The following is a 144,179-nucleotide window of genomic DNA, read 5'->3' on the forward strand; positions in this document are numbered from 1 at the left end:
CACAACTTTCTCCAGTGTAAATAGGATTGCTGGAAGCACACAGGTCCAATGCTGGGCGAAACAGAGAAACCCTTCCACCAGCACACGGGTAGTAGCTTCTGAAGTTAACGCCCATCATCGTCAGGTATGAAATGTGCTTCACGAAAATTATATGTACCCTTTCCACTTCCAAAAGGTGCATGCATTATACGACGCTGATTATCCACGTAGGCGGGAGTTTGTCCAGTGACTACGCGAAATGCATGCTAATAAACCCCGCTTCATGCCTCATGTTCTCTTCGCAGATAAAGCTACATTTTCCTGTGATGGAGTGTTCAATATACACAATCAACATTTGTGGTCTGAGGCAAGCCCACACGGAATATCAACTCGTGCCCATCAGGAACGGTGTTCTGTGAATGTGTGGGTAGGAGTCGTTGATAATTATTTCATCGGACCGTACCTGCTACCACAACGCTTGACCGAGTGGAAGTATCGCACCTTTTTGGAAGAGGTTCTGCCTGAACTGTTAGAGATTGTGTCACTGGCTGTTTGTCGAAACATGTGGTTTATACATGACGGTGCTCCAGCACATTTCGCTGTGGAATTGGCGAAATTTTCTCAACGCATCCTTTCGAAACAAATGGATCGGAAGAGAAGGACCAGTATTTCGGCCACCTCGCTTACTAGACATTAACCACTTAGATTTCTTTCTCTGGGACCATACGAAACAATTAGTCCATGCACGCCTTTACAATCAGGGGAGGATTTTGTTGCTCGAATTGTTGCTGCTGTCTGCAGCATTAGGGAAATGCCAGGAGTGTTTCAACGCGTCCACCGGTCCCTTCGCCGCCGCTGTAATCTCTGCATTGAAGTGACTGTTCGAAACTTTGAACACCTTTCGTTGTGACAGTTCTGACAACCATCTTTTCATTTCAACAAAGACTCTCCTCTGTACCTTACTCCCTATAACTCTCTTTGGTATGCAGTCCCGTTATATGGTTTGGGACCAGCCCGTGTTACAACAAATATCGCAAATAGAACGAATGTTTTGTTTCACGTCCATCAGTTTAGAAACAAAAGAACGTATTGTAGTTGCATTTAGTACTTAGATTTCTGTGCTTTCGGCATCTAAGCCGTTTTGCCCTTCACGATTTGAGAGATTACATCCCTCGGCGATCACACAATCCGGGGAAAGGGAAGGAAGGAAGCGGCCTGGGACCTATAAGTTATGTACCAGCGCGGCATTTGCCTGTTGTGAATGAGGGAAACCCAGGAAAACCTCAATCAGGGTGGCTGGCCTGAAAAAGCGTGTTACACTTTTTCGACCGAGTGATCCTACCGGGAATCGAACCCGGGACCGCTCGCACCGAAGACGAGAGCGTTAGCGACTACGCTACACGGGGCCACTGTAGTCGCACGTATGTGATATACTGATCGAAATAAATGTGCTCAAACAGTTATACGTATTATTATTATTATTATTATTATTATTATTATTATTATTATTATTATTATTATTATTATTATTACGCGTTCTTTATTTGTCTTTTAATACTAAACATTGTTCAGCGTAAGCTCTAAACTCCGATAAACAAAATATTTGTATCCTTCCGCTTCTCACAAATTCGATTGGCTAGTGATGTATCACTCCCACTCCCCACGGGGAATAGCAAATTATACACGTGCATTTTGAAAATACTGTCTCGTGTTGTCCAGATACTTACAGCAGCAGCAGAAAAGAAATAAAAGAAACTCGAAAGAGTATTTTAAAAAAAAAATATTTGAATTTCGCTCGTAAACAATTGTTGCTTAGTGAGTAAAGGTTTGCCTTGTTGGTGTTTCACCACAACACTCGCGGAACCGGGATTCATGCCACAGTCATCTTACAGTCGTCTTTCAGACTTTAAAAGCAGAACCCGTCCACAGTTGAGTTGGCGCCACAATTACTGCGCATGTTTAGTGTTTATTTCTATTGTTTCATTAGCCACACTCGATTGCAGTATTATTAGATAATCCGTATTATATTTTTGTCGTTTATAATAGTATAGCAGTTTTATATGAAGCTTCATAGTAAAAGTGATAATGCAATCACATGAACTATTTTGCGGAGGAGTACAAGCGTCGGTAGGACAACAGCAAATCAGCGAGATTTAGTTTCACGTGGCTTTGTTTATCGCAGTTTAGAGCTTACGCCGAACAATGTATAGTTCTTGTTCACTTTCTGTAGTACTAAAATTAAACGTATTCTCAAAGAGTTGCGACATCATTAATATAAGCAGATCAGCAATCGGAATTTCTTATGTTGTATGTATTTTTACATTGTAGCGACGTGACGTTTCCAGTGAATTCTTGTACAACGTCTTTACTAGTACTATTTAGGAGATGTGCAACCACGCATAGTTGCGCCATATCTCATCCGCCATCTTTCAATCTGCGTGTATGTGTACTGACCTGCTACGTAGTATTATTTTCAGACAGTGAAACGTCCTTTACATGCTCTTGTCCACTCAATTTACGTCATAAAGTGTCCGGGAATAACTAACGTCCTTTGGGGAATCCCTTGCGCCGCCATTGCACAACTCTGAAAACTGAAAATTTGGATAGAGCAGGTTAGGATCCTTTGATGATATCATGCCGCATCACGTCTACGCTCAATAGTTTCTGCAATATTTAACTCTAAAGTTTGTTTTCCCACGCTTTCTGCAGCCTATAACACGTAAACGGCTCGGTTTTCGCCCTATGTTTATTTCAACGTTTTTGTTTGTTTTACTCCCAGGAATCACTCCTCTGCTTTTGTACAACGAATTTAGCACCATACTGTATACATACCAAAGGAAGTCAAGAAGTCAAGGGACTTGAGAAAATGTACATTTAGCTATTCTAATAACAGACAACTGAAACATACATTATTCTTCTACATAATCTCCCTGCTCTTCAAGGCACTTTTCCCAATGTTTCACAAGTTTTTTGATTCCTTCGGAAAAGAAAAAAAAAAAAGTTTTTCGGTTGCACCTGTAACCAATTTTGGACCGCATCAATGTCTAGCTTATTGTTGACGTTAAAATTTCTTAACTTCTGGTGATGATGGGTGTTTCCAAGCCATGCTCGCAGCCTTACTTCTGTTTCGTGATGATGTACCGGCACCCAAGTTTAATTTACAGTTACGAGTTGCTGTAAAAACCCATCTCTTTGGCGAAGATAACGGGCCAAATTTTTACGAGAGATGTCCAACCTGTATGCCTTATGCTTCTCGATAAACAGCTGTCACCATACAGCGCTTGCATTCAACGAATAATTTCCGCAGGTTTAATATCTTTCAGAAACAAAAAGCGAATCGCTGCCTTCATTTCCTCCTTGGTGCAGATTGACAGTGGAGCTGCCATGTTTAACGGTCTGCTACACTCCAACGACTAACCCGGGAATAAGAGTGACACTAATTAAGCCCAGGATACTAGCAGTGTTACCAAACCCTAGTGCGAGAAATTGCAGGAGTCCCTTTACTTTTTGATTTCTCCTCATGCATAATATGAATGTAACTATGTTTGCGAACTTCTCGACTCGTAGACCGCTTGATCAATTTTGATGATTTTTGGTGCATGACTGGACCACTGCCTAATTTGTGTTTTCGTCATGTTATTTGATTATAATTCGTATCCTAAAGGAGAGTGGAGTTCAAAATGTATGCAAAAAATTGAGTATTACATGATCCTTTCAACTTAGGAAGATGAAACTTCATATATAAATACTTCATTAAAGTAAAAGAACCCGTGATCCAACGTTTTTGAAGACACGGTGGATCAGTCATAGAGCTCTTATCTCTAGTGCGTTGGGTCCCTCGTTCGATTCCCGGCCAGGTAGCTAAGTATGTGGTTGACAACATCGTGTCAGTGGATTTTCTTGGGGTACTCCCGTTTCTTCCTACATTCTCATTCCACCAGGTTTCCCATAATCATTTATAAGGCTTAATCATCGTCTCCCTTAGCCTAAAGGGCATAATTGTGGGACGTCAAACTGAAAGATTTAATTTCATTTTCAACGTTTTTGAAAATTCCTATTTTAAGGGAGGGGCGAAAGGGCATCTTCTGTACATATAAAAATTAATATAACCATATTTGTCATGAATTCCTCGTAGACCTCTGGACCAATTTTGATTATTTTTTTGGTATGTGATTGGACTGTAGCCTAACTCGTGTTTTTATCACATTGCTTTGGTTAAAGTGGTTTCAAAATGTATGCGAAAATTTTAGTGTCTCACGATTCTCTCAACTTAGGTAGATTACACAAATTCTTAATTTGAAATAACCACCAGTGTTCCAGCATTCTTTAAAATTATCATTTTAAGGTAGAAATCATATACAGGGTGGCCCAAAAAAAGGTATACAGCCCTGCATTGATTAAGTATGACATTTCAGTATATTAAGATAATTAGTTTATTTTCTTCTGTTCTAAGCTTAAGATACGAGTGATAAGAGATTAAGAACAAATAAAGAAAGAAACTAAGTCACTATCTATATGGATAACAATAAGTAAATGATATAAAATATCATGAGCCAGTCAGTACGGGACAGTATACCTACTTTTGGGCTACCCTATATATAAAGATATAATGTAACGATGTTACACTAAGTCCTACCTGCGCCAATTTTAATTATTTTTAGTGCATGAGTGTACCTTGGCCTAACGTGCGTTTTTAGCATATTTTCGGCAAAGGAGTGAAGTGTGAGGGGTATGATATGTAAAAATATGTTTGGCAGTTAACTCTCCTTAGACCGTTACACCGATTTTGATTATTTTTGGTATGTGAGTGGACCTTGGGCTAACTTAGGTTTTAGTACATTTTCCGTAACGGGATAAGAAGGTATAAAGATGTATGACATGTAAAAATAATCGAGAACTGCCGATATTAGTGTCCAATCCATAGTTTTGGGGGTTGCTGAGATTATTAGTAACACTCCAGATACCGTTGAAGTCCAAGTTCAGCCCTATTAGCCTGTGTTGGTGGTGGGAAGAGATTGACATGTAAAAATAATAGAAAACAGTCGATATTAGTATCCAAATTGCTCCCTCTTGCATATCCTAAGAGGGGGAAGGGTTCACATACTTTACATAAACCTATTCTTCCCGTCGAATAACGGACATTTCAGCTAGTGTATATATTAGAATAGCACCAGTATATATAATATGTATGTATATGGGAAGGCGTTGTACCTTTGAAACAATGTACCTTTGAACATCTGTGCTTTTCTCGAATTCAGAGCTATCTAGGTGCAGTGATTAAAATTCATTTGAAAGATTAAATGAAAAAAAAACACTACAAACGCGTTTGGCTGTTGTTTACTGAGTGTTGTGTCGAGTAATGTTCCTTTTAATTTTTTCACCCCCAAAACGAAGATTTTTTGTAGTTACCTTTTGAGTTTTGTGCTCTTCGGTTTTCGCAACTTGTGATATTTATTTGTCCAAACTTGGGGTAGAATCATTGGTGAATGCAGTAATATTTTTAGTTTTAACTTCTGTTCAATATTTAAGCAAGTGGAGAACTTTTTTTCGTAATGATGACCCTCTTGTACCTATGAACATTAATGCATCGTGTACCTTTAAACGATAAATAATACAGTTTAAAGCTACATAATGTAAGTAGTTAAAACAATTGATATATTTTATATAGGTTAGGTTAGGATGTAAAGTTATTAATTATAATTTTAGGTAGTATCTATATATTCGCTTATTATATAACATAATGTTGAGAGTTGTATATGCTCAACTTTATTGTTCACAAGTTTTTGTTAGAACTTCTCTCAATTTTTAATTTAATTGATAAAATTTTAATTCTGAGGAGCTTTTTATAGCTAAACCTTTTTTGCAATTTATAATTGTTAATATTTGTGGTTTCTTTTTATATTATTGCCGCAGAAACATTATCACTTGTAATCACTGTTCAAAGGTACAAGAGGGTCTGTTCAAAGGTACACGACCATAATGTACCTGTGAACAAAAGGGATTTGTTCTTATTTTATCTTATATTGTAATTATGTAAAGCTATTGTAATTATGTAACACGTTTAAAAATCATCCTATCTGATAGCAAAGAGATGACTCTTCAAATGTACGACAAAAATTGGGGAAAATGTACTGAATATTAGCACAGGTACAACGCCTTCCCCTATATATATATGGAATATCGGTCTATGAAGTATTTTGGAAAAATGGCACAATAGTTCAATATAAACAAGAGATACTTTGATGCAGATATACGGATGGAAGCTCATTATGACATATTAAGTTGTAATGTATTATATTAATAATAGATGCACTTATGGAGTTTTTTATTATTATTGATGGTAAATTACTTTTAATATGCCGATGGAACTTCGGCACACACATGTATATACACATTAAACAGTTACATTGAACTGTTTAACCCTGTAAACATACGTATCTTCATAGATCCGAGATATTAGGAAAGTGTTTATGGCCCATGTTAAATCAAGCTCCTAATCTGTATGAGCTGTATCCACTCCTGCTTTATTCTGGTATTTTATGCATTAAATTACCATATATTTTTTGTGCATTGTAGTATAATCTGATGTAGTAATACGACTTTTTAAGTTCGTTCTACAGGCTCCAGTGCCAATGACGAGACAAACTTATGTAAGCTAATACCTAGTGTTAAAAGAAATCAGAATCCTTGCGACAGTAGGTGATGTAATAATTAGAAATAATATGAATTATGAGAATAGTCTTTTCTCTTTGTAACTGTTGCTGAAACGCATTTAATAATGACATTTCCCATAGTAATTTTTTAAAATTTTCCTTTTCTTTTCTTTTTTCTTTTTTCATTTTTTCTTTTCTTTTCTTTTCATTTTTTTTTAAGAAATACGCCCTTGGCATGAATATAATGATTGCTAATGCGAGACTGTAATTATGTCTGTCGTGATAAACATAAATAGCTTCTAAATTATTTCACATTCTTTTCTCCTGTTAAGAATAGTATAATAAAAGTAAAATAAAATTCTGTGTGCGCTACTATTAAAAATAATAATAAAAATCTTCCCTTAAAGTAATCTCATTGTATTACTTCCGATTTCAAGAATATAGATCCCGAATTATGTAAGTGTAGAATATTAAAACCGATGTCAATAAATTTGTATGTCTGGTTTAAGAGTCTTTGTTACAGTAATTCCTACTTTTTAAAATTTTAGTGAATATTAAAAAAACAAAAAAATAAAAAACGTTAAAATAAAATAAGTAAATAGAATCTGAGCCACATAGACTTAGAAAATGCTAGTAAATGTACTAATTATTGTTTTCAAAACCTTTTATATAATACAGAAACTGGGTGCCTGCCCGAGATCCTGGGGCCTGACAATTATGACGTAATAAACTGGTCATCCAGATTTCTAGCCCATAAGGAAAGATCTGGTAAAATTAATTGGTTTATTAATAGCATTTTCCATGTACTATTTGCCTCATTTTTTAAAAACATTTTTTTAAAAATTTTCTTCTTTAAGTTATTCGCTAAAATTGAAGAGAAGTTAGGGTTAGTGTTGAAAAGAATGTTAATCACTAGGCTACAAAAACATAACTTCTTACCATTGGATTATTTGGTGTGTTAAGCACAATTCCCTCGATGTTATTATTACCTATCTCTCAGAATTTATAGTATTCTGCCACATTCTTCTTCGTCTGTTCAGTTGATGCCAACATGAAAAGTTATAAAATCCCACCTCGAGGGTCGAAAATTCTTTATTTTGTTTGTGAAATTTCCATGTTTTACTAATTACGGTACATAATAATAATAATAATAATAATAATAATAATAATAATAATAATAATAATAATAATAATAATAATAATAATAATAATAATAATAATAATATAACCGCAGCGGCTCAGTGGTAGAGCGCTCGCCTCGGGTATGTAGGGTACCTGGTAGTTCGATCTCAGTTTCCACCAAATGGGCTTTGTGATGAACAACCACCCCGTTTCCATCTCCTCCCACTTTCTTCATTCTACCATTATCATTCATCTCACCGCCATCCCCCTTAGCTTCGGAGCATAATCGTGGGACGTTAAACTCGTCAAATAATAATAATAATAATAATAAAGTATATTGTATGTTAGTTTCTTCAGTAGCTATATGAGTAAATTATACATAAATTTTGATCTTCTGTGTTTAAAAGGTGTTTATGAATGAGTATTTTGCGTAATTGAAAGCCAGTACATATTCGTTGGTGTAAGAAATGTAGAACGTTTTGGAAGTTGATTCTACGATGTTTGATTTTTCTCTGTCTTTCATTCGTTCGTTATTTTATTTGCTCCTTTTTTGAATTTATTATATTCCTTGGTGCTCGACTTCTGAGAATCGCACATGATTAAGTAACTCTACAAAACACTTCGAAACTAGCATAAACTTCCGTAATAACAAAGAAATGACTTCGCAGCAAAAATTTGACAATCAACGCTGATTCTAAGCTGTGAATTTCTCCTCACATGTTGGAATTGTTGAGTTTACCTGAAGGTCTCTTTCCCAAAGGCTTCTCGCCTCGGTTTAAGATGGGCGAAACGGATTACACGTCGCTCATGTGGGTTTGGGTAATACGCGCAAATGCATATACAGTTGTTGTAGCAATGTTGCCAATATGTACGATGATTTTGACTCCTCTACAATGTACGATAACTCGTTTTCAGTAATAGAAAAATATACAATAATTTCATTAATCTTGGTGAGATGAAAAATAATTAATTCTGGTGATAGACCTACGTATTTTATTTAAATATATTCCTTCCGTGAAGAAATGGATTTGAATCATGTAATTAGAATCATGTGTTTAAATTATGTAACTAATTTATTCCAAATATTATAAGGCTCCCTATCAGAAGATAAATAATGCAAGTGTAGTTAAATTAGTAGAACAATAATGAGAATATTTTAATGTTATTTTGACGTCTATGAGTTATTTTGATTATGGTATATCAAATTCATAAAAGAAATTTAATGTGTTTTTGATGTTTCTTCTATCAAAATCCTACCTATGTGTTGGTTATTGCTATTAAGTGTTTGGTTAGTTGGTTTATGTCAGTTGAACATCCCTTTTTAACAGCAAGGCTGTATGACACGTGACCTACTGTTTGAAGTGGAAGCTGAACCACTACCTACCCTCACTGGTGTTCTAACGCGGGACAGTGCGCGTTAGCAACTCAGACACGAAACTACTAGCAACTTTAGTAGACGAGTTTTCTCAAATGGTAAGAAAATGAATTCTGATCTTGTTTTCCATCTAGATTGTTGAACAAATGTAGTTGGACAGGAATTATTATTATTATAAAGCAATAACAATCGATTTTGCTACTGGAAACAAGAAATAATTAATTTTACGAGAAAGAAATATAATTGTGCAGTAACATCATTTCAAATTTTTACAAGAGATGAGTAAGATAGTCCACCGTCATAATATTTTCACGCTTAAATAAAAATCAAGGATATCTGAAACTCAGCAAGTGGGTAATTGCCCCTGCCATCCCCAAATGACGCCCCTGTTTCGAAGTGTTAGATACGATCATCTCTGCTGAACATGATGCAACCCTGAGTTTTAGTCGCAGAACTACATTCGTACGATACTCGGTGACCTGTAGCTTTCTGAGGTACAGCTTTGTGTAGTTTTGTAAATTACCCTGTTTGCCTATTGGTGTCAATAAAAAGCAAAGTTCGAAATCCGACCACCTCTATCTTCTCTGGGTGCGCGTCGTCGATCAACTTACATATCAATATCATGCGATAGGCAGAACGGCAATGGCAGAACGTTTGGGATGCAAAAAAGAATTTTTTTTGGGGGGGGGAGGTGGAGATTTTTTTACTCATAAAAAACTTTTTTAGAAAGATAGGAAGAAAAACGTAAAATTTCTCTTTTTGACGATCAAGTTTAACTTTATTTTCCTGGATTGTTTCACGATCATGCTATATTAGTGTTGTTAATGAAACATCTATTTATGAGATATGGTCAAAGTTATCTGAGACGTTACAGAAATATTCGTCCAAAGAGAACTTATCCCAAGACTAAACTATGCCTTCTAAATTTTCCTTAAAAATGGCTGATACTATATTTATTTATTTATTTTGACTTGTTTTACATGTCGAGGTTAAGGATATAAAAACCCTTATTTCCTACCTAAACATGATACATATATTATAGCGTTGTTAGTAAAACATTGATTTATAAAAAAGAAACGGAGTCATTTTCGAGAAACCAGGAAAATTAAATTCAGATCACCCAGATTGTAAAGGAACTATAATTTTGCAAATATTTCTCTCGCTTTTTCTCTTTGTATTGGTAAGGTGAAATGCTGTGAAATTGAGAACAGTTTGCAGGTATGATAAGATGATAGAAAAGAAATCAGATTTTATCATACGTTATGCATGATATCGTGTAGCAAGTAATAAATAAGTTGTCATGAACATGGACATCCATACAAGAAATAAAGTAAGGCTTGAGCCTCCCACTTTACCTACCTATCCATTGTACGCTAGCCTGAGTTTAGAATTTATTTTAGTTTCCCATTGCTGACTGCGAATCAGGGCTCTTAGTATCTTGATAGGCAGATTAAACAATTCCTACTCCCTTTCCGGATTTTGATAGATGAGCTGGGTTCGCGGTGGCTCAGTGGTAGAGTGTTCACCTCTGATACGTGCCATGTGGGCTTTGTGATGGACAAACATCGTGCGCGTGGGTTTCTTCAGTTTCCTCCCACCTTCATTCCACCGTTTTATTCATTTCTCATCACTATCTCCTTTAGTTTACACAGCATAATCGTGGAACGTAAAAGTGAAAGAAATATTATACATAAGCTCATGATCAGTAATAATATAAGTCATAGTGTACAGGTACAATCAGAAGAATTTTGGGAAATATTGAGTTAGGGTTGTGTAAACAATTATTTCATGAGAAGTCTTTTAATATTGGATATTTTAAAAAAAAATCGATGTTATTCGAAAATCGTGAATTTCAAAATTCGAAAATCTTTGTAGACACGCTTAGTGTGTCAAGAATAGTCAATTTTTGTGGTATTGAACCTCATGATTCTTAAATATGTTTTACTTTCATTGCATTAAATCGAGAATTATTAGCTTTGATAATAATTAACCTTATTGGGTCATGATTCACCATGTAATATGAACATTTGTTCATAACTTAATTATTGTTATATATAAAAGTTGTGGTTACTAGAAATATTTGTGATTGTTCGTGTGCTTTATATTTAAATTAAAAAGCCTAAAATAGAATATGAATGATTGAGGAATAATTATGTGTTGGAATAGTGTAAGCGACGAAATGTATAAATATCAAATATCTATTTATATGGATATAAATACAGGGTGGCCCAAATGTAGGTATACACCCTTGCATTGATCAAGTATAACATTCTAGTTTATGGGTTTGTTTGCTTCTGCTGTTCCGAGCTTAAGGCATAAGTAAAAAGGCATTAAGAACAAATAATAAAGAAACTAGGTCTAACAATAAGAAATGATATGAAATACAGTGAGCTCATCAGTACGGGACTGTAGAGCTACTTTTGGGCCACTTTGTATATGCCTGATACGGCACAACAGAGTCGTAGATGAAAAAGTACAAGGGGTTGATGTAAAGAATATGAAGGATGGGTGGGTCTTGTTCCGTACGTGTATGTATTACATTCCTTATCGTCCTTGTTTTGTCTTTATACCTGAAAAAGTAGGTTTCTGAGAAACTGAGAAAGCGTACGACAGTATACGGTGAGTTTGAGAGTTTCTCGTAAAGGATATAGGTATAAAAAAACGTTGAAACATACATTTTTTTCCTTCTATATGTGTATTTTATGTTCAGGTGTCCAACACAGACATAAATGAGGCTAGATTATAATGTTCAATTCAGCAGAGATATATATTGTGAAATAAAGACGGTGTCACATTGTAGCTAGCTGTTGGCTTCAAGGGTCGTCAGAGTTCTCTCGAGTATCGAAAGATATAGGGGTCTATTACAATGTTAACAACGGAGCAACGAGTCTTTTTGATTGACAGGTAAACAGAACATCTGAAACAGTTGTTTATTATACAGTGGTTCAACAGTATTCATTGAACAGTATCAGAAGGAGTTATGTATTGACCAATGGTTCAAGGATATTGATAGAACAGTATCATGATCGACCTAAAACTTCAAGAACTTAAAAAAAAACTATCACATATTACATACAATCTCTCGATCGCCAAAGTTTACTTCGAGTATTCACAAAACTTTGTCTTGAAGCTAAAGGAAACCATTTTCAATATAATTACTGCAGTGGAATGTTTCGATGTAATCCGTTGTGAAGAGACATTTCGAGCGCACTCTTGGTTGGAATCATATTAAAGGCAATGAAGAAGTTTAAGGCAAGACGAAAATATAGAAAACCGTGATACAATGGACTGGAGATGAACAGAAAGCTGTTGAGTACAAGATGATTTCAGACTTAACGCAATAGCAGTACAGAAGAATGAGAAGTTGTAAAAATAAATTTGAATGACATCAACTAAAAACAGAACATCAAAATAAACAGGAATTATCAGAGATCCAAAAATTTACATAGATAGAAAAAAAAGATTATCTTCTGGACGGAAAGATTAAATATCGAGTAACAGCAAGTATAGGAAGTAAGTATATATATATGTAAGTAGAGTTACTTTAGAACTAGTAGCATAGATAAAGCAGATAATCTATCATAAGAAAGAAGAAAGAAAGAACTACTACCCAACTTGTGTAAACTCCTTAAAATTGCCGAACACGGTACTAGTAAAGTAATGATAAAAAGTAAATAAGAAACTAACGTCAAAATATGAGTTTTTTTTTTTTTTTAAGTTGAATTTATAATCCGGCACTTTGGAAAATACTGTAGATGATTTTCCATTACATAAGTAGATAATCTTGTTTAACAGAGTCTCAGCTCTTTCCATTAACATTTGGCTACGCCTTTTTGACAGAATCGTTTTGTTTGCCAGAAGCTTTCTTCAATTTCTTTTTTACAACTATTTGATAATGAATAGACGAAGATAGATGGAATCTCGGTGCACAGTCCCTCAGAATCTTCTTGAAAAACTGTGGTTTGTTTATCGAATTATTCTATGTTAAATAAATTGCAAATAGTTGTTGGAATAAATCCCACAAAATTGCAAGGATATTTCAAATAAGATACGCAACCAAAAATAAACTTTCTATGCAAACGCGAACCCTGGATTTGGTCAGGGCTAAGAAAGGGCGGACTATATGTGCCGCTGTGAGATTCAGTCCACTGTATCATACGCTTAGGTGCGATAAATAGCAAACTGAAACGTCAATGTTAGTTACCTGTAGTTATCTGATTAATAGCGCTGGACTACAGTTAGATTGTACTACGGCTTCCGTTCATCAAGGAATTGAGATATGAAACTTGTAAGTCATTTTCAGAGAAATAATAAGCCTCTTTCCGCCCAATATAGCTTTCAGTAATGTCAGCGACGATTTAGCAGAGAACCTGCACCGGATTCGCTGCTCTGGAACTGATGATAGGTTTACCACATTCTGAAGTGCAAAAATGCTGAGACACTTCTATCTAACTAACTCTATTTAGAATTTACTGTCTTCCTCACTTGGGTGACATGCTGAAAGCATATAATAAGAAATAGAGCCTAGAATCTCTTGAAAATATTCTACAATTTTACAATTGTTCTGTAATTATTCTCAAAGGAGTCCTTTAAGTATAATTGTAGGACCAACAGAATACTATAAAATTTCGATCCATACCAACACATATACGCTGCTTTGTTTAGTGGGAGGTAGTAAACAGGTCGGCCTCGAGCTTATGCATCTTTGGGTATCTGCTACTCATAAACTTGCCCTGTATTTGGAAGCAAGGGGAAAATATGGTTTGTTCGACGCTCTCTCTCTTTTTCAGTCATCAGGGGTCCGTTTTGCGCTCTCTTCATCTTCATGGCAGTACTAATTTTCTGGCGGTGACCAGACATTTCACGATCTCAACTTACCACGGGTGTTGTAGCTCTCGTCAGACTGTGATTGTATAACCAGGTCGTTCAGGATGCTGATTGAGTTCTGTAGTTCATTGTGCCGTATTGTGGGGCTCTTTGTAGTAATTTTATTCAATTTTTATCTCTCTCTCACTTAGGAAGGTTTCCATTCTGTAGTGCTGTTCTCTGATGGTGTCTTGCCATGACCCCTGCCATCGTCAGCTTGGATACTGTTGCTCCCGAACATCTAGTAAACTAGTAGTTTTGGATACACGTGCTTCAACTAACCGCTTACCCACAATCTACCTTGTTTGAAAATCGGCAAAATCTTGCTTTTTGCATCACCACACTTATTGCACACATATGACAGTGCACTTTATATCTATTATCTCCTCATCTTTGTTTAATCGATGAGTATATTAAAAAAGTAAAGGATATCCAGGACTCGGACTCGAAAAGAAGCATAACTAACCTGTGTCATTTGGCTGTAATTTGTTTGTTCAAAATTCGCAATTCAAAATAACCATCCAACATCAGTACAGAGCAGAGATGAGCACTCCTCACTCATTTTGCTCTAACGAGGGTCGCCCCACCCTCACTGATCCTTATTTCAGTGCTTGATAGTCAGGGCGATTTTATATCTCGAGGACACGTTAGGATGAGGGTTTTAGTTTTATTTGTGAACAAGAGCGACTGAGAGTGAAGGCGTCAGTATTACGTTGAGGATGAGGGTGGGTGAGAATGTAATCGTAAACATTATTATTTATTTATTTATTTATTTATTTATTTTTTAACTTCTTCGTAAATACTCTATACAAAAGTTTTAGTGAGCCTCTTTTGTAGCTTCTTATTCAACGACCCACAAAATGCAATTCCTAAAGGCTTCTTTTATTTTGAGGTTTGTCCAGCAGTGATATTCCATCTCGAGTTTGATCCCGGTATATCGTGCACTGAGCAATTAGTATTTTTGTGCTTTGTAATACATGTTTTAATAATGACTCCAAGGTATTGCAAATTTCACTGTTAGTGATGAGGTAAAGAGAAGTTACATAAGTTAACTATATAATGTGATGTAATAGTTAAAAATATGATTTGCAGGAATAATCGTGAACTTTGTTCTTCTTTTTTTAGCTTTGAAAAAAAAAAATACTCTGCATATTTATTCCCATATTATATAAATCATTACGATTTTTTACTTTAAGCAAATCACTGGTATAAATACAATGATCGATTGCTAACATGAAATTCTGTAATTACGTCAGTTGTGTAGTAAACAGCACTGAAGTACAACTGACCATCTCCCTCAAACAAAGAGAAGAAAAGCTTCCGGATTAAAACTTTCAATATACAATTATTGTTTAAAAAATTAAATTAAAAATTTCAATACATAATTTTTCATTGCAAATACGCAAGTGAAAATTTGAGTAGTTCAAAATCTGAAATCAGTAAATAGATATTCTTTATTAATCTATGTTACTCAAATACTTTCTAACAGGGTGGAAAAAAATCATGATTTTTTTCAAAAAAATCATTTTTGTTGATTTTTTTTATTTAAATCGATTTTTTTGATTTAAATCAAATCTTTTTTTTCGTATAATACAAGTCGCGAACTGAAGAAAAAACATTAGGAATTAGTATTAAATGTTAATTATGTCATTTAAGTGAAAGTATTGGGTTTTAATTTTGAATTAATTCCCAATCGTTAACCTATTTTAATACCAAACAGTTTCTTAAGCATTAAGGAAAAAGTACAGCAATGTATATCAACATGACACTTTTCTTTTCACGAAAGTTATTGATATTTGACAGGGGCATATTTTTAAACAATTGGGACTAGCTAGCGGCACGAAATACATATAAAATACGTAAATTTCGCCTAAAATTAACTAACTCACTCTATGACCTATGGAACCCGGAGGTTCAATGCCATGTTCACAAAAGCTCACCACTAACTTCTATCCTTAGTCAACTGGATCCAGTTTGTACTTTGTATTCCTATTTCTGCGAGATGCAACTTAATATTGTCCTCACATCTGCGCTTAGGCCTTCCTAATGGTCGTTTTCCGATTGGACTTCCAGTTAAAACTGAAAGCGTTCCTACTTTCTTCCATTCTCGCTACATGTCCTGGCCACCTGAGCCTCCAAGATTTGATGACCCTAACAATATTTGGTGAATGGTATAAATTATGCAGTTCCTCATCATGAAGTTTTCGCCATTCCTCATTTCCGTTCCTTGTGGTTCCGAATATTCGTTTCAGGATTTTATTCTCAATTACTTTCAGTCTGCGTTCTTCCCTCAGCGTAAGCGACCATGTTTCACAACCATACAGCACAACAGGCATAATTATCGTTTTATATATTTTAAAGCTTCAAATTCCTCGACACAATTCACGACGATAAGAGATTTTGAACTGAATAATAACACGAATTCCCTGCAGGAATTCCAAAATAAAAAAATCAAGATGATCAGTTCGAGAAGAAGAAACACTTGTGATTGTTAAAAATATGCTTTATGTGACGTGAAAAACAGTTCATATGCGAGTTGTCCGTGCATTTAAGACATCTATACATAGCAGGCACGTTTTTATACTTTTCTGTTGGCTATTTTATTTCCTCTAACAATTTTTTCTGCACAGGTGCGGCAAATTTTCTGCGATCACATCGCAGATCGCGGCATGTTCTGCAATGGGGTCAAGTATCCACTTTATCAAAAGTATTATTCGATATTTTAACGCATCCAAAATTTGTCGTATTACGATCCCGAGGAACTTCTATGTATTTAGTACATAAATTTCGCCCAAAATTTTAAAATCTATTTTTTTTTTTTTGTTTCGGAGAGGGGATCGGACCCCTCTAAATACGCCCCTATTATCTGGAAACAAACAAATAGACGTGAACACAAAAGAGTTTTCATCTTAAATGTCCATGGTGATTTCCCCGTTGGAGTAGAAATTTTAAAACCCTGTGTTACAAAGAGAAGAAAGCAGGGTTCACCCGTTCCCGTTCAAACGGGATTTTCCCTGGTCGTTCCCTACATGATACTCGTTTTCATACTGTGCTTACATACATTTGAGTCTCATTGTATTATGATTATTATCTTCCATAATCGAAATAACAGAAGAGAAACGGGATTTTACTTACTTTCACTTTAAATTAATTCATTTCGGAATTTGATTTAAATCAACGATTTTTATTAAAAAAATCAAGTGATTTAAATCTTGATTAAAATCGTGATTTAAATCAGACTGATTTAAATCAATCCACCCTGCTTTCTAATATTTCGGTAGCACAAATTGTATTACCGTCATTATCCTAAGCATTCCTCCTCTTCAGGCAGATCACTTTTTTGATTCACAAGATTTGGATTTTCTTGACTAGAAGGGAGTTAAACCTTTCTGGTATTCAATACAGGTAAATGACAATAAATGAAATAAAGAAAGAAATATTTCGTGGAGTGAGGACAGAATAAAAAGAAACTGAAGCATCCTTAATAAAATCTAGGAACGTCTTCAAAATTACTTGTCGATGGGATATATCAGTATAAAGTAATGATATTTACATAATAATTTGTATCGTAAGCTTGTAAAATGAGAAAGATGTACTAACACATAATTGCCACTTTGTAAATTGGCCTGCTGTAAAAGTTAAGTAGCTTTCTATGAAAAAACCTGCCTCTGATGCAAACCAGGTAGATTTACCTGTGTTTTATTATTGCTACCAAAAGTGTTTAATCAGACTATAAAAATGAATTTTCAAGTATTGCAAAGGAAAAGAGTTACCTGATAACGCTGTTGCACCTCTAAGTAGTAAGATCGTTTCAATGTGAATACTGTCGTGGTCTTTGGACACTAATTTAATGTGTCTTCTCATCTGTTTATTAAAACTCTTAATATTTTGAAAGTTTAAACATCTATTCTAAAGAGCACATCAATTAATGCTGTACCACTTTACTAAAATTAGTGTCTAGAATAGAGATGTAATTTCAGAGAGAAAATATTGAAGTGATGAATGGGCCAGTTAGTTATGCTACCTCACCTTCACCTTCACCTATCGAGAGGTGTTGCATTATCGGAGTGCAGACATAGTCTGTTTCACCCATATCCTTGGAATTGTAAGTTGAGTAACATTGTGTTTGTTGCTTAGAAGGTGTGCTTTGACCTTTTCCAGTGAAAATTGAAAAATGAGAACTGGAACAGTCATTCCCTCTTGTTGGAATATATAAGTGGTGTTAATTCCGTTGCCTATGTGGGAAATACAGAGCTATAATTTTCTAGTGAAGTTCTTTTTTTTCCACCGGAAGATGAAATGTAAAAGAAAAAATGATATTATTAACCAGGTAATGATTATTATTAAAGGACAAGTCCATTATCTTGAAAAAAAAATATTAAATGTTTCAGGATATCCAAATCATTGTGCGTCAAAATTTGTTTGATGGTGAAGGGTCCATAACCATAGCGTTTATTTAGCTCTTCCATAACTTGAGTTCTATTTTTAGATAACAAAAGACATTGAAATATGAGATGATTCAGAGTTCCGACCTCTTCGTTGCACCAACAGAGAGGTGAATCTCTCCGATGAATTTTGTACAGAAGATATGGAGTAATTGCAGTGTTGAAACGAAGTCTATAATATAATATGATTTTTGACCGTGACCAAGTGCGAAGTGCATTCCAGCTGGATGATTGCAAATGGTTAGTTTGCTAATAGTATGTTCCTGGTCCACTTCTGATTTTATGTTTCCAAAGGACTGTTTGCTCCGAGATTATCTGGTCAATGTAAAATATAAAGTTGAGAGGTGATAATTTTATATTGGCTGAAATACCAGAGTTACGAGATTTTTTGGATAAATCATCGACAAATTCATTCGGTTTTATGTCAACATGACTTAGGACGTGGATAAAATCTATGATATGACCCATTTCAATTAATTTTCGATAAACTGATTTTATGTTTAGTACTGTCCAAGTAGATTTAATTGTCCAATGAAGAGAAGAAAGTGCTTGTAACACCTCTGCGAATTTTATTTTTCTATTATATTTATCCTTTCTTGGTCGTCGTCTTCTTCTTATTGTTATTATTATTCTTGAACCCAGCAATGGGTTTTTATTTAATATTAGGCAGCCTTGAGCTATAATCCCTATTACACCTTGTTTGTTATAATTTGTATGTATTGAATATTCTTGATCGATGATCTATTCAGATTATTAGTTCTGTTTTCTTCTGTTCCATAGAATCCTTGAAGTAAGTTGGTTGAATAGATTCTACAGTGTTTGATATTACTTATTGGTATTCGTAGAAATAAGATTATTGAAATATAACTACTTGATATATATATATGGATTTGGATGGGACTGAGATGAGATAATTATTTATTGTAATTTGAAATTGTAGTTAATAAAGTTATATAGAGTGCTTGTTACTATGAGTTCTTCATAGTAGAAATTGAATCTTAAAATTACATAGAAACCAATAAATTTAATTATTGTAGGGTTTGTATTTTACAAAAAAGAAATAAGAACTCAGTAATCTTGTAAATAAGGTAATATTTATTGCTCAAGTGCAAATACATTTTATCTCGATAAAATTTTAGTAGTATATACATTGTAATCTTTTTATTATGAGAGGAATTTGATATGAAATATATTTGCCTTGAATTAATAACATTATATTAATATAACATTATTAATATTTTTTACATGGCTTCATTCTTATCAGCAAAAACATAAACTTTGCTATCATACTACTTATGTATATGTACAATTTTCTTATGACTAGTTAAATCCGCTGGGATGATATTTGTCGACAATAGCACATCAAAGATGACCCAGCCGTATTTTGCATTCATTGCTAAATAAATGTGACGATAAGTAGAACATTATTAATGTACTTTGTATTGAGCACAATTTAATGCTTTGTAGATATGAAGTTTTGTAGGCAGTGACTTAGATTTAACAGTATAACAACTAATGAAGAAGCAAGAAATAGAATAAATTGAATATACTTGTTTCTCTTTCGTATGTAACTATAATCAGTGTTTTTTTGCGTAATACAACCTCAGGGCTGATAAAACTAAATCTTATTTACAACTAAACGTTATTTTATACCAATATACAATATAATGTTGAGTATAACAATTTGATATTGTAGATATTTTGCAAGATTGTGTTTAGTAACTTGATTCTACTTGATTATGTTGAATGTTATGAAACAGTGACACGTTATCAGAAACCTATGAATGATTCCAATTCTAATCATCCAAACTCATGGCATAGTCTTATTCAACGTCCTAGTATATAGATAAACAGTAGAAATGTAACACTCCACTACGAACAAAATAAACGGTAAATTAGCAGTTATTAAAAAAAAAGACAGTAACCAGTACATAAATTATCAATGTACTATATTAGAAGAAGTGCCAATTGTTAAAAGAAGTTGCACGAAAAGACTATTTTTAGTTTTTCACCAGTTCTGCTCGGTTACTATCTGAAACATAGAAATGCGAATAATGTTAATAAGAGAATTAGAAAAACTAAACAGCATCAGAAGTGATTTGAAGAACATAAAAGAGGCAATATGAAAAGTAGATTTTCAAGACTTTAGTTTAGTAGGGAGTGAAACATTCTGTGAATGTTCTCAAAAATCAAGAATTAAAAATTTGGGAGACAGCCTGCATAAGGCAGGAATAGTGAATATGTGTATAGTGAACCTCGTAAATCTTGAATATCTTCCACTTCCATTGTGTTAAGTTGTAAATTATTGTCTATGATAATAACCAACCTTATTCATACATGGTTCATTGTTTTATTCACAACTTCATTGTTAACCAGTACTAGAAAAAGGTTTAAATACTAGAAGTATTTCTGATTGTATGTGCAGCTTCATTTAAATTAGGAATAAACAAAGTAACGAGTGACCCACGAAACACTGGTCCGTCTGCATGTTTGCAATCAATAGATTATTGTTGTCGGCACAGTCGGCACCAGTAAGTGTTGCTATTAATTGTATGTCGTGATAGTTAGGTAAGAAGGGGCCTCATTGTTGTTGCATATCCACTACAGTATAAAGCCGTAAAGATTAGGTGCGGACGAGTATGTATCGGCTGCTTTCAAGATATGGTCCCTTCAGCAGAGAATAGCAATAGCAGAGAATGGCGTTTGTGTTCACTGGTTCCTTGAAAGAGACGTAGAAAATTTCTAAAAGAATCGAACCCTGTCCGTTCGTACACGTGCTTGATAAATTATATCGAAGTACAGATGTCAAGAAGCCCTCTGAAGTGAAATGTAAATTATGACAAGTAGATATTTCGCACCTTACGTATCAACGTGTTTTTCACAGTTTACAAATGATGCCATACTAAATGACATGCATCCAAGAACCCAAAGAGGGAAGACAAGGCCAAATGTGTCGATTACTGTACGCGGCTTCTTTAAACAATTGCGAGTGGTTTAATGTATTCGATGCTGTTTTTCATGTGTGGTGAAGCATTGTTTTCTTTGTCTGGGCATGCAAATATTGGTCCGTTGAAAAATTGTCACATGATTCATCAACAGCCTCTCATGACAAAAAGATTAGAGTCTGGTGTGCTGTGTCTGCCGGTAGGATTGTGAGTCCCATATCTTTTGAGTCAATAGTAAACACTGTGGTGTATATTGGAATTTTTGAAGAATTTTATGAACAGTTGGCACCCTTTGAACGCAATTATGCCTTCTTTTAAGAGAATGGGGGTAACTTGTCACACTTCCCTTGCATCGCTCTCACTAATTCACGGGAAATTCACAGAGGAAAGGACAATCAGTAAAGGATTGTGATCGTCGCGATCATCAGATCTGACTATTTATGAGTTTTACGTGATTTTTTATGAGTGTTCAATGACCGAACTCAATAGAGACATTAAAATGATGCTGGAAAAGGGTACAACAATGTCATTAGAATATTATGTTAAAAACAGTGTTGAAGTCCAAGCCAAATTATAAATAGAGTAAGGAGTGAATTAAGGACGTGGAAATAAACGGAAGAATATTAGATCAAAGAAGTTTCAGAAGATATTGTAATAGTAGAAAAAGGGAAGAATGTATAAAAAAGATATTAGCAAATTGAGTGAGAAACTATTTCGACTTTCGTTACCTTCTTATTTGTCTTCATACTACGCTGTTCCAGTGGTACATAGAAAGAATAAGAGGAAGATTTTATTTATTTATTTATTTTTTTTTTTTTTTTGTGATGAAAAGATAGATGTGAAGCTATATTTTCGAGCAATGTTTGGGTGAAAGAAATTAAATACATACGTAGCAACTAGGATAGCACATGTAAAGCAAGTACCGTGTTAAAAGAAAGAAAGAAAAAAATGATTAAGTTCAAGTATAAGGAAAAGGCACATTGAAAGCTTTCTGTGAAGGTAGCGCAATATAATAAAGAATAATTGACACTTAGTAGAAAAGAAAGAAGAAAATTGTAGGCTCTAGATAGAGATGGAGAAAGTTACGCATATCATTAAGAGAAGGAAAAGTAATGGAGCCACAGTAAAGGTGAAATGAAATGAAACTTATGAGTTCTGCGTCCCATAGTTATGCCATGAAGGCTAAAGGAGACGGTGGTGATCAGAATAAATGAAATGATGAAATAAAGAAAGTGAAAAGAAACGAGAAAATCCATGTGCACGATGTTCGTCCATCACGAAGTCCATTGGCTCGAGCTGGGATCAAACCATGGACTCCTTGCGCCAAAGGTAAACACACTAACCACTGACCCACCGCGATGCTCAACCACATTAAAAGAAGCAAACATAAACGAGTTCATTTTAAACGTAATGGAGTAAAACAGGAATAGCATTATTAATCACTTGATTGATCATGAAGATTTTTTTCCAGCATTTTGAGAGTGGAATTTGTTGATTTGATAACACTGATAAATATGTGCCTTTAATTTCGTTCAGAGTTAAATCTCACAATTTTATAACAGTAAATTAATATGGTTATTATATTTAAACTTATATTATATTAGTGATTTAACTAACTAACGTGTATATGTTACATTTTTCACTTGTGCCACTGAAAGTGTATCTTTGAGATAACTTCATTAAAAATGAACATTCTACCAAGTTTATATCACATAATGTTTTGGGTACTCTACTTGTTTTTATTAAGCACTTCTTTAAAATTTGATATTTTGCTATGGTGACAAATAAAATCACTTAAAGAATTCTTTATAACACACAAATATGTTCTTTAATGGATTTTTAGTAAATCATACACTTTATCAACAAGTTGAAAAAAGAAATATCAATTATTCTAATAATACAATTATAATCGTTGATACAGAGAATAATATTGTAGCTAATTTATCAACGTAACAGGTATTACCTACCTCTCGACGAGTATTTTATAATAAGCTTTCTATTATAGGCACCAAAAGTATTTTTAGATAGCTATTTGTTAATTTGTGCAATGAATATTGAAATCACCGCTTTCATTAAATTACACTACACAATTATTTTGTGTTAACTTTTCCGATGAAACTTTTGCAATAAACACCAACATGATTTTACTTTATTCGATATTTAATAATTAAAATCAGATGTGTATTTAGGTCAAATTACTAACAATTCACTCTTGAGTTATTAATTTAATATCTAAAATAAATTAACGTGTTGGGTAAAGTTGATTTTATAGAACTCGAGATAATGAAAAAATTGTGAACTAAGTATTTATAGTTAAGTAAACCCTGTATGAAATCCATTGTACAAGCTATTACTACTCGTTGACAAAGAATAGAGGTATAAGTTACTAGGTAAATGAAAATTTCACAAATGTTCTTAGTATATATTTGTAGCGAAATGAGCATTCATTCTCATTTTGATACAAATTACCCTTTTTACCTGCACCAAAATACCCCTGGTGTACCCAACACCAACATTTGGCGTTTTTCATGTAGCTCATACAAACTATATAATACTTTACAAAATATTATTATTAAAATAAATTATATGACAACTCAAGTTGTGTAAGTTTTGATGTATTTTGGTATAACTTCACTTTTATGGGAAGACTTACATTATTATGACATCTTCGAACACTGCAATACTTACATACATGTACGATTTTTAAACATTTTCAAGACTTTTACTGTATACGTCTTTAGTTACTTTCGTCTTACTGTCTCAGTCTGTTTTACCAAACTGATATATACACCTACATCATCTGTGTTAAACCTGAACCAAATAAATTTGACAATTCATAACTTCAGTAGCTTAAAGCAAAATTTAGTCCTCATAGATAAGTTAAAATAAACTTGTTTGATGTGATTCCCTTTCTGCATTTGGTATTCAGCTGCTAGAAAAACATCAAACATAATTTACTGTTAATGAGCTGTTACTATCAGTCTTTCTTTCAGGTCATAATTAATTTTAGCTTCGTTTGCATCTTTAAGAAAGAAGGGAGACTTGATATTAATAATAAGGATTCAGATTATATGGTTGAACATAAAAGGGAGAATGGCACTTGGTTGATTCAGTAACTAAGGCTAAATGAAGAACACTAGAAGAAAAGAGCACATGAAACGGGATTAGCTGAGAGTTCAATAACTAATAGTTATAGTCTTACTTTATTTTTTCCAGTGATATGAGATAGCTATCAGTTGTAATGCTGATAATCAAATACGGCTAAAACAGTATTATTGAAAATTCTCTTATATTTGTCTCAGGGCGAATAATATCATCGGAAGATAGAGACAAAGTTAAAAGATTGCTAGAAAACTGTAAAAGGAAATGAAAATTTATAATTAACAATGTCTAGGACTTGTCTGAAAACGTATTTTGCCCTCTTTTTTCCCCTGCATTTACACTTTACTTCTATCGTTTGAAGATGTTTTCTGTTTTGGGATGAAGTATAAGGATTTTTTGGAATATTGCACCTGACAGTTATGCTTGGCTGCGGAGGAAAATTAAAATCAATGTGATACAGAGAATACTTAATTACGTACCAATTTAAAGGGGAAAGTACTTGCAAGATGTGACATTAATTCCTAGTGGAACAATGCATGGTGATCATAGGTTATTAGACTTCAAGGAGAAGAAATAAGTTAAAGAAAGGAAGATAGATACATGGAAGCTTTAGAACCAAGCTGTAAGAAAGAGTACATACAAAGTAAAGTTCCAAATGCCAAACCATAAAATTAAATCGGTAGAAGAGGAATAGAGGACATTTAAATAAAGTTCTAAGAGCGAAGGAAGAAACATGTAAAAGAATATCCCGAAAAAAAAAACTAAATTGAATGAAATAGATTGAACAAAATATGGAGAGAATGACTTAGAAATAGATATGGGATTATTGAAGGCAAACACAAAGCAAAGGAATGAGAATGTAAGAAGAAAAGACCAAAAGCTGTGATCAGATTTCCATGCACATTTGTAGGAAGATACTGAAGAAATCAATAAAATGTTATATGAATAAACAAAGAGTAAGCAAAGAAAGAAAGAAAAAAAAAGATCAAGTAGAGAATTGAAGACGACAGAATCAAAATAGTCTTATGTCAGCAGAAATGAAGAAGGAATAGAGAAAGTGTTGTGTAAGTGTGCTAAATAAAAATGTTACACATTGAAACGACAAGGCAGATCAAATACCAGAACAATATTAGTCTGAGAGAAATAGAGAAAGCTCTGAAAAAAATTAATATCGAGCAAAGCTCCTAGAGCAAATGTAATACTGAAGAAATGATAGCTTCAAAAAGTATAGTGGATATATACTAACTCTGCGGGTTGATTACGTGTGTCTCGTCTTAAAAGAAAATACCAAAAGCGTTCCGAAAAGGAGAATTATGCCAAGTTTCAAGAAAAGTAGCAACTAGGTGGAATAACACACAATGTGTCAAAAAAAAAAAAAAAAAAAAAAAAAAGTTATATTCAAAAACAAAGTTATGTTTTGTCAAAAAATAAAATTTAAAAAGTTTATGAAAGATCATCTATAAATCTGATATTTGAACTGGGACTGCCGGGAGCTGGAAATATGAAAAACAGTAAGTCATAGTGTTCATCACAGACCTGCAGAAAACCTATGGAAACATACTTAGAGAGTCTATATTGAATGGATTTCACATATTGGATGGAAGAAGAAATAATATGATGATCAAATAATTCTATGTAAAAAAGCGAATGATCAAAGTGAAACATGATATCTCCTATACTGTTCAATGTCATTGCGGAAAGTATCGTTAGAAAAGTAAAAGAACAACAGAGAAATAAATATGTGATCCCAGATAGTCGCAGACATCATAGTAATTTAAGGAAAAACTGACAGAGGGTTACCTGGGGTAAATGTACAGAAGAATATGGTCAAGGAGAAAGCAAAGTTTCGATCATTTCAAGAAACAAACAGCAACATAGTAACAAATAAAACTAAGTAAGTGGAGCCATTGAAGACATCGGGATTCATCATATCAGCGAATTTTAAGTACTTAAATTCAGAAGTAATGGCAGCTGGCCAAAAGAGATCGGTATAGTATATTACAGCAAGAAGAAAGATTTTACCAAAGCATGAAATATCTGATACGGAAAAATGAAATGAAAATGAAATTTTTAAGTTTTACGTTCGACGCTTATACCGGCTAGGCTAAAGGAGACGATGATGATGAGAAATGAATAAAATTGTGAAATGAAGAAAGTGGGAGGAAACGGGAGAACCCGGAGAAAACCCACGCACACGGCGTTTGTTCACCACAAAGCTCACTTGGTGCGAGCTGGGATCGAATATCTGATACGGAATCTAAGCATACCTAAAAAAGCATGTCTTTACAGTTTCATGACGCCACACTTCTGTAATAAAGTGTAATAGAGGTGCGTATTATACAGACAGAAACAGTATTAATATAGGTCGCAGGTATAAGAAATGATAGCTCCAACCTTTACTTAATGTTGTTTCTGACTGTACATCAATAAAAGAAAAATTCTCATCGAGTTGCATTTCATGGTTACGTGCACTAAATGTTGGGATCTCCTATCACATACACCACACGACATGCGATAATCGAATTATTCTCAAACACACTCAAGTACATTACACTGGCGTCAATGGTATCAGTGAATCAGTAACTCTTTGTTACACTTTTGGCAGATCTCGTGCTAATGGAGGTAGATACACAATATCTTTTTCATATATTTAATGGGGCCTTCTCTTTGCATAACAGTCACAAATTTGTCGACCCTAAAGCGTAATCCTGTAATCTTGTTTTTTCTATGAAGGTAAATGTGCGTATTTTACCAGCCACCTGCAACGCGAAAAAAATCAGTTGTTCTATATGGATTATATTGGAGTCAATTATTCTTAGCATTTAGGCTCATCACGTTATTTTGTTTCCACTCATTACAAATAGAGGGTGTGATGCTGTAAGAATCTGTTTGAGCTACCATTTATTATACACGGAAGTGAAATAAAAATTTATTATACTGTACATATGAACCCAATGAGAATAGAAAAGTCAAAATCAGAAAATGCAAATCAGGGAAAGCATACAATGAAAGAATAAATGGAAAGAGCTGAAATATCAGAATAAAATAATAGCTAAATAAAAAGAGAGAAAAGCATGCAATAAAAGAATAAAAAAGAAATTTCATTAAATTCACAGAGAATTCAAGGGCCAGTACAAAAAAAGACGTGAAGCAAAAGCACATGAGGATAACTGAAATATCAAACTAAAATATTTGATAAGAGAGAAAAGCGTAGCACAAAGATAAAAATAAAAAGCTTAATATAGAGGAAATATGGTAACGAGATAAAAGAATATACAAAGTCAAAAAGCAGAGAATATGAAATACAGTAGAAAGGAAAAGCTGAAAAAATAATAATTAATTAATGAGAGAATGTTCAATTCAAGATTGAATAAAAAGAGGTTGATTAAATTCACATAGAATATGAGGATAGTAAAAAAGAAGATGTAAAGAGAACAAGAAAGATAAGGAAAGCTCAAATATAAAACCAAAATAATAATTAATGAGAGGAAGAAGTATATAACTGAGCAGTGAATAAAAGGGGTTGATTAAATTCATGGAGAATACAGTGGGTAGTAGGAAAGAAGTAAAGCAAGATAACATCAGAAAAACTTAAATATCGAACTAAAAACAATAATGCAATAAGGAGAGAGAAAAGCGTAGATAAAAGAATGATCAAAGATAGCTTGGTTAAATTCATAGAGGATATAAGAGTCCGAAGAAAAGAAGCAAGACAACATCACTGAAACGAACTATCAAACTAGAATAATAGTTAATGAGAGAAAAGTGTACAGTTGAAGAGTGAATAATAAGAGGTTATTAGGGACAGTAGAAAAGAAAACGTTAAGGAAACAAGATGACATGATTAAAGTTGCAGAATTAAACTAAAATAATAGTTAAAGTAAGAAGAAAGAAAATGTACTAGAAAAGAATGAATAAAGATAGCTCGTTTAAACTTACAGATAATATGAGGGACAATAGAAAAGAAGTAAGCAAGACAACATCAGAAAGACTTAAATGTCAAATTAAATAATAATTAAATAATGAAAGAGAAAAACATACGATGGAAGGATGAATAAAAAGAACTTAATTAAATTCAAAAGTGTGAAGGACAATAGAGAGGAAGACGTAAAGAAAGGGGACATTAGAAAAGCTGAAATATCAAACTAAATTAGTAGTTGAATAATGAGAGAGAAAAACATACGATAAAAAATAAAAGAACTTGTTAAATTATCATAGAATATGATGAACAATAGAAAAGAAGACGTATAGAGAGTCAATATTAGGAATATGAAATATCAAACTAATAACACTTAAATATGCATAATGGGAGAGAAAAACGCAGGATAAAAAGTGAATAAAATAGCTTGATTAAATTCACAGATAATATGAAGGATAGTAGAAAACGAGACGAAAAGAAGAAAGCATAAGAAAAACTGAAATGTAAATTAAAAATAGTTAAGTAATAAGAGAAAAGTGTGCGGCATAAGAATAAATAAAAAGAGCTTTATTAAATTCACAGAGAATATGAGGGACATTAGAAAAGAAGAGGTAAAGCAAGTCAACATAAGAAGAGCTGAAGAGAATGAAAGGTGTAAGACAAAAGAGTGAGTAAAAATAGCTTGATTAAATTCATAGAGGATATGAGGGATAGTAGAACATAAGACGAAAAGCAAGAAAGCATAAGAAAAACTGAAATGTCAAATAAAAAAAAATAGTTAAATAATAAGAGAAAAATGTATGATATAAGAATAAATAAAAATAGCTTTATCAAATTCACAGAATATGAAGGTCACTAGAAAAGAAGAGGTGAAGCAAGCCAACATAAGACCTGAAGTGAATGAAAGGTGTACGTTAAAAGGGTGACTAAAATTCACAGAGAATATGGGGGTCAATGGAAAAGAGGACGTAATGGAATCAAGACAACGAAAGAAAAGCTGAAATATTAAACTAAAATAATAGTTGTTTAATGAAAAGAGTGAATACCAGGGCAGTCAAAAAGTTTCCGGAATGTTGTTGTAGTTTTGACATTTGTTATATCACAATGAATCTTGTACAGTAGAGTCCTTAAGTTGTCTAATTATGTATTTGGCAAGTGTGAACAGGTCATGACAGAGAGCATTCGAGTAGTGTAGCTGAACGGAGGAATGCGTAGTGATCATTTGGCGCAATGTTGCAGTTCGAGCAACCGCAAACATCAAGTTAATGTGTAAATTGGGGAAATCTGCTTCAGAGACTTTTTAATAGCCTTAAAAAACAATTTAGCACCATCGGATGTTTGGCTCTTCCCAAAGTTAAAAATTGCCCTCAAAGGTACCCGTTTCGTCCCCCGTGGAAGAGATCAAAACCAACGCCACGGCTGAACTTCGGAAGATACCAAAAGAAGACTTTTGTCGCTGTTCCACCAATCATCAACCAGGAACGGTGAAGCAAGCGTGTGTGTTTCGAAGGTCCCTACTTTAAAGATGCTTAAGTAAATGTTTACTTATATTGTGATAATAAATAGCTACAACAAAATTCCGAGAACTTCTTGACTGCTCTTGTAAAAAGAAGTTTATGAAATTCACAGAGAATATGAAGAACATCATTGAAAAATTCGTGAAGCAAGAGAACATGAAGACAGCATAAAGAAAGCTGAAGAGAGTGAAAAGCGTATAATAAAACAGTAAATAAAAAGCAAAACAATAGAACAAAAACTGAAATATTAGACCAAAATAATATTTAAACGAGAAAGAAATAATCTTACAATAACAGAATGAATGAAAGGCTTGATTAAACTCACTGAAATATAAAGGCTAGTAGAAAAGAAGATGCAAGGCAAGACAATACAGGAAAAGCTGAAACATTAATCTGATTGTAAAATAAGAAGAAAGAGAGAGAATTGGTAATGAATAGGTAAAATATAATTGAAGAAAAAGAAGTTAACGATAGAAAAATTAGTAAGAAGTTACAAGAGCTAGAACTTTCTACCAAGCAAAGTCATTATCGAGCTGAAGAATTGAAGAAAGAAAAGTAAAAGATTTGGTTGCTTGGTTTCTTGTGCTCGATTGAAAGATTTCGTTTTCTGTTAGAAGATATATAATATTAAAAGTAATTGTAGATAAATATTAAGTTAATAATTTAAGTATTAAACTAGTGTCTAGTTAAAAATTTCTAAAACAATGAGGAAAATTTCTTCTTTTATTCCTTCAATAGTTAGAAATTAGAATACTTTTGCGCGTTAGTAGATATTGAAATTCACTTTGGAGATAGCTACAACCATTTGGGGATGGTGCTTTAAGATATCCAATTGATAGTGACACATATTCTTTAAATTTTATCTTAGTACCAGGGCGATGCATGTTGTTAATTTCGAACTACTTCTTTTGAAGTGGATAGTACACAAAGCCTTCTTCACTTCTGGTAGAATCGGGTACTACGGATAGTTTTGGACCCTTCCTCTCATCCTTAGGTTGAACCAGTTTAAGTTGACTTGTTTTGATGTCTTCAATTGATATCGACTCATTCTACCGGAATTTTTCCATTATTGAGTTGTTCGAGGTAGATTCACTGATTGGGGCAAATACTTCAGACTCATATACCCTCTCTGTATCGAAAATTTTGGATTCCTAACGCCATGTATTTCGAAAACAAGAAAGCATGCTAAGCTTTTATTATCAAATGACCTTCCAGCACCATTCTGAAATTGCGGAAATCAAGTTCCATTATAAGTACAGCTCCCCAAAAGAAAATAAGTTTGTAGTATTTCCTTCATAACTCTTGAATTTCTTGTCTTATCGAGTTGTGACTTATTATTTTTGCCTCTTTACATGAGAGGGGTAAGAGATACGTTTCCTTTCACAGTATAATTTTACATTATCTTCATATCTCCCGGAACGCTAAATCAACTGAGGTGGTGATTTTTATCATTAAGTAATTAAAAACCCCTACAGTCAGTAGTAAGGAGGTTACATCGACCAGACTCGAACACACTCATTAATCCAAAATTTTCACTTTTCCCTCTCGTGAGGTTGAGCCGACTTTCAGCTGATGGAGTTTTGAAATGCACAAAAGCAATGTATGTTTACTGGAGAGGGCAGATATTCAAGCCCTCTCCTGTTTTTCTACAAGTGTATTTCCTTTTGATACTTCCTTGACGACTTTAAGCTGATCATCTGGTTTTGATGATATTCCACTAAAAATTAGACAACGTGTATTTTATTATCATTTATGTCACATTATACATATAAGTTGTTTAGGAATGTTTTCATATACTCCCTAGGGAATGGCCCTTTCAAATAGTATTGATATCCTGCCTTAACAATTTGGTAACTTAATGAATTAGTGAATTTGTTTCGGTAGAAAATAACATTCCTGTGATAAATAACATAATTTATCATTTTATCGTTCATCGTTTTCAACATTTACTTTTAAACTACATTCTAAAAGAAGATCAATTGAAAATAATAGGAAATTATTGTTAGAAGAAGACAGACAATGATATTTTGAACAACGTGTCGAGTATACATACAAAAGAAAGAAGAAAACTTAAAACAGAAAGTACACATGTGTTTAGAGTACTGCATAGGCCTATTTAGTGTTCACAAAGGCTAGCCCTTCTACATTTGAATAAGAAAGAATGACTGAGAAGTAATCAGCTATCAGTTAACAAGACTTCAGCAGAATACACGTAGAATACTTATTTTAATATTTAATTTACATTAAGGTTCAAATTTAAAATTTAAAATACTTTATCAAATGACAAATTGAGGAAGATTGAATGACATCAACTTAAGAAAAAAAATTACACCACAAGATTAGTAGTCCATAGTTCAACACTATTAAGTTCTACATATATGGCATATTATTTATTTTATCCAGTCTTCTTTGATTAAATCTGCTCCCTTCTCACCAATCATTATGACAGGAGCATTTGTGTTTCCACTGACTATAGTGGGCATTATAGATGCATCGACTACTCTTAAACCTTTAACTCCGTATACTCGTAATGCTGGATCAACTACTGCGTCGGGATCCGTTGGAGGTCCCATTTTGGCTGTCCCAACTGGGTGATAAATAGTCATCGAAAAATGTCGAATAGAACATTCCCAATATTCATCTGATCCGAATGGGTACTGTTTACAACCTGGAAGAGGAATCTTGTGAAGTCTTGTACCGTAACGTCGAAATGCACGAGTTTGGCTAGTTTCAAGTGCAATTTTTACACCTTCTACTAAAATAGCAATGTCTATTGGATCTTCAAAATAATTGGCAAATATATAAGGATAATGGAAGGGATTCCTGCTTCTTAACCGAATAAGTCCTCGACTTCGAGGTCTTAACAATAAAGGAAGTATTGTCCACGCGTCTCGGTTAATTATTGGTCTATACACTGTGTTAAATATCCTGTCTGTGAGTCCTAGTACTTTTCTAACTCTAACACCAGCGTCTGAATTCACGGACGCTGGTGCAAAATGAAATTGTACATCAGGCCAGAGACCTGATGCATTTGCATATTTAGTATTCACAAAAGCTAATCCTTCTACACCTCCAAGCACTGTCATTGGCCCACGTTCGTTTACAATATAGTTCATAGCTATGGGCACTGTTTCGAACCTTCTTTGCACTATGGAAAAGGGTTTGTTAATAAGGAACGTAAGACCACCAAACCCGACGTGATCTTGTAGATTATAACCCACTTTTAGATCTCGAATCACTGGAATTCCTAATTTCTTTAAATGTTCTTCAGGTCCTATTCCTGAGAGCATAAGCAGCTGTGGTGTATTAATAGCCCCTGCAGACATTACTACTTCTTTTCTAGCACGCACAATATGCCGATGACCATATCGCATAAATTGGACACCATATGCACGTTTTGTTCGTGGATTGATGAGAATTTTTGTTACGTGAGAAAACATGGCGACGTGGAGATTTGGCCGGAGACGTACTGGCCTGAGAAATGCTTTAGCTGTACTACAGCGTGAACCCCTTCTAATTGTCCCTTGAGCAAGCATAAAACCTGTCTGGTATTCACCATTAATGTCTCTGTTTTCATATCCCAGTTCTTCTCCAGCTCTGATAAAAGAAAGCGCAAGAGGAGATCTCCATGGGGATTCTTGAACTGTTAATAATCCTCCGGGTTTGTGGTAAGGAGTTCGTGCAAGATAAGGGTTCCTGTTATCTTCTGATTTCTTAAAATAATACAACACGTCCTCATATCCCCACCCGGGATTTCCAAGAGATTCCCAATGGTCGTAATCATATTTATTACCACGAACGTATAACATATAATTGAGCACACTGGAGCCTCCTAGTACTTTTCCTCTGGGCCAATTACACCTTCGACCTTTCATTGCAAGACATGCTGTATTAGTTGGTTCTGTCTTATATTGCCAATCCATCCTAGTTAGTTGGAGATATGCTGCTAAACTTGGAATATCACTAAGCTCATTTTCGTCTCCACCAGCTTCTAGAAGTAGAACTTTCCAAAAGGGTATCTCCGAAAGTCTGTTGGCAACTACTGCTCCAGCCGAACCCGCACCGACAACTATGAAGTCATATTCCCTGAGCAAGGTTTCCTGGTTGATTGGTTTACTCTCAGGGTCCACTGCTTCGTATCGATAATAGGCCAAACCTGCTATAATCAAAGGCACTACCCATAAGCCCGTGCCAAGGGCTGCTGTAAGTGCGAGTGTTGTTATTAACATGTTTCTACTTTAATTATTATATTTTGTACATATATACATACACACTAATTTCACTACACTGAGAAAGATACCACTATTATTTTTCCTTCATTTAGGCTATCTAATGGGTGTTGTTGTACTCCCTGGCAACCAGTAAAAACAGTGGAATCGGGATATCTTCTTCGATAGACCAAATATATGCATCATTTTAAATGTTCCTCATTCATTCAAGAGATGTTTTGTCCGTGTAGAAGTTTCAACCTGTAAAATAAATTGAAAAGTGTAGTAATTATGAAATACATTGTGAAATATAATTATGAAGCATATATTTAAATTTATTAAACATACAGTATTAAAATAAAGTTAACATTATAATAGTTATAAGGATAGGATGAATAGATCGGCACTGTATTACGATTGTAATCCATAAGTTGTACATCTTTGAGAATTGATTTTGACATAATGTTCCATTACGTTTCTGAATATATATATATATATATATATATATATATATATATATATATATATATATATATATATATATATATATATATATATATATAATATAATATAATATACTTTAGGCGAAGTGTCAAAGATGCACAACGTACAAAGTAAAAGCGTAACACATTGGCGACTCGATTCGTCGTATCTTTATGACTGTCATAATGGTTACATTCATTTATTTTGACTATTGTTAAAATTGTATTAGACCATGATGGCTCACTGATTAGGTCACATAAGATTGAATCTGAATCACATCATTTGCGCTTCGATACCGAGTTTGTGAATTTCTTATGTTACTCATTTGTCTTCCTATTGTAATATTTCATCAATTATTGAAGAAAGTTTTTGTTGTTGTTGTTGTTTTATCCAGTCCTTTCTTGCCTTTTTAACTTTCGATAAGGAATTGTCAGTTTCTCTTCATTAAAAAAAAAAAAAAAAAAAAAAAAAAAGCATAAATGTAATTTTTAAAATTTTGAAAATGAAGCTAAGTTGTAATTATATGGCCGTGAGTTTTCACAATATATGATACAGAGGTGATTTAATCACGCAGCTAATTATTAGCTGTTTTCGTGAAGAGAGATATTCATGCGCAATCTTTTATTATCGTACCCCATATTCATCAATTTTTACATTAAAATTACTATACAGTAGACTATCGACTATTCGGCTCGCAACTATCCGGCCTATTTTCAAAAAAGAAAAAGAAAAAATAACTGTATAAAACTAGGAATAATTTTATGAACGATCTGCTCGACTTTGTACCCTTCATAGAAACGCGATTTCGCCGAGGAAAAGCAGTCACCTATCTATCAAGAACTTTTTCAAAAATTCAAAAAACAATTAGTTTTGACTCTTTTAGGACTACCTTTTCACATTTATATAATCATCTATTAATGAATAGTAAAACAAGTTTGAATAATTTATTTAAGAATTAAACCTACGTTTTACATTAATGTTTTGTTCATTTTAAAATTATATGTATGTTCAGTGTACATTATTTTAAGTTCCTTGCAATTAAGTTAGAGATTATAAATATTTATTTAACGTGTGGTACAGTACATAACAAACATTTATAAAGTATTGGCTTATACTAAATGATCTGAAAATATAAATAAGACAGGATTTTGGTATCAAAAGTGTGTTTTTAGTGGTATGTATTGGGCAAGAAGTAAATAATTATAGAACTCCAGATTACACGACATTTTTGTTATCCGATCTGCCCGTGCGCCACATTCGGCCGTATATTCAGTAGTGTACTGTAATACAAAAGTTATTTTGAACAAAACTCACTGATATAGGAGACTGGGACCTAGGTCTGCACCTGAAGATATAAAGCCTCAATTTAGGTCTCAATTATGTATCAACAATTGGAGGATATTGATATATAATTGAGTTTAAGAAGGTTTGTTCTGACCCTAAATTGTTTATGGTATTATAGTGTATTCCTTAGTGTTTTGAGCATTTAATGCGTTATAAATAAAGATATTTAATATGGAGGTTACTGAATTACCATTGATTATTGTGTGGGAGGTGTATGTTCTGTAGATCTTACATGCATTATCTTATTCTGTTAGGAAGATTACTTATTAGGCCACGGTCTTGAGTAATTAGTGTGTGCTTAACTTGTATTCTCTTATAAAGTAAGTATTACTATTTAAAATCAAATAAATTGATTATTCGTTTTGATTTCCGGTTTTACTTTTACTATTCCTTCTTTTATGAAAAGGATATTTCAATCATTGGCCTTTCTTGACGGGAAAAAATAGTTTCGGCACTGTCCCCGTTATACACTATAGTCAAATCATTAATGATTACCCCATTAAAAAATTCAGTAACTGTGTGTTATAATAAGTATAAAAAAAAAATCGCGCTTAAATACATGCTCTCTGCTGTACCATGTTAAATTTTTGTTCTGTATTTCGATGTTCTTTAAAAATTTTCTATAAACATAGAAGAATTGTTCTGACAAGAAGTTTATAAACAAATTTAAAAACTCCATGAGTTTTTATATCTGTATATAGTGTTTGTTTGTATGTCTATGTGAAAATAATATGTATTCATTTGTACTATGTGTACAGTGTAATTTCGGTATATTTAGTAAGTTCTTGAAAAAAACTTACCAATAAAATATTAACAAAACCAAAGTGGAAAACCATCAATTACAAGTTTAACAAAAGAGAACAGTAAAAGAAATGAAAAACACGAGCATTTCGAAGCAGTACGGTAATGTGGAAAAGCAAAATGAACTATACAGAAAGTTTTCTGAATCTAATTTGATTATTTAAAATGCTAGAAAGGAAATAAAATTCTAATTATAATATAAAAGCATGTTAATTTGTGAGTAACGCTAGTTCATAATAGTACACAGTCAAATTAATAGATATTGTTACCTGCTATCTTGATGCCAATGGATGCCACTAGTATGCAAGCAATTTGCAGACTGGAGTGGGGATTTAATTGCAACTTAAAAACTACATTGTTTCAGTTTAATTATTTCAACCAAATAAAAGGTATCTAGTTTTGCTGCTCCAAATTTGATTTTATTTAAGATAGTTTAAAAAATATTATGAATTAAATTTTCACTGACATCATCAGCATTTTACAGAGACTAAGAGGTAAGCAAAATGGTAATTAAATGTTTCTATTCGAAGTTAAAGAAAATATCTCGTTTCTTCAGAGAATACATTTTAATATTTTCTTTTTTAATAGTTGGTGGCGACGGTGAAGGTGTCAATGATGTTATTCCAACTTGTGTCCAGAGCGACCTTGTCTAAATTTAATTTCAGTGCTCTCGTTCTAATGTAAAAAGCTAACCATTAAAAACCTAGCATTATAGAATGCCTATCTTTCTATGAATGCTATTTTTTTTATTGCAGTTGAATGAATGCATTCGTGATGCCAAATACAACAATGTTCTAACATGTTCAAAACATTTGAATGACCCAAAGCATAACATCGATACAGTAAAAATGATCATCGTTCGTAGACAGATAGGCATATGAATCTTTTTACCTTCGAACAAGAGCACTATAATTAAATTTAGACACGGATACTTTGGACGGAAGTTGAAACAGCATCATTGACACCTTCACCGTCGCCACCAACCAGTGAATAAGAAAAGATTAAAGATGTGTATTCTGTGTAGCAATGAGATTTTCTTCTAAATTTCGAGTAGGAACATGTAATTACCATTTTGCTCACCTTAGTCTCGGTAATGCTGAAAGGTGTAGTTAATTATTTTTGAGTGGAAACATTTAATTTGCATTTTCCTTATCTTAATCTTGATAATGCTTAAAGATGTCACTGAAACTTTAACTCGTAATATTTTTTTTTTTTTTTAAACAATCTTAAATAAAATGAAATTTTGAGAGCAGCAAAGTGAGTACTTCTTTAGTTTATTGAAAAATTGCTCTTCAAGTGGCACATATTACGATTAATATTTCAAAATATGATAAGAACCCTAACTATATTTAGATTCAACCATTAACATTTGTGAATTACTTCTGTAATATATTTTGACGCTTTAATTGAAAAAATTTGAACTGAATTATTTGAATTTAATTATTTGAAAATAGATAACGATGATACAGAACTAGAACATGCTTTACTTTTTTGTTTGTTAGGATAAGTAAAGAATTAGAATTAAGCATGATTTTAGCCTATCTGTAGAGAGAGAGAGAGAGCCAAAGATAGGGCGCAATAACTTGTACTGATTAATAAGATTTGTGAAATCATATAATTAATACCAAATTATTGTAAAATGTACAGTATAATCTTCTTAAGAACTAAATGGAATTAAGAAGATTATATTCAGATAGTATTCAAAGGAAAAACACTGTAAAACAAAAGAGAAGAAATAAAATTTATAAAACACATCATTCTAGATATTGAAAATATATTATTTTTACCTCAGAAATATGTAAAAAATCATAACGTGTTCACATAGCATTTGTCATCTACGAATAATATGTCCAATATATTTAGTTCTAAAATGCTATGATCTCCAAAATTCAACTTTAACTTTTGTTTCAAGAGTATTCTTTAAAGGTAAAATGGCACGGATTTTACTTGGTATGACTTTTAAGTAAACCAGAACTCCAAAAAGATGTAAACGCCTCAGAGACCTGTGGTGAATTCTGAATATACATTGAATGAAATAAAGCAGAAATTTTGGGACAGAAACTATTTACATATAGTTAGAAGAAACAAATCACAGCGTCGGCATATGAATCACAGTGTGGAATATGAAAACCAAAATAAAAAGTACTTACATGATATTTATGAACAAGATACTTAGCTTTCGAGTCTCGAACGGTTGGTCGACTGAGTGTAGAGACTCCATACAAAGAGGTGCGGTCATGTGTAACTGTCAGAGCATCCAGATGACTGATAGTAACACACAACTCTAGCTCTCTATGTTTGCTATTCTGCTTTTCGTCATTTCTCCTGTATACATTCCGTTAAATATCAATAAAGATTTAACATTGAGTACAAGATGTAACTTGTACACACAGATAATGTGTTCAAAAAATTGTGATTAATTTCACAAACAAAATAATTTTAATTAATACTTCTTCCCTTCAAGAGAACGTTTCAGTTGGAAAGGCAGGCAAAGATAAATGATAGGTAAAGCGATCAAGATAAACAGTATGTAATATTTATTTGGACAAATCATGTGGTACTAACAAGTTATCTCCTTCCCTTTTCGTTGATTTATCTTTACTCTGAGTTCGTATGGAATTTTATTTATTTATTTATTTATTTATTTATTTATTTATTTATTTATTTTTTGAATATTTTGAAGTTCTTCCATGTGGAATGAATTTTTTTATTAGATATTTACGGAAGTAGTAAATTTAAGGAACTTTTCATTAATTACGGAAGTGAATAGTTTTGAGATACTTTTGAGTATTTTCGTATAAGATCCTTCGCAGTATGTCGTGCTTACTAAACTTTCAAGTATTACAGCCCACAAGGGACTATGACAGTCAGAATGGTATTTGGGCGAAGTGTAGTCAGTACGTCGACTTCTATCACCATTCTTTCTGCTTCTTTAAACCAGTTTGTCATTCAAGTAGAAGGTGCTTCGGGATGTTGAACCAGAAATTGACTCGGAATACGCACGTAACCAATCGGCTACATGGAGTACGAATTAAGCGAACTCCTCTTCGAAATTATTATGAAAATCTAATGCATTTAAAGTCACATTTTTAGGTAAAATCTGTGACAAAAGAATATTTCCTCAATTTAATGATGCGTAGAGGATATTTCAGTTGTTTAGGCTACAAGTTTCTTATCAGTTTTATCACATGTAACAAACACTCTCATGTTTTGTAGTCTGCTATAAGTAATACAATATTTCCCAAAACACCCTTAAAGGACCTATCCGGTTTGCCATAAGGACCAAACTGTGTCATGTGATCAGGTCAAAAGTCACGTTACGTGCTAAATCGAGTCTGGAGATTCCAAATCCAGATGTGAGCTATTTCAAACACGTAACTTTCGCGTGGGGCGCCCTGGGTAATGTGAAGAAGATGCATATATGTACTTTATCATCATTATTGATTTTGTTCAAACATCTTGATTTTTGACAATGTTCCATCCATATTGATCTTACGTGCTGTACATCATTTTTAAGCTCTTATGTCTTTGCATAAGCTTTCAATTGGCCATCTCCTTATAGTTTTTGAGATATGCGGACGACTTCTTTTTTTCACTGATTTTCTGTTGACTTTAATGTTCATATTTCATTATTTCTGTTATGTTCAATTCATTTTAGGACAAACATAGAATCTACATAGTCTGTTCTAATTTAAGCCGAATTTCAGCTATCTCCCTCTTTTAGTTTTTGAGATAAGTGGAGGAATTATTTGTTTTTCATTGAGTTTTTCATTGTCATTAATGTTAATGTTTCGTGCTTTTTGATTATGTTCCATCCATTTTAGGACAAGTTGCTTTTCGAATATAGAATCTACATAGTTTCTTCTACATTTGAGCTGAATTTCAGCCGTCTCCTCCAAAGTCTGTTCACATCATTGCAGCCGAATAGGCCCTTTATTGTGTATATGGAGAAAGATTAAATTACTTAATTATACTAAAAATATTGAGCGAGACGTATATAAATCGCCCTGAATATAATCAAGCAGTTGCCAAGATAATCTTTGGGCGAATTCTAATGAAAATCCAACAATTTGGGGATTTTTTCTTTTCCATAAATTGATAAATTTATTCAAAAAGTACTAATACGATGAGCAGATGACGCATTTATACAATTTCCGTGGTAGCAAATATGATAAAAACTAAATAACTTAATTCTAATTTATGTGAATTTATATTTAAATAATTTATGAAAAACAAGAAAGATGAATAAAGTTTGCCCTTGATAATATTTCCACTCTATATATAAAATAACTGAAACTTTTGTTTCTCTTGTGGAAAAATCTTTTATAATGTAATGAAATTATTATTCCATATGTAATATAATGAAATAAATAATAAAAAAATACAACATATAATATAAAATTCTTATTTAAGAGATTAATGTTTTATTCCACTATTGTGAGAAATTGTGCCCTTGAAAAGTACTGAAGCGGAAATTGCACTTTGAACGTTATCAAATCGTGACCTACTCATTTGTACTCTTACCTTTTGCACGTACATACTATCAGCTGAGTATTATCCCGTTTCTTTTCATTTTTCTCTGTCTGGTTGGGTTACCTTTCGGTAGAAGTTTCCAGTTAATTTCCAGTTGGTACAGGTCCAGTTCGTTCCAATGAAATTCTGGAAATAAAACAGTATTTATAGTTTGTGTCTGATTTAACTTGTGCTGAACATATACACTTTCTGAATATATGACTTGCATCAGAGTTTCTCTCTGTAGTTCTGGAAGTCCTCTAAATTGAATATTTATCAAAATAAATAAATAAACTTCAACTGTGATTGATAATCTGAAACAGGGGTATATTATATAATTTCATAAGGTAAAGATTATACCAATTCTAATAGATTTATTATATAATGTTCTTAATAGTCTTTGATTGTTTTTTGAAACTAATATGTATTTATTAATACCTATATAAAATTAAAAGAATTTTATTAATACAATTTTAAAAATATAAATATACTAACATAATGGTAATGCTCAAAAGAAGAAAAATGATAAATTTGTTTTCGAAGGGGACAAGAGTAGGGTGGTCTGTAGAACATACTGTTTAATAAGATTGGTTTCTAGCTGATAAAAGTTTGAGAAGCGCTGCCTTGTGTCATAGTGGAACTTCAATTGCATTTGCCTAATTAAAGCTGTATTTGGGTTAAACTTTATCGTTCTACATTTGATTTCTCTTTTTAAAAACTCAACATCGTAAGGACAATACATATGGTATACCTATCGCAAGGACAGGTAAATTCATTCGATTTTCATCAAACTTAGCATAATTAGCATTGACAGAGTTAATATGCATTTATGTATTTTTTAGTCTGAGCTATGCGCCATCAAAGTTGGTGTTTGGACTTATAAAAATAAATCTCTTAATTGATGCGTAGAACAAAATACATGGAACAAACATGTTAAATGTTAATTTGAAGCATAAGAAAGTAAATTATCTGACGCTTGTTTAGCTACGTTTGAAATGCAGAATGTTCCTTTGTATAATAAAGAATCGCTAAAATCAATGAAAGACAATTTATTTTTTTAATGGAGAAAACTTCTTAGTTTTAGGAAACTAATATATTTTAGTTTATGTAGCTCAATACTTGTGCACATTTAGGTGTAGTAATTAATATAGGATATTTTTATACGTATATTTGCTTTACCTTATTATTTCATTAGCTTAACGTTCATATAGTTTCTGTTTCTTTTGATTTGCCCTGTCCATGCAGCTTGCAAAACAATGATGGGTCATAAATTAAAACTAAGAGTCTTTTCTTCAAAGTAATTAGTGAAGCGCTTTCTTGGTTTAATTGTGTCTTCAAGAGTTTTCCGAAACTGTTTCAGCCACTTATTATGTGTCCTTTTTTAATAGGTGACTCACTCACACACATGAAGATCGAATCATTTAATGGCAACATCTTGCCCTTTTAGTTTGGTGGTTCTAAAATTAAAAAAAACAGTTCTCGTGATATGTGAGAATTTTAGAAAAATATGGTTAATTTGGAAAATAACGAGGAATTATATGTCTAAATAAATAAATTCAATGTTTAATGGAGTTTAGATTTGTCTGCAATCAATCTAAATATTTATTTAAGGAAAGTAATCGATATACTTTTAGATACATTTTTGTAAAAAAAGTAGTTAGTGTAAACCAAGTAAGTGCTGCGATTATTACTATAAAAAATATATGTGCCTTACGCCGAGTCGTTTTGACGTATGATTAGATCATACTAAAGGCCTGACTACTGCAGGAAACATATGTTAGTCGAACTCTTTAGTATGGCACTAATTACGCGTCAGAACGACTCTACACAAGGCCCTATACGTTTAAAAATATATGTAAGAATATGTCTATTACTTTCTTTAAATAAATATTCGAATTGATTTCAGACTAAGTGAACTTGAAGACAATTTGAGAAGCTCCGCAGTAAGATCATATTCATTTATTTAGACATAATTCCTCAGTATTTGTAAAAATCAACATTTTTCCACAATTCTTCACATGTATCAAGAGATACGTTTTTCAGTTTAAAAACCCCTGAACTAAAAGTACAAGATGTTTTCATTAAGTGATTCGATCTTCATGTTGAGTAATTTACGCATTGAAGAAGACTACAGAATAAGTGGCTGAAACACTTCTGGAAAACTCTTACAGACGCAATTAAAACCAAGTAAATACTCACTGACTATTAAAGAAAAAAGAAAAAGAAAAAAGAAAGATGCGTGAATTAGTTCCTCTAAATAAATAAAACTGAAGTCATTTTTGTATTCAGAAACCCCAAAACACTATATGTTGAAGATGGTACTTAAGAACCTTTTCTGACTAATTTTGAGTGTCAGTGTAATTAGACATTATCCGTTGTAAAACGTAATGAACTTTAGAGAGCAATATAAAAATCTGAATCTGCTTTGGATCCAATGCCTCCTGGCCTTTTTATGCGATCGTTACTCACGACATTTCTGTCCTCTTGGTCCATGATTTTGAACAAATACGCTGCTGACCGGACAAAATTAATTTAACACTGAAATGTTTTAGTCAAAAAGGTCAAGTTGTCCAAGTAGTCAAAAAAGAAGGGGAGAGGAGAGAGAGAGAGAGAGAAAGAGAAACTTAACATTTTTAAGCTGGTGTTGTCACTCCACCATCTAAGAAAAGTGAGATAATATATTATTTTAAATTCTTTTGCTCGTTCACTGACAGTTCATGAAAGGAAATTCAAGAGGTTTTTTTAAATTTTTTTTTAAAGATTTATAACAAGGATCTCATGATCATAACAGACAAACAGTAAAACAATAACAAAACAACAAAGAAATGCTCAGAGTAAATTTTTAACGTAAATTGATCTAGCTACCATAACGAAATTAATAATACCTTAATAACACCTCAATTTTTATAGAAGATGGAATGACATAATACCAGCCTAAAAGTATTAAATATACAAATGTTTTATTTTTTCGGACTACTTGGGGTGTTCTTTCTTTTGTAGGACAACAACACATTTCAAGATGTGAAATTAAATTTTATTCGGTTTGCATCGAATTTGCTCAAGTTCGTGCTCCCTAAAAGGGGCGAAATATCAAGAGTAACGATTACACAAAAAAGGCTAACAGGCGTTTGGTAGATTCAAATTTCAAAACTAAGCTGAAGCGAAAATAATAATAATAATAATAATAATAATAATAATAATAATAATAATAATAATAATAATAATAATAATAATAATAATAATATAAATTATTAATAGTTATGAGACAACGATCTGTTGCATTGTATAACTAATGATCGTTACGCATAATCATTACACTCAATATACACATATATAATATTCTGAAAAACAATTTAACACATAGGCATATAAATAGCAACACCGCTGACCTTCAAATTAGATACACAAATGCTTACACGTGTATGTAAGTGCTGTAAACATCGTTAAAGAGAAAGCAGGGTAATTGGGTGGAGCATTGTGACCATTATATACAATAAATCAGTTATTTTGATTCACTCCTTTCTTCTCTGACCACAGAGGAATTTCGATCAGGAAGTAGCCCTTGTCTGAAATTACCTTGAAAATTTATATATATATATATATATATATATATATATATATATATATATATATATATATATATATATATATATATATATAAATATTAAGTAGTGGACATCATTGTATTTGCCTTAAAGAAGAACTGAGTTATGAAAAAATTTGCAATCAGTCGAAAAGTAATGAGGTTACCACTAATGCAAAATAGAATTTCTTTATAAAAAATTAAAAAAAATATATAAAAAACAGAGGAAGATGGAAAAAAGAAAGATGAAAATAGACGTTTCAATGTCAGGTGATTGTTTTGTTCTCTTTCGCGAGTGCGATTACATCTCATGTGGTTTTGAAGTCGATTACGTGATAGAGAAGCAAATAAGTAGTCAGATCTTTTTCTAGATTGATTGGGGAAATACGCACTGGTTTGGTTTAGGTACGCTAGTATTCAGCGGAGCGTAACAGTTATATGGAAAGTCATTGTCACACTTTTTTTCTTCAACATAAGAACAAAATTATAAGTCTAGCTTCATAGCATAATAATAATGTTTTCAAAGTATAAGGTGAAGCAAAAAAAGTCTAGCCTCTTTATTCTGTACGAAATGAAGGTCTTCTCTAAAGATGCTAGCGATTATTGTTCTAGGTAAAAGGTTTTGACAGTACATAACTGTTCTTGACAGTACGTAAAAATATAATTTTCTTTTATGTTTTCTGGTATTTTTAAAACAATAATAATAACTTTGTAAGTACTAGATAGGGGACATCGTAGTCCAGTGGTTAGAGGGTTGTATTCATGTCCACGTGGTCCAGGCTTCGATTCCCGGCCGGTGCCTCCCCAATTTTTGGCATCCACCCACCGTCGTGAGAACGGCCACTACGTCTAGAAAGTTCTAGATACGCCGGTTAGCGATAGGACGACGCGGCGCGCTGACCACGTATTCATCGCTAGGCTGGACGTAGTTCCATCAGTCGCTAACAGATGGCGTGGAGGGCTCAGGCCCACAAATCAGGCCGTTACGCCATGTTGTTTGGTTTGGTAAGTACTAGATCGTTAATAAGCCAAACATTTGATATTATTTTCCTGCTATTTTGAATACCGTATTTAAAAAAATAATTCGGATAATTAATAGGCGTTTTCTGTAAATGAACCTTTTTATCAGAAGTGATCATTACCACTTAGCCACTGTGCTACCAGAACCTTCTTTGCTTCTCTTCTTTTGTTCATTAGGTCAAAAATTTGAAGAGTGCTTAAATAAAAGGTCTCAAATTGAAGATTTTGTGCGTTGCATTGTTTCAGAAGTAATAGACTTCGAAATAAGATTTTTTAAAGAAAATAGCTGTTAAACTAAGTCGAATATATAGTTTATAGCATTACTGTGTTTCAGAAAACTAATAACATAATTAAAATCTTAGTTTCTTTTGACTATTGCCAATTTCTTCATTACAGGGTACTTGAATTAGGATTTAAATAATTACTATATGTAATATCAGTTATGAGAGGTAAAATAATCGATGCATGAGGTTGTCTAAAAGTTACTGAGTGCAAATGTAGAACTTTTGTTAAAAGTTATATCTTTAGCTTAATATCGTGCATTTATGTAAGTTCAAGTGAATAGTGATAGAATAATTTCTGATTGAGAAAGTGGGAGGAAACGGGAGAAAATATACGAACACTATATTGTCTACCATAAGTACAGAAGATGGGATACGAATCAGAGATCTGTTGCGTCAAAAGTGAAGCTTATTATTGAACCAGTATACCGATAGGATCTTCTTTATGATTTCTTATTGTGCTTTGTGACAGTGAAAGCATTTGACGAATGTTTAGGTACTGTGAGAATATGAAAGGCTCTCAAAACCGAGCGTTTGAGATGTTGTATTATTACATTGTGTATGCTTCGAATTGTTTCATTTAACACGGTGTACGGTTTTGGGGTAGACTAGTTCCTTTGGTGATAGGCTTAAGACAGACAATACATATTACCAAAGGTTGTAGTGCAAGTAGTGCAAGGAAGATTGATTTAATCTCAATCTAGCGTACGCAAGAATTTATTTCAGGAGGGGTACAAACTCAATATGAGAGTATTTTATATTAAAATTCCTAAAATTGCCCCTAAAATTAGGCTAAATTTACACAAAAGTCGAAATTTCGAGGAGTTCGGACCCCCAGGACCCACCCCCTACGTACGTCCCTGCCAGACGGCTTCTGTCTGAATACTACTAATTCTAGCTCTGGAACTAGATGTATCGGATGAAGAAAGTGATACATTGCTGAATCTAAAATATTGATGTTAATACTCAGTGTTTGTGTTGGTCAGATTTTATTTTAAAATTATAAGATTTCCATATTTATAAGATCAGGATTCCACTGTTTCAGGTCTTTCCAAAACATGTATGGATGTCCCACCATAGTGCATTAATTATAAATCGGTTAAAATCACTAGAAATGTTCATCACATACTGAAAGACTGTGTTTGAATCTTATTGTATAAGAACGAAGAAACCAGTGTTAGTTGTAGCTGAAGATAAATTTGACAAATATTAGAATTATATTGTGAGTGGTTTCATTCAAAAATTCAAGATTCATCAAGTTTGAACTTAAGTATTATTTCACGTGATGTACAAGCTCGGAGTCATGGAGCAGTTGGTCATATTGATTATAGGGTTATAGAAAAATTTTAAAATTTCCATGTTGCCCACCAAGATGAACAAGAAGAAGAAACAGTGGTGTCCTTCATTCGGTTCGCCCATACCTGTCGTTAAAATTTCTTTGGTTCCTGAAATTGTTAAAGTTATCTCTAACTTCTAGATCCGCACTTATGAAAATAATAGTTTCTCTAGTACTATTTCTGAGAAACAATATATGAAGTATAAAATATAGAAGATACTGTATGACTTAATCCTAATCACTGTTATTAGTATCATTGGACTAAATAAATAAATAAATAAATAAATAAATAATATAGAAATATATATAATAATATAATAATACAATAGTAACATTAATAACAATAATTCAACTTAATATATACTAATCATAGAACCGATTCCTAAATCAATTGAATAACACCATTGGTATAAAGTGGATAAACTACATATTTTGTTTCGGTTATTTATTTATTTATTTATTTATTTTTTGGATACTTTTACAATAAAGTTGTGAGATAGGATTTGTATTGGCCATCATATCGTAATTTACGTTTTATTTTATGTTAATTATGGATCCATAAATATGTGAGTTTAGTATATTCATGGTTTTTCGTATATTCACTTGGAGCATCTGAGAATGAAAGCAGTATCGGCTTTGGAAAATATTTTTACTGGAATAAATACATTAACATTGTAAGGTTAGTCATATCATTTAGTTGAGTACAATATGCCAGAGGGCAGTAACGTACGCAAAAAATTATTTCGGGAGAGGTCCAAACTCAATATGAGGGCATTTTATATTAAAATTCCTAAAATTGCCCCTAAAATTGGGCTAAATTTACAGTCGAAATTTTGGGGGGTTCCGACCCCCTAGGACCCAACCCCTACGTACGTCCCTGCCAGACGGCTTCTGTCTGAATACTAGTAATTTTAGCTCTAGAACTAAATGTGTCGGATGAAGAGATTAATACATTGCTGAATCTAAAATATTGATGTTAATACTTAGTGTTTGTGTTGGTCAGATTTTATTTTAAAGTTATAAGATTTCCATATTTCATTTGAAAAGAGTTTACTACTAAAGATTAAATTATAGTAAACATAATTCTATTTTACAGTGAAATTACATGGTGTTACTGCCCCTCCGTGGTCAAGTGTGCTTTCTGCGTAGTGGTCCTTGGTTCGATCCCTGGTGTATGCCTCAAATACAATCCGAATAGTAGTTTGGATTCCAGTTCAAGCAGTAAAACCCTCGTCTTGTATAACCTCGTTGCTGAAAAGGAACATTAAAATTCAGTTCTATCACATAACGATATAAAGTCTAGACAAAATAATCGTTTAAATGCAGATATATATATATATATATATATATATAATATGCAATATGAAAATTTTTCATTTGAAGTAACAATTTTTTTCTGTTGTTTCAGGTTAGTATATCTTTGAATACAGCTGTGATATATCAATAGAGTATCTATAGTGACATGCAGCATATGGTATGTAAAAAATTTGTATTATCATGAAAAAACTAGTTATTTACTTATCTCTTGACAGGTAAATATAAATTGTAATTACATGTATTGGTTTTCCAATTTCATAAATTAAAGAGATTATCCATAATAATTGTATTTTCCTTTCACGTAAGAGTAAAAGGGGAGTAAAAGAGTTTTTTTTCTTTTTTTTTTTTTCTAGTGTTATTACTAATTGACCAGAGTAGATTATAACGGAAATACGATCCAAAGATTGGTTCACTTTTGTACTTAATGAAAAGCTTCAGCTATAAATTTGAGTTTGTACGTTTATTGGTTTCTGCTTCTTTAAAACATTTTGCATGTTCTACTACCTTATAGCAGGTATAAGCTGCACTTTGATCTTTTGTCTACGATTTCATAAATATATTCTCGAGTGTAAACCGCAACTAGTCAAAAGCGCTTTTTAAAATTTTAGCCGTGTGAGAACAGCTGAAAATGAAAACACTACTTAAAACTTCCTCAGAACTTTATTTTAGCACAAGTATGCTCTCCTTGAAAGGTCCAACAACTGTACTAACTGTTCTTACTTCATTTAATGGCAGGCAATGTTAACTAAACAACAATGGCAACTAATGCTTCAACCACAAATGTACCAACTAAGTAAGTGCTGCCATGTTTCTGCATGTATGTTTTTCTTATCATTCCCGTGTATAGGTCGCATCCTTAATATTGACGGTATTTTGGGAAACAGTGTGGCTTATACAGACGCGAATACGATATAATATAGTTGGATGAAGTGAACTGATATAGTAACAATTTTCGCATAATAGCCCTATATATTAGTGGATTCCCAAACTGATTCTTATTGTTTAACTTGGGTAGAAACATCCGTAGGAACCACAATATTTCGGAGAGATTTGCAGGAGAAAGGGATAAATTTTTACAACGTGGAGCTGAAATATTTCTTATTGATTACAGTAAAAAAAGAATATTTTCTACAAAATATTACAATAGACGCATACATACAGATTATAACATAACTAATCTTTATACGCGTAGGAAGACTTCGGGTATTATGTAATAGACGGGTAACATGATATATTGGAAGTTGCTCACCCTAGGGACACTTTCTATGTTTTACTTTACAGATGTGGGTAATTTGTACAAGGTTATAGGAAATTATATATTTTCCTGTAATTGCTTTATCCCACAGTGATTTTTCGGTAGAAAAATCCGTCTTCCTTTAAGCAGACCATGCGTCCTTGTATAAATGTAGTCGTTTGTTTAGATATATTGGGCTGCTTGATATCGACAAGGCACAATGACAACTGCCCTAACCTTCCTTTTTCACTGCCTGAGTGCTGCACAAACTGCCCTCTCGTGGTACTATTCCAAGCATCGGATCTAAGGTTCTGCTAAACTGGTGCTCTCGTTGAAAAGAAACCATTTTAGAGTTGAGACTAAAAAATCTCGGAAGTCGGAAACTAAGGACCACCGTAATATTTCAGTTTTGTCAGATCATTTGTTGAAAAAATTGTATTTTGGTTTTAAAACTAGTTGTATTCATAAGATAATTACAAAAAACAGTGTTCATTATACCCAAAGTATTCACTCTTGGTACATCAAGACGCATGTCCCTTGGTATGACCATCGCCCAAATCATAAACAAAATCCAGTTCTAGGAAAGAAGCGCATAATAGATTAAAATTACGTACATGTAGAAACAGTATACAGTCTTCTTAAATATATGGCACTATTTGCTTGTCACCTATATTTGCGTGCAGAAACAAAAATAGTTTCAAATGCTGAAAGAAAAAAAAAATAAAAAAAAAACTTTTATACCCGAAAAACATAAATGACCTCGCTAACTTGTTTCGTTGCCGTATATAATCATTTTATGGTATGCAAATCACTCTTGGAAAAATTACTTGACTGGAAAGAGAAAAAAAGTGCCTAAGAAATTCAGGAAGAGTGTAGTGCCCTAGGAGACCAAGTGCTCTTACTTGTATATTTCATCTGTGTGCTGCTGCCTTCAAGCGGAAAGCGAGAAATCTACCTCTGCATGTACCCATAGCGCTCCATAATCTGTGTTGGTGAGGTTATTTATTTATTTATTTATTTATTTATTTATTTATTTATTTATTTATTCACTAAGTTTCATACAACATAAGGCCAATTGGCTGAAACTGATCAACATAAAAGAAGATAAAATCATAGAAAGAAAAAAGACAAACAAAAAAGAATAAAAAATTAACTAAACAAATACAAAATAAAGAAGTTTCACCTCTTAATATACAATATTCTCTTCAGTTGAATTCTGAAGTTTCGTTCAGAAGTAAAAATGGTAAGATCTGTTGAAACAGTATTGTAATCGTGCGCTAGTCTGTAAAACAAGGAGTACTTAACAATTGATAACCTTATTTATTTATTTATTTACTAAGTTTCATACAACATAAGACCAATTGGCTGAAACTGATCAACATAAAAGAAGATAAAATCATAGAAAAAAAGACAAACAAAAAAGAATAAAAAATTAACTAAACAAATACAAAATAAAGAAGTTTCACCTCTCAATATACAATATTCTCTTTAGTTGCATTCTGAAGTTTGGTTCAGAAGTAAAAATGGTAAGATCTGTTGAAACAATATTGTAATCGTGCACTAGTCTGTAAAACAAGGAGTACTTAACAATTGATAACCAAAGTGTCTCGTAAGCTAGCAAATTAAGAGAGCAGTTCGTGACGGAGGAACCCGAAAGTTAATCTGCGATAGTAACAACTCAGAATCAATTTTACCATTGATTCTGCGTTTATATAGATAAAGCAAACAAGCAGCGCGGCGTCGTTTATCAGGGATACATAGTTTCATTAAAGACATGAATTCCTGTCGCGAGTGATCAGGTAACTCAGGAATTCTAAATCTAACTATGGTAAGAAAGAAGTTTAGGACCGAGTCAATGCGAGATAAATTAGTAGGTACTGGTATATTCCATATAGGTAAATAATATTCAATGATCAGGGACATGAAAGCCTTGAAAAACATAGTAAGGGCAGGGGACCTTGTATTTCAGGAAATCTAAAAAGTAGACAAAGTAGTTTCATAGCTTTGAGTGAGGTCGATATGATGCGATTCGCGAAGGAGGGTTTTTCATCAATGACAATACACCACCTAGATCTTTTTGAGACGAAACACGTTTGATTAGTACAGTAGATATCTGGCGACATACATTCACATTTAAAGATATAGAAAGCGTAGAACATTTGCTGGGGTTTAAAGACAGATTCCAGTTAGGGTACCAGTTATTTACCATAACATATCTATATCAGCTTGCACAGAAGATGCATCATTTACAGAATTAATGACTCCAAAGAGTTTACAGTCATCAGGGAAAAGCAAAATATTTGTTGAATAGGATGAAAAGATGTTAGGTAAGTCATCCATGTACAGTAAAACCAAGGGTGGACCCAACACATTCCCCTAAGTCACTCCTGATAAGACAGGACTATACTGAGACAGGTATCCAGGAAGAGTAACGCGCTGTTCTCTCCCTAAAAGAGGATCTTACTATGAGTGTTATATATCTATTAGAGAGTTTGTAAAGAAGCAATCGGTGTTTATGGTATCAAAGGCCTTAGATATATCAAAATATATTACATGAAGCTGAGAGTTAACATAATTGCTTGGGCCGCCTGAGTGACTAAAAGTGATAGATTAATAAGATATGAACGTCCAAGTAGGAAACCTGCCGAGAGCTGTTTAAAAAAGGTTTGACAAAGCTGAATAATCTGTGTTTTACTATATTTTTTTTTTTCGCAGAGAATAGACACAGAAGAGAAATTAGTCTATAGGATGAAACTTGTTTTCTATCTCCACACTTGAAGATGTGGTATATCGTGGTTATCATAGTTATCGTAGTATAGTGTAGTTATACCTTAAAATCATAAATTAGAAGTCTTATTTGGAATATTTAATGTACAATATGTGTTGGCCTTATCGTGACGGGGATGAATAGTCTCGATACTTACGTCTGCTCTAAACTGCAACAAATTAATCGATTACAATTTTAACTCGATGGCGCACGCAAGGGTTTAGGAGCACCTTAGATTCGATGCTTGGAATAATCTCACAAGAGGGCAGTTTGTTCAGCACTCAGGCAGTGGAATATGAACAAGTAAACAGAGAAGGCGAGAGCAAGTGTCATTGTGCCTCGTCGACATCAAGGGGCCCAATATAAACACAACTACGTTCATACAAGCTGATCTGCTTAAAGAAAAAAACGGATTTTCCAGCTCGGAATTGCTGTGTGACAAAACAGTAGACAGAAGAGAACCGTACGCAACGTCGCTCGGCATGACTGCATGACCATATAGCATCGTCCACTCGACAGTGAATCACGATATCGGCTGTAAATTTGTGTGTCGATAGTTCTGCTGCATAAGCTGAATGCTGGAATGGCTGCACAAATATCTTTGCGTTGGTTTTCCATTGTTAGAGAACCACAAACTCCTCCGGATACAGTACGCGCGTGAACACCGTCGTTTGTGTGCTGAATGCCAGACAGTAATGTTTTTAGACAAATGCCTTTCTGACGTGTTCTACAGTGATCACCCCATATGCTTTAGACGCTGTCTCGGCGGACGAAATCTATCAGCGTGCATTGACGAATGCCATATCGATCTATTGGCACAACTGTATTGTGTGGGGCGCCATTGGGTACAACGCGCATTCTCGGCTGCTACGCATTGAGAGCAACCTCACCACTGACTGCTGTTGGGATAATTATAGAAGCTAAAATTATGTCTTTCCTACAGACAACTCCGGAGGCCATATTTTAGCTGGACAATCCCAGCTAGCTTTCCTGGCATGTAATCATTCTTCGAGGGAAGACAGGTACCACTGCTTCCCTGACGGGCATAATTACGTGATATGTATCACATCAAACATGTGTAAGATATAGTTGACAGGCACCACAATTTTTCAGCAGACAGTATGTGGACTCCCATTCAAACTCCGTGGCAACCTATTCATTAGAACACTTCGAACGCGTTGTTTGATTCTCTGTTATGACGTATAGAAGCTTTGATTTCAGCACGTGGAGTCTTCACACCACACTGATTTATCAAGATTAGAGGTGTTGTGTAGTTCTGTAGTCGTAATCGTTTTGTATAATCAGGTAACACATCTGTGTTATGAATTTAATTCAGTTCACACGAGTTTGTTTTTGGTACTGCAATTTCACAGAAATTAACTCTGTTCGTTGACTTGCATTTACTGAAATATGTTTAACAAAGTTACATCTCGTCAGTTGTAAAAGTCTAAGAAATATATTACATTATTTTTTCTTTTGCAGATTCTTTTCTTTCGGAGAGTTTATTAAAGTATTATTTTATACATGAAGGAGGTTAGATCACACACAATTGAAAAGGAAGACTGTGGGAGAATGTGTCGAATCAACTTGAAAAGTCTTTCTGTTAGTGTTGATTATTAACTTGAAAGAGTCATTTTAGTTCATAAAGCTGTAAATGTGTGGAATAACGCATATGTAACTAAATTTTCCAAAGAGGTGTCATGCATTATATTTTTATTTATAACTTTCTAATTGGTATATTGTAGTTCCGTATTTTGATGCTGTTTTCCTCGTCGAAACATCAAAAGGAACTTTTCAGTATGTTTCACGTTAAATCACAAGACTGGAACGAATTAAAAGGGATTAGTGCTTTTCGTTTAGAAATTTTCATTTGATTGATCAGTAATACGCAAATACTAATACGTTGGGAACAGAGAATTTAAGAGTGATTTGCGTTAATCCATTCTCTTTAATTTAATCTAAGAAAGAACCGAAAAGTCTTATATTTTCAAAATTATTGTGAAATACACAATAAAGTTCTTAATGTAAACTATAAATCTGAATTTCAGGTTTCCATTACACTACAACTGTGGAACCGGGTGTTGAAATCTTCTTTTCATCTCTAGACTCAGTACGTGAGAAACGGTTATTTCTCTAGTACTAATTTCGAAAATCAATATTGAAAATTTCAATATAGATATATCGATATTTAAGATATCCATAGTTATGAGGAAAAAGAATTAAATTGAAGGAGACAATGTTAATTCAACAACTTATGGTATAACTAGTATTAAATATAATATCACTCAAACTTACAACAGACTACCCCAAAAATGTGGATATTGACATCAATCCCATTATTTAGGGAGGAAGTTAAAATAAGTTACTAACTTGTTACTTTTAGTTACTTTTAGAATAAATATCGTAGTAAATCATACTTTAATATTTTTCAAATATATTATAGCTTACTTCATGTCCTTAAACTGTACAATAAATTCCATAAAGTTGTACAAGTTTGAATAAAGTGTTGCAGCTATCGGGAAAAATCATCAAAAAATTTAAAAGTAATTTAGAAACGTAGACTTGTATGGAAATTATTAACTATGTTATTTTAAACTCGCTCTTAATTTTCGGTACTAGAATGGTTGTGTGGTTATTATGCTGACAGGTTCGCCTTACTATGTGAATTCAGTCTCTATCATTTTGTTTTGAGCGAGATGAACGATTTTATATTATGCCCGTTGATAGATGAAATTTAAAATCGTGGTTTTTAATGTTCACATTTCTCAGCTGTTCTGTAATTTCAAAATACATATGTGTTACCTGTCTTTGAATTTTATTGTCTGTAAATAATAGATATTTTCACGGAAAATTGTATTTTGATTTTAAATATCTGTTAGATAGCAATGTGTATTCGTTGCGTTAATTTCAGTATATATTGTTATTTTTCTTTCAGTTAGTACGTGAAAAATAAATAAATAAATTTAACAGGAAAAATAATATAGTTTGCATGATGCATGATGGTGTCGTCAATGATATCGCTCCCGCATTTCAATTAATTTGCCGTTTTAATTTATAATATACTTATTAATAAAATGCTATATCTAAACAATTGTACTGTTTCTCTCCTAACTTTGTATAGTCGAGAGGTAATTTGTGAGAAAAGATTTAGTAATACAAAGTGAAATGCAAATATAGTACTAAGCGGAAGTGTAAAATGTACCAAACGGAATCGCAAATACAATATTGTATGTACGAACTTTACTCTAGTAAGGGACAAGGTAGATCCAAATTCAGTGTCTACATCACTGTTTCATTGTCTTAAAGAGCTTATGTGTGGGCTATGAAACTTAAAAAAAAAAAAAAATGCACACTAAAAACGAATATGTTTTCTTAATATCACTGTAAATTCTTAACGAGAAAGCATAAATATACTGTTACAAAGGCTAGCAAGTATCATTTCATCTCTATGAGAGGGATGCAGATGCCATTGAGTACATATTTAGTTTTCTAATATATAATCAGTAAATTTTTCACTACATATATTTGTTTTTGAAAATAAGAGGAGTATATCTTGTCAGGTGTAATGTTGTAAAGACCTGGGGAAAAAAACGGAAATTTTGAGTAAAAAAGCTATTTTTACCGTTTTTTCCCAAGCTTGAAAAAAACGGGAAGATTGGGAAAAATTGAAATTTTCGAATATTTTACTACATTATGCTTTTAATATGAAAACTATTTTATATTTACTAGTTTACAGTTAAGATCATTGAGTACTCACGTTTCTTGAATTAGAATAGGGAAATTTTGTGGCAGCAAATATATTTGCACCCTTCTTTAAAGTTAGCACCGTGATAGAATGGAGTTATGGCTACAAAAGATACTCAAATATAATCCTAGTTAGCTTAATTAATATAGAAGCATTTAAATTATCTTAAGTAATCTTTAAAAAGTTACCGTTTTATGGCAGGGAAATGTAAAAATAACAGGGTAAGAATCATTTTAGTTAATACCAGTATGTTAAAATGAAATATATATTTTATGGAGATACGTATCTTCCTTGTTCTGTGTAAAATTTCCGGAAATTTTGAACCCATTAGAAAAAATGTATTGTTCAGAAATATTGGCAAAACCCGGAAAATATAATTTAAAAACTACCGGTACTTCTTCGCTTGTTGCTAATTTTATTTGCTGTAACGTGTCTGCAGCATGTATACAATGTATTTCACTAGCACGAAAAATACTGATAACAAAAGGTTTTAATTTTACTTTTTAGTTTTCTGATTTCTGATAAAAATCCCTGTTTATTATTTGCATATTTTTCGAACACTCAAAAAGAGAGATGATCTTATTTACGTATACACACATACACCGCACAAGTGCGTAAATTTGAGCAGCGACAAATATATTAAAGAATTTAACATGTGATACTTCCGTTCGTTATTAGATCTATTAAAGACTAGTACAATACCCATTTTTCGCACGGGGAGAATATGTTTCATTTTGGGTATAAAGGGCACCAAACTGTCACCAATGAACTTAGGGACCCCAAAAACTATGAATTCGACACTAGTATAAGTCATTTTCAATTACTTTTACATGTCACCCTCCCCCTTTAGGACTACTAATGGGGACTGAATTTGGATTTAAACGTCATCGGAAATGTCACTGTTCATCTCAGCCACCCCGAAAACTATGGATTGGAAACTAATATCGGCTATTTTCGATCATTTTTATATATCCACCCCTTCTCCCTCCCCCAAGTTGCGGCGCTTAATTTGGATTTTAACAGCATCGGAAGTGTTACTGTTCATCTCAGGACCCCCAAAATCATTGATTCAACACTAATCGGTCAATTTTGATCATTTATATATATGTGATCGCCTCTCCCCCGCCCCCAAATTACGAGGATGAATTTTGATTTAAACGGCATCGAAAGTGTTACTGTTCATTTCAGCGACCAACAAAAACTATGGATTCGACACAAATATCGGTAATTTCAGTCATATTTATAATATCTCCCCGGCCCCAAGTTGTGGGGATGAATTTAGATTTAAACGGCATCGGAAATGTCACTGCTCATCTCAAAAACCCAAAAACTATGGATTTGACACTAATACCGGCCATTTTCAGTAATTTTTATATATCTCTTCCTACCCAAGTTGCGGGACTGAATTTGGGTTTAAACGGCATGGGAAGTGTTACTGTTCATCACAGGAATCCCCAAAACTATGGATTCGACACTAATATCGGTAATTTTCGATCACTTGTATATATCTCCCCTCATCCCCGCCCCCAGGTCAAGGCGTTGAATTTCGATTTAAACGGCATTTCAAGTGTCATTGTTCATCTCATCGGTCATATGGATCCATAGTGGAAAATTATGGATTCACAATAATATCTATCATTTATATATATATATATACCCTCCCCAATTTGCGGTGATAAATTTGGATTTAAACAGCATCGAAAGTGTCACTGTTCATCTGAGCAACCCCGAAAATTATGAATTCGACACTGATATCGGCTATTTTCAATCATTTTTATATATGTATCTCTCCTTCCCCGTCACTAAGTTGCGGGCCTGAATTTTTATTTAAACGGCATCGGAAGTGTTACTGTTCATCTCGGCAACGCCTAAAACTATGGATTTGACACTAATATTGGTCATTTTTGATCATTTTATATATCTTTCGTCCTCTTCCCCCAAGTTGCACTGCTGAATTTGAATTTAAGCTTCATCAGAAATGTCACTGTTCATCTCAGCAACACCGAAAACTATGGGTTCGATACTAAGATCGGTAATTTTCAATATATATCCGCATTTGTTTCCTCCAAGTTGCAACTTCAAAGTGAAATGGTAAAATCCAACACAGGCTCGAACCTCATTTACGTTGAAAATTTTTGTCAAGATCAATCTAGTGGTTTGAGAGTTGTTAAGTTACAAATATAATCACTTATTGATAATTTGTAGCACTAGAAAACAGGTATTTGTTTACATACAAAATTTTGTACGTAAAGTTTATATTAAAGTGTGTATTCGAATATTAAATAATAGTAATTATATGTCTTAGTGCATGAGTATTAGTGAAATTCGCCCACTGCTCTTTCCTTTAAGAAGTAATTTGGTTAAGATTAACACAATTTCACCAGATCAAAGAGCACGTTAAGAACTCAGTATCATTCAAGAGCTCTATTTGTTGCAACAAAAACGCTTCATGATGGTAGATGTGTATAAATTGTAAAAGTTTTGTAATTAATACACAACCAGGAGTAAACGACTAAAAGGCACTCAAAGGAAATGAGTGCTGACTATTAATTTTCAAGAGTAATTACAACAGTTTTATTTTCGAATGCTTCTTTTTTTAAATATTCAAATTTCTCAACTTACATTTTTCACACGTTGAAAAAAAAGGTTTCGTTACTAGTAAAACCAACCTAATACAAAGATGTTTGTTATTTTCTCAATTTTTCCAATTTTTTCGGAAAGAAACCGGAAAAACGGTTTTTTACAGCAGATTCAAAATTTCCGGAAATTTTACAACACTAGTCAGGTGCAGTACCATATTACTAATTGCTATACGTATTTATAAGGAAGATACAAAGGCAACTTCGTAAAATCCTGGAGAAAGTACAAATGAAGTCATACACATATATGATTAATTCATGAATTGTTATTTATACTGGAGAAATTTTCAGGGTATAGTCAAGATCAATCTAATGTAGTAATGCAATGATGTCATTCGTAACGATCCTTTCAATTCCATATAACTAAATATATGTAGTAAAGAGAACCTGTATGACGGAGAAACAGGAAGTCATTCGGGCTTTGAATAAAGGGAAATGTTTTCCTATACAACTCTAAATGATAAATTTACGTTTTTCAAAGTAAATAAGGGCAAAAATGCCCGAGTTAATAAATTATGGACAAATACATTATTTTTTATCGAAGTTAAAATGTATGAATTCATTATTTTAGTACAAAAAATGTTACTCTGTGCGGGAATCGAACTCAGGACCTTCGGAGTACAGTACGCTAACCATATGGGCTAGAGTACGGAACTGACAATTCACATTTTCATAATGGTCAGGACCTTCAGAGTACAGTACGCTAACCATGCGTGTATGAATTCCTTCCCCATCCCTATACTCCTCTGACCTTGCACCGTCTGATTTTGCTTCTTCCTAACTATAAAGTCATTTTTCCAAGACGATGAAATGCTGATTTCTGGGGTCAAACAAGTCATAGTTTCTGAAACATTCTGCAGACTTATACAGTAATCACAAGCGCATAGAACGATGGGGAAGTGTGTAACTATTGGAGTCAGGAAAAATATTTAATGAACAACCCTTGTAAATATTTACAACCGTCTTTACATTTAATACAGTTTTTTTCTTAACAATAAACATCAAAGCACGTTCATATTCTGAATCATCATTATCCATTTTGAAATAGAAGCAAACAGGTAGGTAGCGAACGTAACAGAGCGGCGAGGAGTTAGCGTTACTCACAGACTGAGATGATTTTGTATTATAAGTAGATGTGCAGACCTTTAGATTAGGAGAACTAGAACTTCTGTTGCTTAACTATTTCGTAGACGAAAAAAAATCAATCCGTTAAAATCTTGTTAGTGTGTTTACACAAAAGTAAGAAAAAAAAAAAAAAACATTAATATCTCCACAGAATCTGTTTCTAATATGCAGGAAGCGTAATATAAGATGTGGGTGTTCTAGCTTGGAAAGGAATGCTGGTTTTCACTTTAAACCCAGTTTGCATAACAAAAGGAAAGAAGCGGAGAAAGTTAGGAGATGCTGCTTGAGGGGGAATTATCATGTCTGTGGCGCATCGAGCAAGAAAATACATTTGGACCTTGGGCAGTAAGCAAACTGCTAATTTCTCTCTCTCTCTCTCTTTCTTTCTTTCTTTCTGTGTAGATATTACAGGGTTTGTTATCACCATATGTGACCATGGCTTCTAATAAAAATGCCAGTAATGTTTGGGTGTGTAAGTATTAATGCTTTATCTTGTCTCTGTATAGGTGAGATTTGTATCTGCCTCTTTTACGTGTACGTTACTGCATTACATGACTGACGATAACATAAAGATTTCATTTTGAAGATGCCAACTTCGCTATTTTGTATGTGCATTTTCATGTGTACTCCCTCTACTCACAAGAACTATCAAGATGATGATGTGTCGCGCATGATAATAACAAAAAGGAAAATGTGCTCACGCAAACATCTTCAAGAAATTGTGTAACCTTCATTATTCTTGGGCTGGGAATTCCTGACGGAACCACCAGAGCTAACATAGTAATTTGAAAATGTTTTAAAAAGATAGCAAAAAAATTGTCGAAGAAACTACATATGACGTGAAAAATAACATAACTCAGTCACCGAACACGTATATTTGTTCCACAAAATATTAGTTAAGTTTTCCATAATATGTTTTAACTTATTATTTTTGCTGATTAGAAACACCAGTGTTCGATTTGTAGGGGGTGATGCCTGGGTTTTCCCCTTTCTTCTGGAAAAATAATCTTGGCTTCTGGTTTGTCAAATATCGTCCCAACTAGGAATAAAGGTTTCCTACTCTCTGTACAGACTTCCTCTAGACTGGAAGATATTTATAATCACACTCTGAGTATTCCATTTTCTAAGTTTATTTCCATTATTATTAACCCTTTGATTAAAGTGTTGCAACAAGATTTTTAAGAACAGCATGTTATGTTAATGTATCGCGTTAGATTATATCAAACATATTCTGTACAGTATATCTGTTTTAGCTTAATTTCTTGGATCTCTTTCCCTGTCGAATGTTTTCCAAGAGCATTATAATTTTTTGGATTCGGTGATACTGAGACATGAAATTAAAGGTAAAAATATAAAATAAAGTAAAATGAAGGATATATATCCTGTTCCCAATCAGCTGACGCAACTAGTCAGTTGAAACTGATAATTATTTCTTCCATAGATGGCACTATATGCCATGAATTGCTTATTACCAGTGACTCATATTTCAGTATCAGGCCGGATACTTTTGGAAATACTCTCGTATATATATTTAAAGTTCTGAAGAGTTGATTTCTATATAAATTTATCACAGAACTGAATAATATTTCATAAAATACGTATTTAATATTTAAGAGACGTGCATCATAGCCTTTTACCCTGTATCTGGGTAGAGAATAAAAAAAAAAATTCTTTGAAGATTGGAGAACTGCGAATAAATCACAGCAACATTCCTTTTCTTTTGCTTCGAGCAAGAGGAAATCCCTTTAAATATATGATAAACTGCTGCTACAGGATTGGTGGAACCTTTGCAGTTCCCTTACCTTTGGTATTTCATTTTGCACCGTTTAGCAGAAGAATAAATCATCGTGGTTGATTGTCAGGAGACAGAAGTTTGCGGTGGATAGGAAAAAAAATAATAAAAACAGAAAAGAAATAAATCCCAGGACACCCTTTGATTTCAAGGTTAATGATTTCTTTCCTTTTCAGCATTTCCTTTACAGTCCTCTTCCTTTTCTCCTGTTTTATATAGTGATTTACTAACAAAGAGATCCGTCTTTCTAGTATACTGATCTTTTGTTTACTTTTTCATTTCTTATTCAAATTTTGCTGCAGTGAACTGGAAACCCTTTCACTTTCCAACAATGCAAATTCGATGGTATTTCCTGTCAAAGAATAAAGAAATTATATTCTTAAGAATAGTAATATTGAGAGGAAAGTAGTGCCTATAAGTCACAATTTGAAATACTTTTTTGAAGAAGAGAATTCTTTTCTTTTTCTTTCTTTTTTTTAAAGAAAAGAAACTTCTAAGAAGTACTATTGATTATTATTATTACTGAAATGGTTTTAGGAAAAATCCGCAGGGCGTTTAAGAATGTTTCAGGATCCTATTCTAGAAATATAGAACTAACTAAAATTTATCAAGGGTGTCACATGTTTCCTTTTGTGTACTGAGACCGTCGTATTTTGATCTGAAGTATTTGATAATGTGTATTTTAGTGTATTCTCATTCGTCTGTGGATATTTTTAAATATTAGTTTGCTGGAAAGATTGAATTCAAAAATTAGTGGAAACAAATGAATAACAGAAGATAATGTTACGTGAGTGGGCAAACGTAGAAAAAAAAATATAAGCAAGCGTAAACTGCATACTATCTATCTAATTGATAAGTGTAGTACAGTAATATTTAAGGTGATTGCAATAATAACTTCTCAGGGTGATTTTTAAAGTGTATTTTCCTTAGTTTTAATTAATTAATTAATTATTCGTATTTTTTTTTTTTAAATACTAGCTGAACCTGCGCTCTCTACACAGCGCATCATTCACATATGAACATGAATCTCCTTGTCATTCCTCACGACATTTGTACATGTCCCTTTATACACACAAGTGAAGGTTGTCTTGATAAAAATCGGCAAGGGGTATCATAAAGGGGAGATTTTTTAAATGTTTTTTTTCAATATCTCGCACCGTTTGCAAGATTTGAGCCTACTTCTGGTTGGAGTTTCTAATTCATCTATGATCAATGTGTAATAATCATTTTCTTTCTTCTTGCAGGCAGTAGGATATGATGCTTTACTTTTTAAAATTTCAATACGTCCAGTGTACCCCTAAAAATGTAATACAGAAATAAAGGCCATTTAAAAAATATTCAATTAAAACTGAACAATCTACACAAAATTTGCAATCGATCAGTGAAAACGGCATCTTTCTAGAGCTTATAGTTTCCGAGATATCATTGTCAAAACAATTGGCCACAAATGTGACCACAAACATATAAACCTAGAATTTTAATACATACGTATGTGTTTGTTTGATTGCAAACTGATGGGTATTATTCGTTGTGAAAAAATGTAGGTAAAATTATTGAAGAGTGAAGGGTATGCGGATAATAAAACTGAAATATGATGGGGTTCTGTCAGAGAATAAATATGCAGAAATTGCAAGTCAATAAAGCGATTAGTTGGAGATATGTGGCTTAGGATGACCACCTATTATATTGAAGTTGTGTGAAATGATCATACGCCACGAAACAGTTGAAGTTGAAACCTAGAATTAAAAATCTAATTCCCTGAACAACAGGACAGTACATTGTTACGATGATTCATGTAGTAAAATTCTGATATTAATATTCAAGATAGATGTTACATATTAATACATATTAATTGATACATATAATTACAATGGATATGGAAGTAGTAAATGAAAATGGAATGAAATCTTATTACGAAATCATAAGTTTTACGTCCCACAGTTACGCCGATTAGGCTAAAAGAGACGGGGAAGATGAGAAATGAATGAAATGGTTGAATGAATAAAGTGGGAGGAAACAGGAGAACAACGAGAAAACCTTCGAATACAGTGTTTGCTCACTACAAAGCCCACTTGGCGCAAGCTGGGATCAAAGCAGGGACCCCACGCACCAGAGGTAAACGCTCTACTACTGAGCCTCCATGCCTCCTCTGATATGGAAGTAGTGTTATAACGTATGTTAAACTCAATTCTTAAGTGCTGACTAGATTGGGAGGCACAGAAAATATACGGCTTCTAATGTACGCATGGTGGTAATTTTTAAGGTTCGTGGATTACAACATTGTTTTCCGCCATTTCCACGCTATATGACTTGTTTGGAGTTAGTTTCACTTTTTATTTTTATTTTTTTAGTTTACTTGAAGTTTTTTTTTTCTATTTTCCATGCACTGAGCAAATCTTCATATTTTTTTCACTTTCATAATATGTTACATACGAAGGGTTGATTTGGATAAGAGCTTAAGTTGCATTTTCTTCAATATGCCGTGTACCGTACAAATGATTATGTTTGGGGTGTGCACTCATCTCTACACAAAACTTATCAAAGTATACGACATAGTGTGGATAAGCCTATATGCATATAATCAAATAAGAGAACAAAATCTATAGAAGATGAGACGAAAACTAAAAATAAAATCTCTTCTGTGAAATTTCAAATTTGTTACATGAGCCCTTAAACAGATCAATTTTCATATGTGTATATTTAACAACTATTAGATAATATTTCTTGACAGGTAGGTAAACCAGGGGTGCCCACAAGGGGGGGCTATGACGCAAATTGCGTCATTGAAATATTTGGGGGGTTAAAATCTAAATATGTTTGAGGGGGTGTAAAAATTAATCGAAAAGATTTCTTTTTCATGGAAGAACACCTATGGATAGACAATTGCGGGGGGGGGTGCGTCATGGACATAAGGGGGGAGTGGGCACCACTGGGTAAACTGTAACATTCGTAAGAATGGGTAAATTTATCTAGTAAAAAGATGATACCTTAATCTTCACTGTTGATAGTAAGAATCGTAAGAATCGGAGAAAGATAAGAGATGGATGTCAGTTGTATGTAGGAACGATGTATTTTTGATACTATAGAATGGGGTTGGCCAAACTTTTTGGTTCAGTGGTCTGCCTCAGACTATCAACATTTTTGGCGCTCTTCCTATTTACAGTTGCCACTGACACTGAAATTCCATTTTCCTTATCGCGTGCGAAAGACTAGGAAGACGAGTGGTATAAAAGGAAAATAGTGTTCCCATTCTCCATGCAAATGGTATGTTTTAGCCTTTGAAAGTCAGTAGAAAAAAAGTAAGGATTTTTCAATATTTCTAGCCCTGCTATAGGAAGTTATTATGTTTGAATATGTGTGTAATAAAGTCGTATGTGCCTGGTCCGTTTTTTTTTTCTTTACATGATATTCCTAATCTTACTTCTGAATCTATCCCTTCACTATACTTAGGTAGACTCGATCCCTATTATTCAGTTTTCTATATTTTTTAAGCCACGGACTCTACTGTATATCAAGTAAAGTAGCCCTGATTTTTAACTTCGTAACATAATATTTACTACAGTATAAAGATGTTTCATACCATATTTTGCTCGTTTTTGCTTTTGATACAGAAAAAAATATAATCTTGCTTCGTGTATATACAACTACAAATTTAATTTTGAAAAAGCAACTTTATTTATTTATTTCACATTTTGACAAAGTCGGTATTTTCTTTCTGTATACCTCGAGGTCTCTTTCAAATATAACAATAGTATAAAGTTTAAATTGAATCTTGAAGTATACCTTTTGAGAAAGTTTAATATTGCAATTTTAAAGTCTAGAAAACGTTCCTACTAAGTAGTGTCTTTACCTCCTAAAAGTTATTTTGTTTATTCACAAACTACATAATATGAATTGTCTTAACTACCTGGGATGGGTAAATGTGCTGGAGTGTATATACGCCTTCGAAGAGCACTCAGATAAGATAATAAGATTGCTAGGTTACAAGTTAGGAATTTATATTCTGTACATTTCTTATTCCTTAGTAGCACTTTCGATAGGACTCGTACATCATAACTTGTAAGATTGGCATACAGCACACACACACTATCCGGAATTTATTCAGATATCATGCCTATTGTAAATAAGTATTCAACGTGAGATAGAACAATATTTACATACGTTGTATATAATGATTTTTCTGTAGTAGAGACTGTTGTGTTTATTATTTGAGAACTTCACCTTGATCTCTAACTGTTGTTTCATAATGAATAAGTTATACCTCATTTCAAAAGTATTCAATATAGATACACTAACAGTGCAATATGTTTGTTACTTAACAAAAATAAAAGAGAAATATGTATACCGACATATTTTCGATTCCTTATATATTTTTCTATTGATAGTTAGGAAATATTTTTTCGCTATAAAATAATGCATGCAATAGAAAAAATATATATCTTGTCTAATACTTAAAATTATGGTCATGAAATAAAAACAAAGCCTTGTTTTATAAAGTTAGTGCCATACAATAAGCTACATAAAGAAGTTATTTCTCTAATTACACACATTTTGTCATTTTACATGTGCGTTTGTTTGTTTTTAATTTCTCAGGTCTTTTGTTTCGTGTGCAAGATTGTTGAGTGTGTTCAGTCGTTCTGTAGTGATTCGCTGTGTTGTTAGTTTGTGTAATGTGGGTGTTGTTCATAGTTTTCCTAAGTACATTGTCATTTGATAAGTACATGTGAATTGAGGTGTGCTTTAGAAGGACTTTAACTAAATCTATGGTATAAAGAGATTCATCCAAAAGTTCATCGCCACAGAAAACAAAGCTCAACATTAAATTCTATCCTGTGCCAAGTCAGTTCAGTCAGGATTGTCATACATTTCCGTAAGAGTATAATGTGCAATCCCACTGCATCTTCTCGTGGCCTAACCAAAAGTCCCTTCCCTAAATCATTATAGCTACTCCTTGTAGACATGGTTTCTCAGCAAGCAAGAAGGGTTGCCAGCACCCGCTCATAATCTTGAAAGCAAATGGAGAAAATGAAATGAAATCTTTGAGTTTTACGTCCCACGGTTATGCCGGTTAGGCTAAAGGAGACGGTGATTATGAGAAATGAATGAAATGGTGGAATGAAGAAAGTGGGAGGAAACGGGAGAACCCCGAGAAAACCCACGCACACGGTGTTTGTCCACCACAAAGTTCACTTGGCGGAGACTGGGATCGAACCCGAAACCCCAAGCACCAGAGGTGAACGCTCTACCACTGAGCCAAAAGCAAATGGAGTATAGCTGTATTTTAATACTTGAAATGTATAGTTGAGCCTGATAAATATGCGGTCAGGTCAGTCGGTAAAGTGCCGGTCAGTTGACAACTCTAGTTACACCTACACTCTAAAGGTGGTATTGTTAATATACCAGCAACAATATCCATATAGTTATCCCAGCTATGCTTTTCTTTATCAGGGGCCGCGGTGGCTCAGTGGTAGAGCGCTCACCTCTGGTGCTAGGGGTCTCGGGTTCAAACCCTGCTCCCGCCAAGTGAACTTTGTGGTGGACAAACACCGTGTGCGTGGGTTTTCTCGGGGTTCTCCCGTTTCCTCCCACTTTCTTCATTCCATCATTTCATTCATTACTCATTATCACCGTCTCCTTTAGCCTAACCGGCATAACCGTGGGACGTGAAACTCAAAATTTCATTTCATTTCATGCTTTTCTTTATCAATATAAAAATACCCGTATATTGCAAAAATAACATTCTTATAAATTACTGAAATATTCATTTTGGCATTTCTCACCAGGATGGAGGGTGGCTGGGATCCATGTTATTGACGCTGCATTAATAGTATCGATTTTGGAATGTATATTATTAGGGGGGAAAATTAGAAATATTATTTCCATCCCAACAACCTAATAAACTAACAAATACTCTTGAGACCAATTCTAAAGGATTCAAGCCATCACCCAGCGATTTTAATTTACGAGAGAAATGAAAACGAATGTGAAGGAAACTGACCGTCCTTGGAACAACGTCTATAGCTTGACCAATATATATATATATATATATATATATATATATATATATATATATATATTTTCTTCTTCTTCTTTGAAAACGAATTCCCACAGGCAGAGGCTAGCGAGAGTTGGGAAAATAGGTCATCATTATAACCCATTTAAGTTCACGAGGTATGAACGATCGTTGTATAAAAGTGCCAGTCAGGAATGCGACTACTTTATCTATCTTCGGGGCAAAATTGGTTTTAAAAAAAAGAAAGTCTTCTAATAATCTTCTACTTGAGTGTAGTGGACCCAATATTCAGTGCAAGGTCATCCAGAATTTTCAGCCACATAGACTGCTTTCACTGACTGTGCGAACATGAGAACGTTCACTGAAAATTAATAAAATAAAACATATACAGTACGTTGCTTTCATCTGGATTATCTCCTTTTGGTTCACAAGCACTGGGACGGTGAAATTTGTTTTCATTTTATTTTATTTTATTTATTCACTATTTTTTTTTATTGTTTTAATGGAAACAATAGCCCGTCGCATATTTAAACTTCAAGCCCTGTCCAATAAGACACAACTAAGATAAAGATATAGGGCCCTATGCAGAGTCGTTTTGATGCGTAATTAGTGCCATACTAAAGAGTTCGACTAACATATGTTTCCTGCAGTAGTCAGGCCTTTAGTATGATGCTAATCATACGTCAAAACGACTCTGCATAAGACGGATAGTCTCGAAATGACTTGATTGCAGCGAGGCTCCAGTTGTTGAGACTTCATGGTGATATTAGAAGTTTATATAATATTATATTGACATATTTTGGTAACAGTTTACCTTATGGCCACCCACAGGTTGTTACAGGAGGGTGGGGCATTCTCCACTCTTGTTGACTTGCGAAAGGGGCTTAGATCTTTGAAACAGGCGTCAAAACATATTAGATTCGCGTACTCACACACTATAATATTTAAGGTATTTATATTACTATAATATATTTGTAATTAATAAAGTATGTGTCGTAGTAGTAGTTGAAAAATGAAATTAAATGTTTGAAGTTAACGTTCTACGATTGTGCTCTGAGGCTAAGGGAGACAACGATAATGAATTATAGTAAAGAATTTGGGGGAGTGAATAAAACGGGAGAACACCGAGATAAACCCGCACATGGTGTTTGTCCATTACAAAACTCATTTGGCACGAGCCGGGATCAACGAGAAAATCCCAAGCATCAAAGGTGAGCGCCCTACCACTGAGCCACTGCGACCTGTTAATAATGGTTGTTTTATAAATATAAAGTATTATGTGCACACGTGTATGAAAGTGTCGGTCTTTTACCTCCCGGTTGGGAAAATACGCTGCCAGCTTCCCAGGTTTATCTAATTTTTTTTTCTTTTTTCGTTTTAACTTTATTTCTCAGCTTAGCCAACTGCCAATTAGTCATGGTTGATTAGTGTAGGGGTATTGGGTGTAATAAAAGATCAAGTGTCACCAAGACAAGATCAGTAGGAAACTTAATTAGTTCTGTCTTGTGTGTCTAAAATAGTAATACAGTTATATAGAGAAATGTTTGTTATTTCTGCTTGCTTTTCGCTTTGTATGTGATGGAATGGGACTTGAATGCAATAAATTTGTGAAGCTTTGTATTTGCTTGTTTTGATTTTAACCTCCCTTTCAGCATTACGACTATATGAGACGTGTACCTACTCATACAGCTTGATCATGGGATCCGAACCGCGTAACTCCCACCAGGAACCAATTTAACTTGGATTTGTTGCGCAGAATGCTCGTATGGGTGGCCAGATAGCTACGAGGGGGCTTGAAATTTGTAAAGCGAGTTTTTTTTTTTTTTTTTTTTTAATAAACAGAAAGACATTGTCTTTACTATCACATATATTATTGAGCGTGCCCTACAAGTGCTAGCTTGGTTTGAAATTAGCAAAAGGGACACAATCAAACAAATAATCAAAATTAACAAACACTAAGATGAACATTGCATGCATATATATATAAGAATTATTTCTAATATTGAATTTGTTTGGACGAAGTAACAGAATCTGTGTTAAGTGATAATAGTAGTGGCCTAGTTCTGTTATCTAGCTTTCTTGAAGGTGATGTAGTGTAGTGGGGAACAGCTTATATGTGAGCAGTAATGATTTCAGATTTTTCCCCAAGGGGCTTTCAATATACAGATGGTGAAAGTATAATTGCAACAATACTGGTAACTCGTGGAGGTATACTCCGGGGGGGATATTTCTTGCTCTGTTTGTATGCACCCGACAGCTGCAACGGATTCAGTTCCTGTCATGGTTTGGAGCTCATATTATACGCTGGACGAGTAGATTCCGTCCTTCATAACTTCGATGTTTATATAATGGGGCAAAACACACACAAGTGTAATGGTTTGCACACTCACGTAATTCCATGTTCGATTCCGACTGAACAATCTTCAGTAGTCAACAAAGCATAGACCTAATTGTTGGACAATAAAGTATTTGCCTTCACGAGACCTGTTTATGGCTATCGATATTCATAAAAAGAAGTGCGCGGAGGGAAAAATAAAAAGTACTAGGCCTAGAAAGAACAAGTGAGTGTGGTGTAAATTGTGTCAATGTTTGCATGCATTAGAACAACTAGTATTAAGAAATTCTAGTCAGCAAGACGCTGACCTTGTATTCAGAAGTCAGGTTCGCTTAGTGAAGGCACATTGGGTCGCCGACAGCCACCCGTTTTTGGTCAGTTATGTGGAAATTTGTCGTTGTATATACGTAAGTCTACACGTGCGTACGCAAAAATTAAGTGTGACATTTTCAAAAACAGAAGTTAAGCTAAAGAATAATAATTTAAAAAAAAGTCTCAAGGCTATATGTCTGCACCAAACGACGAAGAAAGTTTTTTGTCTTTCTTTCTAAAATATCGAGGTCACGATAATAGTCCAAGTTCAATGATACAATTTAATAGTTTCTTCCATATTGTTGGGCTAGATCCTCAAATACCCAGTTAGGAGGCACGGTGGCTCAGTAGTAGATCTCTCACTTTTGATGCAAGGGATCCTGGTTCGATCACAGACAATGCAACCTCGTTGTGGACAATATCGTGTCTGTGGGTCCTCCCGTTTCCTTCCACATTATCATTTCACCAGTTCTTTCATAATCATTTCCTTCCGTTACTTGTCCATTTCCTTTACCCTATAGATAGAAATGAAACTTTATCGCAACAATTTTGATATTTTATAGCATTAATTATCATAATTTTCGCATTTATTTTTCTAAATGTAGTACAGTTTTTTAAAAATATATATAAATATGGTACTTGTAGACAGTATATTTTTCGCAGTAAGGTGTATCTAATGCAAAAATGAGGATATACCTTAATTAGGTGCAAATTCTAGCTAATGTATTTACTGAAATATAGAAATTAATGCAAAATTTTAAAACTTCTAACCTTATCCTTAGTTAAAGGATAACATGCAGCAAGATATTACAATTCTTCTTTAAGTTTGTTCTTCTGTCAGTAAGACCATATTATACTGTACTTGGAAAAGAATGTCTCGGCATCAACACTCGAGACTGGTAACCATATTGAACGTAACGAGCTGACAGTAAAAGACCTCTGGGTAACTTTTAAATTGTTTAATAATGATACAATGTCAATTTCCTTATCCTCACAGTTGAGAACTTCAATAACCTTACTTTTAAATTCACCGTAAGCAACCAACAGATCATGAACATTTTCACCACACAGTCAACGATTTAAAAAACGTTCAGTTTTGTTGATGTCTACATCTTTATCTGGATCAAATAATTCGCAGAGCTTTTCGTACTCTCCACACAGAGTTGTCGTCACTTGCTTGCGTGTAATTTTGCAGCTTCATCAATACTTTTGTAACGCAGTTTCCAACTTCACTTCACTGGAGAACTTAATTTAGCGTAGTGCACGTTTTCGGTAAAAATGCAACGATTTTTAAGTTAAATAATATTGGAAATATGCTTTTTAGTTATTATTAGCAATAATTAGCTAAATTCACTTTTTCACTTTTATTCGCATTTATCGAAAGTAATGCCGAATTTCGCAACAAAAAAAATCGCGATAATATAAACGTGATTTCTGGCTCTCAAACAAAGTTTGAGGCTTCCTGAAACACGCGTTTTTTTTTAATGTTTCGCACATATCGTATTTGCGAAAAAGTTTCGTCTCTACCTATAGGGCATAACCATAGCACACATTATTATTATTATTATTATTATTATTATTATTATTATTATTATTATTATTATTATTATTATACAAATAACTAATTATTGAACCTCGTTTAATAAAATATTTTCAGATATTTCTTCTCTGTTTAATTGTACTAAAACTATATCGTATGTATGTGCTTCATGGTATACAAAAATGTTAATTTGATTTCATTATCTTGCGTAATGCCTGAAGCAAAAAGTTTGGACGAAAGTGATCTTGGTATTATTGAAGCAAAACAATCCAGCTGTTCGAGCTAGTTCCTATTAAAATACATAAATTGATACAAAGTAATTATTGAAATACTTGTTCAGTTAATTTATTCAAATACCGAATATTTTTTCGATTAACAATTATCAACATAAACAAAGAATTGTTTACATAATTATTCGAAATAAAATATTTTGAAACACAAACAAACTATTTGCTGAGCAAAACAATATATTCACATAAAAAACTACATGCGTGTTACAGTTTCGCCAACTAACATTTTGGCTTCATCAGACACTATCAAGTGATCATTGTAGATAGTGTCTGATGAAGCCAAAATGTTAGTTGGCGAAACTGTAACACGCATGTAGTTTTTTATGTGAATATATTGTTTTGCTCAGCAAATAGTTTGTTTGTGTTTCAGTATGTACAAAGCAAAGCTTCTACTTATGGAAAATATTTTGGGTAATGAAGTGAGTTAGTAATAATTCTACTAACGAGTAAACATGAACATTTGTCGGTCGTAGTTAGAATTTGTCAACAATTTCTTCAATTAGTTTGCCAGTGAATTGACTTAACTAGTTTAGCCCTAACTTGACTATGACATCATTTAAGTATATTGGTATATCTTAACAATACATTTTTTTTTTTTTTTTGGAAGATAAGTACAGACATGTTTAGTTCAAAGTTCGATTCTCGGTGAGAGTCCATCATCTGTTAATCGATATTGCATATTCATTGGTTTTGAGTTTCATGACCAACTGTGTTGACGATTTTTAGAGTATTTTTGTTTTAGTTCGTCAGGCGAATACTGAGAAGGTGTTTCAAAATATAGGCTGCAATAATTCCTTTCGGAGTTTCTTTTCATTTTTTTTTTTTTTTTACCGTCATCACGATTATACTCTTTAGACTAAAGGAGACGGATGATTACTGAAAGGAATGATTGTGAAATTAATTGTTTGAGCCCTTCCATCGGGAATCGAACCAGTACTGCTTGCACCAAAGGCACACACGCTAGTCACTAAACCATAAATAAACCACTATAAGTAATAAAAATAACTCTACGGACGCCCAAATTTGATATTTTTCTATGGGGCCCAACTTCATATTTATCTACGGGGCCCAAATATGAGGGCCACTATTCATATTTTAAGCCTTGGCAACACTGATTGTAGTTAGGCGCTATTTTTTTGTTTGCATAGAAACGTTTGACATTGTTGATCATAACGTACTTCAAATGTTTTGTCAATAGCTTTATTTGTGTTGTTTACGTTGACTTGAAGTTTGCGTAACAACAGAAAAATAGAATTAACTCGTGAAAAGTTTCGTGCGATGATCTATTACGATTTTCGACGTAGATTATCAAGGCAAAGGTGCATCAATCAACTTACTTTAACATTTGGCGATGAAACCCCATCCTTTGCCACTGTGAAACGCTGGTATAACGATTTTACTCGTGGCCACCATTCGCTCACTGACGAAATTCGCGAAGGTCGTCCAAAATCAGTTGTTATTCAAGAAAACATTGATGCTGTGCAAAACCTAATACTGCAAGATCGTCATGTGACATACTGTGAGATTGAGGCAACTCTAGGTATTAGTCCACCAGCGTATAAAATATTGCATGTGATCATTTAGCATGATTATTTGTTCTCATTGGATCCCACATAATTTGACAAAACTCAAAAAGAAGCTCGCGTCGATTGGTGCACACAAATGCTCAATAAATACAATGGCTATGCCTCGAAAGACGTATATAAGATTGGATATATGCATAGGAGCCGGAACGTAAACAGCAGTCGATTGTATAAGTGTTTCAAGATGAACCAAATCCAACAAAAGTTGTTCGCGCTCGAAGCACATCGAAACAAATGGTCACCTGTTTTTTCGGGAAAACTGGTCATTTGGCAACTGTGCCTTTAGAGGAACGTAGAACGACCAACTCTGAATGGTACATAACAATTTGTTTGCCGGAGGTCTTCGGTCAAATACGGAAAACAAACAAGCGCCGTCGGATCATTGTTCATCAAGACAATGCGACCTCACACACATCTCGTCTAACAACCGACTATTTGTACACTCAAAAAATCGAATTGATGGGTCATCCGCCATACAGTCCTCATTTGGTATCCAATGACTTATTCTTGTTCCCGAATGTCAAGAATAAATTGCGTGGACAACGATTTTCGTAAGCGGAAGAAGCCGTTGATACATTCAAAAACCATATTATGAAGGTGTCTCAAGAAGATTGAAAAAATGCTTTGACAAATGGTTCGAACGAATGCAAAAGTGCATTGATCATTAAGGAAAATATTTCGAAAAACAATAAATCAATTTTCAATGACAAATTACTATTTTTTCATTGTTAGGCTCAAAATATAAATAGTGGCCCTCGTATTAATGATTGCCCTCCCGGAAATAGTTGCAAGTTGCGACTCTGGGTGGTTGATTGCACCTTTCTCTTTTGTATGACAAATATTTTGGGTTGCCGCCGCAGTGTTATGCATTCACTTATCCAGTGACAGTTCACGTATTAGACGTTGTTGAGCATTCATCGTCACTGCCACTAAAAACCGATTGAAGATACTGACGGAGTGGCGACTTCCGTGTTAAATAGTCTGTTTGGCTCACTAATCTCTTGGGCCAGTTCGATCTTATACTTACAGTCGATCACGGCGTATACATGCGCCTGCAATTTGAATTGTGGAAATACTGCAAAACTTATGACTCAACCTTGTAGGATTTGTGATACACGATACCATTAAGGAAGTGTTTTTTGAAAATTCGATGAGGAAGAAAATATGAAATGAAATCTTTTAAGTTTTACGTCCCATGGTTATGCCGACTAAGCTAAAGGAGACGGCAATGATGAGAAATTAATGAAATAGTGGAATGAAGAATGTGGGAGGAAATGGGAGAATGTCGAGAAAACCTACGCACACGATGTTTGTCCACCACAAAGTCTATTTGGCGCGAGCTGGGATTGAACCAAGGACCTCATGCTCCAGAAGTGCACGCTCTACCACTTAGCCACCACCGCCCTTTCTACGGGGAAAAGGTAATAGAGGTTACTATTATAAGTTAGACACATACAATTTGGTATTTATGCTTTTCATTTAAAATAATTAAACACATTATTACAGCGTTTTTGAATATTTGACCTAGAATGGAAGAAAGGATGCAGGAAGAGAAAGGGATGGGGTTACAATTAGTCTAATAAGTTGTCCATATAGGTTCTCGCAATTCTTTAAGATTATAGACATAAAATCTGGTGTCTGAACTTTAATTTAAAATATTGAAACACATATTTCAGTGTTTTTATATGTTTGACCTAGAATGAGAAAAAAAAAGGGTGGGATGGTTTACTAAGTTATCGATACGAAGCGTTCAAATTTCGAACGAGGCTTCGAAATTAAATGAAATTTTAGTTTTATCCCTCACCGTTATACCGGCTAGGCTAAAGGAGACGGTGATGATGAGAAATGAAGAAAATGGTGGAATTAAGAAAGTGGGAGGAAACGGGAGAACCCCAAGAAAACTCACGTACACGGGCGAGGCATCGAGTTCAGATAAATTCTATATGAAAGGTGTAGAACAAAGAAAGCAAAATATTGCCTACAGTAGCACCTGGGTGCATTTGTTAATTTATTATAATGTTTGACCTTAACCTATGTTTAAAGTAGATCTCTAAAATATAATATCAGAACCAACTCTCTTCTGTTTATATTCGATTTATTTTTATGATGGATAGAAAACATGCTTCCGATATTTTCTCACGTACTTACTTATTCCTGTTTTGCTGTACTGGTTTGTGTGTATCGTTTGTATTTGTTTGTTTATTTATTTGTTTGGAGTTGTTCAGGAAATCTTTCAGTCATGAGCTACCAGAACATTATGTAAGTGTTCTCTTTACCTTGAACCCGGAATTCAGTGAAAGAACGAGAAAGTTGCTACTTGCTTGAATTCTAAGCTTATAATTACATTTTCTGCGAAGACTAATGAAAAGGTATCACTTCGCTGAGTTTTTTTCACTAATTTTCGTGTTCTGTATAGTAATTAATAATTGGAGGTTTACATACCCAAAATACAATTATAGAGATTTTTTTTTTTTAATCGTGTTTTGTATATACTTCAGTGATAAACTACATTTTAGTAGATAACTTACCTATAGAATGTCACGCTGTGCGTGATTAAAGCATGACAATACCATAAAAATAAGCTATTAATTCCGGAAGACTCGAGATAATATATCAGTGTGATTCCTGTCGGCTATATGGCAACAGTAGCTCTCATTCAAGAAGAAAACTCATGCTCTTAACCTCCTTTCGTTGCGTGAGGGAAAACTTCTCACCTACATAATGCCAAGTGAAACTCTACAAATATTTTCCCTTCTTGATTTATGCATTTTTCTCACTGTTCATTCATCAGTTACAAATATTGGATTAGTGTTCCAGTAATGCGTGAGAATAAGTTACGTCTAAGTATCGCAAACGTTGCGTGTTCATAAACAGATTCGGCACATGATTTCATTATGTACTGCTTTTTGAATATGACGTGTGGATAAATTATGATGTTTATCTTATCTTCTAACCCGGTAACTTCTGATTTTCTCTGATAGAGAACACTTTTGATTGTACCCAATTGTAAGTGTAACACTTTAAATAATCGGTTCATTTAAACACAATATTAACAATAGTAGGCCTAAGGTGAGGCACTGCTGTGTAGCAAGGATTCTGGAGCAGACTTTTCACGCTCAGCGAAGTAATTCATTGCTAACGCATCAATTACCAACCCCATTGTTTCTAACTTCTTTGATTCATAGTTTGTTGTCTCATCCAGGTAATGCCTTATCTGCTTTTATGATACTGAACTGGCGTGAAAAAAAAAAAAAAATTGAACTTGCACTGGGAACTAAACTCGGGGCCGTATACACAGAAGATAAACATGTTACGTGCAGGGTATGTGCTGAGTTTGTTCTTGCCATATTGGTGTAGATGACTCAGCCTTGGAAGAAGAATAGATGGAATCAGATCGTGATGTCGATCTTAGTTTAAAGTTACCGCGTTTTATTGTTATTCTGTGAATCCGGGGGTGCTTTTCAGCAACAGTCACGGAGCATGTGGATTCTGGTTTAAAATCCTGTAAACTCTCAGAACTGTTCCCGGAAAACGGTGGCTCCTGGTAACCATGGGTGCCCGAAGGGGAAGGCTCACGAAAATGTATTAAATTTCTTAAGATTTTCTTAATACAAATAAAAAATACCAAACATAATATAGTAACCAGGGATTTTATCCCCCCCCCCTAGAAACTTCGTCGGGCACTCATGCTGGTAACTGTATCTTAGTTCGCCCTACACAACAAACTCTCGATTATATTCGGTTCTTCCTTTCCTTTTTGACAAATTTCAATCACAAGTAAAGGAGAGGTGTTTAACACGAGAAAACATAGAGCTCCTTCGTAGTTAAGCGGTTAGCGTAAGCGCCTTTGGCATGGAAGACCCGGGTTCGGGCGGGAGCTCATGTGGTTCGGATTCCACGTTAATCAGTAGGTCCACGTCTCATATAGCCTCGCTGCTAAACGGGACATTAAACTCAAAATCAACTCAACTCAACCCGAGAAAACGAAAACAGTTTACCGTATGTTGTGGAAAAGTAAACCACAAAGTTGTAAGTACAGAAAACTACTGTTTCATAAGTCATGTGTAAGCCCCCTATTGTAGAAAAAATGTTGATTTGTGTTAAAAATAAAATAATTAACATAATTGAAATTAATCATCCCCTTTATTATTTACCTAACTGAATGTACACAGTTGCGAATTTTCTACTATAATTTTGCATAATTGTGTTCCTGAGTTTCTCGTACGTTTGCTTCGAAATTTCTACTGTTTCTATCCATATGACCGCAAAGCCAAATAAACTAATTTGTGTAAACAATATTTGTTTCCGTATGAGTCATTTATTCAGACATTTATTACAATCTGTGATATTAACTTCACACACGGTCAAGACTCATGTTTCAATAAGGTAGCATGCTGCGAATATGTACGTATGTAATACTAATAGATATGTATAATCAGTGTCTTATTAGTGCTTTCATATTCTGAAATAAGACTTCTGATTTGCTTTAAGTGTGTAAAATCCTGCTCCGCCTTAAAAAGTCATATCCCCGTCTACCTTGGTCTTGCTAGTAATCGAACCTTGGTCACTAACCATATAGCCATGAGGGAACTTCCAGCAAAAACTGATTGTCAACTGTACTCAAATAGATAGATAGTCAACTCTACTAGTCAAATATGCTCTTATTGCTGTGTTCAAACCTTTTTAACTGCTGCCATATCGATATAAGAGCATGTGTCAGTGGCAATTATATTTACTATCACGTGCCAGCAGTACACACACGCATTATATTTTTGCAATGTATAACATAACAGTTACCGAGTTCTGCTAAGGCTCTTTATAGTGATATTAAAGGTGTTTATAAGAATAGGAGATAACTTTATATCAATACTGTTTATAAATAAACAGCTAATGAAAATTCTTGAGTATTGGAGAACAAGAGTGAATAGTATAGTGGCAACATTTTTGACGTAACATTATATTTCTATCTTGTTAGCAAAATGCAAATAAATAACTTAAATGTGCAGAAGCATTTATGGTAAGAGCGTAAATTGATCTTTCATTTTTCACTGCTTAGCATTCTTGCCGCTTCAGAGGGAGTAGTAGTCATGCTAATTTAATCTCCATTGTATGATCTCAGCTGAAGTTTGACTGGCAGTAGGTCTATGGAAGATAAGAATTTAAAAGTTCTAGTGAATTTATAGAGAAACCGTTCCTAGGTATTGCATGTACTGAGCTTTCTTATTTATAGCCTACTCATACACTGCAAATACATTTATCAGTACTCATAGATTGTAAGAGCCACAGTATACGATAAATTAATTTTAAATTGGAAGATTCACACTTGTAACACAGTTATTCAGAAAGCAAAGCAAGCTCTATATTTCAAAATATCTTTAACTTGACATATTTACATCTAGCAAGAAGCTTTCAAATAGCCAAATAGTCAGCGTTTTTATGTTCCATGTAGATGGTCATGGGTCATGGATGGTCATGGGTTCTGTTTCGTTTGAGACTCCGTTAAACTATAAAGGACAACAGATTTACGTAAAATTTATTTTCAAAAAGCAGTTTGATTAGAACAGTTACTGGTAATTTCCAATACTGTATGTCTTGAAAAGGCTTTGAAAGTTATACAACCTAGAATGCATAGGGTATTTTCGAAATAATTCATAGGTACAACGGGATATTAACTACCAAAGTGTTTCTAAAAGAGAGTCTAAGGTCCATGCATACAAGTATCGATTCGGTTCAGAAAACATCGAACATCCCGGTGCCAACGGGGTAGAACAACTCCATCCTGTTCGGACATTTTTTTAATTATTATTTTTACTTATTTGACGAAGAAGCCAGGTTTTCATTATCTTGAGATAGTGTGTGTTAATCAAATAACCATGTTCTCAAAAAAAAAAAAAAAAAAAAAAAAAAGGACCATTAATTTTGTTTCGGACACCGTTCTTGTGATATTTCACTTTATCTGAACACACTCAGTTAGTTGGTTGGTTTATTGAAGGTTAGCGTCCCTTCCAGCACCGAAGGTATGAGTCATGGACCTACAGCGTAACGTGTGAATCCGAAACATGTGAGCTACAACCGGAAATCGAATCCGGGTCTTCCGCACCGAAGGTGCGTACGCTCACCATAGAACCACGAGGGAGCTTTGGACATTCTCAAGTTCCAGAGACATTTATGCCCACGACAAACGTAACTTGAATTCAGAAATAGAGAACAAATCATTGTCACTTTGAATTTCATCCTAAAGTGGTTATCATAAAAGAACAATATATGTACGAGTATATACAAATTTCTGAGAAAGCCAGTCTATATCCAAATTTAAATTTACACCAATTGAAATACATTGACTTGCATAGGGTTGTCGAATTTACGAGGCTTTCAGAAAATCCTCAGTTTCACAAAGCAAGCAAACGCTATATTAGGGCAGTAATAAAATTAACACTAAATTGATGTTATTCTATTTAAAACTTCCACGGATCATTTTTCTTTGTTTCTTTTTTTAATAATAGGAGCGAAGATACGTTAAGAAGCTTATTAGCATTTAACGAAAGTTGGCATTTCTCTGAGTTCGTATCTATCAGTGTATCAATGAATTCACCCATAACTCCTTTCAGCTTGTTTATTATAAGGCTAGTTGGCATACAGAAATAACAATAAGCTGATAAATTAAGGTCAGAAAAAACATTTCCGCCAGTACATAATACGCACTTGGTTTTAGAATCGTCTGGAATTTAAGCTCGTCTTTTCCCATAAACATTCATTGCAGAAGTGATTTCCATGTAAATTCTGTTCTTGCTTTTGTGAGAACAGGCATTTTTTTTTTTAAATGTAAATATTACGCATCAAAAAATGTATGTAAGTGATGGTAGTGGGTGCAGTGTGTGTCTACATGACACCATATTACTTATATACTTTACTTTTTTCTTCACTTGAATAACAAAATACCTTCTTACAGAGTTTTTTTTTTTTTGTTTGATTTTTCAACAACTCCTTTATATATATCTACTCTTGTCCATGTGTCCATCCAGAAAACACGAAATGTCAAGAACTACTTGAAAGATAATCAATTTTGGTCACGATATAGAGCATCGTTTTCCAACCGGTGTGCCGCGAGGAAATCGAAACAAATTAGTAATTCTATACCAATCAAATTGCAAGACAAAGGAAAAATATATATTTGTATTTCACATTACTATGAATTTACAACTTTAAGTTTCATACCGTGTTACTTTTCTGTACATTTTTAATGTTGAAAAAAGTATTTGTTATCATTGTTATGACTATTATTGCTTCTTTATTGCTGCAGACTATTTCGTAACTTGAAATTTTAAAATATCATTCAATACTTTCGACAGCAAACACGCATACACATTATCTATGTGTTTTAAAACTAAAAGAGATTTGTTTGTTCGTTCGTTATTTAGTGATCTTTCTTCTTAGTGAAAAGTTGGATACAGTTTTCGAAAAAAAAAAAAAAAAAAAGCTTAGTTTTAAGAACCTGAGTCCAATATTTCATTGCAATTGTTTTCTATTTTTAAATTAGAATGAAAAATAAGCATAATGATTTACCACGGGACAAAACCAGTGATCGAAATTTCTTCTCTGTGAGGAGATCAATAATCACAGAAAAAAATACCACAGTATTTTATATTTATAAATAATAATATCTATAAGTATGCCGCAAGAATTCAAGTTACACCTGTAGTGTGCCGCAAGTTGAAAAAGATTGGGAAACGCTGATATAGAGGCTCAAATGTTAGGAATTGACTTTGTTAATAGACGTGATCCATCCAGTTGATCGTATAATATGAGCAATCAAAAATCGGTTCCCTATGTATTGTATACATTGCCTTACTTGATAGACTACCCGCAGTGCTATTGTGAGTAGCGGGTTAGTATAACGCGCCGGATGTAAAATACTAACGTGTCCTTAAAATACAATGCTAAAATGAAACTAAATGACGTTCTACTCGACGAATCTAAAGACTTAAATAGTTTGTTTTTTAAGTATTCATTCGTCTTAAAGTGTACCTCTTTTAATTTGAACTAAAATGCTATGTTTAAATCTAGGCTTGGCAAAATTAACTTGTTAAGGAGTTTGGTTGACCAAAAAAACAAACCAAACTCTTTCACGTGGTGTATTTGAATACTTTCTGTTCACTTGAATAACAGAACACGTTTTACAGATTTATTTAAAACTTAACTTTCTTTGAATACCGAGACTGTCGATAAATATGCTATAAATTTGGATTGTAGTGTGGGATCTGAAGAAACACAAATAATCGAAACGGGGTCTCTTGGAGAAAAAGCGAAGCTCGAACCACTTAATGATAAAAAAAAAAAAAAAAAAACTCCATGTCGCATAAGATGTACTGGTTATATTAAGAGCATTATAAATAATATTAAGTTACATAGTAAAATGTTTTACTTAAGTCTTAATAGTCGTTTCTTGCTTACTGGACCTTACATTAGAACAATCACCGTAAGAAACTGGAGAAACGCAGACATATATTTATGTATGTAGATATCTAACCAGATCTCTCTTTATTTATTTATTTCTGAAATAAGTAAGTATTTTAGACTAACAACATGTATCGGGAAGATAGCCTTGACCTCTTCTGTAGAAAAAGAATTAAAATGAGCATAAACATAATTACGTAATCAAAAGTTAATTCTTTTTAACCGTATTTCAGGGCTCAAGTTTACTAAATTAAGTAGAAGTTCCTACACTGTTTTGCAAGTAAAAATCATTTGTGTTAATATGTTGTTCCTGATAATGTATTCATTAAACAGTATTTTGATTTTTTTTTAAAAAAAGTACAATGTCTTTAAAGTATACAAAGTATTTTTATATATTTCAGTATTATACTATTAAGAAAACTATTTTTATTGCACGTAAAACTGTTAGTTAAATGTATTTCATTACTTTTATTAGTTTTGTTAATGGACAGTAATAAAAGTCGCGTAATGAGAAGTATTATATATATATATATATATATATATAATATTTAGTGCTATTCTAAGTTTATGTCGTAGCTACAATGTATTTTACAATGTAGATATTATTCTTTATGTACTTATTTTTTTAAAAGAACAAGAAATCTACGGTAATTATAAAGATTTAAATTGGAAGTATGTCCAGGCTATGGTTGTGAATATTTGGAATCAACTTCAAATGCCCCCCTTGTGTGTATCCTTGATTCAGGTGATTTGTCTGACTAATAAGTGAAGCGTGATAATAACCCTATTTTATTGTATTGTTCAACTGAGAAACTTCTGCCTTTACTGCCTCGATGTGATAGAATCTTATTCTTCCTAGAAGGAAAGCTTAATGAAATTAGTACACTAAAATCTGGAACTTGTCTATTTAAAAGCAACAGGAAAGATCATATAGGGCACAGCAGTGCACTAATTAGGTTGAACTCACTCATTTTGAAAGTGGTATTTTAAAATCTTTTTTGGAAATATTATTATTTTGTATACCGAGCTGTATAAAAATTTGCAAATTTCTAAAACAAGTATAGAAGTACGCCAAAAATACTGTATGCTCTATTTGGAAGACAGATGCAAGCAAAAATTTAAAAATCTGTATGAGTAGCAACAATAGTTTTATTTTGTAATGTCAAATTAGTTTCATCTTACTTTTTATTGGTCCCTTTCCAAAATTTGCGTTATTATTTCGTATATACTATATGTCATAGTCACTTTCGAAATAGCTTCACCGTTTAGTATGGAATTATATAAGAATAAAATCTTACTATACTGTTTCCGAAATAGGGCCCGCGGTGGCTCAATGGTAGAGCGTTTACCTCTTTTGCTTGGAGTTCCTGGGTCGATCCCAGCTCGCGCCAAGTGAACGTTATGGTGGACGAACACCGTGTGCGTGGGTTTCCTCGGGGTTCTCCCGTTTCCTCCCACTTTCTTCATTCTACCATTTCATTCATTTCTCATCATCACCGTATGCTTTAGCCTAGCAGATATAATCCTGGGACGTAAAACTCAAAGATTTCATTTATTTTTTTGTTTCCGGAATCTAGTAAATTCGGTGATATAGAAATATTCCATATCAACGAAGGACGTGCCTGAACTTTTTTGAAAATTCAATTTTTAATTCCGAATGAAAGGTCCTACCTATTTCAAATTGCAATAGTCTTGCGTAATAAACCACTTATCTCTAGATAAAAAAATCCATTAATTCACTGATGAAGCTATTTTACTTATGTATCTCCTTTTCTCACAACCCCTTAATAAAAATTACTTTTAGTATCTTTTGTATAGAGTGAAAAATGCATAAAATAAAAATACATTATGTGCATCAAACTATCAATATGTTTCATTTAATATAATTTACATAACAAAATTAGATTACCTTATTTTCATTTTAGCTCCACAGACACCATAATTTATGTAAAATGAATAAATTATACACTGAAATGTGTCTACCCGTAAAATATAAGTGTATTGATCAATTAAATGAAGCATTTGTAATAGCCTAGGAAATCCTATTGGCTTGATAGAAGTATAGTGCGTCATCTGACACGTTTATAATTTTCACGGGTATATCTATGCACTTTATTGTGTATTATGAAAAGTTTTTAGTGCAAAATTCTTAGAGCTTGAGTTTGGTTGGATTAGAGTGTAGCGTCCCTTTCAGAACCGAGTTTATATAAGACGTGGATCTTCATATTAACATGAAATTCAAACCATAGGAGCTTCTGCCAGGAATCGAACCCGGGTCTCCCGCGCCGAAGGCATGTACACTGAGCATATAGCCATAAGGGAGATCTTGAACTCTATGGATCCAAAGGTTTTTTTTTTTTTTTTGTTAATATATATATTGGGAAAGTCATCAATCCGTTAAATTTCTTGATGTCAGTAGATAATATGTGATATTAAATATATTTGAAGAAACGCAACCCGAAAACGAAAATTAGATTTCTAAATAACTTAACAGAAGCAGCATAATCGGTACTTTTCATTTGTTAAAAAGCTGAGTCCAGTAGTGAGTGGAACATCCTGTATTTTATTATCATAGAGAATAGGAAGAGAATTGTTATACCTAGTATGAATGATTCAATAGTGCAATCAGTAGATTAGTGGTATTGTAGTAAGTTTTTGCACGAAATTTTTCAGTGTTTGTAACTCAGACAAAGGTAGGGCAAGCAAAAATTGTCCTTTGAGAGAAAAAGAAAATAAGACGCTGAATCTGAAATCTTTTTCAGTGCGATTAGGAATGAGAAGAGATGTAATCACACTTCCTTCTACTAATGAAGATAATTAAGATGGACTAATGATGAGATAGAAGTGTTAAAGTAACACTTCAAAAGATAAAAATCTAGTACACATTTGAGAATAGTTCAAGAGTCTAAAATACTATTTTATAACTGATCTCATTACTCATATAATATGTCACTTCCCAAAGAATATATTTATCTTAAGAGCATAATAAATATAACATGTACAGTATGTATATATATATATATATATATATATATATATATATATATATATATATATATATATATATATATATATATATATATGATGGTAGGTAACTCCACCGACAAACTTTGGGAGGCGATTCCTTATACGAAATGAAAGAAAAAAGTTCTAATAAACATGGGCCGAAAAATGTCTCCTTTCTTTCAGAGTTATGATCCATTGAAAATTCGAAAAATCATTTTTCAAAACTCCCTAACTTAGAAACTATAAGACCTATCCCAAGCGGTTTAAGGAATTACACAGGAACTGGTATACGGTCTATCTAAATATCGATGTTTCAGAATTCACCGGTACCAGCGAAACGAACGCACCACTAGTACTTAAAGGAGTATTCCTATACTTCAACTTCCTTTTTACAGTTCCTTTCACCGATAACGGAAGATGGTAAAACATGGATATTTAGATAGAGAACATACTAGTTCCTGTGTAATTCCTTAAACCGCTTGGGATAGGTCCTATAGTCCCTAAGTTAAAGAGTTTTGAAAAATGATTTTTCGAATTTTCAATAGATCATAACTCTGAAAGAAGACATTTTTCGGACCATGTTTATTAAATTTTTTAATTTCATTTCGTATAAGGATTCGCCTTCCAAAGTTTGTCGGTGGAGTTACCTACCACCCTGTATATATAAAATTCGACCAAAAGAAATTAACACGGTCTGGATTGACAGGAAATATTAATGTGGGTAATTTTTTAAAAAGATACAACGAAACACGTAAAATCAAAGCGTGCATGGTCACAAATAGTGAAGAGCTAGGACGATTATCACAATAAAACACATAATATCTATATTATAGTAAATAATTAACTGTCTTCTATAAAGATAAAAACTTATCGTAATAGATTAATTTATGTAAGATATAAAAAAAGAAAAGAAAAGAAAATCTTACTTTATTTACCTCCAGTAGGTCGTTGTTCTGTATATTGAAACTGGCCTTGAACCCACTACCGTTCTCGAGGCGATAGCCGTGTTCGGCCTTGCTAAGGAAAACGGAAGAAACTTGTCGATACTGTAACACACACAATTAGCGGTTTCCGCTCTTCTTGTTATTATTGGTTGGTGATCAACATTGTTTAGTGAAGAAACAAGTTTCCATCTGTTTTTTTTTTTTTCTTCTTTAACTTTTATTGCTTACTTTCCATATCGAAAGATGCAACTTCTCCAACACTGATTTCTTAAATATTGGCACTTGGTTTCAATAGTAATTACAAATCAAATCCTAAAATTCGGACTATAAAGGGATGCTACACTACATACACACTTGTCACACACACAATATATACATACATAATACAACAACGTCTTGTTGAGAACTGGCTTTGGAGTTGATGTTCGTTTAAGGCAGCTTACCGTGTCGCTGAAGAAAGTAGGCTACCGCCTTCCCCTTTCTACTACAACAGATAACAAAAAACCGAAAAGAAAAAAGAAAAAAAAACTACTGAAGAAAAAAGGGAAAGGCCCCTACTTAGGAGTCTTTATGGGGTGTCCTCTGATACAGAACAAGAATTGAGGTTCTCGATAGAAGTAGATTTTTTTTTTTTTTTTTAATCTTCCTATATAATATCAAAAGTACTTTTGTCTGATCTGAAGCATCAGAGATGATGTGTATAAGATTGTGAATTACAGATTACACTAAAGTGTGTTCCCTCTTGGAGAATGCATTCTGTTTCGCGTTTTACTAGCACCACAGTCCAACTGTCAGCCAACAGCCGTATTACCTTCCTTTTCCTGAACTCCTAGCGGCGTCTTCCGCCATCCTGCTGTTGTTAATTTGGTGAAGCCGATCACTCTCACTTCTTGAACGAGTTCACCTATTTTTCGGAAGTTTACATAACTGGCCTTGAGTAAATATTGTGTGTGTACAAAACATATTAGAGCACCGTATGTTCTAGTTGTGGATATATATTAACACATTTTTCGCAATGAGTAAACCGTTTTCTTATAGTGATTAATTATGATGCAACACAACATTACAGTGTGATGTTTTTATTTATGACAATTTTAGGTTAAAATAGAAAGTGTGTAAGTTCACTCAATTTTTTTTTTTTGAATTCGTATTTTTTGGATAGGGGACTGGGAAGAGATTATGTAAGTCGATTTTATTTTGAGATTGATAAACACGCAGTTGTGATAGGTACTTGCTGAAGGGAGGCAGTTTTAAGATAATGAATACTATAGGATATATTCCATGAATGAGGTAACTAGATTTAGAACAGAGAGAAAATAGTGGCAGTCTGTTTCTAAGGGGTGTAACGAATTCGGAGTAAGCAACCTGGAGCTCTGGAAGTGAGGAAAGAATTCTGAATTATTAAATTTACATTTCGTATAGAAAATTGAAATTTTCGTGACAGACATTCTTGAGAAAGAACAAAGCAAAATGTTATGTTGTAGGATCAACCATTTGAGTAAATTAACACTATTACACCTTCTTTTTTTTCGTGTGAGCTGGGGTGACATAACATCATGCGTGCGTTACGAACGTCTTCTGAAGACGTGTGATTTAATCCACTTGCGTTCTTCAAGTATTATGGGGCCGCGATGGCTCACTGGTAGAGCGTTCACTCTTGGTGTGTGGGTTCCCACGTTCGATCCCAGCTCGCGATAAGTGTACTTTGTGTGGACAAACACCGTGTGTTCTCGCACTTTATTCATTCCACCATTATATTCATTTATCGTCTCCTTTAGCCTAGCTGGCATAACTGTGGGACGTAAAACTGAAAGATTTCATTTCACTTTTACTTCAAGTAGGTCTATTATTTACTTAAATTAAAATCTTTCATGAAGATAGTCCGGCTTTGATCTCCATTCGGAGCTTACGTCATTTATACACAGTTAAGCTGTAAACCCATGTTTTATATACTACGGTGAAAAAAAAAAAACTCGAAACAAATGCACATAGTTTAAAGTAAGTTTATTTGAGTTAGGGTTTGCCAAAATGTAGTTAGGGTTTGCTGGGGTAAAAAAAGAAAAAAACTCGTATTATGGTAAGAGCGAGTGATATTTCGTGAAATGAAAGCTGTTCAATCCATCAAGAGCTTTAATGTGTGAATAGGGAGTCAAAAATTAACGAACTTTCAATAAAATTTCACGTTTTGTGTAAGCTATCTTAAACACACGTGTTTTGCAAAATAAATTACTTTCGATTAGATTTGCATTTCTTGTATTTTTTTTTTAATTTCTCCATGCTGTTATTTCTTTTTCTTTGAATGTAAAGGCAGTTGTAATTATGTTTTGTAAAACTTAAATATAATAGCACTATCTTTCCCATGGAAATAATATCCTACATGCTTGTAATACCATTCATTAAACAGATTCGTAGTTGTTAAGGAAACTCATTGTTCTGAGTAAGTTCGTTTGAACTAGGGATGGCCAGACGGATCCGGATCTCGGATATCCGGATCCTACAAGATCCGGATCCGGATCCTATAAGATCCGGATCTCGGATCCGGAACCGAAATTTCGGATCTTGGATCCGGATCCGGAATTTCGGATCTTGGATCCGGATATCCGGTTCCTGGATCCGGATCCGAAATTTTGGATCTTGGATCCGGATCCGAAGTTTCGGATCTTGGATCCGGATCCGAAGTTTTGGATCTTGGATCCGGATCCGGAATTTCGGATCTTGGACCCGGATCCGAAGTTTTGTATCTTGGATCCGGATCCGAAGTTTTGAATATTGGATCCGGATCCGGATATCCGGTTCCTGGATCCACACCCGAAATTTCGAAGTTCAGATTCATACTCCTGTTTTGAATATTTTAGGCTTTAGAATGAGACCCAGAACTAAAATATCCATATGTATAAAATTGACTAGGTGAATTTTAACTCAGTGGGAAGATAATTCAATTTAAATGACAAAAGATTACATCAAAATCTCATTTTCATATTTTTCGGGTTAGACCATTGTTCCGCACACCCCATCATTTAGTCTTTAGTATATCTTTAAACGTACTACAAGTATGCCACTTTCATCTGAAGTCAGTAGTTGTATAGATCTGCCTTTTGTTATATATTAATCGAGTTAGGATTAAAATTCGATTGTTTGTGAGACCTATGATAATATTTTCAGAATGAGTTATAACGTTGAAAAACTGCATAGTAATGCTGCATATTTTCTTTGTGCCACATTGGAATTTAATGTAGTCTATCTTATACAATCGGCTCTTATGATTAATTCAATGATCTGAACTCCTGCAGCATTACGCTAAAATCATGGATGTCTTTGAATTTTCGTCATCATTTCTATTTTTTTTTATTACGAGCAAAATAAATATCATAAGCGGTATTTTACATAATACATATAGACGCAGATCAGTCAGTTGATTGCTTAAAGTTTATAGCAAAGCTATTACATTTCTAAGACACTGGCGGCCTTAGGACAAAATCCATGGCTTTCCCATAAAATCTTAAATATCTCTATATAAAAAGGGCAAAGTCCTGAGTGACTGAGTGAGTGAGTGACAGATCACCGTACAGACCAAATCGCTTAAGCTACAAACTTGAAATTTGGACAGTTTATAGGGTTTGTGACGTAGGATACCACTAAGGAAGGACTTTGGGAAATTCGACGAGGAAGGGGGGAAATGGGGTGGAAAATATTGATGATTCTTGACGTTAGATACTTCAAATTTGGTATTTGGGTTTCTCATTGAAAATAATTTGATACTTGTTAAAGTGCTTTTTGATATTTAAATTAGAAGGGGCAGGGAAGATGTAGAAAGTAAAAGAACGGGTGGTAATTGCAATTATTGCAATTAGTATAATAATATGCCTATATCTCGGAAACTTAAAGGGTTAGAAACATGGAATTTGGTATTTGGACTTCTCACTTAAAATAATTAGATACGTATTTCAACGTTTTTTTTATGTGTGGCCCAGAAGGGAAGAAAAGGGGCGAGAAAAAAATTAAGTGGGGATTACAATTATTGTATTAATATGTTATATCCTTTAAGGTTAGAGACTTGAAATTTGGTATTTGCACTTCTCATTGAAAATAATTTGACATGTGTTTCAGTGTTTTTTGACGTTTTAGTAAAAAGGAAAAGAAAAGAGATGGAAAGGAAAGAGGGTGGGGATTGTAATTATTATAATAACATGTCGATATCTGGGAACCTCTGAAGGTTAGGAGCATAGAATTTGGTATTTGGACTTTACATTTGAAATAATTAGGTATGTACTTAAGCGTTTTTTTTTTATGTATGTCTTAGAGGGGAAGTAAAGGGGCGGGGAGAAAAGACTTTTATATCTCGGAATCCTGGAATGTTAGAGAAATGAAACTTGTTATTTGAACAAAAATTCGTTATCTTGTGAAATGAAATGCTTGTGTTTTACATCCCACGTTTATGCCGGTTAGGCTAAAGGAGACGGTGATTATGAGAAATAAATGAAATGAAGAAAGTAGGAGAAACCGGGAAAACCCCGAGAAAACCCACGAGCACGGTGTTTGTCCACCACAAAGTCCACACGGTGCAAGCTGGGATCGAAACAGGGACCCCAAGCACCGGAGGTGAACGCTCTACCACTGAGCCACCGCGGCCCCTTAAAAATTCGTTATGTTTGCAGGCGTATGATGTGCGAGGCCGTAGACCGAGCAAATGTGTGGGCTGGGGGGAAAGCCCCCATGTACTCGCACTGAAATTCGGATTGTCTCGGGATACCGGAATGTTATTACATACAATTTGATATTTGAACTGAGATTCGGTATGGTTGTAGGTTTACGAGGTACGAGGTCATAGGCCGATCAAATGAGATATCAGAGGGTCTAAGGGCAAATCCCCAGACATTTCTTTTTAAATTGATTATGATTAGAGGCTTTTGTGGTGCGAGGCCCTAGTAACGGGGGTCTAGTGGCGAAGCCCCCAACTAGCCGAGGTCTATTAAGTATATAAATGTATTTGCGTAATGACTGGAAATTGCATGTATGCCTGTGGACAAAATTGCATAAGTAGCCACGAGAAATGACAATCCTTTAAGATAAAAATTTTAAAAAGCTACCAAAATGTACTCTTGAATGAATTGTATAAAATTATGTTTGCGCAGGGCCGAATCCAGAACGGACTCTTGGAGGGGGCGGATGGATTCTTAGGGGGCGGTTGGGGATGCTAGCAGTGAAAAATTACTTAGATGATCTGAAATTGCCACAAATTACTACTAAAGTACACTGTTAATGGTGGCGCAGGGTAGGGGCAAACGACTTTTCGCCCTCCCCCTTGCATCCGCCTATGTGTTTACATGAATGATATAGCTCCTTATACAACCTATGCAGAGTTAATAGTAGTGGATTACTAATTACAAAGATACGTGTTACTGCTCGAGGCTCCATATGGTATTTTGTATACATATACAGTACATTAATACATTGATTTTGATACATTAATTGCCATTTAGAACTTCATCTCTACTACAATTCTTAATTCTAACTGGAGTGGTACGGTCACAGAGAAACGTATTTTTAAAGAAAGAAAAAAATGCTCATCAAGAGCAAGAAAAGGAAGTTGCTCCTTAATTTGATTTGATCTATATTTTATGGGCTGTTCTATTAGCAATGGCCTAGCCCATCACGACTAGGAAATGGCCTCATTCAGTGACCACAATAACTCAGAAAGAATTAGAAAAGTAAGCAGCCAGAGTCTAATGAAGAAGCTTGGGCTTGAGACTAAGGTTTCATCCCAGCATTTGACTAGTGTTACAAAAAACAAAGGACAAATTTCCACCAGGACGACAGCTTTAAAAAAGATTTACTACCTTTTCGGTCAAGTATTTCCACTAGAATCTAATCTGACAATGAGATTGCTCTCACCTAACTCGACAGTTTCACTCAATCAAATTTGGAGTAATTGTGACATATTAAGGCACGAAAACCAAATATCAACAGAATGAAGGGAACGCAAGGCTGTCACACGATCAGATACCAAAAGTGTCTTAAAATCTTATTTTAAGCATAGGAATGAAAATCACTTTGTCAATAATTTCGAAAATTTTGCTGATTCGGAACACCCGAATTTTCGCACACGGAGTTTCGAATCCGGATCCAAGATCCGAAATTTCGGATCCGGATCCAAGATCCGGTTTTTCGGATCCGGATCCAAGATCCGTTTTTTCGGATCCGGATCTAAGATCCGAAATTTCGGATCCGGATCTAAGATCCGGATTTTCGGATCCGGATCCAAGATCCGAAATCTCGGATCCGGATCCAGTGTCCGGATATCCGGATACCGGATATCCGGACCCAAGTGGATCCGGATATCCGGATCCAAAAATATCCGAATCTGGCCATCCCTAGTTTGAACATGAATTTTCTTCATAGCTACAAATAACGCTGTACCGGTCAAGGCTGACCAGTCCGTGGAACAGCAGTTGAAAAACACTGATATATTTGATCTATAGTTTATACTGCCATTTAAAAAAGGAGGAATTTTAATTTAACGTTTTTTTTCGGACACAAATGCGTATGTGAATTAATAATGGAAAGGAATTCTAATTGTTGTCCTAGCTGAGATTGCAACCAATATATATCTCTCACTTACAGAATGTTTGGCCACTGAATAAGCAGCAGTCAGGCCAGTTTTCTGTTTGTTACTTGTTCCTTTAACTAACCAGCCATCCAGGCGCGCACCCAATTTTTGTTGAGGAGGTCCAGAATTTGGAAGGGAGTTCCATTCCTACAAGACATTATTGAACCAGTGTTACTCTGCACCAGGGGCGGATCCAGGGGGGTAGGGAAATCGGGGCGATCGCCCCCCCAGAAGAGGAAACTTCTTTATTTTATATATAAATAAAATATATAGTTTATTTCTTGACGCTCTTAAAAGTAGCTACAAGTAGCAGTATTACAACCCCCCCCCCAGAAGTCCGTCCTGGATCCGCCCCTGCTCTGCACTCGAAAAGACAATAAGTAATAGTTAAGTACTTCAACATATATTGTCAGAAAAAACACAGAACTAGTTTATATAAGAAAAAATAGAATACAGATGAAGTATAAGATAAAATGTTTAGGGCAGATCAATAATGTCTGTGCTAAATAAGTATAGTTTCATTAAGAAAGTGTGCAAATGTATGTCGAGTTACAAAGATTAAGGGTACACCGCGTGGGTGCGCCTTTGTAGCCATCTGTCAGGTGGTTTTAATAGTCAGTCCATTATTCTTTGGGTATTATTATTCTGCTTTAAACGAATGATATAAACAAATTTTGCATTGTTCTATCCCCTTATGATTTGCCCCTATAAATTTATTGCCTAAAACTGTCTAATCAAGAAACAAGAAATGAGTGTGAGTACTGGCAAGGGAGGGTCACGCAGTGGCTCCGCTGAGATCCGAATGAGACAATTGTGTTTGCATTCGATATGTCATAACTAGACGAACCACAAAGTTATATGTGCCACCGGGCGGAATATCGTGAGTTACAACATATTTTGTAATGTGAAAGCTACAAAGCTGCCATAATAGTTTGAACCGGGTCATTTGTTCGGAAACGGTTGGGTAACTGGAAAACTCGGCGAACACGTACCCCATCATTTTCAAGGGCACACTTTTTGGTATAAAAAAGTTTGCCCTAGAGTCCCCCGCAGGGTCCCAGACGGTTTCCAACTCAAAAGTTTCAAATGACAAGGGGGTTAAGTAGCAAATGGTTTGAAAGCTGTTGTAAAATGAAAGAAAGTGGAGCAAGTCTCGACTCTCTACGACAACCTGTGCAAAATGGCGGCGGGTCAAAATGTAAACAAAAACTTAATTGAAAAGTCCACGGTCACCCTTATAAATCGGAAACGGTGAGACAAATGTGAAAACAGGAAAGGACATGTGGCATAATTTCAAAGTACAACGATTTAAGTGAAAAGGTTTGTCCCAGGGCCCCCACATATAAGCATAAATGAGTATATTCACATGGCCGCCATATTGATGACGTCATTCCAGGTGGTTGCTCATGTACTATTTTTGACGATTTTCTCAGGAATCTCAGCGGTTAAAAAAATGTATTAAAGTTTGTTTTCCAAACCTTTTTCCGCCTTTAATTGTAAAAATATTCTCACATGTTCAGTGTAATCTAAGTACTGAAAATTCAACACCTTACGCTACATAAAATGGACTAGTTCACTTAATTTTTTAAGATACAGAAATAATATTGGTATCTTTAGAAAGGTGGGACTCTACTCTATAACGTTTACTTCGAGGTGTTTTTCCGTGTATCTGATAGTTTCATAGTAATCTACTATAAAACAAATAAAATGAAACGGAGAAAATTAATTTTTAAGATAGTAACCGCCATACTTAAAAATGGCGGCAACACTTAAGAATGATATTAGCTGAAATCACTTAAACAATGCTTTAATTTGGCACCAGAACGAAGTTTGTATCTCAGTTCTGTGATTAGATATAACCGCATAAGTATAAGTAGTCGTAGTTGCGTTTCCGCCATATTGATGTCGTCATTTTAGGTGGTTGCTCACGCGGAATTTTTGGGGACTTTTCTGTGAAATATCAGGGGAGTCCGTAGAACGTGTTAAAATGAAAATTTGCTTTCTAATATTTTTGTAATGGACAAACATCATGAGCGTGGGTTTTCTCGGAGTTCTCCGGTTTCCTCCCACTTTCTTCATTCCACCGTTTCCTTCAATTCTCATCATGACTGTCTCTCTTAGCCTAACCGACATAAGCGTGGGACGTAAAACTTCTCTCTCTCTTCAGATACGAAGTTGGTTTAATTGTTTAGGTTATTATAATTATTATTATTAGTGCTGTTTCATCGTTTATGGAACTCAATTTTTCTACACTGCAAACTAGACAGTTTATGATTTGCCTACATTACAAAGAATGTCACCTCTTCCGTCTTGATTCAGTTGTCGAACATTGACGCTCCCTGGAAAACGTTTCAATTAAAATTCATCTATAACATGTAATCAAAAGTTTTGTATCTAAATTTGAGTTGCTTTTTATTGCTTTTAAAGAATTAAAGCCTTAATTGCATTTTGTATTTTCATACTATATAATTGTTCTTTTCATGGTGTGGTGAATTCTTTATTGTTCTTGTTCTTATTTTCTAACAATAAGAATTTAGTCGTATATTTATCTTGCTTGTACATTTTTCACTTGAAGGAATTTAACATGTTCATTACTAGTGTAAAGAGAAACCTTAACATTATTACATGCGGTATCGATATTACATTTGACAAGACGATGCTTAACATAAATTTGGTCATATTTTGAAATTGAATAACATCGTTGTAATTTCATACTCTGAAGTTAGAAACAGTTATCTAGCACTAGAAAACCTTACAATTTTTCGTCAAATTTTGAATTTACATATCTCTTTCTTTCTTTTTTTCTTCATCAGTATTAGCTAAAAGTAGTGTATATTTCCGTTTTATATATGTAAGAGAATAAATTAAAAAAAAAAAAAAAAACTAAAAGCAGTTTCATGTTTTCGCAGAAATGAACGAAGAGTAGGTGTGTCTGACATCTCCACGTGTATACTTGTAGTGGCATGGTAGTAGAGCTATGCATCACTATCGCACTCAGTTAAAGTCACTTAGTAAACAAGTAAACAGACCACACGCTTGCACCATTGAGGAATAGCGCCCGTAAACTAACATGGAGAAACTGTAAGTAGTGCAAGTTATTGTGCGGTGCTGCAAGACAAAAACTGAAACCTGCAGTTCATCAAAAGCAACGAGAACTTCTGTCTAAGGGGATCTTGTACTCCATGGTAATGTCAAGTCTCGCATAGCAAGGACAACAGTAGACATTGTGTGCGGGCTTGGCTTTGACTTGCTTCCCCATCCTCCATACAACCTTGACCTGGTACAATTGAATTATCACATATTTTCTCCTTTGAAGGAGACGTGTCGTGGTCATCGATTCATGTAAGATGACAAAGTCGAACAGGCGGTACTGACGTGGCTTCGTAAGAAACCAAAAACGTTTGTAGCCGTGATACGGAAGTTGCATACCAAAATTGCATTGCCGTGTAGGAGGTGGAAATAAAAATGTTACGTGAAAATTGCCGTTATTTTTCGTTTTACCCTCGTATATAATGTTAGCCTGGCTTACTCTAATTTTATTTGCGTATGGGAATACTAGCTAATGAGTAATAACCAGACTAAACTAGAGAAATATTTTTTTTTTTTTTCTAAATACACTTCAAAATTTGAGCTAAAATTGTTTAACATGTAAGCTGGACTTAGGTAGAGTAATAATTATTAAAGCTGATATGAGAAATAGCAAAGCCTTTGTGTAAAAAACTGAACTACATTATGTGACGCTAATATTGTTAGTTTGCTTACTAAATATAAAATGATATGGACGTCTATATTTTAAACTTTGTAGTCTGCGCAATCTACCAACATTCCATTACGGAGTAATTCTAATTTTGAATCAATATTGAATTAGTGTTGTAAAATAGTTATTTTTTATTTGAACATATTTTATTGTTAGAATCCGAATCGGGAGAAAGATGTTTGATTCTTGTGGATAACTGTTAGAAATATAATGGGGGATGCCTGATCACCCTTAGTTTTTAACTTTCATTTAGAGTACCCGATTATGAAATTTGAAAATACTTTTTAAAAAAAGAAAGAAAGAAAGGAAAAGCTAGAGCTGAACCAGATTTACAGAAATCATATAGGCTTGAATGTTTGGATGAAAGCAGTATGGGATCAGTCCAGAAAAATGGGAATTTCTTTCGGGCAACTTAAAAGCGAATCGATCCGACAGAAAACGAAAAATTTGATCATAAGTAAAGGTGCCCACGAAACAAGGCAAACCGGCCTGTAAGAATCCTTGTTTCATCTCGAATGTGTCGAAAAAATTTAGATAAAATTTTCACAAATAACTGAAATATTTAGGTTCTTAGAACTTGGTACGAAGTTTAGAGAGAGGCCAAAATTTATTACTTTAAGAGGGGTCTCTTCTACCAAGAGTTTAATCTTAATGTTAAAAAATATTGTAATATAACTGTATTTCGTAAGTTCTTTGGCGTGTGCCCAAATGGACTTCCCAGGATCCTCATGGCGGCTTGAATAAACCGTATGGGTCAATTCTGGCGTTCTGATAATGTCTGGGAACCAACAATGGCGATTCTTGTGGGAAACGATGGTCACATCACCCCTGACAGTCCCCAGTGCTTTCCGAACTTTGAAGAGGGATTACCGAACGAAATCTAGGAATGCAACTATCTGTAAATCGGAATGGCCTGCAGTCAAGGAGACCATGAAAACATGCCTCTTCATTTCCTAGGTTAGCCTAGATTCTTTTAATGATTTGTAATTGTGAGGAACAGGATACTGTGTCCTTATAATGTGTGTTCTCAAATATCTGCCGCACATTGTATACGAAAATTTCATAAATGTGCGCTACTCATAGTTCCATTTTACATAAAGTATTTTTTTTTAATTGTAGTAAAGACGTCCGAATAACAAGATAATTGTTACTGAAATATTACTATAGCAATAATAATTATGTGAGTAATGTAAATCAAATTGGAGGTACTTCTGAAACTTGAAAGGATACGGGGAGTGTATATAAACCACAGATATAATAAGTTTTTATTTCTATCGTTTCCTTAAATATTAACGATTTGATTACAGTTGAATACAGCTTCATTCATATTGAAAACTTGGTTTGATTGATTGCAGTTTATACATCCTTTTACAGCATCCAAACCATGCGATTTAATGAACAATCCAACCCAATATAGTCTCGCTAGATACTAGGGATGCGCACGAGACGAGTGGAGACAGGATTTTCCTGACAAAATTCGAGTCGAGACATCACTTTTACAGCACATTTTCGAGACGAGACAGCCACAAATCTTGTCTCGTGCGCATCCCTACTAGATACCGAACCTGAATCTCCTGATAAATGAGGAGAACACCATTTAATCAAAGAGAGCTTCGCTACGGTTTATGTATTATTCGAGGGGATGCTAATAAGTCTTGAGCTGCATTCAGAAAAAAACAATATAACTTATGCAAGTTGGCAGTCATTCAACATATTCCTCCCGAATATGAATGTATCTGTTACTTTGCTGCTGTAAATGTTTAGGCCCTCCGGAGAAATGTTTTTGGTTGGGCCTGAAACCATTGGTTTGCACTTGCTATCGCTTCTTCACGGTTGTAAAATTTCGTTCCCTTTAAGTGCTTTTAAGATTTGGAAAAGAGGGTTGAAGTCACTTTGGTGATAGATCCGGTGAATAAGGTAGACGTTGCATGACTCCAAACTTCAGATTAGTCAGTATTCGCTTTGTGATGGTGACTTTGTGTCTGGGCCCTGGTGCATTATTTAAAAAAAAAATGTCCTTTGCCAACTTTCCCCTGGCGTTTGTGATCAGTTCCCACCTTACTTTGTCCAATATGTTGTGATGATGACATCCTTTTCCAGATAATCGATTACTAAAATACTGTCTGTCACAAAAACACAGATGTCTTTACTTCGTGCAATATTACAATATTCTCTGGATTATTGTGGCCGTTACTCGAAAGTATAATAAAAACGGTCAAACAGTTCACACTAGTCTTACTGAACCCCTATTAGTTGTCTGTTTCTACTGAAATGTAAATTTCTTAGTCTATACAGGTTATTAACAACAACAACTACTACTATGAAATAATACTACCAAGTCATCTAAGTACTGTCATATTTTGCACCGTGAGGCAAAGAACGATAACTTGCTTGCAACATTATCATTAGTCAAGAAAGCAGTCTCTATGGATTCCACAACACTCTGCCACCTGTCAACCAGTTGAACATCCCTGAAAGAAGTAATCAGTTTTGGAAGGGCAGAACTGGACCACTGTTTGTCGCACGTCATCCTCATCTGACATTGTTCTCCTGAAAAGGTGTTTTTTGCAAGAAAGATAGTAGCCTGTTAGTGCAAGATCTGGCGAAAACGCCGTTTTTTGTTTGTTCTCCCAGCCACATTCTTTAATCTCAGTACAGGTTCTGTTTGTCGTGTGTAAACGTGCGTTATCACCGTGGTTGATCACACCCTTGTAATGAACGAGAACAGAACGTTTATCCAAGAGTGCAGTCCGTGGATGTTCAATCTGCTGACAGTAGACATCTGCATTGAATGTCTGGTTACGCAGCAAGAGCTCGAAATGGATTATCTCACGGATATCCCATTAGACACTCAACTTCACGTGCAGGGGGAAGGTCCTACTTTGGCACAACTCCTGCACCCTTCTCTATTTCTCTGTAGTTGGATAGATAGCTACTAATATTTGTGTGTAATGTTATGTTAGAGGATCCTTTTTTCATCCTCTATCACCATTCTGTTCAGAAATGACTTATTTGTGACCAGCGAACAGGAAACTGCAGATATCCACTCGCTGCTGCTTCTGTTGAGGCGTTAACAAATGAAGTATCCATTTACTGAGTTTCAACCCAAGGTCCTGCAGATGACAATGAACAATGGAATGAATGTGAGTAGAGTTCGCTGGCCAATTCTTCATCAGTTGCAATGGATTTGCCTCTACCACTGCTGGAAGGGCATCGTTGTCCAGCTGCATTGGTCAACCTTTTCGTGACTTATCGTTGAGGTTGATATCCCCAGACCGAAACCTCTGGCACTTCTATACACCCATAGCACCCTGATCATATATAGGATTGATATTTGGTACCAGTGTGCTGGCTGAATGTCCCTGGCGAACTTCATATAGCATGGCATGCCGTATGTTGTCCTGATAAAAGCCAAGTCGTAATTCCAAAACGTGCAGTAGACCGTTCTTTTTGTAACATTGCTGCACAATGAAGTGCTTTACGTGACAGCAATATCCGTCTACTTCACTATTCGCTCCTTAGATGGTGTCATTGCAGCGGTCATGAAAACATACTACATTACTTACGGGATAAGTTAATAAATAATAATAATAATAATAATAATAATAATAATAATAATAATAATAATAATAATAATAATACCCAATAATCCGATTTGAAGTGTGTCCCTTGGAAAAAATGTGATGATTTGTGTCCGATTGCCACAAAGGAAAGTGAGAAGAAATTGATGTCCTCCCAGAATATGCCTCAAATATGCCCGCCTCTCAATGTTGAAGACAATTCTGCTATCCTGATTCTTCACAGGATTATTTTTCCACTTCATAAATATTTAGCGCATCGCTTAACACATACACACACACAAAAAAAAAAAAAAATATTAAAAAATGGTGTTACATGTCCCCCCCTCCCGAATGTTGAAGACAGATTTGCGCCGCTGCTTCTTGCTATGTATTATCGTTTTTACTCTACGATAGTTAATGTTGAAACCGGCAAGTGTTGATATCTGCCACTTTCCGTTTGAATATAAGTTTAAATGACGAGATGGGTTCTATTCCTGGGACATTGAATTCATATCGAGAAAACGTTCTCACTATGTATTATAGTTTGTTTCTACGTACAGTGGCTTGTGCCATAAGAAGTCATCATCCGCGGGAACTTGTGGAAAACACCCCTAATAACTAAATGACCAACCAGAACCTTCATCTCCAACAATTGACAGTCGCTTGTCAACTTCAGTTGGGAGTCTTAGTTGCCGCAGTTCCAAATGCTGTCCTCTCAGTTAATGATTGGAAGAAGTGTTTGACGTAGTGGGTGTTAAGATATTGCAACCCCGCAAATGCAGTCAAAAGAGGGATGAAGAGAGGAAGGGATACTGTTGTAAAATTCAGCATGGGAACTTCAAAAATATTTGCCGAATTGCACTCCTATTGAGTGAACACACTATGTGTATACCATTGATTCTCAAATACCTGACGACAAACATAACCGTTTTATAAGACTTTGCATATTTATACATAACGAAAGTAATCGGGACTAATTGCAGTCCTATTTCTATTATGGGCATTATGTTGGGTGCGTTATTCCGATTTGGCGACACTGAAGAATAGCATCTCTTGTTAGTCGACATTGAAAGTTTAAACTTATTGTAAATATAACACCGGGTTCGTTTCAGAGCCGTGAGATAAGCTCTATTGGTTATAAAGGTGCATATCTTATTTTTCAATAAAGAACCGTTTGCGTAGTGAAATGCGTGGAATTGAAACTCCCATGTGAATCATGCATGACGGAAAAATATCGGTCAGAAGTTGTCTGTACGAGTATTGTTTCTAATTAAAAGAATTGCACGATTTCTAAACCTGAAGAGATGACCTCCAAAATTCCAGAATAATTTAGGCGATCCCTGGGTCACTCGCTCTCATGAAACTTTCTGTTTGAAAGTGGAATGCTCTCATGCGAGTTTGTGCGTGTTTAGGTTGCGTGGGGATATTAAAATACTGGCTTCATTTGACACACGTGCCAGTTTGGAGGCTATCGTTATGGAAGTAGTCAGTGCAAGACAGTTAAATTTATCACTTTTCTGTTTTATTGTTTGTTACGATTATCACTGTATTTTCACTTATTTCGTTATTGTGTCGTCTATTTCTTTACATTCGAATGAATAGATGTATAGAGAAAATAACATATTTATTTGTTATCTGAACTGAAACTTGGCTGTGTGACAATATTTACAATAGTGAATTTATCGATAATAGATACAATGTATTTAGACAAGACAGACCTAATAGAACGGGAGGAGGTGTTCTTGTTGCAGTATCAAATGAAATACATGTTGAAAGTTCGATAATGAATATTGAAGATATGGAAGGGTTTGTCTCAAATTAGTAATGGGTGGCAAACTTTACTACTTAATATCGGTATATTTTCCACCCAATTCTAAAATTAATAAATATCATGACTTTTTTTAAGCAGGGTTGAGAGCATACAAAATATTCACTATCATGAAATGATTATCGTTGGTGACTTCAATATTCCGTCAGTTACAGATTCTTCTTATAACTTTATGCAGGGTGGATCTGCTTGTATCTCATTAGCGAATTTTTTGTCTTTATACAATTTACAATCATATAACTCTATAAAAAACGATTATGACAAAACTTTGGATTTAGTGTTATTTAATATAAAGAGTGGTATTACAGTAAGTCATAATATGTGTCCTTTTGTAAAAGAAGAAGAACATCATCCTTCTCTTACTTGTCAATTTTATATCAAGGAGCAGGTTAAGAAAATCAACTGTAGTCCGATCACTGTATACAATTATGCGAAAGCAGACTTTTATAACTTATACAAGGGTCTACAAAGGGAAAATTCGAATAGACTAATTATAAATAAGGATGTTAATAATGCTCTAGATTGTTTCTATAATATTTTCAACAATATTATTGATACATATGTTCCAAAGAGGACGTTACATAAGAAACATTCATATCCATGCTGGTTTACTACAGAAATAATTAATACTTTAAAAGAGAAAGAATATTATAGAAAACGAAAACTGCATTCAAATTACAATCTAAACAAATTTAATGAATTGCGTAGAAAATTAAAAAGTATTATGGATAAGGCACATAAATCGTATATTTCTCAAACTGAAAATATGATAAATACAAATCCGAAAAGCTTTTAGAACTTTATCAACAACAAAAAAGAAAATAAATTAGCAACTAGTAATATGACCTATCGAAAACAATCTCTAGATACCAACAATTGTATTGTCAATGGTTTTGTTGAATTCTTTAAAAGTGTATATTCTCAAGATCTTGCTAATTATAATATAACCGATTCGGTTAACTTGAAGGTATCCCAATGCTTGAATATACATTTTGTTACTGAAGAGGATTATGTGAAAACAATTAGAAAGTTGAAACCATCAAAATCCTCGGGACCTGATTTAATACCAGTTTATATATTCAAAGGCTGTGGCGAAGTATTGATGAAACATCTTGTATTAAGAACACAAGTTTTCCCTGAAACTTGGAAGATTAGCAAAATCCGCCAAATTCACAAAAAAAAAAAAAAAAAAAAAAAAAGTAATCCATCTGAAGTTGAAAACTATAGACCGATATCATTAATCTCTGTTCCGTCTAAAATATTTGAACAGATTCTTTATGCTAAAATACATAATCATGTGAAATCTTATTTATTTATATACCAGCATGGATTTTATCTCAGGAGATCTACAGTAACTAACTAAATTAATTTTACTCAGTACCTCTCTGATTCACTTGATAGCAAGAATAATGTAGATGCCATATCTACAGATTTCGCTAAAGCCTTTGATAAATTAGATCATGATATATTGTTTAAAAAGTTATCAGCTTTTGGTTTATCAGATAACCTTTTAATATTAATTTCATCGTACTTAAAAGGCCATACACAATTTGTGATATTTAATCAAGTCAGTTCCCAATTGTACGAAGTTAATTCTGGCATACCTCAAGGATCGAACCGTGGACCTCTGTTCTTTTTGTTGTGTATTAATGACCTGCCGACAGTAGTAAAACATTCTAATTGTTTAATGTTTGCGGACGATATGAAATTGTATAAGGAAATAAAGACCCACAATGATGCTTTACAATTGCAGGAGGATTTGGATGAGTGTTATAGGTGGAGCATTCTAAATAAACTACATTTTAATGTGAAGAAGTGCTTACAAGTTAGTTATATCTTTTTTCTAGAAAACATAATCCACTCCATTTTGAGTATACGCTGAACAAAGAAGCTATTCAAAGAGTTAAAGAAGTAAATGATCTGGGAATAAGGCTAGACAATAAATTGTGTTTTAATACACACATTTTAAAAATAATAAATGACGGGTACAAATCATTGGGATTTTTAATCAGAAGTACGAAGGAATTTACAAATTTGCAAGCGCTTAAGATTTTATTCAATAGTCTCATTCGTAGTAAGTTGGAATATGCATCTATAATTTGGACACCTTTTTATAAGTCTATCAATAGGAAAATTGAAAGAGTACAAAATAAATTTTTGAGATACTTGTACTATAAAACATATAAAAGATCATCATACAAAGAAAATGTATCTTATTCAACGTTGCTAAAAAAAAAAAAAAAAAAGACTTCATATCTTTGTGTAATAGAAGGCATTTCATGGAACTTGTTTTCCTCCATGTTAAGTCTATAAATGGAATAATCGATAATCCAGAGTTTCTCAAATTGTTGTATTTTAATATCAACAACAAATTTCTACGAATGAGACCTCCTTTTGCTGTAAAAGATCATATTCAGAAGCTCATTCAAATTCTCATATAATTAGATTATGTAAAAGATATAATAATATTATAAAAATGAATACAGGTGTGGATTTTGCGATGCCTTTTCTCATGTATATCAACATAGTAAAGAAAATTATCAAATTTGGTCGACTTTAATGAAACAAATTGAATATTGACTCTGTAATCCTTGAATAGATAATGGTATTGTTTTATAATGAAATGTCCTGGTGGACAATTTCTGGTTGTTCCAAGGGAAATAAACAATATGATGTTTTCTTTTTAGGTTTTAAATTTATATGAATTTTTGCGTACACTATTCCAGACTTGCCAGTTAATCATTATGATTTCATTTAGTTTTAGTATAGATTAACACATTCTCTGTTCTTCTTAGAAATACTCTATGCATATATATATATATATATATATATATATATATATATATATATATATATATATATATATATATATATATATATATATATGTGTGTGTGTGTGTGTGTGTGTGTGTATGCATGTGCATGTGTATGTATGTATTTATATTACTATTTTTGATTATGAAATCCCACGTTAATGGAGATAACTTGAAAAGAAAGTATGTAATTATTTCTTTTTCTTTTCTCATATTGTAACTTTTATTTACTTATTTTGTTTGAATCTATGTATTTTTGTTCTATTTACGAAATTTTTATAGTTTACTGTTTGTAAGCCTATTGTAATTGGGGCTTATGCCTTGTAATAGGTTAAAAAAAAAAAAAAAAAAACTGACAAAAACATGAGACGAAAAACGCCTTCTTACAGATTTATAAACCACCGAAAATGCGAAATGCGAATAATGAGCCGTTTCAATAAAGCCTTGGAAAATGCTAGGGCGTACCCCGTAAGCAACGCGCAGAGGCTTTGCCCGACTTTTTTGAGAATCTGCAAACGCTACCGAGTCGAGAACGGGCTCGGTTAAAGAAGCTAGTTCACGTGAGGATAAAAGTGGGAACATTTATTGTCAGGTCTAATAATAAGTGAATTAGTGCCAGAAGCTACAGCGAATCTTTTATTTTGATGTTTTAACATGCATCTCAAGAGAATTTTATCTGATACCGATACGAGTGGAACCATCGCGATTTCGTATGTTATACCTTTAAGAACTCTTCATCAAGTAATATTCCTATGAAAAATGTATAGTTGTCATCTTAAGAAAAATGGGTTTCCCAGACTTTGGTTTAGAGATATGCGTACGCATTGTTTTAGAAAGTTAATCAATAAAATTCATTACTTCTTAAAATAAATTTTAAAAATACGATATAAGAAAAGAAGAATAGAAGATAATAAATATTTATTACGTGTCAGGTGACTTCATTATATGGAACACGATCAGCTTGAATGAATCATGTTTTAAGTAGTGGGAATTTCTAGTTGTATTCGTTGTTCGCGCATTTTTTGTGCGTGAATTTTTGTGGTCGGAATTGCAGATCCGGATACAAGGTATTTTAGGTGGGTGCGGTTTTCAGTTGTTTCTTTTCTTTTCCTTCAGATCCCCCCTCCATTTCTTTTAAGGATGTAATGTATTGTGTAATTAATCTCTTTATAACCTTTAAAAAAGTGTTATTTTTTTAAAAAAAGGAAAGATAAAAAAGGAACATCATATTGGGTATGAAATGTAGTGGCAATTAGATTAATGAAAAAAGGATATTGCAGGTAATGAATGGAAAGAGCTTTAGTCCAAGTTTTGACTAGTTCGCCTGAGTTTCGTGTGTTCCATATATCGTCATTTATGTGAGAAACAGACGTAAATGCCTGTTTTAATTTGTCTTTTTTGTCTGAATATAGAACTAACCTGCGTAAACGTCAAGCGGATGGGTATTTTGTATCACAGTTGTTGGGAATTCCCAAATTGGAGTTGATTACACCCTATGAAAAGATATTTTTCTCTGATACTTCAGAACAATGACCAGTAGGACTTTAGTAACAAATTATAACTGAAACGATCATGCACAACATTTTTATTTGTTTTTCGATTAGGAAAATATAATCTTCGTGTAATTTTTGCCCCTAGGTTCGGGAAATTTCAGACTTCACTAGCTAAAATGTATCACTGTATAGTGAGTGTTATAACGTCGTGGGAAATTTGAATTTTGGAAAAATAGATTTTCTTAAACCTTCAAATTATTTTTGTGTTGTAATTATAGTTGAGAGAAAAAATAAGCGGATATGTTCATGTCACCAACAGAAGTTCATTTGTGTACATGAATGGAAACCAATTATTCTTAAACGGAAATCTCGAGGGTATGTAAGAAAAAAAGGAATATCTCAGGAGTTTCCGTGTGTATTTCAATCAAAAGCAAACGTATGAAATAGCATCATTACTAAGAAAAACATTTTTATTTATTTATTTATTCGTTTGTTTGTTTTGTTTGCTTATTTAAAAGTTGTGGAAAATTCGTAAATTAACATCCTGTTAATTCACAAGGAAATAAGTTTCAGATTATCTTATGCATCATGCAATTTTACTATGCGTTTCATAGTAAATTGACTAATACTTAACAATAAATTTGTTACAATTAAAATTTAAAAAAAAATACGAAAGAAATTGAACGTATACTTCTTTATTAATAAAGTTTAAGTTTTGGGTTTAGCCTACTTATGTAACAGTGAAGTTATGATGATGTGGACGTACTATTAACGTATGCTCTAGACCACGACTTCGGTCCGATGAAGTATGCAAGATCAACCCTCACAGTATACAGGTAGATCATTTCCTACCACGCTATTGAGAGTCTTGTTTTAAGGTCATCCGGGAAGGGTAATTGGAAGTCAGAATCTTGCCGCTGAAATTCTCTAATTTATATTTGATAAAATGAAGGTTAAAGTTTCTGATGAGATTTTTTTTTATATATATAATACCCCTACTCCTCAATTTTTAAAGGGGTATGATATTTGTTTTAAGTGTTACAGCATTGTAGCGTTGTTTCTTACATATTGTTTATACTAGCTTTTGGATAAATCTGTAAATAATAAAATTTGACCTCAAACTTCGTAAAGTTTCGTAAAGAATACTTTATATAAATAAATTTACCTTATATTTTGGTATCCAGTTTCTTGTATTAAAGAACTGAATGGTGCTGCTATAATTTTTAGAACATATAGCCAAAAAAGAGTTAGGATTTGGTAAGTTTTCAGTTGTTTGTGAAGGATGAGCTGTTCACATCGTTAAACATCCCCTTTCAAAATGTAATTTGATTATATATAATCCTGTTCTGTCCATGCTTTATATTTTGTCCTCTTCTCGATTGTACCATTATTAAATGAAAATGCGGCAATTATGAATGCTAAGGTAAGTATTTGTTAAGCATAAAATTAATACCTGTTGAACATATTCTGAATATGCTTTATTACATCAATCATATAGATGACATTTTGTATCCTTATTATTGCTGCATCATTTCTTCCATCTTGATAACTGTAGCAAATAGTGAATATATGGTTAACATACTCAGTGAGGACTCATTTGGATGCCACGTTAAGTTGTGTAGGTCCACGTCTCACATAATCTTGATGCTAAAAAAGATTTCGAACTCTTAAACTGATCACAATATGCATAATGAATGACTTGTGTTATAATAATTTGTCCGACGAAGAAAATAATAAATTGCCAAAACTGTAACAAGTTATTGTCAATACATAATGGCTTAGTGAGATTTTATTATTAATTTTCTAAGACTTGTATCATATTTACGCGTAAAGTCTTCGATACGGTTTTTCTCCTGAGGTGGAATCTTTATCAAAGAAAGTAACTTCGTTACGGATATCTTAAATGTTTGTGGTAATAGTACTTACTTGAAAGAGACTCACAATTCTTGAATTTTCTGAATAGTCAATATTTAGCATTGTTTGTTTATCGATTTCAGGGAGCTTCATGATAGATTTTTTAAGTTGTTATCGAATGATAATCACTCATTTAGATTTTTAAGTTATTGTCGAATGAGAATTACTTACCTATATTTTTAAGTTATTGTCGAATTATAATTACTCAGCTAGATTTGTATATTATCGAATGTAAATTACTTATTTGAATTTGACCCGTAAACGCTTTTTGGTTCCTCTTATGGCTCACCTAGCTTAATCTTAATATTATCCGACTTTATAATATTCCTCTTTTAACTTCGTATTAAAATTGATTGTTTTTTCATACAAAATAACACATTGAACCAGGATTTATCGAACACTTAGGCTTCTTCTCTAAACTCCCTCCCCTACACTTTACTAAAATTTTATTGAATAACAGGTAATGACGGACATAAAAATTATAAAAATAAAATAGCCACTTAATATTTACAAAATACTATTAAATAAAGTAATGCCTTCAACCCTTTCCGTGTAGACCAGAAGTTGGGGTGCGCAGTTTGTAATGTCATAATTCTTACATACCCAAATTTATATATTTTACGAAATATTTAAACAATTATTAATTCATGTAAATACACTTTGCAGATACTATCTGTCCCACTTCCTAAATTAAATTTTTGACTATTTTCATTGTCTTCAAGTTATTTAGTAAAATACTTGAAAAAAAAATGGTCGAACTTACTGAAGAGCTTTAATAGTTACGTGAGTCTTACGAGAGGAGTATACTAGAAAGAATGATAAAAGATCTTAAAGGAAAAAAATGTATGAGCGATAATTCAGAAGATCCCAATTGTATGAGATCTCTTACGTTGTTCGTTAAAACTGTAGTTCCTGCACTTGCAGAGAAGTATCTTAAAATAAATACTAGGATCAAAGATCAAATAGCAGTCGTCTTTCCTGACTTCTGCGCTCACGAGCGAAGATTGTTTCGATGCATTTTAATGGTTTCTTTCAGATAATGGTAGATGAACCAAATGAGTACATGAGAAACAATGGTTTTTCTTCTCGTCATGTGCATTTATTTTTAAACTTTTTAGTGACGAGGATCACAAGTATGCGTACATGTTAATACGCAAAGTAACTGAAAGGCTTCAATCTAGCGGAGATTAAATTACTTCTATGTCACCCATATTAATTAACTCCTGGAATCCTCTGTCTAATTTTGCGCCATAATGACTAAATCCTTCCATATATATCAAAGATATAAGGACATAATCTCTTGATGCCATCATATAAATTAACGTACAAAACTCATCATGCTTTCAACAATTATTATTACCTGCTTAATTCATCTTCTGTCATGCATGTCTAACATCTTAGTCGCTTCAGACTATTATCATTATTCTTACATCTTTTAAATTACTTTATTCTTTCTGTAAACTTCATTTACATCAGAACGTCGATTTGCCTCATATCAACAAAAGTAACTAACTACCACAGTAAATTCTTCACCATCATCATAACCTGGTTTTCATTTGGCCGCCATCCAATAAAGTTTGCTTCTATTTTAATGTTGTATTTACTGTGGAATTAGACAAATTTGATGGAGAAATAGCATTTTTAAAATTTTAATTACGACCCCTTGTTTCTTATTACGAAATAATAAAATTGGTGTGATTCTGGGACACGGTGTCAAAGTCATTCCGTTCATATGGTTCTAGTAGATTCGATGGTAATTGTAGAACGGTGACGGAAGGAACACATACTAATTTTGAATTACGCAATGTGTTACCTGTTAATGTTGAAGACGATTATATTTCCTCTACTTTTACATAATCATAATTTGTAGCAAAGAAAGATCATATACACAGAGGAAGTTGCAATTGACCTACTCGAGTTTTTTTCCGCTTTAGATTCTGGCGTTTCAGTGTTCTTATTTCTGGTGATGTTTTTTTCATTAATTATTACAAGGTGCCTTCAGGTTCCGAGTCGAGGTCATCAGTGGTATACTGTACAATCATTTGCAGATATCCGTTAATACTCTTTTTTATTCTTTCACTCCCTGCAAGTTGCTTAGCTTCCCCTGAAGCGGAAGTTTGGTCATGTGTTTTGCGTACGTGATGGTTGTCAGGTAGGAAAAGAATTAGTGAAAGCCGTCGTCGTGTGCTTCGGCCTCATTTTACGGATCTAGTCTTTTATCTTACTAAAGGATTTTTTATTTTTCCGTCTATATGTATGTATGTATGCATCGTTTGTCTCTTCAGTTACTACATATATTACGCATCATTGTTGTTGGTGAACATTCTAGAAAGCCACAAGAAAATCTTCAATTAGATAGACTGAGAGGTCTTAAAAATCTCATTCATTACTTACCGTTGAGGTTTCAGTTGTTCGAAATACGATAATTATACTGTTTACAAGTCCCAAACTCGTTATTTCAGTATTACCTTTAAGATCAACGTGAATTTATTTATTCATCAATTCTCTTCAACGTATTCGTGTAAAGAATATTCACTTTCAATTGTAGGGTAAATGGTTCTAAGAAATTGAACAACGGGCTCAAAGCTTTCGTAGTTTAAGATGGCATTGAGATTTGTCGGTGATGAGTGTCTGGGTGGAGAAAGTATAAAGGGCACTAGGACTCTGTAATGAATATAATAAACATCAACCAGTGTTAGCGGAAAAATAGATTTTCAAGATCGATGTATTTATCGTATGAAACCAGTTTTGCTGTGCAGTGAGGCGAGATATTTTAAAATGCAGGTTCAAGCAAAATACTTGAGTATTTTCAGTTTTTTTTTTTTTTTTTTTTTTTTAAATAAAACTCCACAACTTTTGGAAATCCCATCACCAAATCAGTTCGGCTCAGGGGACCAAGAAGAATAAATACTTCAATTGTTCCCAGGGTGTAGGTGTTGGAATAGAAATGTTAGTTATTTTTTTCTTGTATTGAAGGTAAAACTTCAGGCTATTTAAAAGATTGTTACAAAAACAATTTTTAAAAAGTCCATAATTTGTGAAAAGAATATTAGTTCCACATACGAGTAGAAGTTCCAAAACTTCGTGCTCTTAAGAAGAAAAAAACAATACAGGAACACTAGTTATATTTTCAGAGGGCCCCCTTTTTCGTTACTTCTCTACTCAGTCAACTGCACGCAATCATTGCTTATTTGGTGTAGTCTGAAGATTCACTTAGAAAACCAATTCTGAAAATCATCATGTATCAGTAGTTGCAGTTCGGCATGCATTGCGTTGATCATGTATTAATGATACTCGTAACATTTTCAACCTATATTGGCTTTGATTTAAAAAAAATCACAGGGGATGAGGTCGGATGAGTAAGGCGTGCCTACGAATGTTGAATCTCCAAAGCACGAATGACTCAATGGTTTGGACATACCGATGCGCTGGGGCGTTGACGTGGTGGAGGAACAAGTATTGCAACCAGTTGGTGGATTGCTCTAGCAAATAACTGAGCACTGTGTACGAACATTTGGTCGCAGAGCTATGGAATGTCAATGTTTTGCATTATCGAAGGAGTTGGAGAGCCACAGTTCTGTCCTACATTTGAAAATGACAAACTTGGTTGCCGACTTGTGATGTTTTACTTTTTTTGGTGGTGGTGTACCTTTTGTAGTTTGAACTATGTTTTGCTATTTCATGAAAAGGTCCAGTTTGAAACAAACCACGCTTTATCTCCGTGACTAGCTTTGTCAAGTTTAGATGTGCATTTCCACGCCTGGTTGTAAAGCTCCTGAGAAAATCGTGCTCGAATTGGAGGCGACATTCCTTCCCCCTGTCTTTGAAACATGCGGCACAGAGCGCGACAATTTCTTCGTGTAGTGCAATTATTCGGTTGGAATCCTGTACAAGCATGTTTTCGGGACCTTTGTTCGTTCAGCTAACATTTTCAGGTTGATGTTTGGTTCTTCAGTCACAATCCACTGATTGGAGTCCGCACTGGCGTTTGCTGTCGCTGTCCGGGGCCGACCTTCTTGTACTCCATCCGCTGTAATGCAATGGCCGATTTTAAAGCACACAAACACGATTCGAATCAAGCTTTTTGTGTAAGAGGGAGACACATCCACACCCATATACAGATGGTGATCAGAAAAATGGAAACACCTGAACGAAATTTCAACTTACCAGATTAATATGGTGTCGGGCCACCTTTCGCCTTCAGAACAGCTTGATGCGACGTGGGATGGAGGCATAGAGGTCGTGAATGGTAGCAAGTGGAATTTTACATCATTCCTCGTGCAGGGCATCGACCAGTTCTGTGAGAGAGGATGGAGGTGGAAATCGTCGCCGGAGTCGTGTTTCCAAGACGGACCACAGATGTTCAATTATGTTGAGATCTGGGGATTGGGCGGGACAGGGTAAGTGTTGAACTTTATCCCGATGTTCCTCAAACCACGCTGCAACAACGCCAGCTGTTTGAATGGGTGCATTATCATCCTGGAAGATGGCGTCATTGTCCGGGAACAACATCCGGACCATAGGATACAAGTGGTCTCCTAAAATTGCGACATAATCGTTGGAAGTGATTCGTCCGCTAAGTGTGACCACAGGATCCAATGAAAACCATGATATGGCGGCCCACAGCATTACCGAGCTGCCGCCATGTTTCACAGTTGGGCGGAGACACTGTAGATCATAAGCTTCTTTGGGCGTTCTCCACACATAAACACGGCCCGTGGTTGGGAATAGGGTGAAGGATGACTCATCCGACCATATCACACGTTTCCAGTCCTCAACGGTCCAAGTTGCATGGTCGCGGCACCATTTGCGGCGTGCGAAAGCGTTATGGTCCCTGATGAGCGGTTTGGCCCGTGCAACACGACCCCGTAAGTTCATGTCATGTAATTCGCGGCGGACTGTGATTGTCGAAACAGGGTGGAGGAGGTGCTGATTGAGTTCCTCCGTTACTTGCTCCGCAGTGACACGACGGTTCTGCGTGACAATGCGCTTTAATACCCGGCATGACCTGTCACTCATGATTTTCTTCCGCCCACTGTTCCGTTTCCCCGATGTGGTTTTCCCGTGTGTTTTGTAGGCCGTCATCACCTTCGGCACTGTCCCACGCGACACACCTAACACAGTAGCCACTGCCGTCACAATCACTCCACATAACCGCGCACCAACAATTTGCCCTCTTTGAAAATCTGAGAAGTCTCCCATTTAACACTACCTTCGTCTGCTGCAGCCACTGGACACTGCTGTTCCACTGCGCCTGATGTAGTATGGAGACGGACCTAACACAACACTACCAGCGGTCCGGCGCTGCGGGCGCTACGACACCACTGCCAACCCATACATCTGACGTGTTGCCAACTACAGTTGTTTCCATTTTTCTAATCACCATCTGTAGATACGATGTACAATGCGTACATTGCTCTAACATACACCATATAACATATGGAGAACATATAAAAATACAAGTAAGTTTGGCTATGAATAAAAATACAGTTTTTTAATAGGGGATGTAAAAGTAAAATGCTATTTAACAAATCTACATGAAGAGTTTGGCTTGATGCGACAAACTTTCTCTAGACACTTTCATTTTAAGTTCGCCCATTACAAAATTGTACTCAATCTACAGTATACCCACTCTGGTTCGATACGTTCGTCAGGAAAATCATTTAAGCTGGCCCATTAAAAATCACAAACATTACAGACGCTAGTTATATTGTCTGCGTTCGATTTCAAAGTTTAGTTATAAAGGTTACCAAGAAAATTCCATTGCTTTTTCGCCCACCATCTTCGAATATTGATATGTCACCTAAGACGTACCTGGAAGATCAAAAATAGTCCCCATCCGTATCGACGATCTTCTGCCAACGTTCTGGAAGGCTATGGATTCCATTGCGGTAGAACTTCGTGGGCTGTGAAGCAAAGAAGGTATCAAGTGCATTTTGCGACTCTACTAGGGATTTGAACTGGCGTCCTCTAAGGTGATTGTCCAAGAAATAGAACAGGTGAAAATCGGACGATGCAATGTCTAGGGAGTATGACGGATGCAATAATGTTTCCCATTTAAGGCGTAGAATGGTGTCCGGGGCCATCCTAGTCACTTGCGGCTTAGCGTTGTTCTGTAAAAGGAGGACCACTTTCCGATTCAGAAGTGCTGTCTCCAGAATTTTGAGTTTTTCTTGAACATGGCTCAACTGATAACAGTACACAATTGCATTCTTGTTTTGACCAGCTGGTAGCTGTTTCTGATGCACAATGCCGCGAGTAGTCCATCAAACACACAGGAAGACCTTCTTCTGGTGCAGTGCTGGTTTCGGCTGTTTTGGAACCGGTTCATGGGAAGATAACCAATGATGACAGCGCCGTGGAACTTCGTACAGGATCCACTTCTCATCACATGTCAACACCCTGTCCAGAAATGGCTCTTTCCTCATACGAGACAGCAAAGAAACACAGGTGTCTGCTCGCGTTGCCTTTTGGCCCGGAGTCAAATCATGTGGGACCCATTGACCCAACTTATTGTGCTTCCTAAGGAAATGGAGGTGCTGCCGAATGGTTTCTCCACACGCACTGAATTGTAGTTTCAGTTCATCACATGTCTGGCCACTGTTCGCTTCAATTGCTGCCTGAAGATCTTCACTTTGTACATGTGTTGTTCTTTCGGCACATGGTGCATCTTCGAGTGTTTCGTCACCATCCTTAAATTTGTTAAAGCACCCCTGCACTATCCACGTAGTCACGACCCTCACCAAAGGCTTAGCATATCTTTCGCCCCGCTGCAGCGGCGTTTGATCCCAGTTTGAACTCGTACAGCATACACGCCCTTATGACGCTCTGTGGAAGTCCAATATTCACTCTGTCCTTACGCAAGTTCACGGTGTAACTAAACGGCAACAACCAGGTGGTATGTAGGATATACACACACTAACAATTAACTTCCTCCTTATCTCCATTCGCATTCAATTCACGGTGTGGGGGCCAATTGAACACAGACCTCCACACAAAGCGACATAACTTTCTTGGTTATTTTTATATTTATTGCACTAAAATCTCTTTCACACTCTGTTGAAGACACTAGTGTTCTTTGTATTTTAACCTACAAATTTATTTGAATTTGCTCAAACAGTTCAATAGCAAATCGCATTATTGGCTTTCCAGCATTCGTATAGGAATATTAGGTTGTGTACAAAGTATTGAGCCTCTGAATATCAAAATTGAGAATACATTATTGTGATTTGAAAATAACATTGTGAAACCACATATGCACTGTTTTGTTCGATGTCCTGCCATTTTCTAGCAACACCATAGTACCGTCACTACAGAACTTCAGTGGTTTCTGGTCAAAGAATTATGACACAAAGTTTTTCGCAGGCTTATTTTGAAACTAATTAACACCATTCAGGAAATTCTGCGGAGACAAACAAATTATAATCTGACGATGCCAAGTCTGGCCTGTACGGTGGAAGTATTAGAACCGCTCAGCCAAATTGTTGCATCTTTCGACAGGTCGTTAAAGATGTAAACCTTCCTTGGTCATAGACTGTGGCCCTCGGAGTTTCTCCTCGCTTCGACCACGATCTTTTTCGCACATTATTGTCGTAGGTTTTCCACTTTTCATTACTTGTCATCAATAGCTTGAGAAATGGGTCGAGTTTTTTTAAGTTTCAGTAGAGACTCGTAGATAAAAAATTGATCGAGTAAATGTTTTTGAGTCAGATCATGTGTCATCCAAACGTCGAGCTTGCTTTCCAGAACGAAAGCAACTAACCTATGTTTTGGCTGTTGCTTTTGATGACGTATCTTGCCCGTAATCAGCATAAATTTCTTTACGTGCCTGCGCATCATTTGCGCCTTTATGGAAATAAAAATGTAAAATGTAGCGCTGCTTTGCAGAAAGTTCACTTATTTTTACGGCACAATACCGTACGTCTGACTATAAAAAATCCACAGTTTTTTGCACATATACTAGCTTCAACTGTCAGCTGTGAAATTGTATTAGAGCTGGCCTCCTCGACTCATATATCCTTTGAAACACTAATACCATCTCGTGAACAGAAGGCCATTGACTCAAACCCTGTGCAAACCATTTGAACTATTCGTTAGAATGGTGCTTGCTCACCCAGATGTTCAGGTTACTCGACGGATCTTTCAACTGCTGACATACCATGATGTAAATGATAATTCATTAACATTCGTTTCTCTTTGTCGAGAAAGCTTACTTGAAGACACACGTCCTTATTCCTCTCTTTGTTTCTCGTCACCTTGATTGTTTATGAACCTACAATTTGGAAGAGTTACTAATGACAATCCGACTATTTTTGTGTATATCTTACATCAAAATCCTACCTCGGAGAGATATGCACGACCTTTTTGGAATTTTTCTCGTATTTGAACTCATAGAACCAAGAGATTTACTATTGCAAAGTTATGGACTTCTTATAACGGATATGATATTTATAGTTCTTTTACTCATTATTCCTCGCAAAAGCTCAAGCAAAATACTTGAGCCCTGGGCAGAGATGGCAATTTTGCATCGGGGCTCACGTGAAGTGGGGCTCGTAATTTTTCAGAGGGGTCGTATTATGTAATCTCAATCAGACTCACGGCAGCCCAGGCTTTTACTCGCTCGCTATCCCCAATGAGTTTTGCCCTAGCTCGATCTCTCGACCATTTGCCTTTTTGGGCTCTTGCCTGCACTCACTAATCTCATTTGAGATCGCTCAGACTCCGGCCCTGACTCGCTATCGACTTCTACCTCGTGGTCACATGTTCGCGCTCAGTTGTTCAGTTTGCGAGTTTGGACATCTCTGGTCCGGAGTAGTTAGTAATTTATGGTTTTCACACCCAAGTCAAAACTAAAAGAAAAATTCTGCTGTGATTTTTCGTTACATTTTCAAGCCACACCGAGCTAATCAAGGACGTGAGTACTGCTATAGTAGACACAAACCAATAACCATCTTTTTCTTAATCTTAGTCCTGATGCTCTCTGCAGTGTATGAGGCTACAAACACGCGTGCCGAAAGCGAACGTGGTCAACATGAAACTATTACCATAGTTTACGCGCGAGTCTTATTAAAATTGGTGACTGTTGTAGTTTCTTGAAGTTTAGCGTCCCTTTTCATTTTTAGCATCGAGGCTGTATGAGATGTGGACCAAATGTGGAATTGGAGCCACCATGATGTATTCAAATTTCAATGTTCCATTACGAGGAACCGAACCCTAGACCACGTGAACCGAAGACCCGAGCGTTAGCTAGTAGACTACCAGTGCAGGCCAGGCTGCTGTTATATTGAAAGTAAAGATTCACTTCTGCAATGCAGTAATGTGTCATGGTGAAAATGTACTAATTAACAGTTCAATATTATCAAAATATCTATTAATACGGTTCATACTGGAACTTCTTTGAGTGGAAGAGACACTCGGTCGAAAAAGTGTAACAGCTTTTTCAGACCAGCCATCTTGAGTGAGGTTTTTCCTGGCTTTTCCTCATTCACACCAAGCAAATGCCGGGATGGAACCAACATACAGGTCCCAGATAGTGATGGGTAAATTCCCGGGAAGGTATTTTTCGGGAATATTCCCGGGAAGATTCCCAAAAATGGGAATTTTCCGGGAATTTATGTACAATCGTAAATAAAATTGCATTCTATTACTTAATTATAATTTGTAAGCTAAATTCGTTTTTATATCACAGTATATTATTACTGTTGTCCCCACAGGAGTCTTTAAAATGTATATTCTGAACGATGTTATTTTATTAATATTTTATTATATTTAGAGAGTTCGCATAAATGGATATTTATTTTCAATATGTTCTATGAAAGTAAATATGTTTCAAAAATGGTATAGTAAGTCCACATACTTTTAAACCGCTAAAAAAGTTTAAATTTACATGTAAGTGGATTTTCTAAACTTGACTCTACTACTGATATTATAAACATATTAAATTTTTAAGTGTTATAAACAAATTACGTTGGGTAACTGCCAGAAGACACATGTCCCACCATTTTGTCAACATTTGCGCATAAATATGTATGTTCACAATATTTGCAAGATACTTTCTTATCTTTATAATTTTGCATATAATATTGCCACACACGACCTTTCTTCCTGCCCATTTCTCGAAATTTCATGCGTTAATTCACGTGTAAGAGAAGTGCGAGTACCTCTTCAGAAATTCGAGTCAGAGACAGCAGACAGACCGACGTCTATTACTAACGGTAGTTTAGGGTTTATTAATAGTACTTCGTCTCTATTTCTACGTAATTGTACATTACTTTACAAAATTGTTCCTTTTCAACATTTGTAAATTAGTTCTTTGCTACTTTTGGCTATTGTTTAGCTTGGGGGGGGGGGCAGCTTTTGCATCTATTCTATTCCGATGCGATTGTTTTATGGTTTCATACGTTAAGTTACGTTACCAACGTTAAATTCAGACAGCATTGCCGAGCGAGCGTTAGCGAGTGAAGGCGGGTTAGAGTCCCGCAGGTCACGTTGTTTTCTATCTTCGTTACCAACAATTCATTTTCTTTTCTCACATAAATCACTTCCACTTACCTTTGCGGTTTGTACAGATCCCCTACTGCCCTAAAAAAAAATGTGTTCGATACTTTCTTGACTACTTGAACACCACTATCAACTCATTTGTTCCGTAAATTGTCCTACTTTTTGCTAGTTTTGGGCCCCCAATACTAAACAATTACCCTACTTTTTAGTGTAAATGGAAATGGAACTTAAAAACTCATATTATTAGTTATATAGAGTACAGTCAAAGAATTTTGAATTTTTTAACTTCCAAATCCTCTAAAACCTAGAAGTAAATCATAATATATTAAAATAATGTAATTAATCATACGGTTGTTATAATTTGGAAGATAAAGTAAAGAAATGGAAATAAATTCATTCCCGGGAATTTATAGGCCAGGAAAAAAACGGGAATATTCCGATTTTTAAAATTCCTTCCCACCAGGAATATTCCCATTGCCCATCACTAGTCCCAGACTGCTTCCTTCCTTCCCAGATCATTTCTTCCTTCCCTTTCATCGGATAGTGTACTCGCCGAGGGACGTCATCCTTCATATACGTGACGGGCTAAATGGTCTTAGATGCCGAAAGCCCAGAAATTTAATCCTTAATCCCTAACTTCTTTGAGTAAAAGTGAATACATTACTGCCTCTATGTTAGGAAAGCAGATTCAAATTGATGTAATTTATCCCTTTTCCCAAAAAATGTGTAATCGTAATTTGTTGAACATATAAATTGCTTAAAAAATAAAAATTTCTCCTTAAGAAATCCGTGTTCCACAGGCGAACACAATTTCGTTTATTAACAACAATGCTTCTTGTCGCTGCAACATCGGGAAGTGTCGTTTCTTTCTCTCTCCATTCGTTAGGCGCTCTTCCGGGTACTGGAACACGTTGTTATGTAAATGTCAATGCACCACGTCGAGAGACATCTGTGGAAAAAAACAGAAAAGAAAATCAAAATAATTGGGTTTGAAAGAATAAATTAAGTGCAGATCTTCCGGTACATTATGGATCAACTGTTGATGGTGGGAGCTTGTCATGCTAGCTTTAATTTGTGAATTAGTTTTCTTAATTCCCTATAGGCCTACAGAGTAGAAGGTCTACAAAGACTCATAAGTTGCAGAGCGTATCGTAGGTCAAGGAAGTATTTAGTAATCAAATTAGCATATTTGCAGTAAATGCTTTATTGTGGTAAAATGCTTTTAATTCTCAGAATTCAAACAGCACTTCCTGAATATAAAATGAACAGATAAAAAGTTAAGTAAACATGTTAACATTTTCAATGCAAAGCGATTTAATAGTACATCTTAAATATACAGTACAACACCAATGATCTGAACCACAGTTATCCGGATCAATATCAGGAAATTAAAAAAAAATGCATTAAAAAAAGAAACATACTGATATAATTTGCTTGAAATTTGTTTTAACCAATGTTAATATTTATATTTAATTGAATTTTTGTGTATTTTAAAAGAATATTGTAGTAAAGGTGATTTTATTTTCAGAGTACATAGGACAACCATTTTATTTATTTTTTAAAGTTGTTTGAAACTTTTGTTTATCTTAGAACAGGAGTTTTCGAACTATCCGGCGCGAGGACTTTTAAAAAAGATCCTACAAAGGAACATATTTATAATTCAAAACGCATACTTAAGTCTGCACCCTTTTTGTTTAGTAATACATAGTGGACTAAGCCTTTGTATCACTTCTGTTCTACATACGATCAGGGATGACCAGGGTTTGCCTAAGTGGACCCAGCCCGAAAAAAACCACCGGGATTTTTCGGGTTGGACCCACCTGAAAAAAAACATCTTAAAACCCACCTGGGTTTTTGACTTTTTTGTTAGTGTATTATTGGTACAACTAAGGTGATCACATTGAAAGTTATTTTTATCAGATTTTAAACTTTCTTTGGGCGAATTATATGCTTTCATGTTAAGATAGACAATAATATTCAACATAAGACCTTTATAAAGCTCTAAATGCACTGAATAAATAAATAAATAAATAAATAAAAAATCCTCACCTTAGCTTGAGATAATTGTAGAACAAATTAATGTGTGGATTATGCTTATAGCCTATTTGAAGTAAAGTAAGCGATTGTATATTTTAGAAAATACTTTCCGTGAATAGTGTGTTTCCTGACTCGGCGCCGCCGAGGGACGTTATCCCTCATACGTTGACGGGTTTAAGGTCATAGGTGCCGGTACTAACAGTAAATATGTAAATACATTAGTAAAACTATTAGTATTATTTCTTACCTTTATGGTAACAGAAGTATTCAGTAAAATTTGGTTTTCCAACAACAACAGTTAAGTTCAGTCATTCGTTGCTACCCTTCAAATAAGCATTCTGTAGAATCAACACCAGCAATAACGTAAAAATTCTTGTCAAAATTGAGAAGCTTAATGCTCGGAGCTTCCATGACTACGTAACGCTTACTATTTCAAGTGCTGCATTCAAACTTCAGTATTAATTGAAGTTTCGATGTACAGTAAAGCAAGCTGCATTTTCAGGAAAAACCCGTCGTGAAAGAAGTGTTCGGGAAATTCCCGCAATTGAACCCACAAAACATCGAAAGTGAATACTTCAACAATAAAACTATTTATTTTACGCTGGAGAATATTTCATTTCATTTTAGACATTTTGAAACATTTACTTTATAAAATATGAATTATAGGCCTATCTTTGTTAATTGTTTTAAATTAATTTTCGAAAAAAAAACGGTCTTGCAACAAGTGAAAGCATATAATTAAAAAACGGTCTTGTAATTCCCGTAATTGAACCCACAAAGCATCGAAAGTGAACTTCAACAATAAGACCATTTATTTTACGTTGAAAAATATTTAAGACATTTTGATGAATTATGTCTGTTTTAAATTAATTCGGTATTCATATTTGGTATTTATATTTGGCGAACGTCACTGAGGCTCCTAGGATGACGATCTACATTTGTTCGTTTGTCTGCCTTTACCACACAGTGTTCAACTTTCGGTCTTTTAAATTTTCAGGATACAAACCAGAGATACTCTAAATTTTCTGTTTAGATTTTGGCAGCATACCAACGTAAAATTACAAAATGGCGCGCTTTTTTTAAAAAAATAGCTGATATCTAGTAGCGAAAATCCCGGGGGGGGGGTGATGGGGACATATCCCGTACAATCTTGGAACTGTCCAACTGTCACAAAGGAAAGTGAGATGAAATTGATACCTCCCAGAATAAGCCTCAAATCTGACCGCCTCCCAATGTTGAAGACAACTCTGCTCCCCTACCCATATTGTCCCGGAGTCCCACACAGGGGACATAAAATATGACGATATTATTATTGCTTTACAACTTTAAAATCAGACTGGCAACATTGAAAACTGTTTACAGGGAATGATCATATTTGGATCATCCCTTGTAAACAGTTTTCAATGTTGCCAGTCGGATTTTAAAGTTATAAAGCAATAATAATGTCATATTTTATGTCCCCTGTGAAGGACGCCGGGACCGACATGGGTAATCCTCCTCAGCATTGTTTTTCGCCTTCATAAATATTTTGTACATCGCATATATATACAGTGAAACCTCCCTTAACGGACACCTCTCTAATACGGACAGATTTTTTTGTCCCGGCAAAAATATATGTTCTCTTATGAAACAAAACCCTCCCTTTTACGAACACTCTCAGATACGGACGCGGACAGCCCTTTCCCCCCTCAAACGTTTCAATAACCTCTTCATAACGGACAGGAATTTTTCTCGATTCTGCGGTATATTACAGGAGACAAAAGTATTTTCCCCACAAGAGTATCTATCATGAGTCTAGGCCGGTGAACCATCAAACAGAACACCTTCAAGCTGAACTTCAAATTCTTTTATTCTGCCCTCAATAAATTGCTTTCTGGGGGAAATTCTAGAAAACCTTCAATAAGCTATAACACTCATGCAGGGTCAGTCGTATGGCCAAGAATTCTATACGAAAGATCTTCCCTTCCCTAACAAATTTAGTCCTTTTTTTCTCTGGACCTTGCATCCTTCCGACGATTTCATAGATAACAAAACAAACGTTGTTTGTTTTACAATAACATTTTCAACGAACAGTGTTTCCTCTCTTACATTCTTAGTAAAGCAACTTTCTCTAAGAGGATATTCTTTGCGATTGGGGCTGAGTCAACACCACTCCCAATAGCTTGCCTTTTCATATATTAACACATCACCCAGCAATAATACTATTTAACATAAATTAATTTCTCTTTCATCCCTTCCAGTAATTCAAATACGTACTAAATAAAGTATTTTCATATTGAATTTTACGTATTTACGCTCATACATAATATATCTACTGTATATTACTCCATACAATTACCGTTGCGAGAAATTAAATTACTGTAACCTCTCTGTAACGGACACCTCTCAGTAACGGACAAAAATTCATGTAACATTGGTGTCCGTTATTGAGAGGCTTCACTGTATATATATATATATATATATATATATATATATATATATATATATATATATATATATATATATATAATATAGTCTTACTCGTCCCCCCAATGTTGAAGACAAATTTGTGCCGCTGATATCCACGCTACAAAGCGCAATTTTAGGGCTTTCAAGTTGAAATTTTCAAAGTAGAAGCACGAAAGACTAAATTAGCTGTATATATTTTGGCGGCATAAAATTTCAAAATGGCGGCCATTTTTCAAAATAGCGGGTATCCATGCTACAAGGTGCAATTTTCGGACTTTTTAAGTTGATATTTTGAGGGTAGAAGCACAAGACCTTTTAAATTTGCTATATAGATTTTTTCGGCGATCCAATATAAAATTTCAAAATGGCGGCAATTTTTTCAAAACAGCAGTGAATAGAAAGTTGTTGCAAGTTGTGACAATGACACTCATGAAATGTAAATCATATTTTAACATTTTTACCCCAAAGAGATTGAAATATTTCGAAAAAAACCAATTAAACCCGAAAAAACCCAATAAAACCCGAAAATACCCACATAGGCCCAGCTGGGTTGGTTTTTTTAAAAAAAATACCCGGGTTTTTTCAAACCCTGGGGATGACCCATTCACTTTTGGCTTATGGCCACTAACAATCTTCTACTTTAACTCTGTAAAATAGTATGTCTTCTTGAATGTCTCTGGAATTTCGCGCGACGCCATGAGAGCTGAATTTTTCTTTCTCTTAATTTTCTGTTATTATTTTTGGGACGATTTTTCAGTTTTGATCTTTTCTAAAGTACAACCGCCATTCACAAATAGTCTTATTTGTTTTATTTTCATTTGGTCGAAACCGTCTTGCTTCTTACCATTTCAAAATATGTGCCGAGATTTAATAAATTGTGAACTCAAAACAAGCTCATACATCCCATTGACTTTGCTCTACATTTAAATGTGTCGGTTTTTACTATTTAAGTTCCCACTCTGTTTTTTTTTTTTTTAATTTTAACATAAATATCTGACGTCCACAATTTATAATTATTAACACCGAAGTGTGTACGACATAGATCACCTGTATTAATAAGATATTTCCATTAGTGATTAACAAATGAAACATAGTTTATCATAGTGATAATCTTTCTTGTATGGACACATGTATTTATGCTGGTGACACATTTCATTTGACAGGGGAGGCGCGTTCAGATTTTGGTGGTTGAGGGGAGCCTCAACTGCAAAAAGTTTGAAAGCCCGTGTCTTAGAACATAATCTCTTTTTCTTAGTGATTTCATTAATTACCTGGATTTCGTCCACAATTCATTAATCCGATTAATTGGAGTTTTACTGTACCCTAGAAACGTACAAATGTTATACTTCTTTGGTAAGCATTTTTTCCAGAAATTACTAAGAGTTAATAAATTAACGGTGTACTATTCATATGTTGCTAGGCAAGGTAAAAAAATACAATTTTCAGTTTAAAGTAACAGTGTGGTAATGGATATATGTACAGTAGAACCCCTCTCGTCCGCCCTCGGCTGGTCCGCCACTCTGGTTGATCCGACCGTGCTCGTGTGATCCGTCGGTGACTCACGAGGCCAATTGTCGTTTACTGCCATCGTGGCATTGTTATTTACTTGCTGTTACCGCTTGTTCGCTTTAGTGCTCCGTCATCTCTTATATAGTTACCTTCGTTGTGAGCGTTTTCTGTACTGTACTGTGTAGTTTTAAGGGCTTACTATTCGTTGGTTTTACGTATTTCCCTATATTTTCTGATAATCCGACCTTTTTGCGTTACAACAATACCACCAGTCCCAGAGGTGACGGGTTAGAGGGGTTCTACTGTAATTCACCAACAACATTGCTAGATATACAGGGTTGCACATGTCCAATGGTTCATGATGCCTCTTCTTCCTAAATTCAACTGAGATGTATTTGCACGAAAGGAGGTTACATTCTCCAATATCCCTCCCGCCAACCATTACGGCATGACCTTGGTTAAGTGTTTACTTTTATTTTAAACTTTTTATATAGATTTTCAACTTTCTATTTAGTTTAAAAGCCTAATTTTCGCCATTACCCCTAAATTTCAATGATGCACTTATGCCTTGTGGGCACCCATGCAATACGAATAAACTATATATATAATGTTGTTAGTAAGGTCGCAATATTTTATCAAAAAATATAAACCAACAGTTTATTTATTACAGATAGTATATTTGTCAAGAGTGATGTCTAGATGCTTTCTACACCATTCATGATCGCTTTTATGAACAGCGGTAGTAGGCACGTGCCCCTTGCAAAAGTATCATTAGGAAAAAAAGGGGAAAATAAATAAATATTGTTAACCTTCAAATAAGAACCGTTAAAAAGTAACAATTTTGTATAAATAAAAGTATGAATGATGTCTGACATTGGTATTTTTAAGTTTTCTTTTGATACCTTTGTATTCTGCGCCTTTTCGGATATAAATCTCGCAATAAGCATTATAATAAGAGTTTCCGGATTTAAATGAACTGTGTAGTGTGTGTGTTTCGTGACCTGGGGACATACTCAGAGTGATGACAGACGATGACAAAAGAAGCAATTGAGAATAGGAACAAATGTCCGGAAATGTGTCCTTTCGGAGATAGAGGCCACCGAAAATTGGTCGCAATGTGACAAAACTAGCCATAACTCACAAACGACATGTCATATTAAAGTCCGAGCAAAGGTACTATGCATTATTCGTGCCTGAGATTTCATTATTGTAGGTAATAGTTTGGAAGCAGAGGCGGCGCAAGGGTGATCCTAAAGGAAAAGTAGAATATTTCGTATATCTGAAAAAATCCACAGAATACTAAACATTCGTGCAATAATAAAATCTCGTAGGAATTACGCATATTGCCTTTGACCGGACCGACATTTCGTTTTTGAGTTATGGTCATTTTTGTTCGATTTCAACCAATTTTTGATGGCCTGTATATCCGAAATAACACTTGTTCCTATTCTTAAATTGATTATTTCGTCATCGTCTATCATCATTCTGCGTTTATCACCAAGTCACGGAAACACCCTATACAGTTGAAACTGAGCAATCATGTGTTTTACTGTAGTTCTTCCCTTTAGTAAAGAAGCAATATTTGATCTGATAAGTCTTGTGCTGATTCTCATCTTCACGATTTATTCTTGGAAATTTGCAAGGTGATTTTCTCTTACTTCTGTAATAATTTCCTGTGTTTCGTACACAGAAGCTTTAATTATTGCATTTAATCTTAGGATGCAATATGAGGTCAGGTACATGGACATGTCAGCAGCGGATGCCATTATTATGTTCCCTGGAAGAATATTGTCACTTATCACCTCAAGGCTTTTTAGAAAGTTTTAGTTCTGTAATTCCGATTCTAAATTGTCTCGAGTAATTATGAGTATTGTAGCTGATAATTAGTATGGTGTTATGTCCGGAAGTAGAGAAGTTCAAGATGACAGATCTATACCAAACATATATTTACGTTCGTCTGTTTATCCTCTTTCATCTTCAAAAGCAACCGTTAGTGGGTAATAGTTGATAGTGTTGTTTCACATGTTGATATAGTTGTCGATCTCTGATACCATTCACATCTCCATTCTTGGTTTCAATAGGATACCTGTTGATAAACAAACAGAAAGTAGACTTCTAAATATTCATGTAATACATACGTTATTATATAAGACCAATCGGAAAACGACCATTAGGAAGACCTAGGCGCAGATGGGAGGACAATATTAAGATGGATCTCACATAGATTGGAATACAAAGTAGAAACTGGATGCAGTTAGCTAAGGATAGAAGTCAGTGGAGAGCTTTTGTGAACGCGACATTGAACCTCCGGGTTCCATAGGCCATAGAGTTAGTTAGTTTAGTTAATTTATATAATATTATATAAACGCATATACTATAAAAATATTTCAAATTGATATCAGTTATGAAATTATAGCTCTTCTATTATTTCATATTTGAAGTGTTTCACGTCTGCTTCTGCACCATGCACTATAGAAAACTTCAATGCTTGCGACGGTTGAGGAATGTGGAAGATGCTTCGCTGTTCACGTGTTGATTTCAGTATTCGAGTTGGAGATGATGATCAAGCTGTAAGAGTAATTATAGATCGTAATGTTAGTTTTTCTACGCATCCAGCGTTTCGTGGCTTAAAAATTTGAACTGGTAGTATTAGTAAGCAAATACAGCATACCTGTAGATATGCATCCTGTACTGTATAACCTTCTATAAAATACAGGACGTCTGAAAATTCTATTTCGATGAAATGCTAAGGTCATTTTGTATACTGAATTAAATTGCCAATCAATGTATTCTTTGCTTTCGTTTTTTACCTTCGGTTTACGTTTACTTCTTGTAATACTCGTACGTCTCCTTTACTTCTTTCTTTCCATGGCACACGCATCGTTCTCCTCAGCACCAAATCTCATGTGCTTCCTAAGTTTCCTGGTTTGAAGTTCTCATCGTATATGAGCGAATCCTGCATTCGATTCCCTGTGTGATTTCATGTGGTTCGGATTTTAGATAAAACTGTATGTCCACGTTTCACACGATCTCGATGCTGAAAAGAGACGCTAAATTTCAAATCACTATTACTAACATTAACGAACATTGACAACTTTCTTCTTTCTGTTCTTCTAAGTATATGTCTTTGTCTTCCATTTTTAAATTTTACTCTGTATTAATTATATAAACAGGCTCAATGTTATATTTATTAATTATTTTATTTTGTTTCTTTTCAGGTAAGGATCAGTCTAACTGCTGCATTGTAGTTATGTGACAATTCACGTTTTGGAATAAAGGTAAACCACTTTTATCAAGCAATAAAAAATACAGGGAATTTAATATACAGTAAAAAAAATACTTACAAGGAAACCGATTCAAGTGTGACACGAAATTGTGGACGAGTTTATGCTCAAACGAAGTATTTTTGTGAACAATTAAACTCATTAGAGGGAAAAGCCTTCGATCTCAACCGTTTTGGAGATATAGAGAGGTAAAGAGAAAGCTGGTGCTCTATTTTGTGGATTTTCGGCTATATTGCGAGTAAATATGTTGCATCTAAACTTTAAGAAAGGTTCACCACAGCGAATGAAAATGTATTAATTATATTGCCAAAGGAACAGAGACTTTATTATGCGGACAAAAATACAAGGTCATATTCTGTGCAAAAGCGCTATAGAAAAACAAATCAAATAATATGAAACATAAACGCATATTGTTGCAAACGACAGTGCGTAGCTGTGTGACATATATTGAAACGCAAAGTATGATTCAATAGAAATGGTCTGTACAAACCTCATGGAACTTGATGCTGATTAAAAAATTATATCATACCCTGAAAATTAATAATTATGAAATAATATTATGTTATACGAAGGATCATCTCAATATAAAATGGAACGAAGATGTTGATAAATTATGTAAAAAAAAAAAAAAAAAGTGTAAATATTGGAACTAATACGAATATCAAAATTCCTTTTTACAATTTCAAATATCTTATAAGCAACAAATTGGATGATAACCTTATTCAGTGGAAAAGAAAAATAAGAGAAGGTCCAGGCATCCATTATTGGAACTTAATAGATTTAAACAAGAAAAATGATTGGGATTCTCTTAAATGCTGGCCCAGATCAAAAATAGTTTTATATTATCGATTAATTCTTAACACTGCTTTAACTCCTACGAAATTATTCATCATAAGAAAGGAAACAAATTACTGCTGATGTGGAAAAGAAATAGGCGATATAAATCATTTAATTTTTCAATGTGAGCTAATACAAAAAAATAGAAATCAATTTAATGAATTCCTGATCAAGTTTTTCTACACGTTTCCTATCAACATAAAAATGATTCTACATACGAAAAATTGGAATCTAATCAAAAATTCATTACAATTCATTCAAGAAAATAATCTAAATTTATATATATATATATATATATATATATATATATATATATATATATATATATATATATATATATATATATATATAGGAAATAGCCGGGATAACATGATGTAGATTTAAACAAAGATACCAAATCAATATGGTTTACATAACAATTATATTAAAAACATTCATCAGATCCACAAAAATAGGAGTACCCAGTGATCCTAACCTACAATGGATAATGTGAAATAACAGATTTACTTTTATTGACTTATATTTTTATTTATTACATAATCAGGGAGCAGGCTTCTGGAACTCATCGTTCGAGCCTATGAAGAAGGCGTCCAGTGGGAGGCCGAAATCAAATGAAATGATTCAATAAACAGAAATAGTATCTTCACCTTGAAAAACAAAAATTTGTACGTCTTATATACTGTATAACGCATACAGTTCAAATCTGTTAATAATTGTAGAAATTATAAATGTTTGGAAAGTTCGGACGGCCACCATTTTTTACATTTTTAATCCTATTTGACTAATAATGCTTTTATTCGATTCAGTTTACCAAGAAACCTATACATAGACACCTTACACGCCTGTTTAAGACAACAATGGAAATCCGGTATTTTCGCCTTCCCTCTCCAAAATATTCTTCCCCTAGAAGTTTTATGGACTCTTCAGTTTTGTAACCTTCATGTCTAAGGCGATATATTATTTACAGTTTCGTTAATGAAGAAGGAATTCTTCATTTTAAAAAGTCTCATTTACTTGTAGTATCGCTACATATTCAAAACTTCGCAAAATATTGGAGCACCAGCCTTCCCCTTACCCCTCTATATCTCCAGAACGGTTGAGATCGAGGGTTTTTCCTTCTAATGGGTTTAATTATATACAAAAACACTTCGTTTGCACATAAACTCGTCCGCAATTTCGTGTTACACTTGAATCGATTTCCTTGTTAGTGAAAGTTTATATATATAAACATATATATATATATATATATATATATATATATATATATATATATATATATATATATATATATATATATATATATATATATATATATACTGCAGTATCACAAATGTTAACGGTGTTGAATACTTGCCCCATCTTTATTTTTATTCCATTGATTTATATAGGGAATTGTTTTTTTGCTTTCTTGGAAGTAAACTGGAATTTTAATTTGTTCATTTTCAAGATTTCTTACTCGAATGTATTTAAATGTTCCTTCCACTTCCTCAAAATTACTGGTAAATTTTGGTGCACAGGTCCAGTAGAGAAATGTGTATGTTTTCAAATTGAAACTTGTTATTTGTTTATTTACTTATTTGTTGATGTTTATTTATTTTCAAACTCAACTATAACTCAAAACGTTTTTTCTTACAACAATTAGCTATGAAACATACCACGCCTACCTTTTAAAATAACATATTTATATTTTTTCAGGTGTTTTCCCCAAGTTTAAGATGTAACTGAAAGCTTTGTTTCTTTTTCTTTTTCTCTCTTTCTTTCTGTCTTTTTCTTTCTTTTCTTTCTTTTTTTCTTTTCTTTTGTTTTTTTTTTTTTTTTTTTTTTTGAAAAGAGCAATTCTGCTGAAGTTGGCCGTGATTGTTGAGGTTGACCGCGATTTTGTAGCCAACTCAAATCGTTTCGGTCGCGATTTAACGTTGGTCACCCCAGCGAAACATCGAGTATTGAAAACGTCTTTTAAAAACATAAAGCAGTGATTGTTACTCAGCGTGTGTTTCGCTGGTAATTCATCCATCCGTCGGAATCAGTGTTCCAAGCCACAATAGATTCCTGTCGTGTGTTAGGAACTTCCGGGAAATAGCTTGCCCCATAGATATGTTCCATACGTAATTGTTGTAAGCAAAAGGCAAGTTCAATTTGGAAATATCATTTGTGAAACAATCAGTTCATTCACAATTTCAGTTTTAAAAAATCAGGTTTTTCTGTCGGACCTTGCATATGCTGTAATTTTAGTGATTAATATGAAAAATTTAATAATCATATTTTGCTTAAGTAGTATTAAATTTATATCTAGGAGAAGTTCATTTTTGAAGATGAAGTGGTATTTAACTAGATTTGAAGAAATCTAGTAGTAAAATCACATCCTAAAATTCCAGTCCGTTTACAGGAAAACAGAAAAATAATTCCCCATATAAATCAATGTACCCAAAACAAAGATGATGTAAATAGTCAACACCTTTAATATTTTTATGGTAATGTGTATTTCATCATGTTGACTATAACGTTTAATGCAACACCTACACTGTAAACAATTAGGGTCACATTTACTGACAGATTACCGTCAATTCTGGCTGCCAACCGATTACCCTAAAATTTACGATATTAAAGTTATGGTAATAGGGCATAAGTACGGACTTTTTATAGCCTATAACCATAAATTTTACAGTAATACCGTAGATTTCAGAGTAATCAGTTGGCAGCCAGCATTAACGGTAATCGGTCAGTAAATATGACCCTAATTGTTTACAGATAAATCCATGGACCAGTATAGTTTAACTTCCACCATGTTCATATGTTATGTCAAAGTATGTGATATACTTGGATATTAGATCGTGCCTAGAAACATGCGTGTGTGTAGCACATTTTTAATGAAATCCTGCAAATGAATGAATTTGTAAATGATGAGTTGTAATGAACAATAATATCATTTAGAAGTTGGTAACTTCATTACGGACACTGTGTAAGTGGACAGCAAATGTACTATGGTAGTGAAATTCATTTGATCTCCGTAAAATGAAACCTAATAAATTTTATTTTTTTAAGCTTTTGGATATAGGGCCTAACTATATTGAGGAATAACTTCCTATAATCTTGTGTTCTAGGTATTATTTATTTCTGGGTATCATCAAAAGAAAAGTATCATTTATTTCTGTGAAAGATCCTAGTGGTTTTGTTTTTCAATCACAAACTATATATATATATATATATATATATATATATATATATATATATATATCATATCTTGTGGTGTGAAAACCAGAAAGATGATCATGCATCTGGTCTGTATACTTGGTATAAGTATCCCAATTGCAGAAAAATGTCATTTTTTTATTAGCTTTTTAAAATCAAATCTTTATTAAAGTCGTTCTGTGAAATTTTCTTAAAGTTCATACTTGACATTTGACGGCCCATAGACCAAGAACAAAACGCCTACACACCATAATATTTTACACACTTGTATAGTAGGGCAAGATCTACCAAGCCAAGTTTGATTCTTTTAGGATGAGATCGGTTGAACTTGTACGGTGTACGTATAATGTTCTTGATTTTTCAGAAAAAAAAAACAATTAAGGAAAGAAAGCGAACATTATCTATATAATACAATGATGGAATAGGTCAAGGGTTACCGGGTTACTTTAGGTCACGACTTTCGTCCTGGTCAACCAAATCTGGGTCTCGATTCTCAGACTCAATGTGACCCGGTTACCTATAAGAAGCCGAAATACAATCTCTGCAACATTACAGCAAATTTTATACTTGATTAATGATGATCATAGCTTGAGCTCAAACATTCATTTGTTTGGTTCTCGGTGTGATATTTCTTGATCAGGATACCATGTTGATTATTTCATGCTTTTACAAACATTTCATGTTTATTCGTATTCTCATACGTGGTTTTTGAACATAGCCTATTAAAAAAGAATTAACAAACACTTTGAGATAAGCGCTATCTTTTATATTCTAAACAAGTTTTACAGGTTGACTAAACTTTGACAATCCTTCATAAGAGAATACCTATAAACTTATCCTTTCTTTGCATTCTGACGTATTTGTACTCTGATAAACCTTGTAGTTATATTTTAGTGCAATACTTAAAACACATAGATGCAAACAATATGCAAAAAAGTATAGTGAAAAGACAATGACAGAGGAGAGAATGTTTGTTAGAATTGTATTAATAGCCTTACTCTTACTCTCCATGTATATGACGATGTTTCGTCTTCCGGTCCTACCGAATTATTCCGGGTTTTGGGTCTTTCCGGGTCATCGGGTTTGTCTGGGTAACTAAGTCTAGTCAGTTATGGATCCGGGTGCCTTTGGGTCTTCCGGGTCACGAAGTTCGTGACTCATTCCATCACTGACAGTAAACATTTTCAGCTTCGCGTTTGCTACTAGTTTGTGGGACAAACTGCTAATTGTTATGAGTTCTGACTAGACATATCATACATCTACAACAAGGAAGACAATGGTACAAAGTGGAAAGTCAGTTTTAAAAATAATCGGAACACATGAGCGTAGTCCCTTGTCAAAGTGTATTCTTAGGATTTCTCCTACGTCTTTCCACAAAACCATGCATTTTTTCGTTGCGTTTTCTTTGAATTTTTGGGGGGTTTTAAGAAATAATAAGCTAATCAATATACGTCTCTAAGGATGATAACTTTTTTATTACTTCTAGTATTTAGGCTTTGTGCCGTTTCATTATTTATTTATTTTACAAATTTTCAGGTTCACCCTGCGAAATCAATTTACACTGGAATCGTTTAACAAATAACAAAAACGTTGACAACAATGGGAAAAGAAGAGTCAGGGCTTTTATTTAAAGAATCCCGTCATTCACTTTGTGGAACTGAGGGGAAAACCCTGGAAAATCTTCAGTCGGGATACATTCGTATCCACTACCTCCCGGTTTCAAAACAAGATCGCTAACCACCAACCTACTCCTGCATATGCCAATACTGTCGTTTAGTTATTGTTATTTTCATGGTACTATAGTTTCAAGATTGCGTTCGTACACATTCTGAAGGTGCAATTAGGCACTAGAACTCTATTTTTTAATTCTTTTCTTTTCTCCGTGCTGGTATTTTATGTTTTCGGAGTGTCATTTTTAAAAGAAAATAAAGACACCACCACTACTACTACTACTACTACTACTACTACTACTACTACTACTACTACTACTACTACTACTACTACTACTACTACTACTACTACTACTACTACTACTACTACTACTACTACTACTACTACTACTACTACTACTACTACTACTACTACTACTACTACTACTACTACTACTACTACTACTACTACTACTACTACTACTACTACTACTACTACTACTACTACTACTACTACTACTACTACTACTACTACTACTACTACTACTACTACTACTACTACTACTACTACTACTACTACTACTACTACTACTACTACTACTACTACTACTACTACTACTACTAATAATAATAATAATAATAATAATAATTAGAGACCGGATGTTTAGGCACTAAAAACCTGAAAAATAGGCAGGCAAATAGGCACTTAAAATTTAAAAAATAGGCACTAAAATGTAACTCGGAATAATGAAGATAAATACTCAATAACAATTAAAAAATAGATTCAAGTCATAGATAATGTTCGAAGAATATAGAAACAAACTTGTTTGTTAAATAATATTTTCTTTTACTGTATATACAAAAACGAGGCGTGTTATGCATTGCACATACTGGGTGAATCTGAAAGATGTGCACATACTTCGGGAGGTGATTCGTGACACGAAAAGAAGACAAAAAGTGCTGTTGCATGTTGTCGAATTCTGTGTCGTGTTCGAGTGACAGGGGTGCCAAGTTGGAATCGAAATCTAATCCTGACAATTGGAACGGGACATAAAGGTGCGCACATACTTCAAATGATGATTCGTGAAATTCAAGAGGACTTTTATCTTCTTTCCATGTCACGAATCACCTCCCGAAGTATGTGAACATCTTTGTTCATCCTGTATATATATTGTAACGTAGCACGAGCTTGTGTTTACAAACACATAATATAAGTAAATATGTGTGTATTATGTTACGTAAATTATGTATTTTCCCAATGAAGGCTTATTTTGAAGAAAATGCATAGAATAGGCAATATTAGGCAATAAAGCAATTATTTAGGCAGTAAAGGTCGAAATAGGCAAAATAGGCAAAATAAAATTGGCTTAAATCGAAACTATAATCCCCCATATAAACTTTAAAACGTTATTTTTGATCATATCTTTAATATTAAAGAATAGGCATTTTGCCTAACATCCGGTCTCTAATAATAATAATACGTTTAAAAGCAGAAAATAATATATTACTATTATTTAGAAACATTTTTGAAGTCTTGCCAAGCCGAACAAATTGATACCTAATATAAAATTATTTCAGTTATAATTTTATGAGGCATTAATATGTTTTGCTTCTCACGATTTCAAACAGCTTTTAAGCGTTCTTCTTCTTCTTCTTCTTCTTCTTCTTATTATTATTATTATTATTATTATTATTATTATTATTATTATTATTATTATTATTATTATTATTATTATAGGTAAGAATCTTCCTTGGGAATAGCTCATTACATTAGTGAAAACTGGATCAAATTTTGCGTACTCATAAAACAATTAGCAGTTGAGCACGAGATGCATTAGTGCCCCAAATAGCAGGATATGTCAGCTGCAGCGGGTCCGGCCTAACGCCATTTGACAGCTGACAGTTGTTGCAAGTAGATGTGCAAAAAGTGTTGGAATTCTTAGAATCAGACGTAAGGTATTGCGCTTTAAAAATTGGTAAGCTTTCCGCAAAACTGCGGAACATTTTACAATTTTATTTCGATAAAGGAGCCAATGCTGCACAGACCCGTCGATTTTTATTTTTTTATTTTAATTTATTTATTTTCGAGTACGGTACAACAGCCAAAAAATGGTTCATTCGCTTTCTTTCTGGAAATTTCGGTATCCAAAATGTTTTTCGCAGTGGACAACCAATCACAGAAAAATTTGATGATATTCTGGCAAAATCTGAGCAAAACTGGCATGTAAACAGTAAACAGTGAACTTTCATCTCCAACAACTGAATATGCATCACCCAGTAGTGTGAAACTATTTGGAGAAAGCGGACTGACAAGTAAAAAACATGAACCTGTCAATGGGACTTCCTAATCAAACCTAGTCCGTTCGATAAACATAACAAAGATATGTTCATGCACAAAAAATTAGGTGCCATGGACAACGGAGTAAGTCCCTGACCCTGTTGACCCTGTTAGTATAAAGAAAATCGTAGACTCGCAGTGAAATAGCTATTGCATCAACACTGCTCATGGGAAAGTCATGGTTTATAGTTCATTCTCTTCAGCATGAAACAAGCTTTCTAGTGGTGCTATGTATTGGGGCCCATAATGTAGTTGCCAATATCAGAACTTAAAAATGCCTATCGGTCAAATTGACCAATGTATACTTATAGGTGTTAAATTAATGATTTTTTAAAAAAGAATATTTCATACGTAAAAATCTTCCTTGGGAGTAGCTTATAAATTTGTTAAAACTTCATCGAAATATCACCAACAGTTCTGATATAATCACATGCAACCCTACAAACGTACTACTATGAGCAAAATAAATGACGCGTCTCTTTATTTTGAAGTTTTTTGAAAATATCTCAGTTTTCTTTATATGTTCGAAATTTCGGAAGGCTTCCCCAGCAGGACAGGTTAATAACAAACCCGTTTTTAATATTTGTGTTAGATATTAGCTTAAAATAAATAAATTAGAAGCAAAAAACATTAAATCGACCGAAATTACGAGAATTACCAACTCTGCTAAAGTGGGAAATTTTCAAGAACGCGAGGGAATTCTGCAGTTCAACACGAAGCAGCGACACCTATGCAGTGATGAAAATTTTCCAGAAAATTTTCCGGAAAATTTTCCGATTCATAAAAACATACTCCACTTATTCCTACATCCGTGTATAGCCATAGCCGTGATGTGAGGTGGAATTTTTTTTTCTATACTTTTCCGGAAAATTTTCCGTTCTTAACAAATATCAGTGATCAAGTAACAATTCCTAAGTATTCATAAATTGATTAAATTCATATATAAAAATGTTAAAAATTGAAAGATTGTTTAAAGAAACTGAAAATTTTCATGGCTCAGACAATTTTCAGTACTATGTAGGAACAAGTGAAACAATTTTTCATGAATCGAAGAATTGTCTGTCCTGTACAGTGATGAAAATTTTCCGGAAAATTTTGAAACGGAAAATTTTCCGATTCATAAAAACATACTTCACTAATTCGTACATCGTTGTTTAGCCGTGATGTGAGATGGAAAATTTTCTTCTATATTTTTCCGGAACATTTTCCGTTCTTAACAAATATCAGTGATCAAGTAACAGTTCCTCAGTATTCATAAAATTGATTGAAATCATGAATAAAAGTGTTAAAAAGTGAAGATCGTTTAAATAATCTTAAAATTTTTATGGCTCACACAATTTTCAGTACTATGTAGGAACAAGTGAAACAATGTTTCATAAATGGAAATATTTTGTGTTTTATATGGAAAAATTAAAGAACTTTTTATGAGTCGGAAAATTTTCATCATTTTGAAGCAAAAAGTAAAACAACTTTTTGTGAATCGGAAAGTTTTATTGCTCTGTAGAAACAAATGTAAAGAATTTTCATGAATCGGAAAATTTTCATCACGATGTAGAATCAAGTGAAAACACTTTTCATAATCCAGACAGTTTTGGATATTATGTATAGTGATGTTAGGTGGAAAGTTTTCCACTATATTTGACTGCACATTGAGATATACAATTCCTGTAGAGGAAAATTAGACAGCAACAAATTATAATTTTCTAATTAGATTTCGGGAACCAGAAAATTTTCTAATATTTCAAGTTGGGAAGTAAAAATTTACATAGTGTTTCTCCCCCCCTCTCTCTCTCTTTCTCTATTATATCTACTTTGTCGCCATCCGACAACTCATAATTATATATTTAATCAAAGACCTATATAAAATAATTATTTTGTGACATTTTGATAAAAACACTTCTCTTGGCAACACTAGATAGCTACTCTAAATTTCTTGTATTAATAGGAATAGTATAAAAAAAAACAAAAAACAGAATAGCGTTGGCGGGTAGATTGAGAGAAGGACGGAAGAGAGTGACTGTTCATTTCAATACGACAAGTGGTAAATTACACTCTTATTTAGTGTTGTAAATGATCCAAACTCCTTTTAAATGTGTGATTCACGTAAAAATATAAGTTTCGTATGATAGTTGCATTAATAAAGGAGAATAAAGAGAGAGAAAGGTAAGATGGTCTGTAAAATGAATGCAAGAAGTATCAATGTGCAGTGTTAATAGCCTTAACATATCCAGAAGTGTATACTACGCTCAGAAAAGTGAAAATAAAAGAATCATCCTTCAAACTAATTGTGTGTTCCTAGGTAATTGTGTGGTGAAAGATTACTATACTGCATATTTGTCTGACAACAAAATCAGTGTTTTGGGGCAACTTATCCTACGGCTAGCGGGGTGTTGATCGTCATAATTTAAGAATAATCTGTTCTTTTATTCCTACCGTGAAATTTTATATTTATGACGATAACTAACGGCCTATCGGTTTACGGTGCCAACATCAATGTCAAATTCAGTGTCGCCAGAGTGTGCACATTGTATATGAATAAAAGGTATATAATGTGTGATCATTACGAACATAGCGACAACTTATTTATAAATGTTGCAGAATGTAAATCTATAAAAGTAGTAAAGCTATGAGAAAACCGTCTTATGCGTATTAAACTGACGAAATCTAATATTGTAAGATCAAAGGTGGATTCTGAAGGAAGAACGCATTGAAGTTTTTCAAACATTCTTGAAATGAAGAATCGTTAGATTTTCACTTCATGAAACTTTCTAAGACAATATTTATCACCAATAAACTTTACGGCTAAACAACGATGTAGGAATAAGTGGAGTATGTTTTTATGAATCGGAAAACATTCATGACTTTTAACAAATTGAAATTTTAAATAATAGAATGGGATATTTGTACTCTACGAACGCATGTCCTCTGCACTTTGCATACACACACACACACATACACACACAGAGAGAGAGAGAGAGAGAGAAAGAGGAGTTGAATTGAGTTGATTTTGAGTTTAACGTCCCTTTCAGTAGCGAGACTATATAAGACGGGACCAACTGATGAACGTGAAATCCGAACTACATGAGCTCCCGCTGGGAATCTAAGCCAGGTCTTCCATGCCAAAGGCGCGTATGCTAACCGCTTAGCAACGAAGGAGCTCGTAGATGAAGAGAGAGAGAAAAACTGTGCAAAAGTTTACTTCCCAACTTGAAATATTAGTAAATTTTCCGGTTCCCGAAAGCTAATTGGAAAATTATAATTTGTTGTTGACTAACTTTCCTCTACAGAAATTCAATTTTGTAGCTGAATGTGCAGTTAAATATAGTGGAAAATTTTCCACCTAACACCACTATACATAATATCCAAAATTGTCCAGCTTATGAAAAGTTTTTTCCACCTGTTTCTACATCGTGATGAAAATTTTCCGATCTATGAAAATCCTTTCACTTTTTTCTACAGAGCAATAAAACTTTCCGATGCACAAAAAGATGTTTTACTTTTTGCTTCAAAATGATGAAAATTTTCCGACTCATAAAAAGTTCTTCAATTTTTCCATATAAGACTGGAAATATTTCGATTCAGAAAAAATTGTTTAGCTTGTTCCTACATAGCACTGAAAATTGTCTGAGCCATGAAAATTTTCAGATTCTTTAAACGATCTTTCACTTTTTTACATTTCTGTATATGAATTCAACCAATTTTTTGATTGCTGAGGAATTGTTGCTTGATTACTGATATTTTTTTAAAACGGAAAATTTTCCGGAAAAATATAGCGGAAAATTTTCCTGAAAATTTTCCGAAATGGAAAATTTTCCGCGGAAAATTTTCCACCTCACATCACTACACCTATGTCATTGAGAGAAATGTGAATTAAATCTGCAAACGAAAATTCTAACGAAATATTTCTAATATGTCTTATTACATGCATTGTCTGTAAACTCCAAATATATGAATCTATACTAAATATTAACGTATAGATAGAGCAAAAAGTGGAAATTGCCTATGGAAAAGGACGAATTGCTAGCACGATCGTACTGAAAATATGTCTTTACCGTAGAATAGGTTCGTTCACGTAAGAAAACAAATAGCTCAGTCGGTTATATCAACGAGTCTGTATGCCGCAGGTTGCTGGTTCGAACCCTCATAGAACTGGAGTGGTTATTTTTATTACTATGGTTATTTTATTTATTTTTTATGTGGGAAAGAATCAAATTGTAACATGTATGTAAAACTCATGACGATACCAAAAAAGAAAAAAATGTTGTCGCACTTGCATTAGTGTCCCTAATTTTTGTTTGCAAACAGTTTCGTAATTATTTTCCCTGTGCTCACTGCTCACTACATGCTCACTGGTGCATAACGAATGTTTTCCAGTAAATGTTAATTCTAATTTGGAGAATTTTATAAAGATTCACAATGTTTATCACTAGATAGTCTTCTATCTACTTTTTTTGGACACTTTGATAACAGATTTCCCTATTAAATGTTTACTTTTCCTTATATATATTTAATTACGGAAAAGTTTTACAATGTATTTGTTTTAAATTGAAATTGTTTTGAATTTACCACATGAGGTAAGTAGCCCGAAGGAGGAGAACTCAAGTAACTGATATTCTACGTAAAAGCAATCAATTGTAGAGTGCTTCTTACCTTCAGCACATAATCTTTACGATAGAGAGTCGGACAGAAAAATCCTGTTTTTTCCTCCCCTATGACCACTCATCTGTTAGAGCTCTACATGTAATGACTCGTGTCACATAATTTTGGCTCTCCAAAGACATTCATATTTAATAATAATAATAATAAGTAAAATGAATTAATATTATTATTATTATTCCTGAATATGCCACCCTTACATAATGTAGTAACCTTAGACTTCTTAGTTAAAAGTGCTTTCTTTAGTAATAATTTGAGCAACCACGTAACAAAATTTAAAATGTAGGAGGGGCACGACGTTTTACTTTGCCCCTCTGTTTTCAGCACCCTCCCAAAAGATAGTATTCAATTTCTGACAAGCAGAGCAGACAAAATGCATAAGAAATATATTTATAGCATCCTTTCCTCCGTGAATGGAATATCATGTAGCATTTTTTATTCTACCCAAGATGACCCTAGGCCGTTATGGTTAAGTAACAAAAGAAATACCTAATATATTTATAGCATCCCTTGACTGTAATATTACCGCTTCTTTATTTGTTCGAGGGCGCCCCACACAACCAAGGGTGACAAAAAGAATAGGAAAAGTGTCTAAAGATTACAAAACACATTATATTTTGTCAGAAGCATGGCAGTGTATACACAGCATTGCTTTCGTTAACAAGTGTTTCACCCTTGAGTCGCTTATAAAATTAGGCAGAATAAACTTTTGCCGATCGTTGCTCTAGAGGGATTTGTCCAGGATGGTTTGGTGTCGGGCTTATAACAATGAGTATGTTTATTTACATCACCGTTAAAGAAAAAGCAAACTTTCTGAAAGAAACTTACTTAGGAAACATCAGATCCTCCTTATACTTAGCGAGAGCCCATTGTGAAAAATTGCATCTGGTGTTATGGGTGAAAGTTCTATGGGACTATTAGAAAAATATATATTCCCGTTTTCACGCTGATGGTAGAATTTCTGAAACAGTTATTGAATTACGTTCGAAGAATAGGCGTAAATAGCGCCCCCGCAACCCTGTGGCGTGGGAACCGCACAAGCTGCAAAGCCAAAAAATATATAAAAAGTAGACAGGGGCGGACCAGGCCAAATTTTCACCTGGGCAAAGTGACTTTTTGGCGCCCTCCCCCGTTGTACTAGCCTATATTTTACATTTTATCATAGTGTTTTTAATAGTTTAAACCCATTTTTTCAAAAAGACATTCGTCACCTAGGAAAACTTTACAAAGAATATGGCCCGCTATAAACAATACGAACTCCGCCCCCCCTCCCGCTTGGTCTAGTGGCTAGCATGCCTGCCTTCTCTGGTCCCGGGTCCAATTCCCGGTGGGTTACTGTTAAACGATAAACATGGTTCGGATTCCACTATAATCATTATCCACATCTCCTTTGGCCATTAAGGCATATACGTGAAACGCTAAACTCAAGCAAACAAACAGACAATACTTACTCCCCTTCCACTCTTTATTCTACATGCCATCTCTCCATTTGTCGATACAGTCCCCTTAGTACTATGGAACTCTCTTCTTCCATGGTGAAATGGAAAAAGATTATGTAATTGCCGCTACTTTACAAGAATATAAACCAAAAAAGTCAGTAGAAAACACATTATAAAATTTACTTTTTGAGTCTCGTTTTGACGGCCCGGGCAGTTGCCCGGGTTGCCAGGCCCTTGGTCCACTCTTGAAAGTACGGACGCATAACTAAGGGCTGCGGAGGAGAGGTTAACCTTCATGTTATGCCACTGGTTTGACGTGTTTGAAATGTTCAATAACTGATCGGTTAGTGAAATAATTTCGACGGTTACTGATATTTAAAGTTTAGCGAAGACAAAGTTACCTAACCAAATACATTTGATATCGCGATGTCACCATTTGATTTTTCCTCATACAAAAAAGAGAAAAACAATAGTAATAAAAACCCTTACTCGTATTGTGCTCGAACTAACAACCTAATTCGTACAGACTAGTTGCTCTGACCAACTGAGTTTCAATTTCTTACGCGAAAGAAGACTGTTATATTACGAGGCAAGCTTTTAATTATGATCGAGCTGTTAATTTATTCTTTCGATAGGTAATTTCCACTGTTTGCTTTATCTATATAAATAAATGTATAGATTCATATATTAAGAGTCTTTGGGTAATGTGTGTAATAATTGCGCGACAAATATACTTGATTAAATGTATTGTATGCAATGATTTGCCCTGATTGTCTGTTCCTATAGTGGTTGGAAAACATACGTCAAAACTGTTCGAAGTAATACGAACACGGCTTAAGAACAGGGACTGAACTGAGTTACCACTCGATTGACCTTGAGGGCAAATTACCAAAGGTTAGCTATAAACGAAAGTTCAGCATGCATTTCTGTGGAGTTCTGTTCAGTATCACGGTCCTCTCCCAAGCACGTTGTTCTTAGGAGGAATATTTTACAAACCTAACCTTTTGACAAAGTGCAACAGCAGAAAACCAAACAGAAGTAATTCTTGCCCTTGTTAAGGTGGAGTACCACCATGTGCAATAAAAAGTCGCGTCTCCTTGAAGTGTTATTTTATCGAAAATAACTCGTTTTCCTTTATATATTCGAAGTTTTTGAGGGTTTCAAAATGAGGAAACGTTAGTGACAGACAAGAACGCATTTAGGGGTGGGTTAAGGGGGTCCGGGCCCCTCTGAAATCCCAACTTTTCTGTAAATTTAACCTAATTTTGGGAGTTATTTTTAAAAATCTTATAATTTATCCTAATATTGAAGTCGGACCACCCAAATAGCTTTGGACCGCTCCCGAAATAAATTCCTGCATACGTGCTTGCTGACAAATATATTTCCAGTATATTCGTTAAATAATAAAATAAAATAACTAAATTAAGAGCAAAAAGAATCAACACAGGCTAACTTTTGTCCACTGCCAATATTGTTAGAAGGGATATTAATAGCAAAAACTCCTAGTCAATGTTTAACCTTGGAACTTCATCCCAAACAGCAAACATATTTTCGAAATACACTCAGCTCTAGCCAGAAGGCATTGTAAGCGAGTTACGTTTGGCAACGTCGCACGGGAACAAATGAATGCTGAAATACATTCTAACCCATTCCTACTACTATTACTACTTTTTTATGGATCTGTATAGTACAAGGGCAGACTTATTTTAATGAAAGAAGTTTAATGAGAATTAA

General features: G+C 34.2%; 1 pseudogene across 2 annotated transcripts; it reads right to left on the reverse strand.

Moving 5' to 3' along the window:
- Window positions 1-29,787: 29,787 nt before the first annotated feature.
- Window positions 29,788-87,347, reverse strand: LOC145693038 (glucose dehydrogenase [FAD, quinone] pseudogene; annotated as a pseudogene). 2 transcript variants are annotated; one of them, XR_014132693.1, is made up of 4 exons: window positions 86,579-87,347; window positions 48,597-48,742; window positions 41,284-41,418; window positions 29,788-34,392 (listed from the first exon to the last, which is right to left on the reverse strand). The product of XR_014132693.1 is annotated as a glucose dehydrogenase [FAD, quinone] pseudogene, transcript variant X1 (transcript). The 2 variants fall into 2 exon arrangements; XR_014132694.1 differs by having other exon boundaries at window positions 86,570-87,347.
- Window positions 87,348-144,179: the final 56,832 nt, after the last annotated feature.

This window comes from Thermobia domestica, chromosome 8 (assembly GCF_964235325.1).
Source record: "Thermobia domestica chromosome 8, izTheDome1.hap1.1, whole genome shotgun sequence".
Classification (NCBI taxonomy): Eukaryota; Metazoa; Arthropoda; class Insecta; order Zygentoma; family Lepismatidae; genus Thermobia; species Thermobia domestica.